We start from the raw sequence: 116,093 nt of genomic DNA on the forward strand, positions 1-116,093 counted from the left end.
TTGCCAAGAACAAATACAATTATAAAACTTTCTTGAAGCAATGTTGAATTTTCTTATCTTGCCAATTATGAAATGTGTGACCGCATTTCTATATTTATTCCAAGCGATTAAAAAAAAGTTGTCTTAAGTGTCTTCAAAGTAGAATTGTTTCTCACTAAATGCGATCAAAGTCTGATTATCGTGCTAGTTTGAATTATGCAAATTGTTTTTTGCTGTGGTTGAGTCATTTAGTAATGTGTAACATAGATTTAACATAATGCCCAGCAACTCCTATCGCTACCTCCAGGTGGAGCAACCAAGGGAAGATCGGTGAACCGGTGGGAACTTGGTCGTATACTGATAGGAAAGGGAGAGCAGCTTACCTGAGCGTTTGTTCCCCAGGTTAGGGGTAGGGTTTGCAATATTCCCGAGAATAGATTTCCCGGGAAACGGGAATAAAAAATCTGATTTCCCGGGAATTCCCGGGAACCGGGAAAGGAAAAAATCCTTAGTAAAAATGAGATTTCAAATAAAGTTTATTAATAAAAAGTTTCAAAAAAACGTTTACAATTTAATTATGAATTGAAGAACAAAATTTATTCAAGTTCACTCCAAAAATTCATGAACAATCGTCTATTAATCGCCTCAGTTCCGCTAACAATTTTTCGTTAGGCCCAAATAATGTAGTTCCCTTCTGTAAAACTTTGCTTAAGATCGCTGAATCACCGCTGGTGTCTGATATCTAAAATACTTCTAAATCACCGATTTCAGCTCTTGCTAAATTTCATTAGAAACTGAAGAGTCCAATACTATTAGTTTGTTGAAGATAGAGCTGAGCGTTTGGCAGCCAGATTTTAGAGCATTTGAATGCCTTCGTAATTAATGTGAAATCGCGGCCACGACCCAAGTTACACTGGTCGCATTGATTTACGGGTTTCAATTTTTTTTTATCAATGTACAGGTTTCAAAATTTTTGTCAATAAACAAAGAAAAAATTAAGCAACTATCCGCTTAGTAGTAAACTCACTAGCGAAAAAAGACATGAGACGAAGAAAATATTTCTTAATTTATCGTTTACTAAATAAGACAGCATTTATTTTTTTTAAATAAATTAAGCTAACAATTTGATATTACACGGCAAGCAAATATTGATCGTAGTTTCAAGCAAATATTTGCTGCGTATAATGTACACTATTAAGCCGCCCTTCACTTCTACGACGTAAGTTTCGTGTTTTGATACGATATTTAGTTTTATTGCAATATTGTATGGAAAATTTTCCGAGGAGCTCGGGAATCCCGGGATCCCGGGAATCAATATTCCTATTCCCGGGATCCGGGAATCCCGGGAAAAGGCAATCGAGAAATCGTTCCCGGGATTGCAAACCCTAGTTAGGGGCGGCTCAGAAAGCGACTGATCCGGAGCGGACGGCTGAACTATGAAATGCGGTGTTTCGCCAGCTACACCCAATACGGCAGCCCCGTCGCGAGACTAGGCATCGCAGCCCTAATATTGCAGCATGCTGAAATAAACATACTACGAACAATCGAAAGAATGATACGAATCGGAAAAATCGGTATAGACCTGGGCAAACGAAAAAGGACAACGATTGGAAACATGACACTTGGAATGTTAGGGTTCTGCTCGAACCGACACGCGCGGGAATCTTGGCCAGAGTGCTACGAGAGGCAAAAGTGGAGTTAGCAGCCATACAAGAGGTGCGTTGGCCTAAAACCGAAGAACGTGAATTCCGGGCGGTTGATCCGACCACGGGCACTTCTTTCAAGTATCACATCTACTATACTGGCGACAGAGCGGAATGGGGCGTTGGTTTCGTGCTACTTGGAAACTAAATGAAGCGTGTTATTAGGTGGAGGCCTATTAATGACCGTCTATGCGTATTGAGGATCACGGGCAGATTCTTCAATTACAGCCTTATCAACGAGTACCCGCCGACAAACGATAAAACCGATGACGTAAAGGAGAAGTTCTATGAGCTTCTTGAAAAAACGTATGGAGAATGCCCACAGCACGATATAAAGATCGTCATCGGAGATGCGAACGCACAGGTCGGAGGATAGGAGTTCTTTCGTCCCGTTATTGGTAGAGAAAGCCTTCACTCTACCACCAACGACAAAGGCTTGAGGTTAGTGAACTTCGCCGCGGCCAGGGGAATTGCCATCTGTAGTACCCATTTTTATACATTTTTTTTTATAACATAAATCGAAATTTACACATGTTTGTGATGCAGACTGTCTGGATGGCATGTTACCCGAAGAAAGTTTTCTGAAAATCCCTCGAGTTTTGGCATAAATTGAGTTAGTATAATGGGTGATCCTCTATAGAAAAAAGGCCCATTATAGGTATAACCCTTTCCGACCGGGCCTATATAATTGCGTAGGTGAAAGGCGACTCATACAAAACCTTCTCTCGCTTTTTGAGCGTCCTATTCATTGTTTTATAGTTCACAACGCTAGTGTCAACATTTCAGCTGCTACGAAAAATAAAAAACCGGAGCAAGCAAGTGTTTTTACATAGGAGTTGTTCCTCCCCTAGTTGTTTTTCATCTACACAATTGTGTGGGCTTGGTCGGAAAGGGAGAGAGACAGAGAAAGAGAGAGAGAAAAAGAGATAGAAAGAAAAAGAAAGAGAGGGAGGGAGAGAGGAGAGAAATAAAGAAAGAGAGCGAGAGAGAGAGAGAAATAGAAAGAGAAAGATAGAGAGAGAGAGAGAATGAGAGAGAGAAATAGTAAGAGAGAGAGATATAGAGAGAGAGTGAGAGAGATAGAGAAAGAGTGAGAGAGAGATAGAGAGAGAGATAGAGAGAGAATGAGAGAGAGATACAGAGAGATAATTAGAGAGAGAGTGAGAGATAGATAAAGAGAGAGAGTGAGACAGACTGTCTAGTATATAGTGTATAACCTATAGTGGATCCCTTTCCTATAGTGTACAGGCATGTAGAGGGAAGAGTAAAATTAAAAAAATCAGTCACTGACCAGACCACGGTGACAACGTAACCTTTCTTTTCGTTTCTTGTCGTTAGAGATGCAGAAATAAACTCGATCTCTGGTAACAACGATCGTGATACTTCTTTCTTTTCTTCCCAAACTGACCGTAAGTACGTTGCCGGACCTTAATCGATCTTTACAAAGCGGAAGCTGCTGAATTGTTGTTCATTGAAGTTGGTAAATTTATCCCAAATAGCCATATAAATGCGGTACATTGTTTATAAACTCAATCCCAAAGCAAAAAAACAAAGCTTTGGTGCTTCATTCCGTATCGGAACTCGACCTTCTGTTTCTTATACACAGACTTGGCAGCCAACTGTTAAATGTACAGGACAATTCCGGGGCTAGCGCCACGATACTACTGACACTAACAGCCTCTCCCGACCCGGGATTCGAATACACGACAACTGCCTTGTTAGGCCAGCATCGCCACCTCTAGACCGGCGGGGATTAAAATCCAAAGCACAGCAATGAAAAACGCATATGGTTTAGTCAAACGTTTTTGCTTTTAACTATGACTCAACTGGTTTTATTCATATGCAATAGTTTTCACGTTACTGGTACTGTCATAATTAAATTCCGTGGTAACGATGAATGGTAATTGCTGTTTCGGTTAAAAACGTTGTAGTCTGGGGTGAGTCCCAAACGGCTCACGAAAATGAACCACGGTTTGAGCGCCCCAAAACAAATCAACCGACTGAAACCGAAGTTTACCGAAACATTACGTTTGTTTTTTTTTTCATATGATCCTATTCTGATTCCGATCTATGTAAACGTATCCATAATATATGAATCATGCGTTATGCATCCCACATTATTTGTTGTGCGAAATCAGAACATGAGTTGTGTATAATTAGAAGACACTTGACCTTTAAGACTTGACCTTTTCTGTGTTCCGTTAATTTTGCCTTCAAATTAGTATAACTTACCATCCATTGATCACTTGTTGACTTATTTCGAACGTCCTTCAAGACCAAATAATGTTGAGAATTTCAAGCCAGCATCGAAAAGCTTTGTGACTTTGTACTTGCGTTGTGTTTAATCGCTTTCCTAGATCATGCTAGCGTCAAATAATCATTGCATGTTTTGGCAAAAGGCTATTTCTTTTACTATCTCTCTCTCTCTCTCTTACACACACACACACAAACACACACACACACACACACACACGTAAACATGTACACATATTAGTGCTTATTACGGGAGTCACTTCACGGTGAAACATATTTCACTCTCACGCTCACTCCACTTTTTGAGACCTATTCCCGATTCCACCTCAAGTGAGGTGACAAAAATCACCTCCACGAAGTGAAGTGAAAAGTGGTAAGTTCCCAGTTCAATGTCCTAGTCCCGGAAAGTCGATTGAGCTGAAATTTTGTATGAGGACATATTTCGACAAGAGGAAACTTTTGAGCCTTACCGCTAAACGAAATTCGAAGGTCAATTTTTCCTTTATGTTTCATTGCACAGTGGTCCAGGAATGCAATCTAGTAGAAGAAAATTAATAACTCCGGATCGTGTTGGTTTTTTGAGATAGTGATTTTGGCAATGTTTATTAGAATAATAAAAGAATATTTTTGTATGAAAATATTTGTACTAAACGTGTACTAAATTAGTACTAAATTTTTTTTTGTCTTCATTTTTTCAATTTAGAAGGATGGTTTCTTCTACAAAGCTGTTCATTAGTTGTTCATTTCATATTATTGGCTAATAAACAACTTTGTAGAAGAAACCATCCTTCTAAATTGAAAAAATGAAGACAAAAAATAATTAGTACTAATTTAGTACACGTTTGGTACAAATATTTTCATACAAAAATATTCCTTTATTATTCCTATAAACATTGCCAAAATCACTATCTCAAAAAACCAACACGATCCGGAGTTATTAATTTTGTTCCGCTAGATTGCATTCCTGGACCACTGTGCATTGGCCGCAGCTCAAAAGTTTGTAAGTCCCAGCGAGTAGATTTTTTTCAAAAAAAAAAAAATCGCCTTGTTACTGGAAAATAAATTCCATGTACATTATCAGTAGATCACAAGTCAATCGATTTTAAAACTTCCCTTTCTTCGTGAAATCATTCCACCGTACAAAATGGTCGTGAAATAATTCCACGCGAATCGTCGCTTTTTCCGTTTTTACTTCACTGATATGACACTCATAATAACCCAGATTTCACGGTAGATTTCACTTTGCGACGTTTCTCTCACTTACATGAGTCCCGTAATAGGACTTTATTCATTTCACTCTGATTTCACCGTGAATTGACTGCCGTAATAAGCACCATTATCTATATCGTTACCACATCATATCAATGTTTTTATGTTTTTATAAATGATTAGAAATGGCCAGAAAATTCAAAAATTTCTCAAACTTCTTTATTCAAGTATCCCCCGATAGAAAATTTTCAAACTAGTTTTATATGTAAGCTTAGACCCAAAACTAATTTTCGGCGAAGAGAAACCCGAATACTATGCCACGATTTTAACCAACGATAGTCAACTCATAGGCTTCACGGAAAATCGTTCCAAAACCGTGATCCAGTTCTAAATAGCGTGGAAACAAGAAGTCTTGTACAAGTGCATTGTACAGCTCCAACTGAACTGCACGAAGATATTGGTCAAAAGTTCACGGTAAACCATCTTCAGAATCTTCCGGTTTCGACTGTGTATAATTTCCTGCGAACCTTAACAACGATTCATCAGGATGGTCGCGGATGTCCGGCCAACGTGATGGACGAAAATAACTTGGTTCTTCTTGTCAAAATCATGGTTCCAACCCAGTGCGTGGTTTGGCTGTCAATCAAGAAGTATACCAGAACGAAAGTTTTAAGATAATTTGGTCTTCCTATTTGACCAGATAAAGCATCATGACATAACGGCAAAAACACAAACGTTCCCCAACAACAAACCCGAACCATTTGAGCCGTTGAGAGCAAAAGTGGTACATGTGCCATCAAGTAAATTTTTCAGGAGAAGCGATAAACGAAAACACTCAAATAGTGAATTATTTTCAACATTTTTTTCCAACATAACTGCACTAAAACATTGCTGGAAAGGTTTCAAAAGACGGTACATGAAAGCATAACGAGTTCCGGTTGAGAAACGTACACAAACTTCAATGGAAAAACATGTACCACTTTTGTGCTATGGGAAAAATAATGACAACCAGAAAACGTTGAGAGCAAAAGTGGTACATGTCCAGTGTGAGCATGAAGGGTGCATTATAGCTCTCTAATCTTAGGATATAGAAAATTCATGTCTTCAGCAGAGCTGTCCAAGTGATTGAGTACTATAGAATGATGATCTGTTTGTTAAGGAATTCTACCTTTTCGTGGCGCTAGTATATATGTATTTGGTAACTGCATATGAGTTGATACTGAAAAAGGTAAAATGCTTTCTGTTACAAAATAGTTACGGGCACACTAGCGCCACGTAGTGAGGAAATTCCAAGCAGACAGATCTTCATCTGAAAGTACTCTGATTGACCAACTTTGCTGAAAACATGATTGTTTTATGTGTTAGAATCCTCGACTTACAATTCATCTAACATGCACAGACTGGACATGTAGCACTTTTGCTCTCAACGAAATGGTTATTATGTTAATTATCGAAAATTGTTTTGGCTATAACTTTGGTTTAGGTTATCAGATCTCGATTTTTCTTGGATATTCTAGTACATTACTGCGTTCTGCATCAATTTATGCCAAAAACCCAAAAAGTGTAAAAATGGCACATGTACCACTTTTGCTCTCAACGGCTCATTTGTACCAATAAACGAAACCTAACTATTCTGCAGCAGTATCTTCCAATCGAAGGTTTTCTTGGAAATTCAGGTTCCTTGGTGTACGAAAACAACTGGAGATCGACGAACTGCAAACAGTTGATTGGTAGAATGAAGAGATGTATTTTGAAGTAGAATACTTCTTTCAGGAAGTTCGGCTACATAGGGATGTGAAATGAAAATCTAAAACCGAAGAAAGTGAAAAATATGTCCAATTTCAAATGCTAATAAATCGGTTAGTATTCGATGGATTTTCTTCGTTCTTGCAGCAATAGATTGGAAAATCTTCTAAGATTCATCCCAAAATAAGATAATTGTAATTCTATTATTAACACTATTGTACTATTGAAAATAGTCAAGCCTTGTTAAAACGAAAAATTCGATCTCTGATTGGTAGTTATATGATTGCTTCCCAAGCACGGTCGACATAATCATATACCTTGCAATTGAAAACATGCTATTTGGCCTATATAAGAGCCTCAGTTTCAGCCGAAGCCGCTCATAATAGTTCTAGACAGCGACAACAGCAGTCGTCCTTCCTTAGCAGCAGCACTAGCTCTGTGGTTGGTCACCACGTCTCAGGAGCAGCGCGGTTTTTCTCAGCGTGTGTCGCCAGACTGCCATTATTCCCCCTGTGTTGGGGCAGCATGAAGATTGCATTGAATTGAATTTACGACAACACAAACAAGCGTTCTGTGTTGGATCCTAGCAATTTAAATCTGTCGCGCCCGTCTAATTCACTGAATGTGAAATAGCTTCCACAGTGCATGTTGTCCGTGTATCTTAATTCCCCCATTGTTAGGGCAGCTCAAAGGCTGCGATCAGCAACCGATTTTGAACCGCAAAATGCCTTTTTGAAGACAAATAAACAAGTAATTGAAGGTTAATAATTTTCTGGTATCAACACAAGCAGACATTCTGTGCGGGATGCAATCAAATTCTGTTGCAGTTGTATAATTTTAACTTTATTGAGGTAACCCCCCACTGTAAGGGCAGCGCAAAGGCTGTGATCAGCATAAGCGATTTTGAATAACAAACTGCCCTATTAGAACACCCTCACTAAAGCAGTTAGTTCGACTATGCAGAGCTAATGTGAAGTCGATTCAATCAATCAGCATGAACAAAATTTCGTCGTCTCCCAGCTGCTAAGTTGCAACATGATGCAACACGCAGCAGCGAGCAAACGAAATCGCTTGATGTTACAAGCCGCAATACGGTTAGGGGTTAAATAAAGTATTCTACTTCAACCTTGCGGTCGTGGCTTTGCACACAACCCTCCTGTGATTTTTTTTCATCTAAATTTCAGTCATAGGGAGAAAGTTGGAACGATTTGAAACGCGCCTTACGGTAATTATTTCGAAATTGTATGTTTCAATAAATTATTTTGCCGAGATAAGAATTTCTGAGAAACTACTTGGTAAAGTCGATACTTTCTGTATCTTTAAATGTTTGCTATTAACGTTGTTAGTCCTTGAACGTTGATTTCGTTATAAAAATGACAATGTATGTATTTTACGCAAATACGATAAATTGACGAGTGCTGTGGATGTGACTTAGGCTTAGAAAAACCAAACCTCCTTCAGACGGGACTCGAAGCCGCAATCCTACTGCATTGTGTTTTTACTCTTTGAACTACTGGGACGATATATTTATGAAGAAGGAAAAATTTAGAGGTAGCTTATACTAACACAATATCTACCTTGGTTGATTCTCAAAAATTTTGTTTTTCCTTTCGCCGTTTCTAAAATTTTGTTTATGTTTTTGGACCATAACTTGAGAATTAGTTTTCGATTAGATTAGGTACTCAACGATTTGGTTGTTTTCAGTAATGAAATGCCCAACGCATGCAGAGAAAATTTACAAAATGATCAGTTTGGATTTATATTCTGAGGTTTTATAAAAGCAACTGTTACTTAATCTTCTTTTCTCCTCGTTATGTAATACTAGTTATTTGTTCTCCCTCATTTACTATGTAACAATTTGTATCAACCGATACTTCTGTTACCTCTCAGACAGTTACTAGTAGATGTTCCATTTGACGTCTACTAAATTTTTTTAAATGTATTATCATTTTTTTGAACCCATCATTTATTAGACACGGCATAATTTTTTTGTAAAAATTATCCAGAACTGAGATATTTGTACTGTTTTCACTTTGATATCCAACATTTCACCCTGCAATTTGCGAACTGTTTCTGTTGAATAAAACAAATGTGAGACAATTGAAAACGTAAATGTTGTTACTCGACCGGATAATACAGTAACTTCGCAATCACTGTTCTGCCCGTCCCTAACGAACCAGATAGAGAAGGATGCAGAAGCTCTTAAAAACTCCCATCATTCCCAGTAGTACGACCGACGCAAGAAAACCACAAGTATCGCCATTCATCAACTAACGACGAGTCAAGTCAAGTAAATTGCATTTTGTAATTCCAAATTGATCGGTACGCTAAGCGGCTCTAGTCGAGTCGAATCTGTTGCAAGGATCTGTTGTCAGGCAGGATATCTCCGACTCACACGGTTCGGTTCTCCTGTGGGCGCAATTGCATATTCAATATTATGGTGATACGTAGAAAGATTGTCAAGTACGAGGACGTATGCGAGAAGTAGAATTGATTGGAGTGGTTGTCAAGCAGTACGCTCGGGTGCATGCATGAAAAAGCGGAAACAGTCAAAACCGGAAGAGAGACAAAATAGGAAAAAAGTGTTTGCAAGAAATAATGCATACTGGCAGAACAAATGAAGAGATGATAAAATGTGAAGTGGGTAAAACAAGCTGCCACGTGAAACACGACTAAAATTTTGTGATGATTTACGTGGATGCTGGTTAATACGAATAGGTTGAATAATTAATTGAGTTGGAAACTGTCGAATGTTTTAATACAGCTTTTTAGAGTACATCACAGTCAGAAAAGCACAAAACAATCCAATTTACAAATAGTTCACTCCACAGTTCACAGTTCACAGTAACCAAAACATTTCATTCAATTAAACCTCGACAGGTTCAATTAATTCCATTGCCGCTCAAAGTAAACTAAAATTTGGAACAAATTGGAAAATAGCCGCTCCAAAATTGAGCATGGATTAAATATTTAAATCGAACATCACCTCGAAGCAAATCAGTCGCCGACAGGACATGGGTGATAGCATGAAAAAATCTGTCTGCCAGAATTAAGTTTAATCCTATTCTAGTGCACAGCAGCATAAAACGTCCCCGATTGCCTCCGAATGGCAGCAGCAGCATCAGCGGTGTATTCTCGTCGTTCCATTCAAAAGTGATAAAATCCATTACCGCGCTCCATATCCGGTGTAATGCACCCAGGACCCTGCTTTTCAGACCAATAAAAGTGCGATAAAGCTTGTGTCGCTCACCCTTCTGGTGGTCGCATTCGAGGAAGTATAAATGTATATAAACCCCATAGACAGTGACACTTGGTAACATGATAACCACCCTCTAACGAAAATCCGGCTCGCTATCCAGCATCCAGTCAATATTTTACCCGCCCAGTCGCTACAAAAGGTGCCAATCGAAAGGCACAACGAGACTGAAAAGAGGTCGGTACAACTGGCGCTGTTAAAATAATAATTATCCGTTTTTGTTAGCTGCCAATGATACAGGTACAGGACAGTATGCAAAAAAAAAAAAGAAAAACCGTGCGATGGAATGCAAGCAATGCTTTTTGCACTGTAATTTTCTCATTGACTATCTCTCTCTTTCCCTCCCTTTCGCGCTCTTTTTTGCAACAGGGGAGTACACCCATTATGCGTAGACAAGTATAGTGATGTAATATAATATTTCGAAATAAAACACAGCAATGTAGATAAATTTGGTATTGTTTTTGGAGACTTTAGTTTTGGAAATCAAGAAAGAACGCCATTTCAATCATTTTATAATAAAGAGCGTTTTCAGCAGAATTGAGTAGGTAAGTTAAATTTCTATAGCTATTACAGCGGATCAGGTTTGAAAACCGTTGACTCTTTTGATGACGTTGATGTGTTCAATTTAAGATGATGTCATCGTTCGTACATTCAAATGAACACGACTACGAATTACAAATTATCATTTGAAAGTTGTGTTGAAAGAATTCAAATTTTTTTTGATGGTCAAATAGCGTACATTTTTGGTCCTATCCCAGAGAAGCGATTAGAAGATTAACTATGCAATTAAATTGATATTTTTATGCCTTCATAATAAGCATTCTCACTATAGTTGATCTACTCGATTTATTATTAGCAATTTGAGTTACAGACAACAGAGGAAAAAAACTAGCAATTGAGAACACGACTTTCTTCTGACTAAAAACAAACGAGGAAAATGGTGCATGAAAACTCTCCACCACGAAATTTGTCGTCCCTTGAGCAGGCGACCTTGATTGATGAACATTGTTATTTTTTCATTGAAGCGTGAACGTCAAATGACTAACGAGTGCCACGGTCGTGGTGCTCAACTACATTCTAGGCTTTAGCTGTCGAATGATCACGTATTTCATGACGGTCATGATTGACAAATCATAAATGTGTACACAGGAAAAAAGGTCTATGATGGTGACCACTTACGGGCCTGCTTCGTACGTGACGACAGCAAGTACTCAAATTGTCTCTACTGGTACATGAGAAAACGTTTAACCAAAATATGTTTGACAATTCAAACAATTTTGGAAATTGAAGAACACAAAATTGAGATTGTAATTGCGTTCAATACTAATAATTTAAATAATTTAAATAATAACTTATTCAAAACATCAGTTTTCACAGCGTTTGCTATACTTTTCTAGAAGAAAGCCTAAACATTTCTTAGATAAGGAATATGACATAAAAATTTCAACTGCTTAGCAATGGCACGAAATCATATCCGACATTGACAAGCTTTATACTGACAAGTAACACTAAACAACCTATCCTAGCACCATCTACATCCATCACTACCCTCGAGCGAAGAGAGCAGGTCCAGCATATGAAATCTTTTCAAACACTCACCCCAATAACAGAGTAGCTGGAAAGCTGTTGAATACAATGTTCCTTTTCAGAACGAAGAATGAGGGGCGATTTGAAACAATTTACAAGATGGCACAACGGGAAAACGATGCGTATTCCAAACGTCATCGTAGGGATAGGCTACCGTGGTGTTGAGCTTCTTCAGATTGTTATGAATAAAGCAAATAAAACATATTTCGTGCTTCAATGATAAACAGGTAATCAACTTACGTAGGAAGTGAAGTAGTTAGGATTCAAAATACTTATACAATGAAAAGTTTTATAGACCGTAAGGGAACATCCATAAATGACGTAGCTTTTTTCAGTTTTTGTTTGACCCCCTCCTCCCCCATCGTAGCATTTCGTCACAAAGTCAGGACCCCTCTCTAGATAAATACGTAGCTTTATAACAACCCCCCTCCCCCACATGATATTTATTTTGGCAAACTTTACTATCCAAAACATACCTTGAGTCATAAATGAACAAGAAAAGACAAGGAAGTAATATAAATGACCCTAGACAGAAAAAACAGTGATAAAAAAGAACAATTAGAAAAATCCAATTTTTTATCTTAGTTTCATGTTTGCTACGTAGCTTGGCTTGAATCCACACCCTCCCCCTCGTCACATTTCGTCACAAAACTGCAAACCCCTCCCTCCCTCCTCAAATGCTACGTCATTTGTGAATGTTCCTTAAGAGAATCATTAAAAGCATTTATTTTCACTAGTAGAGGATATTTAATATAACTTCAAGTGTTGGCATTCACTTGGATTTTTTCAATACTAAGAACGTTCTTATTCATTTCAATTTTTTTTTTGTATGGATCTGAATGGCGTGTTGATCAGACCAGAAAAAATGAAAGATTATAGTCATTCAACCATTCCTGTGAATTTCGGTGTCCCTATCCATTACCGTTTTTTCAGAGACTTAAATGAGTTCTCTCGTGAACATAACGTTAAAGCGAAGAACCCGATGAGTAATTATCCATTAATTTGTGCACTGATTCTATTCTTCCTGTGCGTGAGAATGAAGCCTATGCTATAGTACAGAATTCACGGTCTGTTTTTACACTCTGTTTTACAGCTCGTAAAATAACCGCGTTCAATCGAGAATCCGCGTAAATAAATCGCGTTACTTCAAAAATCTGCGTATAAAATACCGCGTAATTAAGAAATTTGCGTGAAGTTAACCGTTTTTAACGTTTTTTTATTCCCAACCCGCGTTAATTCGAAAACTCGCGTAAAAAAACTGCATTAGCTCGAAAATCCGCTTAAAAACCTCGTAAAAAACCGTGGAGAAAAAAACTGCGTAGAAGAAAACAGACTGGAAAGTTTTTTGGTGTACGTGGATCGCGAAAATTACAGCAGAGGCATTTCGTGTAAAGCATTATTTTAATCTACAGGGTATCACCGCAGAAATGATACAGTTTTTTATGCTATGAAATTATAATTTAAGAAATATAGAAATATTTCTTCTTTGCTTGTTTTACTATCGAAATAAAGTAATAAAGTTACAGTTGAGTCAGTTCAATTTAAATTTTTCGCTTTTCCATTTGTTCACGGCCTGCAAACGCTTCTCAAAATTATCACAAGCCATACGCACAACTTCGATCGGAATTTCATCCCAGCTGTTCACCAAACGGTTCTTAGTAGTTTACAAAGTCATTTGTTCACCCAGTTTTCCTAGCATGTACCCCCAAATGCTGGAGTCCAATGAATTTAAATCGAAAGCGGATGTGGGCCATGTGGAGGTGCTAATGAACAGGGTAAATTTCCGTCACCTCATTTCTGAACAACTTATGCCTTTTGCACTGGCGCTGAATAATGTTGGAAGCAAAAACTTTCTTCTCCAATTAAATACTTGGCCCAAGGCAGAAAATGTGTTTTAGATATGACTCTTTAAACTATTCCCGGTTTGAAGGTCATTTTTTGAGGTAAAATCTGATTTCTCTCCGCCGGGAATGGGTTAAAAATTTTCACACCCCTGTCGCTGAATAGCAGTGGCAACTTTACTCTGTTGGTTATTGCTCAACTCACCATCACAGATAGAATATTCTGGAGTCATTCCACTCCTCTTTTATCGGTTGGAATATCACGAAGACATGCTCCATATACACGACCATTTTGCTTATTCAAAATAGCCTCCAACGTAACCAATTTTTCATCTGAAAATAAAAATGTTGTGAGTAGCGTACGCAGAGTTCGGAAAAAGTGACAGAACTGTGTGAAGGCGAATAATAAGAGCAATCACAGTATAATATTTTCACCTATTTCATTCTATTCTATTCCTTTTCTATACAGCATGCTCTGGCAAAAACTTTTAACCGCCGATAGCGGTGTCTTGTTCGTTCGAATATCAACTACTTTGCGCTTAATTGAATGAAGTCTCTGTTAAAAATTCTATCATTGGCTGAGCTTTTTTTTCATGTGACATATGCCCTTTTTAATTTTGCTAAGTCAGGATTACGTACCACTATTGGAAGTAGCCGTCATGATATGACCAATAGCATCAGTTCAGTCTGGTATTACACTTCGCATGAAGCAAATAACTGTACTGGGAGTTGTTCTCCAGATTTCGGAGGGTTCTAATAGCCCATTATCGAAGAACTTATATCTTTTACTAATATTTGCCGGACATCGGCATAACAGGTGTTCCGAGTCTTCTTCTTCCATGCCACATAAGCGACATGTATCATCTTGAAGTTTTTTCATAACCTTCAAGTGATAACTGCTCGGACAATGCCCTGTATTAGACCAGTATATGGGCTTAGATCTTCCTTTGAAACCTTTAGTATTTTGCGAGTCGTTCGGTGTGATAAACCTCTTTGACTACCTACCAATGGAAGTATTTGTCCAGTTGGACTCCACCATCAAAATTTCCCATGCTTTCAGCTTCATTCTGAGTGAAGAAGCTGATAAGCAACGGAAAGGTTCTGGTCCTATGAACTGATGAGACGATCCAAGTCTTGCAAGTTCATCGGCTTTTTCATTTCCATCGTTTCCACAGTGACCAGGAACCCAATATAAATTTACCTGATTATTGCAACCCAGTGTTTGAAGTGATTGAAAACACTCCCAAACAAGTTTTGATGTGCATGTTGCAGACTTCAGAGCTTTTAAAGCTGCCTGACTGTCGGACATGATGCAAATGTTTGATTGTCTGTATTTCCTGCGTAGGCATATAACAGAACATTCTAGTATAGCTTGAACTTCGGCTCGGAATACGGTTGGCTATCGACCCATCGGAATTGATAGATTTATCCCTGGGCCTGTTACTCCTGCTCCCACTCGATCGGTCATTTCTGAACCATCTGTGTTAAAAACAATTGATCCCAAACGGAGCTCGGAACCCCCGCGTTCCTAAACATCGCGCTTAGGCTCAACTATTCGACATCTTCTTCCAAAGTTGTATCTTTTCTCCATCCAGTCTCCATTGTTGGTTGCTAGGGGATTGATACGAATAGTTTTTAGAATATTTAGATGACCTGTTAGGTCACCTTCGAAGAGTTTCAAAAGTCTTTTGATCCTTAAAGCACTCTTCTCTGCTTCTAATTGTATAAACTGATGCAGTGGAAGCATAAAGAGTAAAGCTTCTAATGCCTTGGTTGGTGTACTTCCCATTGCACTCGTTATTGAGAGAGTAGCTAGCCGTTGAGGTTATCTTGAGCACCTCTTCTTTTGTTTTTGGCCACTAGACCAGTGAAGCGTAAGTAATTCTGGTGCTCACAATAGCCGAATAAATCCAATGGATAATTTTCTGAGCTGAGCTTTAATCATGTGTTGCAATCGAAACAAACACAGCTGATTAGCAGGGTAGGCCTCTCGATGTGAAAAAGGCACTAAAATTGTGTATCACTTTCACGATGACACCCTGTAATTGAAATTTCCGTTATAATGATCCATAAGCAGAAACGCAGGAACAGGTAGCAAAGTTGTGGATAAAATTTGGGAGAATTAAGCAGAAACGTTGATTTTTAATTAGAATTTATCTCCTTGATGTTGATTTTGTTTGTTGAATTCGTTAGATAAATAGTCGCCTTAATCTTTAAGTAATGTTTTTCAATTTTCTTGAGAAAAATTATAAATAAATTAAAGTTTTTTTCTTTATCCATCGACAAACATTTTCAGGAATACTGTAAATCTAAGTATTCGTAATTTTTGTTTTTGAAACAATTGGATTTCCAGCTCAGTTTTTTATCTATATTCTCCGTATGTGGTATTGGTAGTATTGTTTAATGGGTCACAACTTCACACGTATCGAAACAATTTACTTAGTTGCAGTTACCTTTATTTCGTTTCGATGTTCAGAGTCCGTCAACCTAAAGCCTACCCTATTTTAACGCTCTCTGATCAATAAGCATACCAGATGGTACGTGATAAAAATTACAAGAGCTGCGTCAAAGCTTCTTCATCTCTTTATTTATTTTGTCTATTGATGTTCGTTCGAGCCGTATTTGACAGCTCGCTGAAATCATGATGTAATTCTTCTGGTTGAGCGCCCCCTGATCCAGTGTTGAAAGATGCTGATGGGAATTCGAGCGTTTGTTGACAAGACACCAATTCCGGTTTTGCGCCTCGTAGAACATTCGGTTCCCACCGCTACTGTTCGTATTTATTCAAGTAGGTACGGGGAAACAGGTATATAAGAAGTGCTGCAATGATAGATGATTCCTTCAAGTGTAAGCCAACAACAAGTCAAGTGTTCCAAATGTCATTTTAAAATAATTAAAAAAATATCTCTCAGATTATGAAATAACTTTGTTTAGTTTAGAATCTTTTTTATTTTCTTCAAAATCATATTTATGGTAATCATGTTAAGATTCGTTTTATATTCAGGCTTATAAGCAGCATATGAATGAAATAAAATATTTTTCCTTACCTCCACGAGTAACCTAAGCAAAAACCGAATAACCAAACCCGCTGAAAACTTTTCAGCTCCTCGTCATTATGGATTGACAACTGCAGATGTCGTGGAATGATTCTCGGTTTACTATGTCAGGCAGCGTCCCCCCTAAATTCCAGAATTTCTGCAGCGAAATACACTAAAGTCGCTGTTTATGCGGGGGATACGTGCCGCGTAAAAAAACCGCGTAAATTCCGGAATCTGCGTAAAAAAACCTGCGTTAATTCTGCAATCCGAGTGAAGAGAAACCGAAATACGCGCAAAAAATACCGCGTAAATTCCGGAATCCGCTTAAAAAAACCGCGTAAATTCCGGAATCCACGTAAAAAAGCCGCGTAAAAAAAGGCGTAGAAAGCGACCTCAGTGTAATCCATTACAGCCGTCAGATCGACAGGTACTCCAGCACCATCGCGCATAATTTTCCTTACGCAGCAGATGATGAACTTGACCTTTTGGGAAGTCTGATGAACAGGACTTTGTCTTTCCTTTGACTTTGGAGGGGATTTTGTCTTTCCCCAGTCCGCACAAATCACATGTTGGTGACCTTCAAAAGAAAATTCACAATTGTACGACGAATATTTTCTGTAAATGGTCAGGAATGCTGAAAAAGAGTCGAAAAAGTAAGGCTTAGAGCCTTATGCAAACTTTTGGTAATTGCCACAAAGTAAATTGTTAGAAATATTCTGCTTTTCCGTATAACAACTTGGTGGTATTTGTAAAAGAAACCAGGAATGTTTCTATTTTTTAAATTGTCTTGGCGAGTCGTATTTTCATCAATGTTTATTTCATGACAAGTATTTTCATGACAAAGTTTTAAAATAAAATACTTCATTCGTTTTTTATATTTTTTATGTTACGCTGATGGAAACTAGAAATGACTGAATGTGTTCAAGCTACAATATACAACAAGTTGAAATTGTAGACACCAACACTTATCACTGTTACTAAATCTACAAGTAAAAAAATTAAAATTTTATTGTACCGTCGACCGGTTTCGAGCAGAATTCTGCTCATCATTCAGGACGAGGCCCGATGTCCAATCAATGTGTGCGCTCTGATCAATGACAATTCCGATGTCGAAAAGGAGAAGTTCTATGAGCCTTGAAAAGGCGTACAGTGAGTCTTATTTTACGCGGAATTTCTATCGGATAGCTTTCCAAAAATAAACGAAGAAAATTGTGATTCGCAACGTTCAAAGAAATTCTATGTGACGGTATGAAATACGGTATGAAAGTAAAAAAAATGTATACAGAATAGTCTACTTTACGCAAAATGCAAGAGCGTGTGCTACTAGAAATCTTATGCTACAATTATAATGTCGCACTAATCTGTACTCAAGTGTAAGATGTTTATACTGAAAGGATTGCCTGCAGGTGTGTTTTGTGATTATCCATTGACTAAAAATATATACAATAACGAAGAGCGAGCGGTGTGAAGCCTTTCATGCTGAGAAAAGCATTATTAAAGAGTTCTTTCAGAAACCTGTAAAAATCTGTTCTAAAGGCAAGTGAACTGAACTGAAATGTAAAATTAACGTAATCGATGTTTCTGAGCACACGGCCAGCATAGAACATACGTTACGTGGAAAATCAATCATGTCATATCAAATATGAATGGTGTAGGAAATCTCAGGACAGTTAGTCACCGTCTGTTGATAATTGATAATGAACTGATTTGGTTTGATACATTTTTAAACACTGTTCTTCCAGTTGACATGAAACAGAAATAGATGAATCTGTATCTAGGTCCACAAACACAATTGAATGATAAAATTAAAAACCTCAACTCTTTATTTTGCTCAGAAGTTTCGTAACAATGTTTAAATCAGTCAAAGATAGGTACTTACAAATGAGTAATAGAGTGTTAATGAATGTGGAATGATACAATTATGTGAAAACTTTCACGTAGGCTGTTGGTCAGCGGTTCTCAACCTGGGGTACGCGTACCGTTGGGGTACGCGACAGCCTTTAGGGGGTACGCGAAATTAAAATTAGTGATAGCGGACGAAGCAATTTGTTGTTATAATATTTAGTGTGTTTTTCAATCCTGCTCTTAAAACATGGCTGTAGCAATCAAACAAACCATAGTTTAATTACAAACCTGAACTTGACTCTATAACGCGATCTACCACTACTCTCACCCTCTCTGCGAAAACAAACCAAGCCAGGGGGTACAATTGATTTGGGAAGGCGTCAAAAAAGATTGAGAACCGCTGCTCTATGTAATTGGACATCATGAGGTAAAATTGAATTTATTTAACGGACCTTTATTAATTGCTGACACATATGAAAATTGAGTATAAATGAAACTGTATAAGCAACATCTTTAAGAATGCACTCTCAAAGTTTACAAGCATATAGAACCCTACTACCCTCTTAAAGCCTTTCAAAAAATTAATCATTGCACATGTACACACCATGTATGCAAATAATATGCACCGTGCTATAGATATCATGCATTCCAAAAATCCTCCAACCCCAACCTCCCAAGGCTGGTAATTTTGGCTTCAACCTCGTAGCGCATATTTCTTCATCAACCTAGGGAACCCAGGGTGGGATGTTGATGCCCGCTGCGGTGGTCCACTTTTTGCTGCGGCGGATCTCTGTGAGTGTTTATTTGCATTCATTCCGTTACACAGATATACATTGCGCGAATTGGGCGAGGTAAATGCCCGGATTGTTAATGGTACATTCATTTATCTGACAATTTGTATTTTCTCAGCACACGGGCATGTTTGTACTGTAACGAAATTTAAACAATGGACATTTCATAATTCACTCATTGATGACCGACAACAAATTTACCGAAAAGAGTGTTCCGTTCCGAGGGTGAAAGTAGTAAATAATTTACTGCGGATGTAACTGAGAATCGCAAATTAGTTGACGAACTACATTTTCAGTTATTTTGGTGTGGAGCTTGGAGCAGTGTATGAGTGAGGGTTAAAAATATTGATTATCTAATTTCGAGAATGTGCCGCAGAACTAACAGAAACCGGAAGAATACTATCTAAGCGATAGGCAAATTGAATGAGGCTCTATACTTCAAACAATTGAAGATAGATAGTTTGCTTTACGTTTTGATAAGACCTTCTTGCATACGTTTAGAAAAAAATTAGATTCGTCTGTTTTTCACTCTTCAAGAGTGAGTCAAACAAGTAGGGCTGTCTCCAAATATAAACGTTAACAATGATTCTAGCAGGTTTGTAACTTATAATTATATGCAATTCATTTACATTTTAAATTATTAATTATTTTTTTGCTTTCGCAGCATTTCATCTGCTCATATTTTCAGCAGCATCCACGGTAGCCGAAACAGATTCAATCGGATGCATTTCTGCGTCTTGTGACACATTTGCAGATGTCCAGACCAGGTGGTGTCATGAGCGGCCAGATCGATACTGCCAGTGTATGCAGTTGAAGGGCTCGTTCTGGAGCCAACAAGTACGGTTGTGCGACAAAGGAATGCTGTTCAGTTTTTCGCATCAGAGTTGCGTGTCGCCAGCGGAGCGCGCCCCTCTCGAAATTTGCTATCTAGACACTAGTGAAAGCGGAAGCGGCAGTGGTGATGATTCGGAACTTCCTGTTTCATTGTGCGATGGTTATCCCTGCGATGAGCTTTTCAATCACAATTTTCCAGCGGTAGTGGAGGATGATTTGGTAGAAGATGATTTAATGGAGTTCTTATTCCCGAGGAATCGCGCCTAAGTAAATGAAATCTTTTCTTGGAGTTGTAGCAATTTTTTTGAGCAATAAGTCATTAAAAGCAACCTTTCGAAACCAAAAAAAATAAACTTTTCATGGAATTGAAAATTTATGTAACATGTTTTTTTTTCAGCTTTTTTATTGAAACAATCTTCGAGTTCAAAATCCAGTTTTCTAAGAATGAAAGGCCTACCAAAAATTCATAAACCTGAAATTGAAATGAAGGAAATTATTTCAGCGTTGGTGTCATCTCAGTTGTACGTAAAAAATATCTAAAGTACTGTTCGATAAATCGAACACCTGATCCATAATGGGTTAATAGCCAACAGAGAATCCAGCGTGAGCGTTTTTTTCTAATGCATCCCATTTGTTTAGAAATGATTTGAACAGAGCGTCATCGGGAGAATTTGTTGGATATTCGGAACAGTTCATAAGACCTGTCTTCAGGTTCAACTAAATCACGTGGTGCCTGCACAAAAAATTGAGCAATTTTCTTCTAGCTAAGCTCTCCAATACGACCGCAGCACAGTTTTTTGAAGTAGAATACTTCTCTCAGGAAGTTCGGCTACATAGGGATGTGGAATGAAAATCTAAAACCGAAAAAAGTGAAAAATATGTCATGTCAATTTCAAATGCTAATAAATCGGTCAGTATTCGATGGATTGCCTTCGTTCTTGCAGCAATAGATTGGAAAATCTGCTAAGATTCTTCACAAGTGAAGATAATTGTAACTTTATTATTCAAACTATTGTACTATTGAGAATAGTCAAACCTTGTCAAAACGAAAAATTCGATCTCTTATTGGTCGTTATATGATTGTTTCTCAAGCACGGTCGACAGAATCACATTCCTTGCAATTGAAAATATGCTATTTTGCCTATATAAGAGCCTGTTTCAGCCGATGCCGCTCAGAATAGTTCTAGACAGCGACAACAGCAGTCATCCCTTAGCAGCAGCAGTAGCAGTGCAGTGGATACAAGCGATAGCGGATAACGGCCACTAGGGATGGGCGATACTGACGAAAGTATTGATACTTTGGTATCGCGATACTTCAATGAACTTTGATACCAGGTATCGAAGCATCGGCTGAACGAGTATCGATTATCGATGTTCCGATAGTATCGGTATCAGACAAGTAATTTTTTTAAATCATCATTTAGAAAGTATCGATACCAGTGCTCACCCCTCGCGGTGAGTATCGATGCCAAAATACTCGATACTGCGACCCCTAGTATCGATACTGTTGGTATCGATGCTAGTATCTCCCATCCCTAGCGGTCACAGCTGTGGCGTAGCAATGGATAGCGCACTAGTTGCAGCGGATCTCAGCATCGATAGCAGCTGGGCCAGCTCTGATGCAGGGACAGCGGATAACATAGCAGCGTATAGCGGCCACAACTGTGGCATGACTACGGCTAGCGTAGCTGTTGCAGCGGGAGTGTCGGCATCGATAGCAGCTGGGCCAGCTCTGATGCAGAGGCAGCGTTACCAATGGCAGCGTATAGCGGCCACAACTGTGGCATGGCTACGGATAGGGTAGCAGTTGCAGCGGATATATCTGACCATGAAGCATTTATGCAATAATTGAATGAAAATTGCAATTGCAGCAATCGGCCTTTTTTAAGGCTACAAAATGTTTTTGGAAGAGCATAATGAATGGTTTTTAATAAACTGCAACTGAGGTTTGATGCTGCTGCAAATGCACTGCAGTGGGATGTTTATTACGTTTTGTTGATACTGTGCTTATCAAGCGATATATACGAAACAAATCCGATTTCAAACAGAAAAGTTCGGCACGTTCTGCTCACGATGCTGAGTCTGTTTTAGAAAATTCACAACACTTCATTAACAATGATGTAACGTCTTGAAGAAGACGGTTAAAGTTCGACATAATAGCAGAATTTCGACCTTCATACTCATGTCTACCATCGGCCATTATCTTTCTTGTAAAAGTATTCTACTTCAACCTGCGGTCGTGGCTTTGCACACAACCCTCCTGTGATTTTTTCTCCAGAGTCACGGGTGTCATATAAGTTTTTAAAATATATTATGCTACTGTTTTTATAATATCGTATTCTGTAAATTCGCAACTGATAACTGGTCAACAGAAATCAACCTGTTACGACGATGGTGCAATGGTCAAACTGCTAATCACCGTCGGCTATATCATCGTAGTTTTTCTCTGGTTGCTTGCGTACAGAAATCTGTGTTCCGCTGCTAGACGACTAGTAACCAAAACTCTGCGCAACATGGCTTGGCGATATTGTTGCCTGTATCAGCATGTTTTCCTTCAGGACATCAGTGTTACTTAGATTCAACCAGCAACTAATAAATTGATCGAAACATGGTATTACCTACGTTTTTCTGTCTTTGCTGTCAGTACTGAACTGGATTTAGAATTGGTTACAAAAATGATAAGTTTCGGTCGATACATTGCTCTATGAATTCTCGATTTCGAAGATTAGCTCGAATAACAGTGAAACTTGAACTAAGAGTTTCATCCCCTTGTTGAGGACGTGTTTTGGGTTTGCATCTCGTCTATCACGGCATGAAGTTTCACTTGAAGTGATCATAAACTATGTTACTCGTACACCCGGCTTGAAAACGCGTGAGTCTCCTGGACAGTGCTGATGGAAGTAATTTTCCCCAGCAAAATTCTTCGAAAATTACAGCCAATCATTTTCAATTTTTACTTCCAATGCTCGCAGCACTCTTTCAGATACACTAGATTTTCGTCTTAGTAACATGCTGTTATACTTAGATGAAATAGATCGCGCGCATCGTTCACGGTTACGGAATAAAATTTGACGATAAATCTAACCAAATGATCTTCATTTCAAAGCGAAAAAGAAAAACAAACAGTCCACTCAACCAAAATGAACCTCACCGAAACACTTTTTCACTGACACTGACCGATGCCTTGACAATCTTCGTTAACTGATAAACTGATTTTGTTGTCTTGCTTACATCGCATGAAATATAATGAGGTGTTTTGACAGTTCACTTCCATGCAAAAAGCGGGAAGGGAGAAGGATTGTAAAAAAATAACGTTTATGGATGCTTTTTTTCACTTCCACTCAAGAGTGTCAACAAATATCAACCCTGCCTGGATATATTCCAGGATAGGTAAGTTCTTCTGCATGCTCATCAATTATTATCGACATAGGGATTTACTTCTATGCGAGAGCAATTAAGAGGATTAAGGTGACAACACACGGGCGGTGCAGTGGTGTTTGAGCAAAGCTTTTGCTACCGATTGTTCAACGAATCCAGACAAGTAAGATGATTTATGGATCATGTGCTTTCGGTCATCATTGCGATAGAATAACAGACTGCGAATTATGATCATGTAGAAAAAAAGTAAAAATATTATAGTTCTGTTGTTTATCTGTAACGGCCAATCTGCATGAAACGCATTATAAAATCTAGCGGGGGTAAACCAAACGGTTACTTGCTAATAAAACTGCTTTACAAAATGTTGGTAGTGGTTTTAAACTATCAGTCTATTACATACACCGAACTCATTTCTTTTAAAACGTTTCAAAAAATCCAGCAGAAAAATAAAACAGTATTGGTTGCGAAAAACCCTCAAAAAATCATTAATTTGTTTTGCTGTAAGATTTTTTGATGATTTATTTTAAAGTTGATTATTATCCACATTGTTTTTCTTATAAGCCTTCCAACAAATCCAACTCGGAGCCTTTGGCTAAATAAAGTCGTCTTCTGGACAATAAATCATCCAACGATTTATCTACGCTCTTTTTAGCCAACTTCCCTTCAAAATACGAACGATGATCGATAATAACAGTGGCATAAATGCAATCCACAATGATGCAATAGCGCCTTATCAAACAGCAGCCACACAACGTTCCAAAAATATCAGCTCTTCACCTTAATATAACACCTTCGAGCACTTTGGATCATGTACCGCAGTCTTCGCAATCTTTGGATGACACTGAATTCGCTTCATATTTGAAGAGCTTAAAGTACCGGGACAAATTATCGATAGAGTACTTCAAGTGATAACAGCAAAGAGAAGCAATGTGCTCTATAAAGAAGTTAAAACTGAAGTACTACCCAAAAATAAGCGAATCAAGCAAGAATGTCCATTGTTACTCGATATTTTTTTCGACTGTTATCCAGAAAATTGAGAAGGATGGGAAAATAATACCCTGAGATTCGCCTGTTGGAATTTGAAATCAAGAAACTACCAGTTATTTTGGCATTTACAGATGATATATTATATATAGCAAATATAGCAAACGTAATACGATACGATAATAAAACTACTAAAATTAGAAATAGGCAAGAGTAGAATTGGAAATTAGCAATAGTAAAAGCCAACTAATAATTAAAGGGCCAATAATCATTAGATATATCCCGGAGAAAATAAAATAAACAATAAAGAATTTGAGGTATATAGGTAGTGGAAAACAAATTTGGGAGCATTTCTGACCGAGACGCCAGATAGCCCACAGTAAAATTTATCAAACGAAACAAACAAACAATGGCTAACTAAAATCTACCATGATAAACATTGCAATTTGATCTATTTTTGCTCACCTTGTCTGGTCAGAATCAATTCATTAGCAGCCATACAAATTACAACAATACAACCAAAAATTAATAAATTTCTCAAGTCAAGGCTGCTGGTATTTTTCAACACACAGTGATTATGAAAAACCGTAGCTCTATAACAAACTTTATTCTTCACTACAAGTCGATCTCAAGGCTAGTTAATGCTTAATGCTACCTACATTGAATGGTAGGATCAGAGTATGCAAAAAACTATGTTTCTATCATCGATGAATGCTACCGTCAAAAACACTTGGATATTGACTGCGAAGATAATTGAGAATGATGGAATATGTTACAATGATATCAAAGCACAAAATTGTCGCCAGAATCGTATTCCCGTTGGGCACACCAGTGCACAGTGGTCCAGAGAGACAATTTGCTTTTCGATGCAATTTTGACGTTTAAGAGATATAGTTGCTTCGGAGAAGTTGTTTATTATAGTTGGGACCTTATTTTGGTATCAACGTAAAATAGGGTGGTCCTAAAGTCAGCGAATCAGAAACACTAACTTTTTTATTTAAAAACACAGTTATACGCGTCCTTCGACGAAGTTGTAGCAGAAAAAATTCTAAGCAACTTTGCTTCAAAAAGTTTTTTTTGTATCTCTAAATTTGAGCGATTTAGAGACACTTTTTTAGGGTGGTGCCAAAAAAATAGTTTATCGCTCTATTTTTTTCAGTTCGAATTTTTCAGCAATGCTGTCTTCGAGAAAGTTTTAGACCTTCAAAAGACGCAACTTTTACCGTAAAAAGGTCGTGAATATCTTTTGTTGGTAAAAAGTTACAAGCATTTCTATTTTCAAAATACGCCATTTTCAAAAATCGATGACTCCTGTGGTCGCACTCGTAAAAAATATTCTACGATACCATTTTAAAGAGCAACCATCGATTTTTACAATATGCAAAAACTGGATACATGTTATTTTTTTTTTTGGAATGAACTGAATTTTGAACTCTTCTATTTTCCAGTTAAAATGAATAACAATTTAGGTGGACATGAGCTTTTCGATGCCACTTTGAGGTTTTGGAGACATAGTTGCTTCTGAGAAGTTGTTTGTTTTAGTTGAGACCTTATTTTGGTATCAACGTAAAATAGGGTGCTCCCAAAAAAGTAACTTTTATATTTGAAGAGATAATTATACGCGTCCTTTGACAAAGTTGTAGCAGAAGAAATTCTAAGCGACTTTGCTGGATTTTTTTTTTCTATCTCTAAATTTGAGCGATTTAGAGACATTTTACCAATTTTTTTTGGGTGGTGCCCAACTTTCTTGAAGACAGCATTGCTGAAAAATTCGAACCGAAAAAAATAGAGCGAAAAAACTATTTTTTTGGCACCACCCTAAAAAAGTGTCTCTAAATCGCTCAAATTTAGAGATACAAAAAAACTTTTTGAAGCAAAGTTGCTTAGAATTTCTTCTGCTACAACTTTGTCGAAGGATGCGTATAATTGTGTTTTTAAATAAAAAAGTTAGTGTTTCTAATTCGCTGATTTTAGGACCACCCCATTTTACGTTGATACCAAAATAAGGTCCCAACTATAATAAAGAACTCCTCCGAAGCAACTATATCTCTTAAACCTCAAAATTGCATCGAAAAGCTCATGTCCGCCTAAATTATTTTTCTGGACCACTGTGTCATCAGTGGTCTCAAAAAAAAATGAAAGAAATGACACAAAGCAGACATCCTTCTATCTATTTATAGGTAAGTTTCAACGCGTTGAATTGCGTTGACAAGAAAAACGAAGTTCTTTTTTGACTATTACTTAGACCGGTCTTCCCTTGCCTTCTCACGAATTATTGGTAATATTGTTTATGAAGATTTTTGTATAGTCCAGTTAGAACTGTACACTGCGCTTCAGCAGCGCTTCTTGTTTCGACACTATTTTGAACAGAACTACATCAAGAGTAGAGAGAGATTACATATACATACACTCATTTCTCTTTGAGGGTATTCGTTGTTGAGCATAAGGAAAAGTTAAAACTTCACGAAATTCCAAATCATTAGATATGAAAAATGCTGTTTGTTGAAAAATGCCCTTGCGTGTACTGTTCGCACGAGATACCCAGGAAGAAATACAGGGTGAAAATACTTAAAACATAACCTTTTTTTAGAAGTTAAGCTGTAAATTTTAAATAAGAACTTCAAAGAAGCACAGATCAAATATGACATACTCCGGTAAAATCCGCAGAAATGAAAATTTGCCTTCCGAGAAAATCTAAAACTCACAAAATATACTCTGGAAGGTCGAAAAATAATAAATTTTCGTGATTTTTTTCGAATGTTTAGAAAATTGTGAATTGTTCGGGTTTTTTCGATATTCATTTAAATAGATTTGAAAATGTATTTTGCACATGCAAATTTGTTGATGCAAATATAGTGAGTATTATGCTGTTGTCAGCTGGGAACTTGGATGATCTCTCTAAACTCTCTCTCTCTCTCTCTAAAGTTTTTCTCAGCATGTACTGAACCGATTTGGCTGGAATTTTGTTTGAGCATGTAAAAATGGATTATCTATCTTGTTACATGGTAGTTTCTGAAAATTCGGTAGAAATTGAGAAAAACTTACTACCAGTTGAAAACAACATGGTTTCGAGAAAACCATTGCCAACAGCGTAATACTTACTATGCATCCACAACATCAAAAATGCGTCTTCAAATATACCTTAATCAATAGCCAAAATACCCGAACACTTTACTTTTCTCTAAACCAGCGTTGCAAACCGAGTGAGAAGCAAAACCTTTCTTCTCTTTTCTGCTTAAGAACAATACATATGCTACGCTTCTCAACACACACGCTTTCGAGATACTCTTTTTTCTTCATGTATTTTATTGAGTAGCAGCAAGCGCGCACCGACACGCAAAAACTCTTTTGTATTGCTACTCGACTAAAATTGCTCGACTGCAAAGAGCTCTTGAAAAAACGTGCTCGAAAACGAACATGCTTTCTTCATCTACCCGGTTTTGCTTCATGCACCGACAGCCGAACGTTGGGGAAAAATCTGTAAAGTATCGGATACTGGAACGTGTAGGGTATCGGACTGCTTTGGTAAGTTTTTTATAGCACTCTAATGAAAACCAGCCGAAGCAAACCACTATCGAAGTAGTCCGTTACCCTATTTGAAATATTTTTTTTTGTCTCTCCGCAACTATCGTAATGCATCTTGAAACAATTGTACTCGGCTGGTTGTGCTCGCGAAAAGGGGACTACACACAAATAAAAAAGAAGGCGCGCGAAGACAGCGAGAAAGAACGAGAAATAGCTTGAATGGAACATTCTCCAGTGTATGATATCGGTAGCTACGAGACCCTCACTTGAGGTGTAGCATGCTGTTTATGAGTGAGACTAACAACACTGTTCAGAACATCCAGAAAACAAATCAAGAAAATTCATTATTCTGCAACCTTCCAGAGTAGGGTCCCCCCTAATGCACAAAACAAAATGCTTATCATTAGCCGTACGATTCAAATGGCAAACCCTTCGAAGCATTTGCAAAATCGTAGAAATGTGTTACAAGTTTTTTGCTGCTGCTTGTTTTAGCAGAGTCAGCAGCACGGCTAGCCACTAATTGCCTAAGTTAGAAAATAGGCACAAAATAACCACACGCACTCCACACCCCCGGACAACTCACATGGGCAAGTATTTGACAGGCAATGAATGACTTACGGTTCGTTTCCGTCGATCTTGTCCGCCGCTGCATTACCCGGACTTCATACCGAGTTCTTGTCCACCAGGTAGGGCTTGCTGGCTGAATAGGCCCCGCCGATTTGACTCCCCTACCGGAATTCTGTCACACGTGCACGCTTACGTAACTGCTTGTCCGGATCACAGCAGTCTTTCTGTTCCGAGACGTATTCGCACCGATCGGAACTTGCAACTCCTATCGGTGGAAGCACTGGTTCACTCTTTTACGAGACGATTCGCGATTTAAATGTAACTCACTTGTCGCACTCTGGACGCTTTGAAAACTTGCGCCTGTTCCGGAACGTGAGGGCAAACGGACCGCGATTCTTACGCTAACGGACGCAACAACGATCGGCAAGTGCACTTGTTCCCCCTTGGGCGAGAAGATCCGCAATTCCCGAACTTGACTCGCGCGATGGAAGCAATTCCACGCAACTGCCTGTCAATGGCAGTCTTTTCTACACACGCGCGACTCACCAGCACTTTTTCTGTGCTTCCGCACGCCACGAAGACCAAACCACAAATCTATAAAACTGTTTCCACAATTATTCTAACAATCAATTTTACAATGTTTTGTGTTCATTGAAAACACAGTCCTCTGATTTTAAGCCATTTTTTCGATTGAAAGATCTGAGTTTCTCTTACCAGTTCTAAACTATTCTCATACGGCAGTTCTACGGAAGAAATAAGCGCCAGGTCCAAGAAAATTGAAAACTTCTTGAGCTTCTAACGTTTCGCCGCAAAAACAAAAAAAATAAACACAACTTGAGGCTAAAATTTTTTCGATTCATGGTATACTACTAGCCCATTTTCCAATTTTTCCAGGTCGGATACAAAGGGTTGTTAAACCATTTTGTATTGTAGGGTAAGGAACCAATTTTGAGCAGCGTATGCAGTCTTATGTGTATTGAGATGGAATTCCTGAAATGTGCAAAGTCATTGAAATGTTGAAAATGTTATTGAAATTGTTAGTATTGGTCAAAATTCAGATGTTTGAGGCCCGTTTTTTCCTTGATTGATGAAAATAGTAGACTCTTAATTAATTCATTCCTTACCCTATAAGTCAGACATTTTTAGAGCCCAAACAAGCTAATTTTCTAAAAAGAACTTATTAGTCCTACGATTCCCAACACCGATTTATTACAACAAATTGAATCTATTTATTTACTCGAATACTTAACTATAAATGAGGTGTTGGGTACTTCATTACAATAATGTTTGCTGTAATATATGTGAGTAATGTTCTGAAAATGTTTCCAGCACAAACAATATTTAAAAATGTTGTGGTTTGCATTTTCCACTGAAGTTCTCAGTTCAAAAGAAGTTTGCCACAGTTCTTTTTAGGTGTTTTTAGGCAATACGATTTACGCAGTACTATCTGCACTTGGAAAAGAAAGGTTGTAAAAGTCATACCAGTGCAATCAATTTTTTCAATAATTTGCAAGAACTTTATTTTGTCAACCTCGCTCATTTCGGAAACAAGAACTCCATTTTGTCGTCTTCCACAAGCATCGACATATCCATTTCTTCCTCCATTTCGACCTCTTTCCCCATAACCCATTCCTCCAGTGGGAAAATTTCATCTCCACTTCCACTCGCTTCATACGGATAACACTCGTCCGGGTTTCTCATAAAGTCGTAGACACACTTCTGATGGGGGAAGCTGAATACCGTTGAAAGTGCACACGGTCGTATCATTTCGGTCCACACAAATTCGTCTACCGGGACGCACTGACAGAAGAGTTCTGGCTGCTCGTGGCAAAACAAGGTGTTTATTTTTTCTATGTTATCACATGAGGAAGCAATACATCCTGCAGGGTTCGGTCTTCCGTCTCCAAATGCGGACGCGTATAGCGATACCACTAGAAAAAATACTACAGGATATACAGGTTAAAGTTTTGTTTTTTTTTATCTGGGTTCAGTTGAAATTCACTTACAAATTCTTGTCATTTTTGAATTTGGTACGGACTGCTGGTTGTAGTTGTTGCTGCTAGTGAGGATAAGCAGCCAATTGATACTGAGCTTAGGGTTATTTTTTTAAGCCACAATTATAATTTCGATTCCAATCTTATCAATGTCTGGAGTTGATAGCAATTTTTAATCTGGCTTCCAAGTCATATGAGAGAATGCATGTGAGGTTTAGTTGCACTGATAGAGACTACCACAGGTTTTGGTTGTCAGATAGTATCTCACAAATGGAAGTGTAGGAGGAAATACTCGAATAACATGACCAACTAAGGGCCAGTCCATAAAACAACCATCACAGCTTCAGAGGTTTGGATTTTCTTCTACAATCGGTGGAGTTTTCATGTTAAAACTAGCTTGAATTATTTTTATCTGCAATCGTTACTATTTTGAGGACATGTTACATCCACCAATAGAACAAGTTAATGTTTTGTTTTACTTTTAATAATATTACACAGAAAAAAGATTTATAACAGCGACTGTTTAGTATTGCAGAGTAAAGAAAATAAAATTATAATAAAGCTTAAGATGCTTTCAAAAAATCGTCCATCATTGTATCGAAATGCAATAAATAAACGAATCCGAAAAAGAAATCTACGGAGCACGGTAGTTATTTCAGAAAGTATACTATATCTAAACTTGATTCGGAAGTTGACAGGACACGTTTTATAGTGTAATAAACTAACCTGCTAAGCGAAATTAGATGCACTTTTCCAGATAACGTTGTTTAGATAAGAAAAATAAAACCCTTGAATCTACCTAACAGGTGAAATATCACATCATTGGAAAATTAATATTTCCCTCAGGTATCACTTGTTTAATGTCCAATCAAGTTTAGTTAAAGGGTATTCGAGAGTAATTAAAAGTACATTTTACGAGTGAAACTGTAACGGTTTTCCGGCAAGGAAAGCAAAACTGAACAACAGTTGCCATTAGGGGGCGACGCTTCGAAGCTTTTGCTCGGTGAAAACAAAGACTAAAGAAATGTTTGACTGGAATCGATTGCAGCTCTATTGCACAACATACTCTGTTTGATACAATTCGGTCATGTCTCAGGGGCTCACTGAACTAGGAGAAGTGGAAACTTTTATGGGGATTGAATGCATGGCTGGAATTGTAAACTGCGTTGAAGCGATTCCATATAATATTCACGAGTCAAATTATAATCAGTCTGTTTTTGAATTTTCATTAGGACACTATAAACACTATAGCCCAAATTCGTTTGTTAAAGGTTTCAATGTGATGAATAAACAGTGACTTTTTAAAATTCCAGCAACCTTCAAAGGCAGTTTCCATAGCAAGAATGTGTACACAGTAAAAACTCTGTATAGTACACGTCACGTACATTATTTTCTTATTCAAATTTCAATTACTGCTGAAGCAAATTACGATTTTGTTTGAAAATGTCGTGCTATATCATTTAAATATGCGTGGAATATTATGGATCTTTTTATCATAATAGGCAATAGAGGCAATTCTTTATATGCGATTCGACATAAATTTTGGCTCTTAGTTCTAACTGTCTAGCAATCATTGATGAGTGCTGAAGGAACAACCGTAGTGGAAGTAGCACTCGGAATTCGTGAAACGGAAAAACGCAATATCTATTTTTCCTCAACAACAATATCGCACGCCAGCCTGTGAGGCTGACAGCGGTCCCGATCTAATAGATTAGTTGAGAGAATTTGTTATCGATATTGTTTTTAGCCAATTTTGCATGTGTAGGATAAGTACAACGATACACCGTGCCCCAGTACTGAGTCGAGAAAACTTCCACCTCAAAAAGATCCTCGACCTGATTAGCAATCGAACCCGATATCACAACCGTATGTGGGAGAGCTAGCCGATTAACATCGCAAATTTCAAATAAATAGTGAAAACTTTCATTCGGAATTTGGTACGCTGCCGCCGCCGATGATATGGTCGGCGCACAGGTCTAGTATCAAGAAATTAATTCATGTCTCATGCGGCCGAATTCCGAGCACACATTTCTTCGAAGAGAAGAAAATTTCTTCATATACTTTCAATGAAGTAATTTTCTTTTTTTTTCAAAGTAACGTGTTATCCGAATTCGGCCGATGGTGACCGTTTAGCCAGAGACTGCTCACTCGTTGTTCTGTCTAAGCACGAATGTTCCGTTCGTTTGATGAATATCGTGATTAATCTAATGACTACGCGATGTTTATTTTTCTAAGAACTGCGTTGACACCAGTGCGTTCGTTTTCTCGAAGGTATTCGGGATTACCAAAAGAAATTGATATAGATACTTAGATGTCTCGGGTGGTAGATGTTTTTTGCGTGCAGAGGATCGCGGTGTTTGAATTGTTCGTTCGTTTTGGTAATGAGCTAGCTTCGCGTGCGCGCGTTGCTTTTGTATGGGCGTGTTGCGAATCGGAGTAGGTTTCGTTCGGTGGATAAATATCGTTATTAATCTAACGACTACGCAATGTATACTTTCCCTTGCCTTCGTAATGAGTTAACTTCGCGCGCAACATTGTTTGATTCGTCACTTACCACGGTGACCAAACCCTACCTTTCCGTGGCAGTCGTGGAGATGCAGAGGTAAACTTGGCCTCCGACAATAATGATTGCGACACCTCCTTCCTTACAATTTGAATTGTTGTTTGTATATTGAAGATTGTAAGCTTATCTCAATGAACGTTTTTTGTTTTTGAAAAGGCTTTTCCTAATTTGGCATTCGGCTCTGAATTTATTTATGAGTTATTCGTTTCGAAGGTGAGATGGAGCTTTATTCGAAATTAAACAAGATGGTGATCAATCCACTCATTTTTATAAGTTGTCACCAGGGAAATATTCCGTGCAAATGCGTATATGAGCCGTTGCGGAACAGAGTGGTCTATGTGCCATCGAGCTAATTTTTCAGGAGAAGCAATTTTCGAAAAATCTCTGAATAAAATTCTGTTCAACGGATTCTTTAAACAAAATGTTCATATAAAAAGGTTATGAAGTGGTTTAACATGGGAACAGATTCTTTGCGAATTATGTGATTTATCTCACCAATGTACATAGACCCCACTGACTTCATATATATATATATATATATATATATATATATATATATATATATATATATATATATATATATATATATATATATATATATATATATATATATATATATATATATATATATATATATATATATATATATATATATATATATATATATATATATATATACATATATATTAGGGTGCCAGCCAAAATGGTCATCTCAAATTTCAAAAAAAAAAAAAAAAACGCTATACAAAATGTTCACCTGCTCGAAAAAACACCCAGTGAAAAATTTCAGCTCAATCGGACTTAAAATGGTGTGGCGCAAAGCGATTGAAGTTTGGCCTATTTGAAAACCGAATAATCACCCAAGGGGGTGACATTTTGGTTTTCGAAATTTTTTTTTGATGCCAAATGATTTAAAAACGCATAAAACGTCGAGAATTGGTGTCATCTGAAACTTTTTTTTTGCAAAAATCGACTCTCTGAGACTTAGTTGTTTTTTTTCAATTGTGGAAGGCGGAGTTCGAAATGTTTAGAATGTATCGTTTGAAATTGATCACTAGTCTCTCGAAACAGTCTGTATAATGATATACACCATAATTACATCATGTTTCATTAGGGTGGTTCATTTATTAGGGTGGTTCATAATATCGTGAAAAATGAGTATAAAATAAAAAAAAGCACCTCGGTTCGTTCGATTGGTGTGACGTCTTCGACAAAGTTGTAGATAATAATTCTGTCTTTCCAAAAAAATTACACTTGAAAAAAATATTTATTCAAAAAATAAAGTTAGAAGAAAAAATAAAAATAACTATTCAAAGAGCTCATATTTTAAAAATCTGTTTTTTTAATAAAACCTACAAACGATTACCAAAACCATTAAAGGCATGTTTTTCTTTTGGAAGGACAAAATATTACCTACAACTTTGCCGAAGACACTATGCCAATCAAACAAACCGTTTCGACTGTAAACATATTTTTAATTTTCAATAGAGCACTCTATGAGGAATTAAAAATATTTTCACAGTCAAAACGGTTTATTTGATTGGCATAGTGTATTTGGCAAAGCTGAAAATAATAACTTTGTTCTTTAAAAAAAATGTACCCTGTGAAAAAAATACACTGGGGCCTTTTTTACGCGGTTGGTTGTACCAACCGCGTATGAAATAACCGCGTAATTTTAAAAAATCCCGTGGAAAAAACTCCATTCAATAATAAGATCCGATTAAAAATAATGGCACGCAAGTAAATATAAACTTAAAAAATGATATAAAAATGGTAACGAAACACACACAATAAGTTTTTAGTGCTTCTAAAATGAAAATTCATTAAAGAACATGACAATATTTTTTTTTATAATAATTTTGCTACATGTTTAAGCTTTCGTTTCTTAAACAGAAGTGAATCGCAACGACCCTGAGTCGTTTCGTTGTACAATTATTAATGTATTTTTGTTTCTTCTTCCCGAATCAACTGAAATTGCCTATTTTTTGATAATAACAGCAAATATATCAAAAATGTGCATAATTCAGATTAATAAAACAGAATATCTTATTGTCATGAACCATACGATTGATTTTTACTTTATTGGATTTATTTATACTAAACTTATTTAATACCGCGTAAAAATAATCTTCCAAATCACGTAAAAATAAGCCGCGTAAATATAATCCGCGTTATTGTAAAAAATCGCGTAAAAAAGTCGCGTATGAAAAAACGCATAAAAATAACCCGCGCAAAAAAAACCCTAGCGTAAATTTAAAAAAAATTATAACTTATTTTCTGATTTCTCCACGACCGGTTTCGTTGTTCAGGTAATCTTTCGTAGTTTCTTTTTTAATTGTTTTTTTTTCAAATGGGCTGTTTTGGACAATTGATTTTTAACTTTCTTTTATTATTTTTTTTTTTTTTTCAAAAAACTATCAATTTGTTTTTAGAGTGTATATATTTATTTTGAAAGAGAAAAATATTTTCTACAACTTTGCCGAGGACGTCACACCGCTCAAACGAACCGTGTTGGCTCTAAAATTATTTGTTATCTTCAATACCTATCCGAAATAGAATTTTTCAATAGCTTTTCAAAAATAAGTTGGGTTTTAAAAAATTAAACCAACAGCACAAAATGGCATCTTTGGCCTACAAAAACGTCTAGGCAAAGTTTCCACCAATGGGCACGTTCACGTTCTGATGATGTAAACTTGACAGAAAATGTATGGTCGAACTGTCAAAACGACGCAAACCTAGAAACAACGAGGTAATTTTGTTGCGTATCTGATTGCGGTCCCTATACTCTCATTATCACTAAATAACATTGATACAGTCTATTGTCCGATTATATAAGCCAGAGCACTGTGTGTTCGATCAAGTGTTGGCAAAGGACATTATTGTGGTAAATAAAACGAATAAATTGTCTGGCACAACATTCGAAAGAACAAGTACGAGTGACTAGAAGACTAGAGAGTAGATTTTTCAAACAAAATAAAAATAAAACATATTCCATCAGCTTCCACTGTTTCATGTACTTTTGGAACACTTGGAATCGAAAACATTTTTCAAATATTCAAATTCCATATACCTCTTGTGAGTGATTTTGCGAATGACATGAAAGCAGCATTAACATTTTCCGCGAGACACAATCTTAATTTTGGTTGAGATAATTTTTTTTTGCACAGAGTAGTTTTTCATTTTGTAAATTGGTTTTGTAATATCTTGCCATTTTACATGGTATTTTTTACAATTCAACATCGCCACCCTAACGACAATGATATAAGAAATATTATATTTTCAGAAATTTTTCTATTGGTATTCACTGAAAAGTGATTTTTTTCATTTTATACTCATTTTTACACAATTTTATGAACCACCTCAATGAAACAAAATGTATTCGATGCTAGTTGTAGTGTATATCATTATGCAGATTATTTCGTGAGACTAGCGATCAATTTCAGTAAATAAGTTCTAAATAATTTAAACTCCGCCTTCCACATTTGAAAATACGACTAAGTCTCAGAGAGTCGATTTAAAAAAAAAAAATTTTTTTTTAAATGACACCAATTCTCGACGTTTCATGCGTTTTTAAGTCATTTGGCATAAAAAAAATTCGAAAACCGAAATTTCACGTTTCTGTTCCGAAACAGAATGGCCATTATGTTTCGGACGGAATTTCAACACGGTATAAATCCGCTTTAAAGTACAATTTTTCCAAATTTTTCATAATCTTCCAACTTCAGCTTCTTGAGAAGATGCGGTTTATGCAAAAAACTCATTTTCGAAAAAAATGGTCTTTAGACCACTCTGTTCCGCAACGCGTCATATGCAGTTGAGAGAAGAAAAAAATAGAACTGCGTTCGTTGAAAACACAATTTGTCTATCTGTTGTTATAAATGTACTTTTTTGGAAGGTTTAACTAAGCGTAATTTCGATCACGTTTTTGATTCATTAAAAACAGACCTGCACCGGTGCATTTTGAAGAGTTTCTTCACTACTAAGCTCCAGTTCGATACATGCGAATGGCGCATCGCAGAACGATTTCTCTAATTCAAGCGGAAATTACGGCATATCGATATATCGATATAGGCAGGATAATAGACTGCAAAAGTCAGGACTAAGAAAAAGCAGTAAGATCGATTTCACTTGCTTCTGTGCGAGAATTGCTCATGTTTAATTGCTGAAACCGCAAAAAACGTCTTTAGATTTGCGGTTATGCTGCAGTGATGGCTTCGAGGTGGTGGTGACCTGCGAATCCGATTAGTACTGACTTGCATGTACCAGGTTAAGAATTTTATCGCAATGAAACAGCTTTGGTACTTTGATTGCTTGAGGCTATGGTCATTAGAAGTTTATGGGAATTAATTTTAAACTGAGTTATATTGAATTCCAATGACAACCTAATTATAAGTAGAATTATACTCAATATTAAGTACATGTGATGGATGGATTAAATTACCAGCAGTAGGAATGAGCATGGATGAAGTGATAAAATCACGTGCTCAGGCTCAGGCTCATGTGCTGAAAAATAATATGCATACAAGTATTGTACATTCATATAAACGGTAGTCGTTCTTGGCATGTGCGCTATATAGGGTTTCAAAATGTCGAGTCGAGTAGTTTTGTGCAAGAACTCTATGCAAGCAGCTGTAGTACGTTTACCATACTTCACCACAAGACACCGCTCACATCTGGTCTGGGTGTGAGCAGTTGGAGGCGGATATCCGGAGAAATCACTTCGTTCACCTTTTGACTCAAGATGTTGAGGTAGGTTCCAACTATTACAGCCATCTGTGGAAATCAGAAAGGAAGGAAGATTGGTATTACTTTGCTGTTGTCTTTGGCACAGATAGAAAATTCTTCTTTTCCTTTACCCTTCCTTGGCTGCCGTGATATTTACAATGTTCATTTTCAGGTATCTTGAAAAGTTTTCTTTCGTTCACTGCCACCATTGTTAGGTGAGGATAATCACATGTTACTCTTGGCGTGATATGAATCTTGCTGAAGGCAGACGAAAACTCATCCATTTCATCACCGTAGTAATTAATTCGCTCATAATTTATTCAATACAATGTTAAATGACCCCGAATTACCAGTAGATACTTTTTTTGCATTTATTTCCCGTTCAGCTGTAGAATATACCTACTATCCGGCAATTTTTCAGAAGGCAAAGGGAGAGAAAGAGTGACAAATGTACGTTCTGTCTATTTCCGGTTCGCTACTTTAGTATCCTTTTCGCAATTGACCAAAGTCAATGAATGTTCCACACATTCCCTCAGTTAGCCAGCAGCATAGATGCAAAAAGAAAACCTAAGTTCGACCCATCCTCACTGTCCACTACACACAGCCTGGTAGCTACATGATAGGGGTAGATGTGTAGAAAATTGAATACTTCCGTTAGGTGACGATAATCCCCAGTGTCCAGTCTGCAACCGTGAAAGGGCTAATTTTTTTCCTGCTCTCTCCATAAAAAAGGCAATCTATTTGGAATTCTAGAGGATAACGTTCGGGAAATCAATCTAGTTTTACATCATCCAGCTTCCTTTTTTCTGTTTAGTGATGGACTGTGGGCATGAATTGCTTGTTTATGGTCAATCGTGAGGAGAAAACGAATTAATATAATGTTTGACGGATCTTGGTGGGTTTTCGAAGAATCTCTATTTACAACATTACTTCAAACTGTGCTCTAATTCTACAATCAATTTTCTTTTTATCCTTCTTTGAATTGTCGTCTCGTAAAAGCAGTTTTATAAAAAAAAGATGTAAAATGACATATTTAGTATGAATAAGAGTATCACTTTTCTACCGGATCAGAGAAAGATGGTGCCAAAATCCAAGTTTATATGACACAATCAATAGACTGTTTCTACTGCCGCGAGCAGGCTTTATACAGGAAACCTGCCTTTCTTAGAAGTCCGTTTCATCGAGCAAGCCGATATTTTGTGATGTTTTTCGATCGGAAGGCGTATCGTTTCTTTGTGGGTGTTTTTCGCCGACTTGGCCTATGCTTTTGTAGTTTGCGAAATAATTGGTTTTGGTGGTACGTGTATCGCTGCTGGCTATTTTTTTACTTTAATGTCGTTTTCGTTTTCGCGGTGTACTACACTCAAATGACACTCAAATGACACTTTTGACACCGAAAATATTTTATTTGATTTTTCGTGTTACCCTTTTTCTGTCTCTCCCTACACTTTTTCTGTCACTAATGACACCCGAAAAAAGCAGAGTGTGCTGTAGGAAGTTACCAACACATTCACACGTATGTGTCAAAAATGGGGATGCATTTATCGTTTATATGAAAATTCCAAAATATACTTATGAAATTTATAAGCTTGATATGTAATGCATGAGTGTCTAATTAAATCATAATTATTCATGTTCATAAGTTGTAACTTATGAAATTCTTAAGTGTTTTTCTCTCAGTGTAATAGTGTCTTACAACCCGTTTTTGGATAGTTTTCCCATACAACCTGAGGTTTTGAGCTACTATGTTTTGAATAAAGTGTATTCTAAAATGCATATACCTACGCCCTATAATTACTTTTGAGTCTAAAAAATTTTCTATCCGCGGAAAATACTGACTTTCCAATACTTTATTCAAATTAAAAAAGTTTTGCATTTACAAGATGCGAATTTACATTCCGAATTCACACTACCTGATGCATTTACAATTTTCTCACTCATCTGCATCAGAGCACGGTTATTGGGTTAACAATATTTTCACCTTCTTTGTCGATGCCGCAATACACTCGAATTCGTTTTATTACCCATTCGGTGTAATCATTATTACTATCATCATCATTATTTACAGGAAGAAAAATAAATCACTACATCAGGATGTTGCTTTCTGTCGTACTTTTGTCGGAAGCTCTGCTCTCGTGATTGCGGTTACTAGCGAAATAGTAAACATCGTTATTGCACAGTCTGGATGCATGATTATTGTGGAAAAAAATAAAAGCCCTTACATCCATCTCCAAGTGAGAACAAAGTGAGGCACTACCTTTGCTAGCTTATTATACTAATTATTATTTATGTGACATGTATGAAGGCAATCTTTGGTAACCCGATTATTCTGCTTCCCATAATTATTCATCATTAATTAAATGATGACACGTGTCGTCGGTTAATGAGGATTGTGGGTTTCCGGGCGTAAATATATTGGATCATTTCCAGCCACGTGATAGCAATCAAACGATAGCGATATTGTAATGGTTAGTAAATCTGCTTCGTTCTTTGATGAGTTGATTGTAGAGGGCAGAATTACGAAGCGGTATTCAAAAACTGGTTACCCATAAACCAACAGCTTTTATTTGTATGATCAAACATTCATACTGAGAGGCTCTCTTTCAATTACTCTGTTCATTCAATGACAAATACGATTGTGGAGTAATATGCTGACGAAAAATTAATATGCTGTTGACATTGGTGGTTCATCGTTCAGGCCAAACGTTGCTTATCAGCACACGATTACTCCGGCTGACATTGAATGACAAGTAAAAAATCCATTATTCTTTCGGCAGGCGAGAGAGTCTGCAGTCGAGGCACAAAAGCACCCTTAGAGACGACACCCACTTGCATAAATTGACTGTCTACTCAAATACTTATCTCCCTAGTCGCTAAATGGAAGACTGTCACGAAGAATTTGCGAAGGAAAAAAATCTGACTTGTAGCGAGCGGCCAAATGTGAAGATCCGTTCGTCAATCTTCAAAAGACACGTCAATCCGTTAACTGGACGGCCTCAGACTCAACGCATTAGAGGAAGTCCGCAATTTCGAGTTTACTGGAAGATAACGGTAGTGGAAAAAGGAGAGGCATGTAGAAACTATTTAAATAAAATTAGTTTTTTCTTGTTTTACTATTACTATTAAATCACCTACGAGAAATGTTCAAGTATGTCACTAAAAAGCCGATATTGCTAAACGAAAATGTTAAAAGGAATATTTTGCAAAACTGTTTGAGGATACTTCAAGCACTAAAATATGGAAAAATTTATACAAAATATTGGGCAGGAAAAATGAACCGCAATATTGTACTTGAGAAGAGTGGAAATAAAACGCCAAATTACTTAGAAGTGTGTGAAATTTTCAATGAATACTTTTCTAGTGTTGGTGAAAAACTAGCTAAAAGTATTCCTAGAAACAACTTCAATCCTTTGAGCACTGTAACACCCATTGGTCAAACCATGTTTCTAAAACCTACAAATGAAATAGAGGTTACTTCTCTTATAAAGGAGCTTAATGCTAAAAAAGTTGTGGGCCCGATAATCTTCCAGCAACTATCATACAAAGAAAGTTTCATGTATTGTCAAAAATTTTCACAGAGATTGTCAATAAAATGCTGAGGGATGGGGAATATCCCGACTGTCTGATAGTAGCAAGAGTCGTTACAGTATTTAAATCCAGCGATGCGTCTGACCCATGTAACTACCGACCTATTTTCACATTGTCAGTACTAAACAAAATATTTGAAAGATTATTAGTTAACAGGTTAGTGGTAGGCAGCCGGCTGTTCCTGTTCGTGATGTCTTGGCGAGCCGTGACCTATCCTACATGTCCCCTATATACGTTTTCCTGAAATCCATCCACGCCCCAGTTTAGTCCTATCCCCTTCCGCCTACATCCAACCAAACGACAAGAACACGTTAAGACCCCGGATCCGGAAACAGCAATCAGACCCGCACGATACTCTCAAGGCCCGATGGAAACAACCCAATATGCCAGTCCGTAATATCTTGGCCCAGCAGCGGAACAAATTTAATATGCTGCTTACCTATGGCAATGAAAACCATCAAACAGCAAACCTGTGCTTTTAATGCAAAATATTCTAGCTTTAAGTTAGATTTAGTTTCAGCTCGTAGTCGGCAGCGAGGATAAAAAATTTGCTTTTAGTTATTAAGATACTTTAGAAAGTAAGCTACCAGATATAATTGGCGCCGTTAAACATTGAATTGTATTTGTGCCGTGTCAAATAAACTATAGATGAAGAAAAAAAAACAGGTTAGTGAACTTTTTAAATAAATTCAATGTCCTGTATAAGTTCCAATATGGATTCAGAAAAGGATGTGGGACTTCTACTGCAACAACTGAACAGTTACAGTTTATTGTATATTCGAAAAAAACTAATTTTAAAGACAAGTCTAATAAGAAATGTTATATATCCAAAAAAAAAGAGTTAGAGGAAAGTGTCTTTGACAAAGTTTTTTGTAAGAGCTTTATCTATAACTTTGCTCAAGACACCATTTCTCTAAAATCTAAGACTAAAAAGTTAGATTTTGCAGCGCCACTAGCGGTTGAGTTTCGAACTAAAGCTTTTTGTCATGATTTGAGCCTTTTCATACACTAAACATCTTCGGAAGATGGTATGTCAATAAAACCATTATTTGGAGAGCAAATGAATTAAGTTCACGTTTTTGAGCTCTCGTACCACTGTGCGGTGGTATCCTTCGCTTCGTGGCTGCGTGCCACTAAGGGTACACCCAGAGCGCGTTGTCAACGGTAGTGGAGTTCGGCCTCCCGAAGCACCACCCCGCCAACACGTGGATGCTAAGAGTCGCGAGTGGTCTGTCAGGGGAAAGACTACCACAGCCAGTGAGAATCGCCCGGACTCACGTCCCGGAAAAAATAGTAATCAGTTCTGATCAGCAGCTCACCGCCTTCCCATCGAAGCCGGTGAATACGCCGAGTAATCCACCCGTTGAGACCTCTACACCAACGGGACCTCGTGTCGCCACCACCGCAATCGCGGCGAATGAGCCGTAGCAAACCACCTTCGACCAAACATGAGGACGCCCGGAAAGGAAATAGTAGGGCATGAACAAGTTGTAAAAAAAGGAAGGAAAGAGATTTTGCACAGATAGAAAGATTCACGTAACAGGGAAAAACAATACATATAGTGATGATGATCTTGGTCGTCTGGCGCATAAGCTAGAATGTATAGGCCCTACCAGGTTCCTCCTTACAAATGATAAAAAAAAATTAGGCTCGTGAATCAATTCGACCTGAAATAAATAATTAACCCTCTAGTGCCCAAGTTAATTTCTTTACGGGCTTTGGTAAAATCACTATGAATCATTATGAACACTTTTTAAGTATTTATTGAAGCTTTTTGAAGGTTTGACTGAAGCCCGGAGGCCGGCATTGGCCACTAAAGGGTTAAATAATAAATCGAAATAACTGCAGTTTGCGTGATGGACTGTAACTCGTGGTCGCGATACTTACTCATTTTACTTTGTTGGCTAACGGACCGTTCACCGGTCTAGGGCCGAAGGAATTAGAGATGTCTAGTTTCTTCTGTCTTGGGCAGCCGTTCTCCAGTCTCCTCGTACACCAGCAGATCGTGCATCTTCTTCCACCGCACAAATCCACCGAGTGCGAGGCCTACCATAGAGTCGACGGCCTCTTCCTGGTCCTCTACTGAAGATAGTTTTGGCGGCTCTCTCGTCAGACATTCTGGCTACTTGTCGAGCCCACTGAAGCCTGCCCTGCTGTATTACCCTAACTATAACAGTATGTTTGTATACCTGGTACAATTCATGCGTCTGCGTCACACTTCATCCTCCAGTTTACCGCCTAGTATCGATCGCAGAACTTCACGCTCAAAAACTCCGAGCATTCGTCGATCAGCTTTCTTCAGCGTCCATGCTTCATGTCCGAAAGGGCCACCGGGAGTATCAGCGTCCCATACATCACTAGTTTTGAGCAAGTGTGCAAACTACGGAGCCTTAGCTGGTTATGTAGTCCGTAGAAGGCCCTGCAGCTGCAACTCGTCGTTTAACTTCACGGCTCATATCGTTGTCACATGTCACAAGCGTACCAAGATAAACCAATTCATCAACCACTTCTAATCGTTCCCCATCTATCTCCACCTCAGCACGAACACCACGAGAACTCCCACACTCCCTGCCAGCTACCATGTATTTTGTTTTGGTAGAGTTAATGACCAATCCCAATCTCGCTGCTTCCCTATAAAGGCCCCCCTCCACGGCCCTACGGTCGATACCGATGATATCAATGTCGTCCGCAAAACCAAGGATCATGTGAGATTTCGTGCTGATCGTACCGTTTCTTTACACGTTTGCTCTTCGTAATGCTCCTTCAAGGGCGATGTTGAACAGTAAATTAGAGAGCGCATCCCCCTGCTTTAGTCCATCTAACGTTACGAACGCTGCTGATGTCTCACCAGCTATCCGCACCATTATTTCGATCCCTCCAGCATCATATGAATCAGCCTAATTAGTTTCGTCGGGAAACCGTGTTCCAGCATTATCTGCCGCAGCTCGTTTCTTTTCACTGAATCGTATGCCGCCTTGAAATCAACAAACAGATGGTGAGACTGTAAGTTGTACTTCCGGAACTTATCGAGAATCTAACGCAGGGTCGTGAAACGCCCCTGTCGAAAACCAGCCTGGTATTCGCCAACAAAGATGACAACAACAACAAAGATGACCCTTCTTATAGATAGAGCATATGAGGCCTTCCAACCAGTCGTTCGGCATTTGTTCATCCGCCAAGTTCCTTAGTATTATCTGGTGGATCGGAAGGTTCAGCCACTCGCTTCACGCTTTCTGAAGTTCGGCCGGGATACCGTCCTTTCCAGCGGCCTTGCCGTTTTTCAGCTCACTAACCGCCTATTTCACCTCCTCCTGTGTTGGTGGCTCCACAGCTTGTTCGTCACTCATAATCGTCATCCTGTTCCTGTTCTGCTCATCCGGCTGCTCACCGTTCAATAGCGCCTGAAAATGCTCCTTCCACCTGGCTGCAACCGTCGGTTTATCAGTAAGCAGGTTGCCGTCCTTGTCATTACACATGACCAGCACAGGGAATTCCTGCTTCTGACTCTGTTGACTGTTTTATAGAATCTCCGCACGCCGTTTCTAACATAGCTGTTCTCTGCGCTGGCGAGCACCTGCTACTCATACTCGCGTTTTTTCCGACGGTGGACTCTATTTTCGGCAGCTCTTGCCTCCCTGTATCTCTCTCTGCTCTGACGCGTAACCGCAGTGAGCATGTGGCTCCTGGCACGGTTCTTCTCATCTGTCGCTTTCTGGCACTCGGCATCAAACCAGCCGTAACTCTGTCTTCCACGCCTCGTACCTACTATCTCTTACAGTCGTTTCGATGGCACCGTGGATACTGCTACACAGCTCATTTATGTCATCCTCTCGTTCCTCCCGCTGTTTTGTGATCCGTTGATCCAGCTCTTTGGCGTATTCTGCTACCACGCCATCAGCTTCCAACCGCTGAATGTTGAAACTTAGCGTCCTGTCTATGCGAGATTTCAGCACGTTCGACAACCGTGTGCGGATCTTACAAACAACGAGATAATAGTCAGAGTCAATGTTTGGTCCCCGAAAAGACCTAACATCAGTAACATCCGAAAAGTGCCGACCGTCAATCAGTACGTGATCGATCTGGGAATTGGCTTCTCCATTTGGACGCCTCCAGGTATTTTTACAAATATTTAAGCGTGGAAAACAGGAGCTACATATGGCCATTCCTCTGGTCGCGACAAAGTTTATCAGCCTCAAGCCGTTTTCATTGGTTGATGGGTTGAGTTTATGCCTTCCAATGACCGGACGGAAGAATTCCTCCCCCCTAACCATTAAGTTTGCATCTCCGATGACGACTTTTACGTCGCGGGCACTCGCCATAGATTCACCCAAGCTTGTCGTAGAACTCATCTTTGACTTCATCGGATTTGTAGTTTGTCGGTGCGTAGGTGTTGATTAAACTGTAGTTGAAGAATTTGCCCTTAATTCTTAATCCTACAAAACCGACGCCCCGTCCCTGCCACTGTAGTTCTCGAGCAAGCAAGCCAGCTCACGTCGGTTCATTGAGAGATCGGACGTTCCAAGTACCCGATTTTCAATCTTTTACCGCTACCTTTTTCCGTGTTCGTAGCCTAGTGCTGTGCCGATTGTTCAGTTCCGTATTTTTAATTTCGTTGTTAGTGGTTGAAAGAAAGGTTTCGGTATGCTACCTTACCAGGGTCGTGATACTTACACCCTGCTGATGGGGCTACCATCTTGGGTGTAGCTGGCGGGATACAGCATTCCATAATTCAGCCGCCCGCTCCGGGTCAGACGCTGTTGTACGCCGCCCCTACGACCCCCTTCCAAGGCAGCATACGACCATAGTTTCCACCGGGGGTTGGTTACCCGATCTCCACTCAGGTTACTCATATCCTGGTTGGCACCTCGCACAGTGGGGAATCGCTGGCCATCAACCAAAAAAAAATTTTTTTCGTAAGCTGCTTCATGATATTTTTCCTTTATTGCTATAACATTCAAGTGTTTAAATCCAAAATTTGGGCGCAATATCATAAAATCTGAATTTTTTATGACTTTTCAAAGCTTGGCGAACTGACGGTTTTTGTCTTTTTCTTAAAAAAAAGTACATTACTTTGAAACGCTCTGTAGCTTCAATGATAGCTTGGATTTTTTTGACGTCAAAGGAAAAGTTGTTGTAAATATTGTGCAAAACAAACTCTTTTCATTAGATATTGTAAAATTTGGTCATAGTAGGCCTGACACTAGAAAAAATAAAAAAAAACGTGATTTTTTTGTAGAAAAGTAGCTTAAAAGTTCAGTTGCTGCAGTTTGCCACGGTTTTGACTACATTCAAAATTTAGGTAAAAACGTAAGCTTTCAAATGCATACTGTCCGCTGCTGCGCAAAACTGCGCAAATCGTCACTTTAGTGAAAAAAGCGATAACGGATTTTTTTAGTTTTTATTTTTGAAGTTGAAATTTCATCCAGGATTAATTTTAATCATAACCATGATACCCCATTAATGAAAATTTATGATAGCGTACTCAATCCGTAAGGATAAAACATAAGTTTGGGCAAAAATCAAAAAATTTATCAATGAAAAGTTATAAAATAAGTGTTAAACAAGAAAACAGTAAACAAATCTGAAATTTTAATTATCTCAAACTTTATCACTTTCTGCAAGTTTAAAACAATACTAAAAACATTCAGCCCTTTTCAATTTATGATCATGAAATTCGTTAAACTGATTGGAGTGTCAAATACTAGCAGCAAATTCATACCATCAAACTCCGGCCAACAATAGCCCGTTTGAAGATTGCTTTTGCTTCGCATTCGTTTGCATACAAAAGTAAAACACACATTTTGCTTTATGAGAAAAAACAAAGATCGGTCGTCACCCTCCGCATGTTTTCGTATTCATTTAGAACGTTGTGTCATTCCAGTGTCTTAGTTTTCAAATTCATAAATTTATTATGAAGCCTTCAACTTCAGCGGCACCACCTAATTTAATGTCTAGTAATTCATGGTGTTATACATGTATTTAAATGTCCTCTTTCAACCATAGAAACCGGATTAGGAAGATAACATATATATGAAACAATGAAACATCGAAAATTACTAGAAGAAATGAAAATTACAGCGAAAGACATTTTTCCTGCTGATAAGTATAATGAACTTCAAATTTTCTGGAAACAATTCAACACAAGATTTAAGCGATCACAGCGGAAGATGATGATGATGATGATGACTTTTTCAATTTGTAATTAGTTTGTATTACTTATGTTGTTTTAGTTTATTTTAAAAAATATATATATTCAGGCCAAATTCGTTTAGTTCGAGAGGTCGTCCATAGATTACGTTTTTTTTTTCAATGGGAAGGACGCCCGGTGGCACTACTTGTGGTCAAAGATAATGTAATTCTATAAAAAAGGAAAAAAGGCCAAAAAAATATTAAAATTGGCTTTCGTACTTTGTGGACGGCCCCAAACAAAAAATGGATGCCAAATTCGTGTTCAGCGCCCCAAACTTATGTATATACCAAGTTTTTGTCGCATTTATCGACACTTTTTTTGCTTGGCCAGCCTTTGTATGGAGTCGCCCCACTGTACCTCGTGGAGGTTGGGAGTTGGTGAATGACCACATTAGGGTCTCAAGTTTTACGTGTCCAACCATTTGCCAACCGAGAGTTAATGACATATCATTTAATTTTAACAGTATTCTTGCTGGTTGGATAATCAGACAACCCCAAAGATGTTTGATTTGCAGTGCCATCTCTATATCAGTTCAAACACTTGTCAGCCCATGTTGAACAAAATCAGTGATTTTATAGCCACTTGGTGCAGTGATTTCGTTTTTCTAGGTAGGTAATCTAGATAGAAATACAGTTTTTTTAGCTACATTGCTCCTAAACGCATTAAGTAGACAGTAACAAAAACCGCCAACAAAAAAACAATATTTTGTAACGGCAGCTACTACAACTACTACTACAAAGTACCGAAACATTCGACCAGCGTCGGTTCGAGTAAATGCGAGCACGAATTAGTTGCAACGGGGGATAAACATAAATAGCACAACGCTTCACGCTGTCCATATAGAGCACTCCCGTAAGTCGAAATATGATGAATTGTTATATTTTGTTTCGACTGTGTGAGTAAGTATAGGAACTCACGTATGAACGGTTCGTTTCATCTGCGTCTACCGCATATACTGGTAGGCAGGCAGGCAAGAAGCGGAAATATTACTTCGTTCCGAATTTCGGGCACGTTCCGGCTATTTTGAACTGGTTTCTTTATGATAGAACGTTTTACCGCCTGCTGCCATAGTCTTCTTGGTGTGTAAGCTTTTTAATGGAGAAACATGGTGCTCGGAAACGCTCGCTTACCGCCGGTTTGTGGTTTTCCTTGGACGGACGGGCACGGCAGAACGAGTCGTGATGTGAAATGGATTAGAATTTATATTCCGTTTATCAAGGCTCAACTTGTTGAGTGCGAGGAGCTGTTTGTGGCAAACTATTCAATAATGAGGCAAAAAGATGGTGTTTGTTGAAAATCAAAAGTTACGATTGAGTGAATAGTCAATTGACAGAATTTACTGCTAATTTTATGTTGTGATAGGACTAGATTATTTTACATACATTTTGATAACAATCGAAAAACGAAACTTCGGGGGGAGGAGATTGTGTCGATGCACATCAATATCACATTCAATTTACGTGGCTTTTACTTCGTTACATTGTTACCGACACAAACCACAAATTTATAAAGACTAACTTAGACAAATTTGACAGTTCGGTAATTTTAACAATATTTGCTGAATTCCAATTTCAAATTATTTTTCCTCGCTGGGAAACAATCTTTTACACACAGTCTATGATAATTGCAACCCAAATATTCACAGCGTATAAAAATTTTAGATGCATCATTAATCACGAGAAGTTATTTTATATGGATTCCTGACGGTTTTACATCACACTAAATCGCAAGCAAAGTAAAGTGGTGAATTCTCAGAGGTAAATTAACCCATTTATAATTTTAACCAGTCTTCGCATCTCTTCAACTACTCAAATTTCGAGGCAAATACTTTGTAGTTTTTGTACTAACTTATGAAAAAAGTTCTTTAACCCCTCAAGAATTTGTTTTCATTATCATTGTTTGAACAACAATTTGTGCTCAAAAATTTAAAAAAACGGTATAATAAAACTTCTGCCGAAATAAACCGTTACCCTACTTAAGTAATAGCTTATAAAACCTAATGAGATTTTTTTAATATCTTAAGGCGAAGCTGTTTGATGATACTATTTTTTTCGTGAAATAATGAAGGAATCTTGCATGTGGAAAATGGTTTGTTCATGATACAACACCCTTTGTAGATAAGCTGATAAACTGCTTTATATTTTGATCTGTTCTAAATATAAAGTCGAACTTAGTAACAAAAAATGGAAACAATGAACCATCCATTCCCATGATTTATTGCTCTTGTGATAAGATTCGTAACTTTCCGTTGATAACAGTTAAGTAATTTAACGCTGCTTGTTGGAATTTATTCAATGGATGATTGTTCTTTTATCGCAGATGCCACTAGCACTACCGATTGTTTGTGGCAGCGATAAGTGATCAATGCCATAAATACTGACTCCACTGTTGTTGACAATTTGTTGCAACCTTCCAATAGCTATTACGCAACCAGTTTAACAGTCTGATCAATAAAGTTATTCCAGGAGATGTTCCATTTGTGCTTGGCTTCCACTTTTTCCGCTTTCGACATTGCGCTGTATTCAATGGAATTCAGAGCCAGCTTCTTCAGCAAGCGAAGATCCTGCCGGGCAGAGGCCAATGCCAGGAATGCTACATAGAAGTCATGGGATAGCGGAGAAGCACACCAGAAGGCAGGATCGTCCGAGGAAACCACCACCGGGTAATTGTCGGAGAAGTAGAACGTACCCGGATGGTTCCGCAACTCATCGACCAGTTTCAACACTTGGTTGGATAACGGATTAAGTTCGATGCAAATTTTGCGTCTTTTTATTTCCTCCAGCACGCGGGGATGTTTGATGGCTGCAAATCCATGGCCGATTCGTTTTGTTCCGAGCAAAATGGCGTCTATCTGTGGGTGAGCAAAGGAAAAATATTATATGATAGTTCTTCGGTATTGACAGTTAAACGAGTCAATGAGTGAAAGTGCTTTACGAACAGCAATAAAAGATTACGTGGAATTACTTTGCTCTTATCGATGCTACACTGCTTATCTGCGGAGTGGGAACCAGTTGATGTTTACCAGTATATCTACACACGATAAGGAGTATGCACTTTGGGTCAGTGTCGGTGGCTTGGGCTTTTTTTTTTCTTCATCTATAGTTTATTTGACACGGCACAAATACAATTCAATGTTTAACGGCGCCAATTATATCTGGTAGCTTACTTTCTAAAGTATCTTAATAACTAAAAGCAAATTTTTTATCCTCGCTGCCGACTACGAGCTGAAACTAAATCTAACTTAAAGCTAGAATATTTTGCATTAAAAGCACAGGTTTGCTGTTTGATGGTTTTCATTGCCATAGGTAAGCAGCATATTAAATTTGTTCCGCTGCTGGGCCAAGATATTACGGACTGGCATATTGGGTTGTTTCCATCGGGCCTTGAGAGTATCGTGCGGGTCTGATTGCTGTTTCCGGATCCGGGGTCTTAACGTGTTCTTGTCGTTTGGTTGGATGCAGGCGGAAGGGGATAGGACTAAACTGGGGCGTGGATGGATTTCAGGAAAACGTATATAAAGGACATGTAGGATAGGTCACGGCTCGCCAAGACATCACGAACAGGAACAGCCGGCTGCCTACCTTCGGCCTGCAGGGAAGCTGTTAATCTAGACCTGGCGTCACGGTGTACAGGGCATGACCAAACAACGTGCTCTATGTCGTGATAACCTTCACCACAGGCACAGATACCACTCTCCCCGAGCCCAACACATAAGCCGGGACATCACGCAAATGAAATCCCGACCTACATCCAACCCCTTGAACCACGGGTTCGTCGATACCTTGGGGATTATGGAACGTAACCACCTTCCCAGTTCCCCCTTGGTCCAAGAATTTTGCCAACTGATGATCGTATTCTGACGTACAAATGCAAAAAATTCATTAAAGGCAATTGGTCTTTCATAAATATCACCGTTTGTTGCGCCCACCTTAGCCAAAGAGTCCGCTTTCTCATTGCCCGGTATCGAGCAGTGAGAAGGGACCCACGCTAAGGTAATCTGAGTAGATTTTTCGGAAAAGCACTCAGATGTTCCCGTATTTTCCCCAGGAAATACGGAGAGTGCTTAACATCTTTCATCGATCGGAGAGCCTCAATGGAACTGAGACTGTCCGTAAAGATGAAATAATGGTCTGTGGGCATTTTTTCGATAATCCCTAGGGTGTACTGAATTGCAGCTAATTCTGCGACGTAAACAGAAGCAGGATTATCGAGCTCATGGGAGACGGTTAAATTGTTATTGAAGATACCGAAGCCAGTGGACCCATCAAGAAGTGATCCGTCAGTGTAGTACATATTGTCGCAGTTGATGTTTCGATATTTATTGGAAAAAATTTTAGGGATCTGCTGCACGCGTAAATGATCCGGGATTCCACGAGTTTCTTCTATCATGGATGTATCGAAAAACACAGTAGAATCAAAAGTATTTGATAAGTCGACACGATTTGGAATATTCGAAGAAGGGTTAATATTTTGGGACATGTGATTGAAATACAATGTCATAAAACGGGTTTGAGAATTAAGTTCGATTAACCTTTCAATATTTTCAATCACGGGACGGTTCAAGACCTCAAATTTGATAAGAATATGAGAAGACAGGCTCCAGAAGCGGTTTTTCAATGGTAGTACTCCAGCTAAGATCTCCAAACTCATCGTATGGGTCGATTGCATGCAACCCAAGGCGATACGCAAACAACGATATTGTATTCGCTCCAGTTTGATCAAATGTGTGTTTGCTGCGGAGCGGAAGCAGAAACACCCGTACTCAATAACAGACAGTATCGTTGTTTGGTAAAGCCTTATAAGGTCTCCTGGGTGGGCTCCCCACCATTGTCCGGTTATTGTACGAAGAAAATTCACTCTTTGTTGACATTTTTTCATCAGATACCTCACGTGACAACCCCAGGTGCATTCAGAGTCGAACCAGACACCAAGATATTTGTGTACCAAAACCTGAGAAATCGTTTTACCCATTAGTTATGTTTGAAGCTGAGCAGGTTCATGCTCCCTAGAAAAAACTACTATCTCAGTCTTCTCCGGAGAGAATTTGATACCTAGCTGTAAAGCCCAAGCATACAAATTGTCCAAGGTATCTTGCAATGGTCCTTGCAAATCGGCAGCTTTGGCTCCTGTAACAGAGATTACACTGTCGTCTGCAAGTTGTCTTATCGTGCATGAATTTGCCAGACATTCGTCGATGTCATTTACATAAAAGTTGTAAAGAAGGGGGCTTAAACATGAGCCTTGGGGAAGACCCATGTAGCAAATGCGGAAAGTTGCCAAATCGCCGTGCGTAAAATGCATTTGCTTTTCGGACAGCAAATTGTGCAAAAAATTGTTCAAAATTGGAGAAAATCCTTGTCGGTGAAGTTTACCCGAAAGAATGTCAATAGAAACGGAATCAAAAGCCCCCTTAATGTCCAAGAACGCAGACGCCATTTGTTCTTTGCGAGCATACGCCAGCTGAATATCTGTTGAAAGCAACGCAAGACAATCATTCGTCCCTTTGGCACGGCGGAAGCCAAATTGAGTATCTGATAGTAGACCATTTGATTCGACCCAATGGTCTAAACGACGGAGTATCATTTTTCCATCAATTTCCGGATACAGGATAGCATTGCAATCGGCCTATAAGAGTTGTGATCAGAAGCTGGTTTCCCTGGTTTTTGGATGGCGATCACCTTCACTTGCCTCCAATCCTGCGGTACAATGTTTTGCTCCAGGAATTTATTGAACAAGTTCAACAAGCGCCTCTTGGCATTGCCGGGTAGATTCTTCAACAAGTTGAATTTGATTCTATCTAACCCAGGCGCGTTATTGTTACAGGACAGAAGGGCAACTGAAAATTCTGCCATCGTAAAAGGTGATTCTATCGCGTCGTGGCCCGGAGACGCATCGCGAACAATGTTTTGCTCAGTAACAGAGTCCGGACATACTTTCCTGGCAAAATCAAATATCCACCGACTTGAAGACTCCTCGCTTTCGTTGACCGTTACGCGATTCCGCATTCTTCGGGCTGTGTTCCAAAGAGCGCTCATCGATGTCTCCCTCGACGTCTCGTTCGCGAACCGACGCCAATATCCGCGTTTCTTTGCTTTAGCCAAACTTTTAAGCTTGGTATCAAGCTCCGAATACCGTAAATAGTCGCCAGGTATACCTCCCTTCTGGTAGGCCAAAAACGCGTCGGATCTTTGCGTGTAGACATCGGAGCACTCTTGGTCCCACCACGGAGTGGGAGGCCGTTCTTTAATCGTTACGCCGGGATATTTCTTCGTTTGGGCTTGCAACGCTACGTCGACAATCAAGCCCGCGAGGAGGTTGTATTCTCCAAGTGGTGGATGATGTTGAATCGAATCGACCGCTTTTGAAATCATTTCCTCGTATAACTTCCAATTGACATTCCGTGTGAGGTCATACGGAATGTCAACTGGTCGCATGCGAGTTGACCCGTTTGTAATTGAAATAAGAATAGGCAAATGGTCGCTACCGTGAGGATCGAGAATTACCTTCCATGTGCAATCCAACCGTAGCGACGTCGAAAATAAGGATAGATCCAAAGCGCTTGGGCGCGCTGGAGGTTTCGGGATACGTGTCATTTCACCGTTGTTCAAAATAGTCATGTCGAAGTCATCGCAAAGGTTATAGATTAAAGAGGAGCGGTTATCATTGTAAGGGGAACCCCAAGCCACACCATGAGAGTTGCAGTCTCCCAAAATCAAACGTGGCGAGGGAAGAAGTTCTATTAAATCAAAGAGCAGCCGTTGCCCAACCTGTGCTCTGGGAGGAATATATATTGAGGCAATACAAAGCTCTTTACCTTGTATTGTCATTTGACATGCGACAACTTCGATGCCTGGAATCGAGGGGAGGTTAATACGATAGAAAGAATAGCACTTTTTAATCCCTAAAAGTACTCCTCCATATGGGGTGTCTCGATCAAGGCGAATAATATTAAAATCATGGAAGTTGAGATCAATATTTTAAGTAAGCCAAGTTTCACAAAGGAAAAATGCATCGCATTTGTTTTTATTTATCAAAACTTTAAACGAATCAATTTTTGGTAAAATACTTCTACAATTCCACTGTAAGACAGAGATAGAATCCTTCATATACGCAGTTGAATTAGGCATCGAAGGATACAATCGCTGCAAGGAGGGGCCATTGGGCAGTCAACTGCTTCAAAAATGATTTAACTGTTGGGAGGAATGCTGTAAGAAAAATTGTAATTGGATCGGGTACATTGAAATTTTCAAAAATCCAGTCCACAATGTCAGAAAATTTCACTAATCCAGAGTTTGTTTCATCAACTGGATGTGCAAAAGGAACAACTGGGGTTTTAGATGTTTCTGGCAGTGCTGGGAACTCCTTCTGGGACTTTAAATTTGCAAGCCCAGGAAGAGTTTGCTTCGGTTTTTCCGCAGCACTGTTTGGTTTGTTCGTACTTTTCATTACACTTTGGGAAATCTTAGGACCTTTACGGGGAAGTTTAGGAGAGGAAACATTTTTCCTCTTCCTAGACTCCCCAGGATTGGCATAAGATGTTCCCGCTGATGAATCGTCAGAATCGGTTTCATCAGAGGACAACAGATCAAAGGGGTTCGATGTTATGGTAGAAGTGGTCACGGTCTTCTTCAGCATCTCAGCATAAGAACGCTTTGAACGCTCCTTAAGTGACCGCTTGATTTTATCTCTGCGCTGCATGTACACCGGGCATGTGGGGAGCTCATGCTTGTTTTCCCCACAGTGAATACATTTTTCAGCATTAACACTGCAAGAATCTTTCGCATGAGTCTCCCCACACTTGCTACATCGTGCCTTATTGCAGCAGTAGGCGGCTGTGTGGCCTAACTGCTTGCAATTGGTGCAATTCATAACACGGGGTACATACAATCGCACAGGCAGGCGAACCCGGTCGATCGAGACGTGGCTAGGGAGTGCAGATCCGGCAAACGTAACGCGAAACGAGTCTGACGGAGTGTAAACTTTTTTACCGCCGACGAGAGACATGGACCGCAATTGCTTACAATCCAAAATCTTCGCCTGTGTTTCGGTATTTTTGAAGCAACCGGTTGCGCTTTTTAGGATACACTCGACAGACAGACTCGAATCGGTTATGAAACCGTCGATCTCCACGTCTCGTGCGGGTATGTAAACGCGATACTCGCGTGTGAAGAGCTCAGAGCAAGCGATAGCATTGGCCTGTGCCAGATCACTGACCACGACACGGAGCTTGTTAGGTCGGACCATGGAAATTTCGGTCACGGCCTTGTACCCCTTCGTCAGGTCTTTAGAAATTTGCAGTATGTTTAATCGCTTTGAATTCAATTTGCCTTTGGACGAAAATAAACAGTATAGCTGCCCTGTTGAGATCCGTCCGGGTAAAGCCTGTGGCGAGGGGGGACTGGAGAATGAACAGGGGAGGGGGTAACAGAAGGGTCAAGGTCAGGGGGGTTCGGGGATGGTGGCACGGGAGGCGAGGGATCTATATCCATCGCGCTAAATGTAGCGCACTAGCGCACTAGCGCCGACAAGAACACGTACCTATTTACTTCTTCCTTCCAGCAGTGGTTGTCCGATCGTTCGAAGCTGCACCCAAAGCAGCTAGCAGCACCAGTACAGCAGCACCAATACAGCCACCAGCAGTGAGCCGGGTGTGAGATCACTCAGCACAGCGACACGACTCGACTATCAAATGATGGCCTTGAATTGGAAAGATCTATTCACTGTGCACAGATCAAAACTGCAGCTGGTATTTTGCACCAATACAGCCAAAGTTGCGAGCCGGGTACAGAACGTAGCGACACAACTCACAATCTAGTTGGCCTTTAGCGCGAATAATACACTCTTTTGTTTGGCTATTCGTACACACGGACCGGATTGTAATAGAACGACCACTTTGCACGTCCGTTTCTGTCGAGTGTTCGACGCGGAATGGGCTTGGGCTTCACGCTGTATTTTATTCGTTGATATGGAGTAGTTATTAGTTACAAAACTGCGGTATAATAATGCTTGCATGGGGAGTAAAACATTTTTGGAAATCTAACAAAAACAAAAATAAGAATAAAAAGAGCGACTGTAAATTTAAAAAGAGATTAAGCTTGCCAAAAATATAGAAGTTTACTTTATACGAGGTCAGGACTGACCCAATCTATTTCTTATCGTTTGTCATATTATCTTTTGATCAAAACCGAAAAGATTGATTGACAGTATTCACTTGAAACTGTTCGGTTATTATTTCGTGCTTAGCAATGGATTGAGAGATAGGCTCAATTTGTCTGGAGATTAGATATCGAATTAACTCGATTCTGGCTGGCAGAAATCAACTTTTGCTGCGAAGACGAGGTGAAAATTATTTTTGAAGAACGTTTAAAGGTTTTGTGATTTAATTTAAATGACATGATTTTTATTATTCGTGCTTGTGTGTATGTTTTTTCATCCTTCTTTAATACGCTAACTACTCGGAGCTTCGCTGCCTCCGGCCAATATTATCGCCTAATACAATTCCCTGGAGGGGTTTCAATTGAATGTCCCCTTGCCAGTTTTCTTGTAATAGGGATTTTTTTTCAAGAAATATTTGTCGAGGTTTTGCAGAATTCAACGTAAAGGAAGGGTTAGTGGAGAGCCTGAGAACAAATCCATGCTCGAGTCCTTTGACACCGAATGGCCTGAATTCAACTGAGATTCGAACCCACGACTACCCGCTTGTCGAGGCGGACTCTGTAAACTTGTGGCTACGGACCACACCAAAACACCCAAAACCCGGCCTGTGGAAGTAATTTTATGACCTTTGAAGCAATAATTGTAAGTTTCTGTTCAAATATTCATAAAATTTCTAAGATTAGGAACATAACCCCAGAAAACTTAACTTCCGGAATAAAAAAATGTGCTCTAACGCAGCTAAAAAAATCAGTGCACAACTAGCTGAAAACATTTAACTTTATTATAGATAGTGTAATAAAGACACTGTTCGTATAGTGCGAAATTTTGCCCGTAAACTACATACATTTGCCCCACATGCTGGGTAAAAGTTTGCATTTGAGTATTTTTCTAAAAAATGTAATTCTCATGCTACACACAAAATTCGAAAAACTCTTGTAATACATTTTTAAGACAAAAGCCTTATGTACCGCTTGGAAACAAATCGAATTTTATGATAATTGTTTGCAATAAATGCGTACTTTTGCCTCTCACTACTCTAACCTTTTATTTTTTTCCCGTTTGAGCTTTGGGGTCACACCTGTGTTAACCAGTGTAATCGGTTACTGCAGCGAGAGGACGATTGACTCTTATTTTAAACTGGAGCAAAACAGTGGGCGGGCCGTTAACGAGACAAAATTATTTTATTTATTCATAAACCCAAAATATCAGTAATTAATTATAACTGAGACTTAAGTACATAAATTTAATTTCAGATAAATGCGAACTTTCGAGTCATCATTGTTGACAGTTTGTAGTTGACTTTGTATAGTTTTTTGCAACCTGTGATGTGTCATCATTTTTGAGAAAAAATATGAAATTTAATCTCAATGTTATTGTTTGTGGCAAAATATCTTTTGTTTGAAACACTGTTCACCCAATAACAAACTATTTTTCAGTACTAATGATTATTTCCGAGGGGTCTACATGCTACTGGACGTCAGTTTTGGAAGACCCCCGAGCACAATTATGGTCGTGTTGCATACACCGGCATTCAGCAAAGCCCATTGTAGGAAAAACATCGATACGGACACTGCTGATTAACGATTTTTAACATGAATTGACATGAAAACAATAGTTGCGAAAACTCAAATTACTCGGTAAGTTGCAACTAGTAGCAGTTGATTTTTGGTTTAGTACTAGTAAATACTAGAAAAATTACTGAAAAACTTGTTTTACATACTATGCCTCCCACGAACCTATTTTCAACAAAACTGTCTCAATATCACATTACTTCTTAGTAATTACTCTATTTTATGAGGATCATATGAGTTGGCTAATTAATTCCTAAGTATTTGCATGCCCTACTGGAAAATATCTGTGAAAATTTTTTTCCTCCATTTTACAAGCTTTGTAAACCCTCACTTCCACAATATTAAAGCACATTTTCTAAATCATTTTTCAAAGTACGTTATCGTGATTTCCAGTCGACAGCATGTCTACTGCAAGTAGAAAATAAAATGAGGAATGAAAACTGAAATTTGTTTTTTTGAGTTTTGTCGCGACTTTTTCTGGGTTCTGCCCCTCAGTGCGTCTCCGCCAACCACGCGCGACACCTGGGTTCGAATCCCAACGCCGACATAGGTGTCGATGGTTGTGGGGTGGCGTGATCCTCTCACAACCGACCCAACTGGTCTAGATTAAGTTCTAACCGACACCGGGAGATTTTCAGAGGCGCAAAATTTCTGGGATCACGCCTTCCATCGCATGAGGAAGTTAATCCGTTGGTGCCGGTCCGTTAATCAACGGGTCCTGGGTGGAGTCGCCTCTTTGGGCGTCGGTGTTTGGCATAACAACAGTGGCGAAACTAAACCGACGGAAAATAAGCCAGAATAAAAAAAAATATAATTTAAGGGGGGGCCCTACTCTGGAAAGTTGAAGAAAGAATAAAATGATAGTTGAAGAATAATAAAATGATGGCTATGGAACCAGTAAGATAATCCATTTTTACATGCTAAAACAAAATTTCAGCCAAATCGGTTCAGAAGATGCTAGGAAAAACTTTCCATCAGTTAGGTACTGATTTAGAGAGAGCATCCACGTTCCCAGCTACCAACAATGTAATTCTCATTCGATTTGCACCCATTACACGCAAAATACATCTAATACCCGAACATTTCACTTTACTCTAAGCATCCGAAAAAATATCACGAATAGGGGAACTGCTCCTTTATTCATCTCAGCCCGTATATTCATCTCATTCAACATGTAAACACAATTGAAAACAGGGAAAAAAAACACATATTTTCTTCCTGAACTAATCTTAAACTAATCATGGAATGGATTCTTCTTAGTTCAATTTAGATTCCTCATAAAGTATAATCCTCGAAAACTCACTTAAAAGCACTAAATTTGATATTATAGTCGGACATCTGCACTCGAAAACTCATTTAAATCAATCATCTACCTCAGAAAACAAAATCCGCGAATCGTTCTATACGGCTACAACGGGAATCGTTCAGCAGCCAACCAAAGTTTGTTTCATCACTAGCGGGCCACTTTTTATTTTAATCACTAAACAAAATCAATCACTACACTAAGAATACTTTAATCTTTGGAATGTTCACCTCAAATTTCCTAAAACAAGCTTGAATTAGCAGAAATATATGAGATGAATTTCTGCAATTCCTAAATTTCAACTGTATGTATTTTCAGCTGTTTTCACTGCGTTGAAGAAAATCAAGAGTTGCCAAATCAGTTTCTGTTAATACGAAAAAATCATACTGGAAATGTTGAATAATTCCGACTTAATTGATGTTAATCGAGAGCACTGCAGTGGTTACCTAGGTTACCATTTTTGCACGTAAACAACTACAGCGGATATCTAGGTAACCAACTACGACGGGCTGCGGCTACGTTCATTCATGATAATGTGACTCATTCATGATTAACAGTGAGATGAGTATGGGGACTTCGTGAGATGAATAATTGAACAGTGATTCAAGTTTTGAGATGGATATGGGAGCGTTGTGAAAAATAATTTGTTTTACGAAATTCAGGATAAATCCAGCTAATTTTACTAAATATACAATGCTAAACGATGTCATAAGAGTTCGTAAGCATATTTTGCTTATTTGTTCAATGATTTCGTGAAAATTTGGTGTTTAATCCGTGCATTCTTCGTGAATGTCGGCTTAATGAGATGAATAATGGAACAGTTCCCCTATTTATTATTTTTCGACCTTCCAGAATAGGGTCCTCCGTTAATGGAAGGTTATAGAAGAATTGTGTACGTTTAAGTTGTAGTTCAGTTATTGTAAAGTGGCATTTTTCGGATTTTTTATTTCTTTTGTGTTTATTTATGAGTTTATTTATGAGTCATGAGAAGCAAACTTATAACCCATAAAGTTATGGAAAATATAAATCCATTATGCAATGCTTCAAATCATAATTGAAGAAGTTAATATATTTATGAGTCACTCACCAAACCATTGACAACGATAACCATGCAAAAGCGTATAATTGAGTTCTTGCTATATTTAATAATCGTAATTATTCAAAATACATGAAGTTAATGTTGGGCTGGAGCTAACCTAGTATGAGTTTTATCCATTCAAGGTCGAACAATTTTTAATCTGAGAACTTTCGCTTGAATCGTTTTGGTTTCCTATTTCCAATAGTTTTGTTTAGTTTGCTATTTGCTGAGAAAGCATTCTCGCTCAATTATATGTTTGTCTTGGCAGTAAAGCGGCAAGCACAAGTTTTACTGCTTTAAAAATGTATGGAGTGGAGGCGCACTGTGGTTCAGAAATGAAAAGAGTGGTCAAAAGTCATTTTCTTGTAAACGTTACATTTTAGAGCCATTATACTTCAAAAGACTTCGAAAGATGCATCAAAACGTAAAAATGCAAGCTTGCTATGTTTTTTCCAACAAAGATTCGCTATTGACCAACATAACATGAATGAACTTACGTTAAAGTTGTTTTGTTCCATGAATTTATAAGTTTCTGCAAATTTCTGCAAGAAATTTTTACTGCCGTGTGTGCAGAGCACATGGACAATTCAACAGGTGGTAATTTTGCCGTGAAATGTGTTGGGAAACGGCAGAAAATCGAAAATTATTTGTCGAAAGTTAATTTTTTGGCAGGAAAAATTGACAGAAACCTTATTATTGTAAATAAAAGTCTGTTATAACATATAAAAAATAAAGGTCTGATGTTGTTTTAAAAGTTCAGTGAGAATATCAGAGGTATAGTTGTATGAAATATGAATTTTAACGGCAAAAACCTTTTTTTTAAAACATCATTGAACATAATCAGATAGCTCAGTAAGATTAAGAAAAAGCTACCTAGGGTCTTCAGCAAAGTTTTTTGTTATGTTATTTTGGAAAACTTTGCCAAAGACGGCGATAAAAAATATTGATTTTTAGAGAAAGTGTTCTTTTTATCTCACTTGTAGGGGGATTGATCACGGATCTGTTAATGTCCAATGAAGGGTCTTTCTTTACTCTAAAACTTTCTTGAAGACAGTATTGCTCTAAAGAAAATGACAAATCTTTTGATAGATTCTGGAAGACAATATTTCACGTTTATAAAAACCACATCAATCTAGGAATAAGAACGATGTTTTCAGTGTTCAAAGCTAGCAAATATGGCATATTTTACTGCAAAATTGTTACATGGCTTCGAACCGTTAGTTTATCTGAGTTAAATAACATGAGACACAAAAGTTATCCGTAATTGTGGGAGATCCATAATTGTGGGGGGAGTGTAAATTATTGTTTTTGTCTCTTCAACGTCTCATCATTTACGAAAGCTCTATTGAATAACATTTCAGGCAATACTAAAGATACCATAGCCCAATGTCATGTGGTTGGCTTCCTTCTCTTTTCATTTGAACATATTTAGAAATTAAAATTTTATTAGAGACAGTGGTAATTCGCGGCAAAAAATTTGAAAATTCGCAGGTGACAGAATAGATAATATTCAAATTTCGCGGTAGTTTCGCGGCAACGATTATTTTTTTTCTTCAGAAAATACTGAATAAAGTGTTTTTTTTTCTCTAGTAAAACCAGGAAACAACTGTTTTATTTAATTTAACGTACGGTAATTTTATTTTAATTTCATTACCGAGTTTTCGGGAATTGATGAAAATCTAATTGCCAACCGAAAAATTCAGGAAATCGTCCGATATCCGAATACCTGCCAAAACTTTGATGCCAATCTCACGGTCGATTATTTTTAAAAATGCTGACTTGTTGGCGTTCTTAATTCATCCCGCAACTTGTTTTTTTTTGGTGCTCAGGAATTTTATCTTCAGGTCACCAATTTTAAAAGTTTAAAAGAGCGATTGTAGTACTGTTTCACTTTATTGGTTGCGTAGAAAAAGGTTTTCCATTGCCATCTAGGAGCCCATTAATCTTTAGTTTTGTCCTTGTAGCTGGTTTGCATGAATTTCGTAGGTTGCAAATCGAAATGTTTCATGATTGTCATAGAATATTGCTGTTTTCCATTACTTTCGCGGCATTTCGCGGGTTTTTGTAAATTTCGCGGTCGATGCTAGTTTTCGCGGAATTCGCGGCTTCCGCGAAATCGCGATTTACCACTGACCCTAAATATTATGCTAGTCTTCATTAAATCAAAAACGTAAATTAATCCACCTAGCGGTCAGACCCAGCCTTTCTCATTCAAACTTATTATTTGTAGAAATAGATTGACATGAACGCTTCAATCCAATAAATGTGTATTCACTTTTTGGGTTCTAAAATAATGATGTTGTAAGAGAAGTAAAAAATATGAAAATTGACGTAATGTAAATGCTCAATGAATAGCGAAATAAAAGAAATGACTCCTAATTTCGAACAACTCAATCACGAGTGATACCGGGAACATTCAAATGGTACGATACCACATTTAAATTATATTGTGGCCACATATATTGATCAAAGCAAGTATAGTTTTAAATAGCCTTTGAATTTCTTTTCTTTCCATAACTTTTGAACCACATATTAAATTGTTATGAAGTTTGTTATTTGTAAGTTTGAGAGATGACTCGTTCGTATGACACTAATTATGTTCAAATAAGTCGTGTAATCTTTGAGATAATAGAATTATGTTGTTTTATCAACAATTTAATACATAACGGTTGCTTAGTTCGATTATAATTAAATGAAATGAGAACGTATAAGGCAGCCAAACTTTGAAACCACGTGTTCAATCATAATTCATCAGTTAACCCTTAACTAGCCCGTTCGTCTGATATCAATATTGTTCAAATCGGTTGTGTAGTTTCTAAGATAATGAAGTTTCGTGATTTTCACATTTCGATACATTACCGACGAAGTTACAGTCCGATTACAGTAAAATTCAATAGGGTGTTATGAGGCAGCTAGACCTTTAATTTGACACTAATTTCGTGAAAATCGGTTCAGCCATCTCTGAGAAAAGTGAGTGAGTTTATGTATTCTTCGGAATATGTTTCTTTTCATAGCTAGATTTCACATTTTTAAACATAACAGGCAAAGTAACAGTCCGATTGCAAAAAAATCAATAGGGTCTTATGGGATAACTAGACCTTTCATATAACACTGATTTTGTGGAAATTGGTCCACCATCAAAAAATTATTAATTAGGAGTAAAATATTCGTGCTGAAGAAATAGCGAAATAAAATAAATGACCTTGAATTTCGTACACTTCAGTCACGAGCAATAACCGTGAACGTACGAATAGCACAATATCAAATTTAAATTTTGTTGATGCCATATGTTTTGATCAAAGCAGTTTCAGCTTTAAATAGTCTTTGAATTTCGTTTCTTTTCATAACTTTTGAATCACATATCAAATTGCTATGAAATTTCTTACTTGTGAGTTTGAGAGATAACCCGTTCAAATGACACTAGATATGTTCAAATAAGTCGTGTGATCTTTGAGGTAATAGACTTTCGTTGTTTTTATAATTTAATACATAACGGTTGGAATGAAAATACGATTATGGTCAAATAAAATGGGAACCTATAGGCAAGCCAAACTATTCATTTGACACTAAAATTGTTGAATTTAGTCCAGCCATTTTTGGGAAAACGAGTGAATTTGAAAAGTCACCGGAACATGTTTCTTTTCACAATTTTTGAACCACGTGTTTAATCACTATAAAATTCATTAACCTTTAACTAGCCTGTTCATTTGATACCAATATTGTTTAAATCGTTTATGAACTTTCTGAGCTAATGAAGTTTCGTGATTTTCATATTTTGATACATTACAGACAAAGTAACAGACCGATTACATTGAAATTCAATAGGGTGTTATGAGGCAGCTAGACCTTTCATTTGACACTAATTTCGTGGAAATCGGTGCAGCCATCTCAGAGAAAAGTGAGTGAGTTTAAGTAGTCTTCGGAATATGTTTCTTTTCAAAGTTGGATTTCACATTTTCAAACATAACAGGCAAAGTAATAGTTCGATTGCAAAAAAAAATCAATAGAGGGGGTAATTAGACCTTCCAAGTGACACTAATTTTGTGGAAATCGGTTCAGCCATCTCTGAAAAACATGAGTGAGATTAAACACTCTTCAGAACACGTTTCTTTAAATAACTTCCGAACCACACGTTCAATCTTCATGAAACTCAAAAGTTAAGGGTTTTTTAAGTAGCTCGTTCATTCAAAACCAATTTTGATAAAATCGGTTAAGTAGTTTCTGAGATTATGATGATTCGTGATTTTCACATTTTTCAACATAACCTCTAAACCAAAAATCCGATTGCAATGAAATTTAATAGGTTCTTATGGGGCAACTAGACCTCTCATTCTCAATTAATATCATGAAGATCGGTCCAGCCATCTCTGAGAAAATCGAGTGAGATTGGGAGAGCGTTACACACACACATACACACACAAACGCACACACACACATACAGAAAATGCTCAGCTCGTCAAACTAAAGTTACATACGGACCAGCCACCAAAGCAGCAGACGTCAGCACCTTAACCGGCGTCGCATCGACCACGCCACCGGAGTAAAATGCTGACTCCAACGACACGCGCAGGGACTTCGACCACATCAATCACCATACGGACGGAAGTGCAGCGGTAGCAGTTTTAGTTATTAAGTATTGGAAACAGGCTCGTGACGAGGCAGTTGAAGTTAGTAGTTAGGAGTGTAAACATCTAGAGTGAATAAAGTGAAGAAAATAAGACCTTAGAGTTTTTTAAAACTCCCATCACGGCCATCGACTCGTAATTGGCGCAGCTTCCAGTCTAAGTGAATCGAACAACAGTGCTTGTGAGATCAGTGAGATATCACATAGTGTGATCCGGCAATCCCGTTACTACAAGATAGGACAGGAACCATCTCCACCCGAGAAGTCAAAGGGAGGACGATTTGAGGTCACCGCCGCATTTCACCACGCTGGAAGTTCGGACCTACAACCCGGGAGAAGATAGCATCCACGCTGTACGCCCAGGAAAAATCGTAAGTACTCTTTTTCTTGCTTCTTTGCTTACACTTGATCCGCACATCGCGAGCGCACTACCAGATAGACGCTGCGATCGCTTTTAAAAGAAGGCATAAGCAAATAAATTGTGCTTACGTCCCCAACGAGCACTACAAGATAGATTCGGCGGGTAGGAAATCGTAACAACTAAATTGAACGTTGCTTACGTCCTTAGAAGAGCACTACAAGATAGACTCTTTTAAGTAGTCAAAGCGCACTACAAGATAGACGCCTTGAAAACAAAATCACAGAATTTCAAAACATTTTAATTAGACTATTGCAAAAGGTGGATGCCGAAAGTCTCAAAAAATTACAATAGTTCAGCTTTGAAAAGAGCACAGAAACTATTTAATCAAACCAAAGTGTCAGACTCTGAGGAGAGTTGTGACACAGATTCATCAGAGGAATATTCGCATATTCCATTAAAATCCAACGTTCCTCTTTTGGACAAATTATTTATCAGTAACGACGAAGATAATAATCAATTAAAAATGGAACAACTCAGCACCCAACTGCAACAAATTTTGACAAATATTCAAAATATTGCAGACCGACAAAACAACCAAGATCAACAATTCCATGAGCTAAGCCAAAAAGTAGACGCTGTTACAGCGCAATCAGCGAACATAAATCCCGCTCCACCAAGAGCACCAGTAAATAATGTTGAAAACCTATTCAGAATACCTGATCCCATTAAATCGCTACCGACATACGATGGAAATAGAAGACAGCTTTCAGCGTGGCTGTCAACAGCGAGAAATACATTAGAGGCATTTTATCCTCATGTATCGGATACACAGTTCAAAATGTACACAACAGCTGTGTTGAACAAAATTGAGGGTAAAGCTAAAGACATACTATGTCTTGCGGGAAACCCGCAAGATTTTGATGAGGTGTCTGAAATCCTCACAAACGCAATAGGAGACAGGCAAGAGCTGTCGACCTACAAATGCCAACTATGGCAAAATAAGATGTCTGATAACACAAGCATCCATAAATACTTTCAGAGGACGAAGGAACTCGTGCAGAGTATCAAAATTCTGGCAAAACAAACTCCGATATACCAACAACATTGGGAAGCTATATGCTGCTTTATTGATGAAGACGCATTGGCGGCATTCATAGCAGGGCTTCGTGATCCTTACTTCGGCCATGTACAAGCAGCTAGGCCAAAAGATATCGAAGACGCCTATGCATTTTTATGTAAATTTCGATCACAGCAGATCACCGCCAGCAGAGCAGAAAGGCTGGAACATAAACATGACAATAAACCCAACAAAGCAATTTCCCATAAAACTGAAAATAAATCAATCGATAAAACTACTGCTATCAACGAAAAATTCAAAAACGCAACGAATTCACCCGTCGAGAAAATGGACGTAGACCCATCAATTCGCAGTAGATTAACATTGAACAGGAAAAATATTAACAATAATGAGATTCAATCAGACTCAGAGAGCGAAAGACCTCAGTCCGATTGCGAAGAAGATGAAGTAGCAATAAATTTTTGCTTAATAGAGATGCAAGGAAGGGAAACTTAAATTATTTACCCTACTTGAATTTCATTACTGAAAATAATTTATCGATAAAACTTTTATTGGACACAGGAGCCAATAAAAATGTTATCAGACCAGGAGTTTTACCCGACATAATTGAAGTCAAAAATGCTTCTGTTAAAAATATAACAGGTAACCATCAAGTACACCGTAAAGGACAATTAGAATTTTCAGACGCAAATATCCCTCCACAAATGTTTTACGAATTGAAATTTCACAACTATTTTGATGGAATATTGGGTTCAGAATTTTTTGCTCGAAATGGAGCAAAAATTGATTTCGCTAAAAAAAATTTGATAATTAACAAAGCAACTATTCCGTTTCAAAAATACTTCATCACAGATAAAATATTCAACCATACGTTGGAAATAGAAACAACAAAAGATGGGGATTGGTTCGTTCCAACATTTCAAAAATTAACCAATAATATGGGTATTGAACCTGGCCTTTACAAATCTTCCGGTAAAACCTCAACAATACGCATATTAAGCACATCAAAGGAACGTCCTAAACTGAGCCAGACAGTCGACATTAAAATAAATAACTTTGAGTTGCTCACCCCAATACCGATAAAAACGACAGAAAGATTAAATAAAAGTGACATAGAAAAACTCATTAGAACTGATCACTTAACACAAATTGAAAAACAAAACCTTCTTGATGTTATCCTCCGCAATCAAGCCGTTTTGCTGAAAACTGATGAAAAGTTATCAGCAACAACTGCAATCAAACATAAAATTGTTACAAAAGATGAGGAACCGACCTATACGAAAAGCCACAGGTACCCTCATCACTTCAAAAAGGACATAGAGGACCAAATACAAGAAATGCTAGAAAATGGCATCATCCAACACTCAAGCAGTCCTTATTCATCGCCAATTTGGGTTGTACCCAAGAAAAAAGACGCATCAGGAATTCGAAAAGTAAGGGTAGTGATTGATTACCGAAAGCTGAATGAAAAGACAGTGGACGATAAATATCCAATCCCTCAAATCGAGGAAATTCTTGATAACTTGGGGAAATCGGCATATTTTACAACATTGGACCTAAAATCTGGATTCCACCAGATAGAAATGGATCCGAAACACAGGAATAAAACAGCTTTTTCAACGGCTTTAGGTCATTTTGAATTTACCAGAATGCCCTTTGGCTTAAAGAATGCACCTGCCACCTTTCAGCGTGCAATGAATAATATTCTAGGAGATTATATAGGAAAAATCTGTTACGTCTACCTAGATGATATTATCATCATAGGATTTAACCTAGAAAATCACATGGAAAATCTTTCAAAAATTCTCCAAAGGCTATCAGACTTTAATTTAAAAATTCAGATTGACAAGTGTGAGTTTTTAAAGAGGGAAACTGAATTTTTAGGGCATGTTATAACGCCCGATGGCATAAAACCGAACCCTGACAAGATAAAGAAGATTTAAGAATGGAGTTTACCAAAGTCACCGAAGGAAATCAAGCAATTCCTAGGACTTACCGGTTATTACCGAAAATTTATAAGAGATTACTCAAAAATTACAAAACCAATGACAAGATATTTGAAAAAAGACGCGAAAGTCGATGCGTCTAACAATGATTATATAAAAGCATTTAATGTATTGAAGGAAATAATCGCCTCTGACCAGATATTGGCTTACCCAGACTTTAATTTATCATTTGTTTTGACCACGGATGCAAGTAATTATGCACTTGGAGCTGTGCTATCTCAAATTCAAAATGGCATAGAAAGGCCAATCGCATTTGGAAGTCGAACCTTAAATAGAACTGAAGCCAACTACTCGACAACAGAGAAGGAAGCACTCGCCATCATGTGGGCAATTGATAAATATAAACCTTACCTTTATGGGAACAAGTTTCTCCTAATAACTGACCATAAACCACTCACTTTTATTAAGTCTTCATTCAAAAATTCGAAGATTTTGAGATGGAGACTTGAACTGGAAAATTTTGACTATGAGGTCAAATATAAAGAAGGAAAAACAAACGTGGTAGCTGACGCGCTCAGCAGGGAACCACATGAAATCGATTGCAACGTCATTGATGTTAATAGTTCTCCTATTTTAGATGTCGAAGCACAAATCCAGGGGGGAAATGAAAATGATAACGAGGATAATGAGGATGACGAAAACGAAGACGCCCACGAAGACGAGGCGAATGGAAACCAACCGGAAGGAGAGGAAATACAACCAATGGATGAAGGTAACGATTTAGAAACAATTCATTCAGCTGACGATTCTGGAGATCACTTTATCCATTTCACGGACCGACCGATTAATTATTTCAAAAACCAGTTGATCTTTAGAATAGCCAGTTTCACTAGCATACTACAAGAAAATCCCTTTCCTCATTTTAAAAGAACTACCATAGTTCAACCAAATTACAATATCAACGAGATTACAAATTTACTAAAAAAATTTCATGATGGTAGGCAAACAGTAATTATGGCTCCAGAAAGCCTGATACAACAGATCCAAGACTCCTTCAAAGAAAACTTCTCGGAAAAAGGGCACTTTGTATTTACTCAAAATAGAGTAGAAGACGTAGCCAATGAAGAAAGACAGAATATGTTAATAGCAAAAGAACATGAAAGGGCCCATAGAGGCATAACAGAAGTAGAAGCACAGCTAAAACGCAGTCACTTTTTCCCCAGAATGAGCAGAATAATTAGTAACCATATTAACACATGTCAACATTGCAATTCACACAAGTATGAAAGGAAACCTTATAATATAAAAATCTCACCTCGACCAGTAACCGAAAAACCGCTTGATAGGGTACACATGGATATATTTATCATAAATAACTTTAAATTCCTTTCGTTAGTAGATTCATTCTCAAAACATCTACAAATGTTTTACATTAAATCAAAAAACTTACCACATATACAAAAGGCCTTAAGCAAATATTTCACTTCATTTGGAGCACCTAAAACCATTGTAACAGACCACGAAACAACTTTTAGATCTATACAACTCAGTACTTTTCTCTGTACTTTCGGGACAGTATTAGAATTCGCATCTTCTTCGGAAAGCAATGGACAAGTCGAGAGAACACACTCCACAATTGTGGAAATTTTCAATAGCAATAAATACAAGTTTCCGGGAATGCAAACAAAATCGATAGTGAAATTAGCAGTCTCATTATATAATGACAGCGTACACTCATCCACGAAATTCAAGCCCAACGAAATTATATTTAACCAAAATAATATTCAAAACCCAATTAATGTAATAGAACAAGCACAAAAAATATTTTTGGAAACAAAAAATAACATTTTAAAAGCTCAAAAGAGACAAACCAAGAACAATAATTCTAGAGAAGATCCGCCCATACTAAATGAAGGGCAAGAAGTTTTTGTAAAACAAATGACAAGAAGAAAAACCCAAGCAAGGGCAATTAAAACCAATGTCAACAATGTCCAAGAGAAAACATTCAAAAATAGAAAAGGAACTAAGAGGCACAAAAACAAAATAAATAGATTAAAAACACGACATTAAGTTTTAAATTTACTTTTTGCCTATACCAAATATAACTATCCTTAATTATACGTATTCTAGATAATCATACTGCTTCTGATGCTGACAAGACACGGACACACCAAGGACATGACCATAAAAAACTTACACAATGACCCAGTACTCATGACGAAACTGAAGGATTGCAGAATTCAGAATGGATTCGATAAAATTATACACCCTATAAATCTAACATTAATCGAAAATAATGTACTACTGATTTCCAAATTGACAAGACAATTAGACAGCTCACTACCAATAGCCCAATTAGCAATTCAGAAATCAAGAATATTAGTAAATAATTTAAGACAGATTAAACCAATCAACTCAAGAAGGAAACGTCGTTGGGATACCATCGGAAAAGCTTGGAAATGGTTAGCTGGATCACCGGATGCGGATGACCTTCGCATAATCAACAGGACCATAAACGGACTAATAGACCAAAACAACAAACAATTCATAGTAAACAAGATGGTAAACGAACGGATTGGAGATATTACACAAGCAGTCAACGATTTAATTAAACAACAAAACATCGAGAACAAAATTATATTAGAGGAATATGACACAATAACTGTACTTCTTTATATGGATACACTAAACGACGTACTAGAGGAAATTCAGGACACCATCCTAAGAACTAAAATCGCTCTTCCAAACAACAAGATACTTACACTCATGGAAATACAACTCATCGAATCATTACTACAAAAACAGGGAATCAAGACCGACTTTCCAGAACAAGCACTTAATTACGTTACACCGAAAGTAGCAACGAAAAGAGACATACTTCTCTATATTCTCCAAACACCACGAATGGATTCATCAAAAGCAGAGATAATTCAAGTGCTTCCACTAATCATCAATGCAACGGTTGTACTACAGGCACCCCATTATCTCGTTAAAGCTGGCGGCGTATATTTCCAAACGAGTCACCCAACAGACTTCATTCAGAAATCCATAGAAATAACGCCATTAAACGATCGTTGCTTACTCCCCATTATGATGGGTACTGAAAGCAAATGTAATGCAACTAGACGAACTGATACGCAAATCACAATGATATCGGACAACAAGTTGCTGATCAACAATGGGAAAAACCACACATTACATTCGAATTGTGGTCCCCACAACCGAACTCTTACTGGAAATTTTCTGATTACGTTCAACAACTGTACTTTGGAAATTGAAGATCAAAAATTTACCAGTACGGAAGTCATCAGCAATTATACCCAAGAGATTGATGGAGCCTTTGCAAACCTAAAGATTAATTGGAGCATCGTAGAACACCAAGACATTTTAGAAGTTCATAACAACACCATTTGGAACCGGGAGAAAATGAAATTCATAGCCCTCAAACAAACGGAACATCATGTTTGGATTCTGAGCATTTTAAGCGGATTGTCAACAACTACAATTATCACCATTGGAATAATCATTTATATTTGTGTCAGGAAAAGGAAGTTAATTATAAAAGTTCGTTTACCAAAGATCAAAAATATTCAGCAAAAACCACAAAGATTACAACAAATGGACAACATGGCCGAGGACGACCATTCTTTACCCCCCGGAGGAGTTACATACGGACCAGCCACCAAAGCAGCAGACGTCAGCACCTTAACCGGCGTCGCATCGACCACGCCACCGGAGTAAAATGCTGACTCCAACAACACGCGCAGGGACTTCGACCACATCAATCACCATACGGACGGAAGTGCAGCGGTAGCAGTTTTAGTTATTAAGTATTGGAAACAGGCTCGTGACGAGGCAGTTGAAGTTTGTAGTTAGAAGTGTAAACATCTAGAGTGAATAAAGTGAAGAAAATAAGACCTTAGAGTTTTTTAAAACTCCCATCACGGCCATCGACTCGTAATTCTAAGTCGATTGATATACGAGATTCGACCCTTTGGAGCACTTTTATACCTTTAGTTTTTCCAGTGATTGCTATACCTTTCTAGGAGAAAGGCAAAAACACATTTTCTACTTGCACTCTTTTCCGTGTTGCACTAAATTTAAGATAAGAATATTTTAATTACTTTGGTCGACGAAAGTATGGGAAAATAGCCTTGAAGCTCAAACTGAAAAACCATTCCTCTGAATTTTGGTGCCCCTAGCAGATAGAAGTGCAGCTAAATTGCTCACACAAGTCATCGTTTCTACGTTTAATTATGGGCAAACTTCATTTAAGTCGGTGAAGACTTTACGCACTTCCGAGCTGGCTAAGAATACCCCGATTCACTGGAACGGATAAAAAGCTGTAATTTTTTTCTAGTTTGAGCGTGAGCTTTTGTCGACTCCTTGTGAACATAGGTTTGACTTTCAGCTCACGCACTTCTAGCTTTTCCAGTGGCATCAGAATTCACAGAAAAGTTTCAACCTTTATATATTTTAGTTCAAGCTCTTGGGTAAGACCTGTGTTGGCTAGTGTTATTTGTGTGTCAATGCCTTTTTCTTAAAATATATTTCAGAAGTTATTTAGAATAAACTTTAATTAAAACTTTGTAACTCTGAAGCTTAAAAATGTCTGAGAACTAGTTCTAGGAAATTAGTCACCTTGTGCAATGAAAAAATAGACAATAAATTCTAAAAAATGGGTCGAATTTTTTATATCCTTCTTATTCTTTTTCGAATATTAAGTTATTACGAAACATTCGATAAATGGCTTAGAATGGAAAAAAAAATGCAAGAAATTTGTTTCTTAAACACTAAGTTATAGAGAATTCAGCCTATTTCAACATTTTTAAGAATAGGTAGTTGTTATTCTAATGATATTGAAACATTTTAGCAGACTAAAACCTTGACTAATGATCCATTTCCTTAATGAAAACCGTTTTGAGCTTGTTTTAAATTTAAGTGTAGAAATATTGATTTTGCAATGTAAAGACGTTTACTTTCCGTGGCATTCAAATCAATAGCTTTTTTGATGATTTTCTTGAAAAATGCTTCTGAAAATCGAATCTCATTTTTTTTAAAACTTAGTTTATATAAATAAGTTTTTTTTTTGATAATACAGCTTTTCTGTAAGTTGTTTGTGATTCTCCAGCAACAAAAAGATAAATAGATTACATGAGCAAATCCACGCCAAATGATCTGAAAGCACACAAAAATTTGATCGACCACTTTTAATTCAAATGGCTTTTGGCACATGTTTTTAACTTAGCAATCTGAGTATATTTAGTGAGTTAAGGTATTTTTCGAACTCAAAATTAATTTTCTTTAAGAGTGGAAGCATTTTGGAGAGATTTAAATTCTAAGCGTTGTGTCTTCAAAACCTTCGGTTGTAGTTTTTTGTTTTGAAAATGGATTGTAGGCAATTATCATGCCACGTTAAAATGATTTATTTTTGACTACGGAAAATTCCGAACAAAAAATAAGGTGTAAATTACAAAACAAAGGAGTTGATTTATTTTTAAAATAGTACAATAACATTACATTACATACATTTTTAAATATGTACAACAATTCAGTAGGTCCTGCTCTTTCTGTAATGATCGATAACGGCACCGGATACGCTCTTATGGTAGGTGAGAGAAGGGAGAAAGGAAGCATTACAATCGTTGTTGCATTTCCAAAGACTGTGACCGAAAGGAAGGTATTTTTGCTACCGTGGTAAGTGTCGAAATTTTATACTTTAACCCTTCTCCCCTCTTCTTTATCGAGCTCAGTTTGTTACCTCTGCTCGGTCGTTTCACAAACCCATCAAAATAAATTTTCGTGAAAGTGAAAATGACTATAACTTCTCAATTATTCATGCAATCTTTTTTAATGTTAAAAAATTAACGGTGTTACATTGATCATGCATTTCAATGAATATATGTTTGTTGCTGCAAATTACAACTAACTTAAGAAAATGGGGTATATTTTGAAGAAAATCAAATTTGCCGAAGAGTGTCAGAGGCAGTTACAAAAAAGTAACTTCCACAAGGTAGTTTGTTTGCTGGATCGAGGCATGCTTGGAACAGAACACAATAATAGAGGGTGATCGATATTATTCTTAGGGGAGACTACCTTCCCAGTAGTTTAATTGGTCAAAACATTATGGTGCAGTCATTGACATCGGAAATTGCGGTTCGAATCCCGTCTGGGTGAGGTTATGTTTTGCTAAGTCTATATTTTTTTTCCTGTGTAGACTCATCACTGCGACCAGAGCATACACGCAAAAGTTGGAGTGTGCGTAACCAGATCATTTATGAGCGAAATTAGCGCATTTACTGATTAAAATTGGAACCAGTGCAACGCATGTGCGTTGGGCATAACGCATTTGATGCTCTAGCGTGTTTTGAATGTATTGCGCAGCTCCAAACCACTACACTTATAAAGCATCAGCCGATGTTCAGAAGGTTGGCATCGTTAAAACAGTGCGACCAGCAATCAATACTGATAAGTTGGGTACCGACTCCATTGAAGAAATTATTGTTTGATCGATTCACTTTCATGAATCAGGTCATTTGAAAACATCATTCAATCATTAACAATAAACAAAAACATGAGATTAGTCCAAAACATTTTGCATTTAATTATGACTCTGGTTTCATTCACATGCATTCGGTTCTGCGCTACTGGCACCAGAGTCAATAACTTCCGCGGCAACAAGGCTCGCCATTGGCTGTTTCGGTTGCTGACGATTTTTAGGGATGCACAAGCCGTTGATACGCACCGGCTCGCGAAAGTAAAGAACGGTTTTTTGAGCGTCTCGAAACTGATCGTTCGCCCGAAGCCGAAGTTTACCGAGGCATTACGATTTTTGTGTATATGATACATATTCTGATTTTGATCTCTGTCAACGTATTCCTTATACAACTTTTGCGTTATGCGTATCACGCATCAGTTGTGTGAAATCAGAGCAAATTCTGTGTGAATTGAAAGAACACATTGGATGATTAAAGCTTGAACTTTTTGCGTGTAGATCTATTGTGATATTGCTAAGGTGTTTTCTGTACTCCGCATTTCATATTATTGGCAGTATCACTATTGAAGTAAGTGATACGCTCATCATTTATATCCGTGCTTGTGTGTAAGTTTTACCTTCCCGTTTCAAGCTTACTACTCTACTACACCGAGCCTCTGTCCCTCCTAACAATATCGCCTAATTACAATTCCCTTGAGAGAACTTTCATACGTTACTCACACCAGTTTTATTATAACAGGGACTTATTTTTGTTAGAAGGAGAGTCAACAGAGGTACGGTTTTCGCATCCTCGTAAAGTTACATACAATGCCTACCTTACTAAACTTAACCCTTTATAATGCAGTAAAAATTGCGCTAGAAACCGACCCAAGTTCAGTAAAACGTGAACAAAATGTAAAAATTATCACCAAATTAATATTGCAAACTTCTAGCAGTTTTGAAAACTTTGAGTGTTGCAAGATACCTTTAGAAAGCCTTGGTTATGCAAAATTTTGAGAACAATATTCTTTGGTGAAGCAAAAAAAAACCGTTTTACGTTGATGGCAATTTAGTTTCCACTGCCTTGTGAAGGGTTGAAATGTAAGTCATGAGACAAAAAATGTAATTAGTTCGTAAAGGAATTTGCCGAACATTTCGCCATTCAAACCATTTACTGCAAGTGTTAGAATGACGTCAAGTTTCACTTAAAATCATTTTAAGGAAAAAATCAACTCTTCTTATGTCAAAATAAAATAATGCGATTTTTTACATTCTTTAACATTAATTCGAAACCACTTAAAAACAGATGCATTCATGAAGTTAATTATCATAAGATTTTTTATATAGAATGACTATCTGAACCATGTAACATTTTAGGTATTCAAAAGATTTAAAGCACACCCATGAATTTTAATATCTTTGCGTTCCAATAACGAAGAACGATGAAATAGTTTTATCGTGCTATTTGGAATTTAAACTTTTTATTTTTAAATTTTAGTTTTGTAATTATAAGTTTGATTTGTTGCTTCTCTCGATGTTGAAAACCCTTTTTTTAATTTGAAATTTGAGCTCTTTTTTAACCTATTCTCAAACAGATTCGTTATGTTTTATTACTCTGATAAGTTTATTCGAATTTCTGACCGATACCGTTCACAGAACCCAATTTTATCTATACCGTTCTAAAATGGTGATTTTTTTCTTTTAAACAGTTCAAAGCAAACTTGTTTTCGGTTTGCGAGAGCTCATCCTAAAATTACTGAGCGCTGTTATTCTTTAGTTTTACCTATTCTGATATATAAAGCTACTGAAGATAAACAGCGGAGACCAAAGCTCTGCAGTAGGAAATGCTAACTCATTAAACATAAGCAAGAATTAAAACCGCTTACTCACCAAATTCTCATCCGTGTAGCCATTCCAGTTAGTTTCGCCCGCGTGAAAGAAGAACTGTATCGATGGGTTCATTTTCAGCAGCCGTTCGTTGAAATCGCTATGCGGCCGCCCCAAGTCTTCCTGCCCAACCAGATCAAACCCAGCCACGAAGGTGGGGAACTTTTGGTGCAATCGCTCCGCGATATCCATGTACTGGCTGAAGGTGGCATCATCACACAGACGATGCGGTGCGTAAATAAACTTAGCGCCGATAAAGTCCTCATGTTCGCTCTTGAATTTTTCCACTAGATCATAGTAGATTCGAACCACTTCTTCGGGCCCATAAGTGCGGTTGTCTAGATCGTAAAGCTGAGGTAGCACTCCGCGTAACTCCAAATAGCACACTTTGTCCGCATACAGTTCTTTCAATGATTGATAAAAGTATTCCTCCCAGACAGGTTTAAAAGTAACTATCGCTTCCAGAGACATAAAAATATTGGCGAAAATACCCCAAATGTGATTGATACAGTGAAAAGAATTCAGTGGGTCTTTGTTGAATAGACTAAATAAGTTCCGAATATTATGATCATAGCCTTCGTTGCCAATTTCTTTCCGAATATCGGCCACTAATCGCCACCCGGAACCATCTAACTCATCAGGTTTAGTTCTGGAAAATTTGAACCTTGGTGTATCGGCACGACCGAACTCTCCGTACTGCCACAGGTGATCCTTGTGAGTTGCTTTCACGATTGTTTCCATGCTACCGATCGCGGTGTCATGTGCGTGTAAAATTCCTCCTTTGGGCAATTTTTGTATCAGTTGAAACAGCGGGGAGGCCTTTATTTTATCCACAACTTGAAAGAAATGTCGCGATGGTAAAAATTGGCTAGGTGTATTGAAGCCTATGTCTAATTCTGCTTTTTTCAGCTTCATCAAGTACTCGTTGACTTTCCGTTCGTCTTCGTTCAAGACAATGTCCGCCCCCAGAGCTCGGTTCTCTTCCTGGGCAATGAACTCAGCGCGTTGCGCTTGAAATTCCTCAAACGACACGCGCGACATATTCACTTGCAACGAAACCGTTTCTAGCAACTGATTAAAAACCAATGCGCTCACTCTTTCGAACGGCGGTAGACTGACCTGACACCACCGGGTGAGACCTGCAACGGCAATACTTGATAGATCAAAAGCTGTGATATTTCTGTATATTTGTTGTGGATATGATAAGCGCGTATACTGTGAACACATGTGAGTAAACTGAACGTTTTTTGCTACGAGCGGAGAGTTGCTCATGGTCGTAAAACAGAGCTCGGAACTGTGCTTCTAGGCACTGTGGGTTATGCGGAAATAATTTGTAAACCTAAACGGCTAGAAGTTATGGCTCGCAGCTGCTGAGCTTTGCTGTCAGCTCATTAGTTTGGCCTGTTTATGCTGAAACTAATTATGTGACCGGTTTTATGCTCTTGAAGAAAGATTATAGCTTTTTTTCCATTCCAGAAATAATGCTCCATCGTTTCAGAATTTAAAAAATATCTTGAATGAGATAGGTACGAAAAGTTACATTGTGAAATGATTCTCTATAAACACACATATCAGCCCACAAAAGGTTGTTCGGATGGTTGTTATATATAAAATTTTAAATAAAGTAAATCATTCATTGTTCTCTTAACTCGACGATTTGTAACAGCCAATTGTATTGCAAATTACACTGGTCGACAAACAGCGACAACAATTGCCCTGCAGTTCAAACTTCCCAGCGGTTCGTCGCTTCTACTTAAATACTACAAGGTATACAGCCCTAGGGTTGTATGAAAAGGTGACGTGGGACTAAACACTGTAATGAGGGGATTTTTTGCTACAAAATATACAGAGTCTGCAGACATAATCAATTTGTTTGCTCAGCGACTGTACGTATTTTTATTTTCAGCCTCCCTGGAAATCAATTTTTGAAATATATTTAACAACACTCGCAAGAATATCGTTTATATCTGACGATATTTGACCAGGCACAAGCATATCGTGCTTGTTGAAGATGCACCAAGAATTTCTCGTAATGCATACGTACGTTATCATAATGAATGGTTTTGTCTTATTTAACTTTGATTAAATCAAATCTATAATATGGGACTTACTTCAAAATAATATGAAAGCCCTTACAAAGGTTCATTAATTGGCAAACATAAGAAGATATTTTAAACAAAATTATTAACAAGTTCCAGCAAAAAATCGTAGGGATCCACAATTACATTTTTGTTTTTTGCATGACATTTTTTTTTCATTTGTCTACAACTACACCGCTTACGAAGACAGCTAATATACGTTTATTATGGTGAAGCTTAGAATAATAATATATCATCTAACAATTTTGAAATGTAAAAAGAGATTCTGAATGAATCATGGTAAATAAACAAAAAATTCACAAGTATTCGAAGGCTCTTTCTCTTCTATAAATGTTTATTTTTAGGAATTTACTCTTTCGATACTATCAGTTCACGATTATTTAGTGAATATCGAAGATAAAATTAAATAAATATCTGTTGCAAAAATTTACAATTCTTGTTGAGTAATTTATGGTAATCATATTTATGAGATAAACTTCCAATCACCATCAACAGCAGCATTGCAGTTTTTCCTCGATTGCACATGTATAGAAATGTACGAACAAAAGTGTACCACTGCAATACGAATAGTATCGCTGCAGTACGAATAGAAGTGTACCGCTGCAATCATAGACGACGAGAGACCAGCGCTTCTTTACTCCACTGGTACTGTTGCTTTTACCGGCATGTTTTCTTTCAAGACATCAGTTTTTATTAGGTTCTGAGAACAGTTCATTAAGCAGACAGTATGTGAGTAGAGAAAGAACGAAAAATAAGCGAACTGCAAATATGATACAGATTTGCAAAAATATACCGCATCCCGACGTCCCATCGGGATCCGGTTTATTTTTCCAAATCTGTATCATATTTCCAGTTCGCTTATTTTTCGTTCTTTCTCTACTCACATACTGTCTGCTTAATAAACTTGCGTGTTAACGGAAAAAAACCGTTGTTAAAAATAGAAATTCAGTTCTGAGAACAGGTTTAGAAATTGTTCAAGAATGGGGATTGTTTCGAACTTTTCGGAAAACTTTTACCTTCGAGACATCATATTAGTCTAAGCTCATGGAGGCAAAAACAAATTGACCTGTTGGGACGGGGAGACTCTGTCAATTTTTATTTCGATATTGATACAGAGAATATCACAGGGAACGGATGGTGTTCATTCACGTCGTCTGTGCTAGGAATGCTCGCATGTAATTGGTTCATTGCTCGCATAAATTTGTCATAAACTTTTAATAATTTTACCGCTTCGCAATGTAATTAGAGTGTAAACTATCATATCACAAAATTGTTATACATTTTATCTATCCAACAAAATATTGGTTTTTGTTATCCATCATGTGGTTATGCTGTTATTAACGTTTGAAATATGACGCAACATTTGCCAGTTTCATTTCCAATTTTACAGAATGCATCCCAGTATAGTAAACAAAGACGTAGTCCCACGTTAAAAACTATAATCTTTGAGCTCTTAAATGAAGTTTTTCCGTAAACAAATGTAGAAGCGACGAATTCGACGAGCAATTACCTTGCCGCCTTTTGATGTACTTGTATTTCACAGAAATGATTAAAAAGCTACATTTGTTTAAGTTCGAGCTTTCTTTTTTCTTTTTCTTTTTGCTAGGATTATATACAATAGTTAACGGCCATTGGTAATGAGGAACTTTACAGTGCGAATTTTCTTTTTATCCATCCAAGATTTTAGGGTCGGTATGATTACACAGTGCAACAAAAATCGACTTTTTTTTCTGCTTTGGCTTCTTTATATAATTTTTTTGTGTTTTTTCATGCAAAACTGAATTTCCCCGAGTTTGAACATATTTCAACTTAAGGGGCAACAATGGCGCCATTTTGAGTTTTTGAGAAACCGGTAATTTTTGTGGTTTTTCCGACGTCATTTTGTTTTGAGGCCAAATATCAAAATTCTTAGAGTTTGTCCACATATTAGCATCTTTTTACCCATCTTTTGAAAAAAAAACAGCTCTTAAATCGGACAAAAACTGAGCTCAAAACGGTGATTCTACGAAACCGGGTTTGGCATAGTTTCAGTATATTTTTCACAAAGCAAAATAATATGGATTATTTTTGAGCAATAATGGTAATTCGCTAATATCTTAAAGTGGTAGTCAAATAATATCTTATTTTGAGTTAAAAAGTCTCAGAAATCAAATGGTAGGTTTCTGATCTACGTAAAATGTCAGCAGATAAACCTTTTTTAGTATTGTAAGGGAATTGGGGCAAAATCGATATTTTGCTGACATTTTACGTTGATCGATGATCGTTGATTCTTTATAGTAGAGCTTCTGTAGCCGCAAGGTCACAGAGTTCGCTTTGACAAGCAGGTTATAGGTTCGAATCTTAGTAAAACCAAACCATTCGTTAGCGGACTTTGAAGTATGAGTTAATTCTCAGGCTCTTCCACACAAAACTTCCCTCCAGACTTAAAAACCACTGGTCTAAAGCTTCGATAATATCATATACTATACTGCCGTAATCTCGCAGACTGACGTAAGCGCCAAAGTGGCCGGTTTGTGTTTTTTACGATTAAACGATAGAACACACCAAATTGGACTTGAAGGCACCGAAATTTGATCAAAAGTGTAAAAAATAGCGCCATTAATTTACGAAAACGGAACGACGTAACCACCATTTCTACTCAACGTGACGTAAATCCAACACAACTATGTTTGCGGTACGTTTATTATATTCAACGACTCGTGAACTAATCAGGCAAATGAAACCAAACTTGACATGTAAAAGGTTTTAGGAGCAGGAAACATTTCTATGGTGGTACGGCCCCTTTCCCTTCTCTGCACGGGAAGGGTTCCATACAAATGAAACACATATTTGAAACAATTTTTCCGAAAAACAGCTTAAAATGATTGAAATGATGCCAGGAGCCAAGAACCGACCTCAAAGACTATTTTGAATTCTAAGATGGCAACTTCTCCTAAAATTATTGAATCCCACTCAATAAGGGATCGGGATCGGGATGATGCACAGAAGCCTGCAATCGACCTCAGAGGAGACCGTGTTAATCTCAGACCTCTGGTTCAGCTTAGCGAGGTAGTTAACAAGTGCGTGCATCTAGGCTAACTGGCGATTACCGAGAACGACATTAGCAGAAAAATTCGTCGAGGACCTATGGCGGGAAAGTCGCCGCGGTACGAAGTTGACTATCTACAAAACCTTGATCATACTGTAGCCCTCTAAGGCCACGAAGCTTGGTCCATGCTAGTGGACAACTAAAGCGCACTTGTGATTTTTTACGGAAGAAGTGCAGATGGAAGATGGCAGAGGCCACGCATGCTATTATATTCCAAACTGAATTCATTTCTGAAAACATACTCTCGGATCGCGACTACTGATTATGAAAAAATAGTAGGAGGGAATAGTAGGTTGACTACCGTATTCTTATATTCCATTTGAACAAATAGTAGAGGGAATCGCAACGCTTCTATTACAAAACTTCGAGGCACCAAAAGGTACCAGTTGCCGATTATTCTTGTTTAATGGTTAGTCCGTCCAGAATTTCAGACATTTCAGTATTTTGCGGTAGCCATGTACTACTAACAGCCACCAGCATTACGGGTGAAATCGGCCCGAGATGACCGGTAATATTTGTCTTTCCTCCTTTTAGTTGCTAACACCCAGCGTCCGTATGTAACCGGTACGGTTTAGTAATGAAACTGGTGGGTTTTGATTGATTGATTTTTTTGGAAGGACTTTAACCCCAAACGGTCAATCGTCCTTCTGCTTTGCTTGAGAAGAAACAGTCTCTTATATAGCCCAAAGACATACGCTGGATGATGGTGGCATCTCAAACCACCTAGCGGTGCGAGTCTCTTTCAGTTTCAGGTTGTATTCACCCAACGATATCTGAATCGGATTACCGCTGGTGGGGTCCAACTAAAATCGAAGGGGAGCCGAACTGAAAGAGGTAAGAACTGCAGCCAACCACTACCACCGCCGCTGTTGTCCGCTGCTGATCCACTTCGCCTACTGCCATCGGTGTTGATGTCCGCTGCTGCTGCCTGCTGCTAGTAAAATTAACTGATGGGGTGAAATGTTCGAACGGTACCTTTATACCAAGGCTTCGTCAGTTAGTTAGAAAGAAGGAGGGGCTAAGTAGCTAATGAAATGACATGGAACGTAGATAAACATCGGAAACAGAAAGCGACAACAACAATAACAACAAAGTCAGATCGATTGTATTCGTTAGTGTCGACTGTGCTTGGGAAGAGAGGTAGTGATTGGCTGCGCGGTATGATTTAGACAATCGATATTAATTACCAATTTTTTCAATAGTGTATCTCAAACAATAGTTTGTTTTTGTTACATAAATTGAACCGTAAAAGAATTTCTGATCGATTGATGCCAAAACCTCGAAAACCTGATTATAAATGACTGAAAAATAAGCGCTCAAAACCTGACCACTTTTCCCTAGTTTTTCCTGGTTGAATTACTAGATTTTCAAATTCAGGTGCCTAACTTCGATATAGACGTTAGTCAACGTCAAAATTGTTAAGCGACTTGTCGCATACTACGATGGATGTACGTCAATCGGTTGTAGAAACAGTGAAATAAAAATCGCTGTTTCTACAACAAAATGACGTTGGTAACATAACTTCAGTTATTAAACCTTTTTCCACAAATCATACGTTCGGCAATGTTTTGTGATTATATTGATACATTATGTACAGATCAGATTGTTGAAATTCGTCCTAACACTTATTATTTTATTATAATTCTAAACGAAAGCAATTTTAAAACAAAACATATGCCTATATAAGTAAACAGGTGATTTTGTGACCCTTTTAGGCGTTAATTTCGTCCGTTTTGCGAGAATATGACGTGTTAACTTATACAGGCACCTTGTGCATTTCCTTATGATCACATACCCCGAGATTGCAAGAGTGTACACTGAAATTGCGAATATCTCAAAAACGGTTGAATTAAATGCAAAACGGACGAAATTTACGCCCAAAGGGTCACAAAATCACCTGTTTACCGATATAAGCATATATTTTTTTTTTAAATTGCATTCGTTTAAAATTTGACCTTTAGACCCTCAGCGCCACCTCTAGACCTTAATGAAATTCAACCAATTTATTATATGTTGCTTATTGAACCCCAAGGAGGTTTTTTTGCCTGGGAAAACAGGTCCCGCGACCATTTTTTAAAATAAGCCCCACCCTACTGTGTGGTCCATACAAAAACTCGAATTAATCCACTTAGCAGCCTTTCTAATACGAACTTATTGTTTGTTTGAAAAGATTTACACGAACACTCTAATTTTTAGCAAAAAAAATCACAGGAAGGTTGTACGCAAAGCCACGACCGCAAGGTTGAAGTAGAATACTTTTACAAGAAAGATAACCCGGCTGCTTGCGTGTCAGTCATTTTTTCTAGTGAATAAACGTTGACCGTTCATTGGCAGTATTGTAATTTCTTTTTGTTTAATATTTGAAGTTCATTGAATATTTTTAAATTTTGTGCAAATGAGAAGTTGAAGTGCTGCCGAACTGTAATATGCACATTTAATACGACATCATTAAACGGAAACGGAACAAAGGCTACGGTTATGCAGAACGCGAATGACGGCGCGATGCGATTCACCTTACCGTGGTACCGCACAGCTCTTTTTAAGGCGAAGTAGAGCTATACATTTCAACACAGTTCGTCTTGCCGAATCGCATCGCGCCGTTATTTGCGTTCTGCATAACCGTAGCCAAACACTAAGCGACGCAAACACATAATAATAGTCAGAGTATGCATGTAGATGAAGATAATTAACTTTGGATTATAGCGCAAAACGAGAAAATATTAACCCTCCAAATATTCATTTGTGTTCTTTAAATTTCAGTTGTTTAGTTTAATATCCGATGAAATGTCTGTTTATTATCTGATGAAGCTCTTATATAGTCCAAATGATGCATTCCCAATTTACTAATTCCATAACTCTGCCGACCGTGCTTGAGAAAGCAATCGTATAACGACCAATCAGAGGTCGAATTTTGTGTTTTGACAAGGCTTAAGAATTTTCAATAGTACAATAGTTCGAATAATAAAATTGCAATTTCATGCATTTGGTACGAATCTTAGAAGATTTTCTAATCGATTACTGCAAAAACGAAGGAAATCCATCGAAAACTAACCGATTTATTAGCATTTGAAATTGGACATATTTCTCACTTTGTTCAGTTTTAGATTTTCATTTCACATCCCTATGTAGCCGAACTTCCTGAGAGAAGTATTCTACTTCAAAATAAACTTCGAAAATTTCTACTGGACTTATTTTTCATTCTTAATCACAAGTTTTTGGTAACCAACAGCATAACTATACCGAAAATTTGCAAATTAACATTCACACACAAACGAACATTCATAAACACATACATATGCAAATAACATGGAATTAATATGTTTCAAATATATGACGCGATTTTTTTTGAACGTGGTATAATCGAAACGTCTCTGTACTCATATATAGATCAGACTCGATTATGTATTGTTTTAAATTCCTCTATTTATAGTAGACTAGCTGATACCCGCCCTTCGTTGCTGCGCCTCTTACCCTATGACGACAATTATGTATCTCTCAAATGTGCCATAATTTAAAACATAAAATAACATTACCATGCAGTTGAAAAATGCATTTAAATTGACATATCTTTACATGCACATAAAGCGAACATTGACAACCAAACCATTATGTGGTAGAAACCATTATGTGTTTTAAATTGTAATAAAGTTTTTCGGAAGTTCTGGCATATTGGTTTGGCCAGCGATAGATTCAGCATTGTCTTAATCTTTAATCAAGCAGCACGTGAAAAAGGATTAAGGTGACAAATGTAAACAAATAGAAATCAATTTTTCGATTCAGGATAATTGAAGAAGTGTTTTTGTTCCACAATTAAAAAAGGTATCCAGTAATTTTAATAACTACCCTCACTTGTTTATGTTGGGTAGTAAAAAACTATCTAACTAACATTCTAAAATGCAGTCGAAAAAAAAAATTTGTTCAGTGTATATATAGTTGTTTACTTTTAATCCTAGACGTAATTTTTTTTTAATTTTTCAAATTTTGTTTATGTAGTTTTATTTATCTTTGATTTGTTTTTATTTATTTTTACTCAATTTTGAAATTTTTTTTCAAATATTTACTCCTAGAAGAGTATATATATAACTCGACTCAGCTCGACGAGCTGAGCATTTCCAGTATGTATGTGTGTGTGTGTGTGTGTGTGTCTGTGTGTGTCTGTATGTGTCTGTGTGTGTGTGTGTGTCTGTGTGTGTCTGTGTGTGTGTCTGTGTGTGTGCCTGTGTGTGTGTGTGTGTGAGTGTGTGTGTGTGTATGTGTATGTGCAGATTTTTATTCTCACTCGCTTTTCTCAGAGATGGCTGAACCGATTTTCATGAAATCGATTGCAAATGAAAGGTCTAGTTGTCCCATAAGACCCTATTCAGTTTTATTAAAATCAGATTTTCAGTTTTGAGGTAATGTATCAAAATGTAAAAATTATGAAACATCATTATCTCGAAAAATACGCAACCGATTTGAATAAAATTGGTTTCAAATGAACGGGCTACCTGAAATACCCTTAACTTTTGAATTTTCTAAAGATTGAACTTGTGGTTCAAAAGTTATGAAAAGATACGTGTTCTGAAGACTGTTAAATCTCACTCATGTTTCTCAGAGATGGCTGGACCGATTTTCATAAAATCAGTGTCAAATGGAAGATCTAGTTGCCCCATAAGACCCTATTGATTTGTTTTGCAATCGGACTATTACTTTGCCTGTTATGTTTAAAAATATGAAATCCAGCTATGAAAAGGAACATATTCCGAAGACTACTTGGACTCACTCAATTTTCTCAGAGATGGCTGACCCGATTTCCGCAAAATTAGTGTCAATTATTAAGTCTAGCTGTCTCGTAACACCCTATTGAATTTTACTGTAATCGGACTGTAACTTCGTCTGTAAAGTACCAAAATGTGAAAATCACGAAACTTCATTATCTCAGAAACTACACAACCGATTTGATCAATATTATTAATTAACTAGTTGGCCCGTAGTGGCTAGCCACTTTCAAATGCGTTTTGGAATATTAAAAATTGGTATTTAATCTAAAATGAAAATGAAAATGAAAATTCAAAAAAATATTCACACATGCAAAAGTTTGTCTCTGCAATTTATTATTCACAATAGCAAAGCTTGGAACAAAAAAGTACTGTCCTCTTTTAATCATTGATGGGTAGTTCAAATCCCTCTCTAATACTCCGATATAACTTCACACATGATGAATAACGCGCATGAAACATCTGTCATCTGCGTTCCATCAAAGAAACCTTTTATAGTGTTGCGTAACAACCCATCCTCATCCCATCACCACCACCTTTGTCTACTTCTTTGTTTTCGTCTTCTTCTACATAAGAAAACAAATATTATTATTTTTTTTTTGTTCTCGCTTATTTTCCGTCGGTCTAGTTCCGCCACTGTTGTGGCCAATCACCGACGCCCAGGGAGGCGACTCCACACCCAGGACCCTAACTCACGACCCGTTTATTAACGGACCGGCGCCAACGGCTTTACTTCCTCATGCGATGGAAGGCGTGATCCCAGAGATTTTTCGCCTCAGAAAATCTCCCGGTGTCGGCTAGGATTGAATCTAGACCAGTTGGGTTGGTTGTGAGTGGATCACGCCACCTCACAACCATCGACACCTATGTCGGCGGTGGGATTCGAACCCAGGCGTCGAGCGTGGTTGGCGGAGACGTTACCAAACACACTAGGCCCCCGCTCTATTTATTTGATAAAAAATAAAAAAAGTTGGCTTACTGTAGCGCATTTGCAGGATAGTAGATAAACCTATGTTTAATTTTTTAAACTTTGAAATTTTTATGTCGATATATCAAAATATCTTAAATCAAAACTGTTGATCAGATTTAACATAATGTTCAAAAATGATGGCCAATAGCTTAACCCGATCCCGGCGCAGAGAAATTAGTTTTTACCTCAAAAAATGAACTTCAAACTCTTATTACTCATCGACTATAAACATAATTAACACAAACTGTATTGCAAATTATAGCTCAATCTGTACCTTACTGAATAATTTCATCGTGAAAATTTTCAAGTATGAGTGTTGAACTTGAATCAAAGTTTGAATGTCACTCGTCGGGAGAGGTTTATCTTATACTCTAAGTTTTTTTGAAACAGCTAAAATTTTCACGTATCAGCAAAATAATTATCCCTTTCTCTGTACATCTTGAACGTCGTAGTATACTTAAAGAATTTATTTGGGGTACAATATGTGCAGCATGTCTTGTGTAGGTTAAATGTCTTTTCTATTTTTAACAATATCGAAAAAAAATTATATTGCTTAATCTTTGAGTACAACTTCTTGAGAACCTTTTGGTAAATTTTGTTAGAGCTTTGAGTAATAGGGAGAAATTTGGATAGATTTCAAGTGCGGCTTGTCACGCGCTATAAGCTAAACTTGAAACTCGGTATGATGTTTTGCATAAAATGGCTTTGGCGAGTTACATCTGGTTTTCTTCAAATTTTTGTAAATGTTCGTTATTAACGTCTTCGGTCGTAACTGATATTTTCAATAAACAAACAACTTTTTGCCATCGAATATCTGTACTATTGAAAAATTACATATTTCAATGCATATAAAAATTGCTACTCACTTCAAAAAACCAAACTGCTTATTTTCTCGAGCAAAAAGGTTTATAATCCCCATTATTTTCTTCACTTTTTCATAGTCTATCCTCAATGAACTACAACAGGTACTGCCTTATTCCACTTGACAACCTAATTTTGATAATAATGCCATGACATTTCAGAACTTATTGGACATGTAACTATAAAATAACGTTCATAATCAACCGACAGGGGTTTGCCTAACTTAAGATTTCATTTACATGCTTGATATCTTTGATACTATGTCTTTCTTACATCTTAAAATAGCCTTCCGCCCATTATTACGTTTTTGGCGGTTTTTGTCGATGCACCTGTATCAGAACCTATAGCCATGTGCTAATTTAACACGTGTGCCGAATATTAGTTAGGACGCAGTTAGCTTTGATTTCCTTACGACTGGCTTCAAACCAGGCGAGAAGAGGTGAGTGGAGGACTAAAAGCAAAGGTAACTTGTAGTCAGAACAGGAGTGTTTGCGATGCTACCCACAAAAAAATAACAAACTTTAGTGTACCTCTGCTAAAGAGTTTGCTTGGGAAAAAGGCAATTTGAGTAACTTTTGTTTGTCGTGCGCGTGACTGAAAGACAAGCAAACTATATATATTCCGATTAATTAAGAGTTAACTGATGAATTATGATTGAACACGTGGTTTCAAAGTTTTGCTGCCCTATACGTTCCCATTTCATTTGATTTTAATCAAACTGAAGCAACCGTTATGTATTAAATTGTTAATAAAACAACGAAAGTCTATTACCTCAAAGATTACATGACTTATTTGAACATAACTAGCGTCATACGAACGAGTCATCCCTCAAACTTACAAATAACAAACTTCATAACAATTTGATATGTGGCTCAAAAGTTATGGAAAGGAAAGAAATTCAAAGAATATTTAAAACTATACCTGCTTTGATCGATATATGTGGCTTGAAAATATTTTAAATATGGTATCGTACAATTGCAACGTTCCAAATTCATTGATTCCTTGCGATGTGTTTAAAGTCTGCAAATGCACGATGAATTGAACATAGTATATGATCAAAGTCAAATAACAAATCGTTTGAAATGATTGGTTTTTTCGAAATGACAACATCCTCGATATTGGGCTTCTGTAGATCGCCTTAATTCTGAATATATTCATATTGGGTGGTATTCGGTCATTTCCAGCAGATTTTCTGGCATCAATCTGACACTGTAAATATCCATATTGGGAGGTATTTAGTTATTTTGGTTGTTTTCCAGAAACTAAAAGTGGTCGTCTTAAAACTCAAAATGGTGTCCAGGGTCAATGTTTGGTTTATATGCATCATCTTGATTACGGAAATATCCACATTGAGTATAATTCGGTCTTTTTAGACTGTTTACTAGAAATTGCCTTTTAGCAAATTAAAATGGTGCCTGCCATTGCATCATTCTGGTTCCAGAGATACTCATATTGGATGATATTATTAGTTATTTTAGGCTGTTTTTCACAAACCGGAAGTCGCCATCATGGATTTCAAAATGGTATTTAAGATAATTTCTGGCCTCTGAGCGTCATTCTGGTTGAAGAAACAGCCATATTGGGTGTTATTCGATCATTTTCGGCTATTTGCTAGGAACCGGAAGTCGCCAACCTTGAATCTTTAATGGGGTCTGTGGTCGATTTCAGCTGCTGTGTATCATTCTAGATCCGGAGATACTCATGTTAGACGGAAATCGGCCATTTGTGACTGTTTTCCACAAACTATAAGTTGCCATCCTACAATTCATAATGGTGTGTGAGGTCAATTTTTAGTTTCTTGCAACATTCTGGCTCCAGAGATACTCATATTGGGTGATATTTGGCCACTTTCTGTCATCTGGGAGTTATTCTGGTTCTGAAAACATTTATATTGAATGGTATTTGGTCATTTCCGGCTGTTTGCCAGACACCGGAAGTCATCATCTTAAAATTCAAGATTGTGTCTGTGATCAATTTTCAGCTTCTGTGCATCTATCTGGTTCCGGAGATACTCATATTTAATGGGAAACGTCTATTTCAGGCTGTTTTCTAGAAACCGGAAGTTGCCATCTTACAATTCAAAACGTTGTCTGAAGTCGATTTATGGCTCCAGTGCTTCATTACGATTCCAGAAATACACATATTGGGTGGTATTTGGTCGTTTGCCGCTGTATTTCCGAATCCGGAAGTCGCCATTTTGGATTCCATAATGGCATTTGGAAACAATTTCTGGATTTTGAACGTCATACTTGTTTGAAGAAACACTCATATTGGGTGGTGTTTGGTCATTTTCAGCTGTTTTCAGAAACCGGAACTCGCCATCTTAGAATTCAAAATGGTATCTGTGGTCGAGTTTAGCTCCTGTGTATCATAATTGATCCGGATATTATCAAACTGGGTGCAAATCGGCCATTTTCGGCTGTTTTCCAAAAACCAGAAGTTGCTATCTTACAATCCAAAATGTTGCCCGAGGTCGATTATGAAACATATTTTTTTTGTGTGATTTGGACCACTGCGACCATTATTTGGATCTTTTGTGGAACATATTGGTTACCAATAAAAACATTCCCTGCCAAACATGGTTCCATTCTGTTGATTAGTTCGCGAGATGTGCAGAAATTTGTACAGAAACATGTGCTTCCAGAAGAGGGAGGGGCGTCGAACTGTTATGGACATATTTAATACTTCTAAATACATTCACATACCAAATTTGGTTGTATTTTTTAGTGGTTCTTGAGCTGTGCAAAATTTGTGTTTCATTTATAGTCCGATTACAATGAAATTCAACAGGGTGTTATGAGGCAATCGGATTTGTGACAATCGGTTTAGCCTTCTTTGAGAAAAGTGAGTGAGTTTATGTGGTCTTCGAAACCTATTTCTTTTCTTTGCTGGATTTGAAATTTTTAAACATTTTTAAACGTAATAGTCCGATTGCAGAAAAAATCATTCGGGTCTTATGGGGCAACTAAACCTTCCATTTGACACTGATTTTGTGAAAATCGGTCCACCCATCTCTGAGAAACATGAGTGATATTAAAGAGTCTCTAGAACACCGTTCTGTACATAACTTTTAAACCATATATTTAATTTTTATGAAACTCAAAAGTTAAGGGTTTTTGGTAGCCCGTTCTTTGAAAATCAGTTTTGTTCAGTTCGGTTTGGTAGTTTCTGAGATAATGATGTTTCGTGATTTTCACCTTTTGATACATAACTTCTAAACTAACAATCCGATTACAATTAAATTCAATATGGGGCAACTACACCTTTTGTTTGCAAATAGTTCAATGAAAATCGATCCAACCATCTCTGAGAAAATCGAGTGAGATTGGAAAAGCTTTACATACACACATACACACACTCACACATTCACACACACACACATACAGAAAATGCTCAGCTCGTCGAACTCAGTCGAGTGATATACGACACACGGCCCTTTTGAGCACTTTTAAACATTAAGTTTTTGCATTGATTGCTATACTTTGCTAGGAGAAAGCCAAAAGTTTCTCTAGAACGAGCTATTCTATCAGTTCTAAATTTGTTGTTAAAAGTTCGGTTCTAAGGTAGTCTATTAGAAGTATTTCTTTCATAACCAGTTTTATTGTTTCGCTATAACTTGGTTGCCTTTTTTATTTCAGGCTGGTTCACCACCGTAACTTGGAAGACATGTAGTTCTTACAATTAGTTCTCTTGCATAAGGAATATTAGTTTCTTTTGAACAACATACTAGTTGTTTTCTTAAGACTGCGGATTTCGTCGTTAGTTATGGATTGAATATGCTTTTTTCAGAAGCAGTGTTGAAAATTGAACTTGCAAATTTTCCGGTTAAAATTTGCACCGATACGATTCGTCCGGGCCCTGGGTTGTACTTTTTCGGCCCAAATTGTAATTTTTGAATGTCACGCCGATTCCCAAATATCTGGTAGAGCAGTAGAAAGCTGTAACTGAATCTTAAATCGCAAAGAAATTTACTTCAAAACGTTGATTCTACGCAAGCAGTTTTGCGTGGTTTTAATATATTTGACAGAGCAAAATATTATCTAATATCAATAGATCCCCCAATAAATGCATGTGGTAGTCAAATTATGTCTCACATTGAGAAAAACAGTCTCAAAAACCACATAAAATGTTAGCAACATGCCAATTTTGCCCCAATTCTCCTATAATACTGAATAAGGTTAATCTCGACGGGAAATTAACTTATTTGAAATCTGTTTAATGTAATATCAAAAGTGTAAGCAATACTCCAAGATACAATAACAACAAAATTAACAAGATCCTCCTACTTTTGCCGGAAGGGGGTCGCATTCTTGGCCGGTCAAAATATGAAGATCTCACCTAAGTTACGAGAGTAGATAGTTTTAAAATGTATCTTGCTTTTAAAGTGAGCAGGGTTCGTTCACCAGTTCGTCTTTTTGTATCGCGGGGCATAAACTGCCTGAATTGTATTCAGTTGAGTCATACGGCCACTTACTGGTGCAATAAGGTACGTTGGTATGTGCCGGGAAAATAATGCAGATGATGTCTGCGAGAAAGTGTCAAATATTCGATAAATGATCCGGTTTAAATTTGGATTTCTGAATTCTTCGGCTGATTTCCTTAAAATTGTATCATTCAGAATGTCAATAATCTTAACAAAGATATTAGCAAGATAAGAATTGGGAATTTGAAACAAATTAGAGTAAATTCGATTTTGTGTTTTGAAAATGCTGCTACCCGATTCTTGCTCAATATACCCCTGAGGGGTAAGTGTTTTGCTCATAATACCTCAGGGTGTTAAAACGATGAAGTTATCAAATTTGAAATCGTAATATTCTAAATTGCCGAAAAATGGAATTTCGCTTTTGAATGCAAAAAGCATTCATCTCACAATACTACTGCTTAAAATTGATTGTATTTTTTAATTCCTATATTAGAAAATATATAGTTTTTTACAAGAAGTGGCACTATATGAACCATTTTTCAAATTTTGAGCCACATCTGAGAAGATTGTTGACATGAGGTTGACATGAGGTGTGCACACTTGAGATGGAGTGAAAAAATGTTAAAAAGCCATGTATTATTATACTTTAACTCTGCAACGAATAAACCAATCATAGAGAAGCTCAAGTCCAAACACTTGTGGAACAATTTTAAACCCTCTTGTCAAAGACAAAAAACATTTCCCAGATGGTCTCGAGGTACGATGCTGGCCCAACAAGCCAGTCGGTGTAGGTTCGAGTCTCGGCTCAGGAGAGACCAGGGCCGGATTTACGATTGTGGGGGCCCGGGGCCCAGTTATAGTGGGGGCCCCAAAATTAAACAAAACTGTTTTTTATCGTACGAGTTAAAAGCATTTATTTGCTATTGAAAAATTACCAAAAATTTGTTAGAATTTTTTCTTAAGTCCTATTTAGAGTTCCAAGCGAAGTGAAAATCTCATACAAAATGATCATTTTTTTACGCTCGTGAAAAATGCAACTTGCAAAAATTTCACTTCGCTAGGAACTGTAGACAAATTCGATCAAGCGAAATCGTTGTGCGATCGCGAAAGGTTGTGGATCTCATCTTTTTCTTGTGTTCACTTTTTTCACGCATGCAAACGCTAGTGAAAAAAGCAGCAGCAAGCAAAAACTTGCGTGCGTTTATATTCTGTCAGTTGCAGCCAATTTTCACTTCGCTCGGAGTGTAAACTCGTGAATTTCGCTTCACTTAAACTGTAAATTGCAGACTGGTGAAATACCTGCGTGTTCCACAAACGGGTTTTCACGACAGATTTCCCAAGCGAAAATTTAAGCTTTTTACTTGTCAAATTTTTCACTTCGCTTGGAAACTATGCTTTACGAGTTTTTTTGCAGAAAACTTATTAATTAAATAATCAACATAACTTCTTCAGTATACCCGTACTCGAAACTTAATAATGCTAAGTTTGACTGCCTTTCATTCTTCACAGTCGCACGCAACCTATTTTTAATATGTTTCATCTTCAAACTTTTTTCTTGATACCTGAAAAAAAAACTACCGCAATTTGAAAAAAATGCGATCCACAGGCAAAAATTTACACACAATTTGAGAAAGACTGCACAAATATAAGACGACTCTGACAATAATGGAAACTAGGAAAAAACTACACATATCTGCAGGTCAATTAAATTTGCACACGAGCTCAGAAAATCTGCATTTTGCAAAGCACATCTGGTATCCCTGATTCGGACCAGTGAGCAAAAGCAATGCATTAAAAAACTTGTGAGTTATTTTCTTTATCTGCTTTACCACCCATGCACGCTAAAGCCCTAGAGTTAAAGTTTGGCCGACTGTCATTGAAAAGTTCCAATCAAACAGTCAACAGTTTTTTCATCATAGTTTTAACATTGCTGATGTTCGATTGGAACGAGTTTTGACACTTCGATTGGCGCTTTTAATGACAGTCGGCCAAACTTTAACTCTAGGCGTTTAATGCGGGCTGGTTCGATTCAAATGGTGTGTTAATGTGTGTCATTCCAAGAGAATCCAAGGTGAACTCTTATGGATGTAGTTGCGATATTGGCGCTAGCGAAAAAATAACACTTAAGGAAAGTGTCAGATTGTAATGGTCTGTTCGAATTTTCTTACTGTAAATCGAACTTTTGATTAAATCTCTTTTTTAAAGATAAAAAATCTTTTTGTCGATTTGTGGGGGCCCTAAAAATGTGGGGGCCCGGGGCCCGGGCCCCCTGGGCCCCCCCATAAATCTGGCTCTGGGAGAGACTGTTAGTGTCAGTAGGATCGTAGCGCTAGCCCCACAATTGTCCTGCACACTTAACAGTCGGCTGCGAAGTCTGTGTATAAATAAACAGAAGGTCAAGTTCCGAATCGGAATATAGCACCAAGGCTTTGCTTTTTTTTAGTGGAAGACAAATTGAAAATGTATCATACAAACTTTCTCCTCAAGTTCAGACACAAATTAGTGGTTGGCTGTTTCTTCAACATGCTACTATTTTAGCAATGATTTATTATAGTCAACCATTATTCGATGTTCATTTCTATCTAAAAATGAATCAGAGAAGCGTATGTTTTATTTATTTTAAATATTTGAGCGGGCAATAATATATTTTTAATATTTTTTGCTATCATGATAAATAATTAGTATCATTGATTCTTATTTGGTATTAAGTTTTCAGTCAAGTAAATGATGTCAGACTGCAAATTAAAATGGAAAAACTCTAGGATAGAACCTGAAAATTTGTTGTGATGGATTTTTTAGGTTTCATTTTAATGTTCTTTAACTGCATACATTTAGTATGGAGAATGGAATAAATGAGGAAGAATATGCAAAAAAGCTCGAGCTTAATTGAATTAACTAGACAATTTTAACGGCTAAGACGATTTGACTACATCCCTTATTATCTCCTTCATCGCACTGTGCCATGATTCTTCCCAGCGGGATTTTGCCTCATTTCTCTCGCTTTCATCCATGGCACTGTAATCCAACGAGTTGATGGCTAATTGCTTCAGCAGTCGTAGATCATGATGGGCAGAGGAGATGCCCACAAAGGCCATGTAAAAATCGTGACTCAGCGGGGCGGCACGCCAAAAGGAGGGATCATCTGACGAAACCACAACTGGATAATTGTCGGAAAAGAACACGGCCGCCGGATGGTTGCGGTAATCATCGACGAGCTTGAGAACCTGGTTGGACACTGGATTAATTTCCAGGCATATATTCTGTTCCTTGACTTCATTCAGCAGTTTCGGATGTTTGAGAATTGCAAATCCGTGACCGATTCGTTTTGTTCCCAATAGGATGGCATCAATCTATGAAAAGATGTATAATCAAAATAAATCATTATTGATATAAGACATACTCACGAGATTCTCATCTGTACTCAGCCCATTCCAGTTGGTCTCCCCGGCGTGGAAAAAGAATTTCATCGAATCCGGGAGCTTCAGCAGCTCAGGTACAAAACTAATTAACGGCCGGCCGGTGTCTTCCTGTCCGACTAGATCAAAACCAGCGACGAAATCGGGAAAGTTTTCATGTAATCTCTTTGCTGTTTCCGTGAAGGTTTGAAATTCAGTATCGTCTGCGAACCGGCTGGGAGCATATATAAACTTGGCTCCCAGAAATAGAGGATGTGACTTTTTAAACTTCTCTGTTTCATCAATATAAATTTGAACGATTTCGTCTGGTGAGTAAATTTTCCCGGATAAATCGTACACGTCCGGTAAGACACCGCGAAGCTCCAAATAGTGCACATTATCATCATATAATTGCTGAAGAGAGGCATAATAATACTGACGCCAGACTGGTTCGTATGTAATGATCGGAGTAAGTACACCGAATATATGCTGGAATTTGTTCCAAACATCGTCAAGTGTCTTGTAGGTATTGATAGGATTTTCTGTGTATAAACCAAAAAGTTTCCGGATTTTTTCATCGTATACAGACGGAGTCAAATTTTGACGAATATTCTCAACTGGTTCCCAGTCATCTTCACCCGGTTTCTCATTCGAAAACAAAAATTGGGGATCTTCTTTCGTATCAAACTCACCCTTTTGCCAAAGATTTGGTTGATAGGTAGCCTTAATAACTAGATCGGTACTGCCGATGGCAGTATCGTGAGCATGAAGTACTCCCCCCTTGGGAAGCCGTTGGATCAGATGAAACAGTCGCGACTCTTTGAAACGATCCAGCATTTCGAAGAAGTGTCGTGCCGGAATGAAGGTATAACTGTTATTGAAACCTTGTTCAAGTTCCGCCTTCTTCAGCGTCATCAGATATTCATTGACGGCTGTCTCATCTTCGTTCAGCACTAGGTCGGCACCTAGGAATTTATTCGTTTCCTCCTCAATCAAACTTTTGCGTAGCTGTTGGTATTCATCGAACGTTGGCCTACCGTTGAGTGAATCAATTGCTGAAATCAGCACTTTGGTGTTACTTACTTTCAGTAGAACTAGCAGAAGAGAGGTTACTATCATAATGAGCTTCATGCTGCAGTTGATTTTTCACCAGACGAACTGGACTCCAGTTGAAGAATGGACTCGGATAACGCTGTTACATAAAATAAAAATCAATTAAGATCAAGCTTTCCATTGTCTGTTGCTATTTGGAGGTAATTGGTGGTGAAGTAAATAACATTGATTGATGTTGTTATCTATTTCAGGTGGCTCAGCAGTTGTAAAAAACTTGGAGGGTGGTATCCTAGACACGACCGCATGTACGATAACTTTTTTATTCTGCGTATTGGTAACGATACAAAGTATGGGTAAAAGATCTTGCAGAACTTTCAATTCAGTTATAGTAAGTGAAACTGCAGTTTTGACTAATAAATATTTGTGATAAAAAATGCGAAAATGGTAGATTTAATGGCTCATATCCATTTTTATTTGTTACTCACCAAGCAAAAACCATCAATGGTTGCGAAATTTGCTAACTTTGTTGTTTGTAACTTGTACTTTCTGAGATGTGTAGCTGTACGATGCTTTCTATCAAACTTTCAGATTTATATTGAGGTATAACACCTTCAGATTAGGGTATTTTCATTTGCACATATAACAATCATCCAAACAAATTTATTCTCATTGTGGCCACATTCAAAAAATTACATCTCATCAACAAAACGTCACAGAGATTTCCATATAAAATATTATAAATTTCCATATAAAATATTATAAATTATTTCCATCTAAAATATTTTGTCATAAGAATAAGTTCGGAAAAGCTAACATTGTTAGCTTAACGATAAGGTAGGCGCATTATGGACAATGATGATTATTTGGTCCAGAGAAACAGATTTATCGAGCACTTAAACAGATTTTATATTGAAAGTTTAATTTAAAGTAATGTTTTTGGTTTTCACTTTGCAGCCTCCCGATCTTCTAATGGTTATTGCAATTGAATAAAACTTTAACCATTTCAACTACTACCGCATTGATTTGTAATTTATCTACAATGTAATCACTCTGGAAACTACGTGAAGTATACGTGTGTAAAAACAACCAAATCTGATGGAACCATTAAGTCTACGTAAGTAGTACCTTCCACCTTTTTCCAGCGCAAATCGGGATCCTATTGATGAAAGTTAATTGATCCAGGGAGCTTTGAACTTCAGCATAAACAAATGGTATATGATGAACCACAAACCGCACTCCGAATGTACCTTTGAAAACGGTTCACTTACAAACTACTCACGCGTATGATACAACAACCGACCGCCGATGCTCGTAACATAGAACTGGCGAGCCGGTTCGACTATCAGCTGTCAACTAGCGCACTAATGCATTGCGCCGCTCATGATTTCTCGCGGTTTGCGCAATCCCGCGGGATTCTCGTTCTCTTTCAGTACTGTAGAAGAGAGTGACCACAATTTAAATGTAAAATTTGTGTATTTCATTCATATTAATGGCAAACAAAAGTACAGACAAAGTCAGTTCAATTGACGGTAGCGGTGTAAACAAAGTGAAAATGAGAGTGAGAAATGGTTCTATCAATCGTTTTTTTTTCGAATCGAATAAGTTTGAGCAGTATGACTAACCGACGGCCAAACAATATTTGGAAGCGGCTGACTAATTAAAGTAAACAACAAAAAAAAAACATCGCGAGTAATTCAACGTACATCGGGACATAAACAAAACTGATGGTGCGGTGTTTCAAGCTGAAAGATTTGAATAAAAATATACGTCTATTTACGATTTGCGTTCTATTTACCGACAGGAGCTTGTATACTGTGCAGGAACAATCATTGAATGAGTTGTGACCTTGATCTAACTAGTGCATTGAACTAAGAGAATTATTCCAGATAGAAGTGACGGCGCTTGGAATTAGATGTTTCGTCATATTGTTAGTAAAGATTTGTGCACTATATGCCACCAGCATAGACATGGGTCAAAGTTTGTCACAAGATTCGAAAATTTCTAATCTATGGAAACTCTGCAATGCATTTTTGAAGAATATCCTGCCCGTTTGGTGGCTCAGAGCAGGGTAAATAATATTCGAAGTCACAGCATATTCTTCTCAGCCAGTTCGGAAATGACCGCTAAAATGGTTGAATAGAATACGGCGTTGACAATAATCTGATGGAAATATGTTCATGTTTGAAGCAAACCAAATTAGAAAATGTATACCTATAACATTGTTTCAAAATTATAGTGTTCCAATAATTTTAAATTCAATTAACATTTTCAATAGGAACGTTAGCTCATTGAAAGCGAATGAAAATGAGTATTTAAATTTTGTAGCAATCTTTTCATTAAAATTTATGGAAACTTGTCTCAAACCAAATATCAAATTGAAATATATATATAAATATGTATGCAGTTAACCGTTATGTACCTACAAATTGAAATGCTTCTTGCTATTTTATTTCTTAGTCGATTTTCGATCTTGGCCTGTCAAAAGATTGGAAAATCTGTCTACTTTTAGAATCCGGGACCGACAAGCCAGTGCACAGTGGTTCGCCCATATGCCAAAAATAGAAAAGAAGTTTTTTTGTTTTCTGACTATTATTGATTAAATGGATTGGTTATAGACCTGAGAATGCAGAAAAGCTTTTTTTGTTGGCCTATTCTGTGAAGAGTTTATTTTTGAGTACGAAATAAGGGATGTTGTTTGACATTTGCAAAATTAACTAAAACAGACGTGTTCTTTTGCCTTGTGTACATATCCGCTGTAGAACAAATTAAAATGGTTCATCTGTTTATTTTCATCATGAGCCTTCCGAAAACAGGTTTGTTTTGCTATTACGGTGTTGTTTGGATACGAATGTGCTAAACTGTAATCATAATTAGACGTTAGAGGGAACGTTGTAATAAAGTCAGAGAGCACCACTCATACTTAAATTCATGTAAACTTTTAAATGTGTTCCGCGCGAGATACTATCACCAAATTACCACCAAACGGAAGATTTAGGACATAAATGAGATTTGTTAAAGGTTCCAGCTGCATATATTTGCACCTTAGTCGATGACAAGCGGCAAAAGATGGTTACTTTTTCGTTTGAATTTCATACTTTTTACATTGTTTTTTAGAAGGATTGTGGTACATTCAGCTCGAGTTTACAAATTTGTTCTTAAACATTTGTCGATATTCGAATTTTGCTATTTGGTGTTAAAATACGAGAGCTTCTTGAGAAAATATTAAGTTTTTTTTTGAAGTTATTCCAGAAGAATAACGTAAGAGAAGAAAAAGATCGCTTCGAGGGTTCACTTAACGAAACCAGATTGTGCCTAAATTTCGCAAAGGGACTTTTTCCGAGAAGGCAAAACTTTTGAATGCTGCCGTATTTTGAAATTCAATGGTCAAACTTTTGACGGCAGTCCCAGAAAACTTCGTTATAGTCGAAAAACACCTAATTCTGTCGATTTCAGTAATTTTCAAGAGCAATTCTGTAAAAAAAATATTTATGACCGCCTCTGCCATACAATTCGAATCACTGTGCGACATGAACCTGTGACTACATCTGGTTCCTGTAAATCCGGATCTTCGGGAGCATGTTCCGGGGGAACAAATTAGTACAATTGGCAATAAAATCAAACAAAATTGGTATCAAAATTCATAAAATCACTCCCGGAGTTGATTTTCATTCGTTTTGAGTCCATCTGATAAGTTGCCCGAAATTGCCATTTCGGAGCAAATTCCCGATCTTGAACATGATCCAGAAGATCCGGAGTTGCAGGAACCATATGGGAACCAAGAGCACAACAGGTCCCGTCTAGTCTAGTCTAGTCTAGTCTACACAAACACAGCCAGTTCTTGACAGGATCCTGGAAAAAGATATCCACCATTTAAAAAAATGATTTCCATACTTTTTTTTTTGTCAACGACCAGGTCTACTGTGTAGCGCAATATAATACAATATAATCTAAGATCGGGGACAATCCGTACCAACCGATCCGTGTGTAAGAAGTAATATACCTAATTCGTTGGGAGTGATAGAGCTAAGAAAGTACACTCCTTTGTTGACCAATTTCCTGGGATGGAACATACGTATTTCCTCCTTATGTTCGGGTTTCAAAACCAAGGATATAGCGCCTTTACTCGCTTCCACTGTTACGGTTGGAACTTGAGTATTAACTCTAGTCCTAGCGCTATTACTCGCTCTCTGAAAGAAATATGGTAATGTTTTTTGTTATTGGAAAAGGAAAACTAAGCTCGGATTTTCGAAAGGATACAGTTTTACAAAACTATGCTTACCAAATCTCTTGATAAACCAAAACCTATTTTGTATTAGGTATTTCTAGTTTCCAGTTACTTATACACTATATTACGAGCGATGTAGATAATGGAAACTAACAAGTATTAATAGCATTGTCTCGTTAATATTACGCGCGCCGTTCACACGATTAACGATAAAACAATTTCCGTAAATCTTCTGAAACGTTACATCTTTTTCACGTAGGTTGTTAGATTTTATATCCATAATTTTTTGCGTAAATTATCTATATGCTACACGCAAAAGTTGAAGTTGAAGTTGAAATCAGAATATGTATCATATACCGACACTTTGTTTCTCACGTCGATTGTATTAGTGACTGATACTCATGGAGCAGTGCAAGCAGCAAACAACAACTTGTGAACTCACTAGATTTAAATAGCTATAATACTCGATCGATTTATCTCGATGGATTTGGTCATTAAAAAGTACCATTGAATGATTTGCAAAAAAAAACGAAACAAAATTCTGTCTACAACATTTTGTAATCAACGCTAGCTTCACCGCAAAACTAGCAAAACCCTCCATTCCACAAAGCCACAAAAGCGTTGCTGAATTTTTATGGCAACACTTGTAAATTGTGAATAATTATTATTTGTCATTCTGTGCACGCGCTTTTTTCTCATGCGACGAGAGAAATTTCTCTCTCGCTCGTAGAATTTCCATGTATGTGCGACAAGACTAGACACGTCACATACAATTTTCAGGTTGCTCTTTCGCTTCTCTTTCGGTTCGGATTGCGACGCGCAAGGCGATATCTCGTTGCTTCACGAAATGAGCGAGACACCCGTGCTGTTTGATACCAGTGTTGTTAGTCTCACTCATACTGTCGGTGCGTGCTTGCTGCTATTCAGAGGAATGCATGAAGAAGAAAAAGTATCTCGAAAGCGTGTGTGCAAAAGACTTGGAAGGCGTAGCATATGTCTCGTCCTCAAGCAGAAAGGAGGAGAATGGTTCTGCTCCTCGCTCGCTTTGCAATGCTGCTTGATACCAATTGGAACTGTTTAGGTGTAGTAGTTTGAAGCTGCCAAATACATTGGAGAAACGCTAGATCATTAATTGCATTATGCCCAACACACAATCATTGTACTGGTTCCGAATTACATCAACAATTGCGCTAAAAACGCACAATTTTGTACTAGTTTCGCACCATCCAACTTTTGCGTGTAGCTTCTCGGGTTACTCTCACCAATCAGTCGTTTTCTTTGACACAAGAGGTAATATTCCTATTAAATTTAAAATCTGCATTTTGCATTCATGCATCCGAAGCCCGAAAATTTGATAAAAACCTTATAAGTATAAGTAACAATACAACATTTTTAGTCTATTTAAAAAATGCCGAAATGAACATGATTGTTTAATCAGGGTAACTCCTGTACCGAAGTAAAAAGCTCAATCACTTTCAGCAAACACCAGGTTCTTACTCTTAATTCATACATTCATACATACTGGCAACTCAGTTCTTTGATTGTTTTATTCTAACCTCTCCTTTACCATTACCTAACAACCATTTGTTGTCTCGTCATTCTGCTACTCTCCGTTGAACACTTTTCGCACATTGCTCTCACCACCGCAACCAAAGTATTTTGAAGTTAGAAGGTATGATCGACCGTACAGTATTTCACTAACACCAATGAAATAGTTTCGCCAAGCCATTCAATTTTCTATGGTTTTTTGCTCCCTTTACAATACATACATAATGACCCTATAATCATACCTTCTAACTTCAAAATACTTTGCACCGCAACAAGCATACATCGCTACTTAGCAACCCACCCAGCTATGACATGAATATATTGTCGTTATATTAAAACGTGTTGACCACCACCTCGCTCACTCTACCATGCCTGCCTGTTTTTCGCTCCTTTCGAAAATTGGTTTGTTACTCACTATCATTCATTTAATTAACACAAACACCACGATTGAATCATATACCATTGACATTACTAGTTCAAGTAACCATCAGAAAAACTTTTACACAGGCCAGAAAATTTTCTATTTGAATGCTGCCTTCAAACGCTCAATAATTGCCACTCGACCAGTAGCATTCCAGGTATCTCGTATTTTCACTCATACACCATTCTAATGCATATTTATGTTGTTATACTTATCTTTTTCGCTGTCCACAATTTCCAAGCTATCCTTCGGATCTCTGAAATTCATTTTACCTCCTTTCAACCGTTTTCCTTTCACTATGCAAGAGGTATAGCCATCAAAATTCTTATCAGAAATTCACTATCTCCGTAGTAACCAATTCTCTCAACCAGAAGCTTTTCTTAAACCTTCCATTCGGCCAAGAGCAATATTCGAAATTCACAAATTACACATATTATTCACAATTCTTCAATTCTCCACCCTACCAGGTTGGTCCATACACTACTCAAAACTTTGAATACTTCACCAGTAATTTTATTTCTGCAATCACTCCATAAAGAAAAGAAAACTACACGAGCTCTAAAAGAGCCCCTTTTTCACTACACCTTGCATCTATCTTATCAACCAAGAGCACTTCAGGTCCCGTATACTAAAAATAGACAAGTTTTCCAATCTTTTGACGGGTAAAGATCGAAAATTGGTCAAGAATTGAAGAAGCAAGAAGCATTTCATTTTAGTGGGTACCCGGGTACCTTGCCGAGTACTAACGTGTGTTAAAATTGCCGAGTACATAACGGTTAAGTGTTATAGGTACTGCATAAGGTCGCCATTTTTTTGTATGTCTGAAGGGTATTGGACAGAAGCGTCACTGCGACAGGAATGTTTACCTTTGTGGCTGGTCCCGACTGCTTTACACAGATTACAGGAACTCATTGACTGAGTCGAGCTTGTTGGTTGTAAACCTCTGCCCCGATTCGGAACAACATGGTTGATGAAACCAGTGACCGTTTTGGGATTTAAGGTCCATATGGTCCATCCGACAAATATCCAAAATCCGGATCAACCGGATATCTGTATATTATCTGACAGTCGGATGATGATGGGGGATTGTGAAAAAACCTGTTTTTTGCGTTACGTTATATATATCCAGTTAAAAGAGTCCCAACATTACTCCATACCTGGTATGGAGTTGAGAGGTAACTTTCGAAGAAGTTGAATCTCGATTAAGCAAGAGCTCCGCAAAATCAGAGCAAATGAACTGAGCTCTCAGGTTCAGCACTGCAATTGTCGGTTGAGGTTGACAGTTGTAGGAGACAAGGTATGTTTCCCTAGCATATAGTACAATCTCTCAAATGCCTACACCGCAGAAAATAAAACATACCTAGATAAGCTTAACCGATGTGTCAACAAATTAAAAATGTAATTTTGATCATAGAGATAAAACAGGGCTTCCATAGAATACAGGAGCTAAAAAAGTTAATGCAACAAGTGGGTCTAACATTATCGACCATAACAAACGAAAATATCAGCCAAAAGTTCCTAGAGACGCAAGCTATATCCTTCCGTACTAACACGACGAAACGAACCAAAACCACCCAAAAAAAGCTGAACGACATACTAACCCGCTCACTAACGCAACCAGAGACACTTAAAACGAACAAAAGTGCCATTTTTAATGCTACAACGGTTCAGGTCCCTGCTAGGACTCAGACCCTTCTAAGTCTCGGTCCAAAATTCGCTTTAACACCGACTAACGTGAACCAAATTCCGATGTTTCATGTACTAGCCGATATAGAAGAAATAATAATAACGCATACTGACAAACGAACTCAGGATGAAAACCGGTGTAGAGCCATCAACATAATTCAAAACTATGTGAATGGATTCCACTCGCAGGTAAACCTGAAAGACCCCACTGTAGTGTTTTGCAAGACCTCCATTAGAGAGACAAAGGAATTCCTACGGTCAAATCCAGAAATCTGCATTCTTTTGTCTGATAAAGGCAACCGGACGGTCATTATGGAAACTAAAAGCTATGAGGAGAAACTGCTAGCGCTAGTGAGTGACGTAGGGACGTACACCAAGCTAAACAGGGACCCAACGAGCGGAATCCAAAAAAAAGAACAATGACCTGGCAAACCGATTAAAAACCTTAAAGCTAATTGACAACACAACGGCCAAACACCTGACAATAAATAACTCTGTATGTCCACGCATCTATGGCCAACCGAAAGCACATAAAGCGAACCTCCCACTTCGCCCAGTGATCCCCAACACAACTGCCCCCACTTACAGACTGGCAAAATTCCTCGCGAACATTCTATCAGAAACGTTAAAAAGCACATACAGCACCCACAGTTCGTTTGAATTCTGCGAAGAAATCAACAAAGTGATCCTGCCAGAAGACCACATCATAATGCCCCTGGATGTGGTCTCTCTGTTCACTAACATTCCAAGAGAGTTAGTCACCAGAATGATAATAGAACGGTAGAGAGAAGTGGACACAAAAATCAATCTGGACTTGTTCCTGAAAGCGATAAGTTTTTGCATGGAATCAAGTTACTTCCGGTACAAAAACCAACATTTCCGGCAGATCTAAGGCACCGCAATGGGGAGCCCTCTCTCGCCAATTTTGGCTCACATAACATTGGATTCCGTCATAGAGAGGGCCCTTAATGAACTGCCTTTCACTGTTCCTGTAGTGCGGAAATATGTTGACGATCTCTTCCTGGCTGTTCCGAAGGATGCAGGAACTACCGTTTTAGACGTGTTCAACAAACAGGAATCGAGGATACAATTCACGGTTGAGGTTGAGCGGGACGGAAAGCTCTCTTTACCTAGATATGATTGTTATCTGGAATATAAATCAATTGCTTCGGGAAGGCTGCTGAACTACCACTCATGCCACAAAATGCGACAAAAAGTCAATGTAGCGAAAAACTTCATTCATCGGGTCATGTTTTTATCACGCAATAGCAGCATACAACATCAAAAAACCACAATACACCAGCATCTGCGAAACAACAATTCCCAAAAACACTGATAAACAGGCTCATCCAAGAACAAATCTCGACGACGAATAGAAGATTGGGATCTAACATTAATTCAACGCCAGCACATATTCCATCCAGGTCACCACCACTTCCAGCACCACCTCCGTCACCGACAAAACCACAAAGCTGCACCCTAAAATTAGCACCATCTTCAGTTCCGCGAAATTCACCAAACAGCAACCAACAAGAACCACTAATATCTCCACCAACAACAAATCCACCTACCCAATCCGACCAAGGCCATGAAAAAGACACCGGAAACACCATCCAGCCAGGAGCATCCGAACAACATACCCAAGAACAACTTCGAGATTGTCCCAGCGTCACGCAGCAGGTAAAATTATATCGGTCTGTTCCTTACGTTCCAATGCGTCGTTCTGTCAACTAGCAAAAATGCCTACACATGACTATCCACAATACCACATAGCATGCAGACAAACAAACACAGTTAACCAATTTCTCTCGAGAGTAAAAGAACCACTCGATGAATCAGACTGACACGGCGTTGTTTACAAAATATCATGTAGCAACTGTAATAGCTGCTACATTGGTATGACATCAATCAAACTCAACACAAGACTATTGCATCACAAATCCAACATGAAACGTGTAGATGAGATCATGGATGGTACCCACACAACAACAACAATAGAAGAGATGAGAGAGAAAACTGCACTCATACAACACTGCGTTGACTTCAGACACAAATTCAACCTAGACAACGCCACAATCGTAGATCGTAGTAGAACTGTTAACACACTCCCGTTCTGAGAGATGTGCCACACATACACCACATAACTCGTAGTAAATAAGAGAACGGACGTCGCTGGTCTAAAAACAGCATATGCCTCCCTTCTAACTCAAATGACAAACAATAGTCCATCTCCCTCTAAAAATAGCTCAAACAGCAATAGTCAAGATATTAATTCCCAATAGCCAAAAGTGAACGTAGCCAATTAGAACAACCACAGATTTTTAAATAGCAAAACAGAATAGCAGTTAGAAATATTTAATTTAAAACCACAAACAACAGACTAAACCACATAATTTCTCATAGTTAGCCAAATTATCAATGTCATCACCACACAACTGCAGTTATAAGCTTTAAAAAGCCATAGGACGAGGAACCTTATCATTTGTAAGTAAACAATGTTTGTAAAAAAAAGAAAAAAAGGAAATTGTTAAAATCAAACTCACTCAAATACAATATAGTTTCCCTGATGAAGACACCAACCGGTGTTGAAACGTTGGGCATAATCAAATAATTGTTCCAAATTAAAAGACCGATTATCCGAAATCCCCCGATATTTCCCCATGTACTTAGATTGCCTTTAATGGCGGATATGAAGGTACCCAGAAACGGTTCCGGTTCGATGAATTGCTGAGCAGGTCCTTGTCTTCCTAGGCTGCTGGCATTTTCATTTCACTCGATTCCACAATGTCCGGGTACCCAAAGTTGGCCCTTTTTCCCAGAGAGATGGTGGACTTTATACCTGGTCCGTATATTCCTGGTCCAGTCTGGGAAGAGATTTTCCGGTCAACCGTGTAAAATCGGATGATACCCGATGGAAGACTCGGCCCTTCATTGTTCCACCAACCACGAGCAACGAAAACAGAACGGAACGGATCAATCGACAAAGACCTAGGCTTCGAACACGAAAACAGAAAACGGTAAACGATTGGAAATTGGGTACTTGCCTGGAAATAAAAAAAAAAAACAAGAGTCTGGTGGAGGCCCGTAGATGACCGTATATGCATGTTGAGGATTAAGGGCAAATTCTTCAACTACAGTTCAATCAACACTTACGCTCCGACAAACGACAAATCCGATGACGTCAAAGATAAATTCTATAAAAAGTTAGAACGAACCTATGACGAGTGCCCAAAACACGACGTAAAAGTCATCATCGGAGATGCAAACGCACAGGTTGGGAGGGAGCTCTCCCGTAGCCTGTTTTCCAGGTTGAGACCGTTAACCGAATCCTTTATCGGCGAATAACAGGCTAGTTTTCGGCAGGGACGTTCCACGACGGATCAAATTTTCACCCTGCGACAGATTCTCGATAAGTTCCGGGAGTATTACTTGTTGACTCACCATCTGTTTGTGGATTTCAAGGCGACATACGACTCAGTGAAAAGAAACGAGCTGTGGCAGATCATGCTGGAACACGGTTTCACGACTGAACTAAAAAGGCTGTGTCGTATGACGCTGGAGGATCGAAATAATGCATGCGGATAGCTGGCGGGACCTCAGTAGCGTTCGTAACGTTAGAGGAACTGAAACAGGGGGATGCGCTCTATAACCTACTGTTCAACATCGCCCTTGAAGGTACAGTACGAAGAGCAAACGTGCAAAGAAACAGTACGATCATCACAAAATCTCACATGCTTCTTGGTTTCGTGGAGGGGTCGGGTCGTGGAGGAGGCCTTCAGGCCTTTTAAGAAGGAAGCAGCAAGTTTGGGACTCAGCATCAACTCTGCCAAAACAAAGTACATGATTGCTGGCAGGGAGCGTTGGAGTTCCCGTGGTGTTGGTGCTCAGGTGGATAACGATTTGAAGTGGTTGATGAATTCGTTTATCTTGGTACGCTTGTGACATGTGACAACGATATGAGCCGTAAAATGAAACGAAGAGTTGCTGCTGCAAACAAAGCCAGTAACCATGGCCCCGTAGTTTGCAAACTCGCACAGAACTTGCGCTGTGTAGGACGCTGATACTCCCGGTGGCCCTCTACGGACATGAAGCATGGACGCTGAAAGAAGCTGATCGACGAGTACTGGTTTTTTACTGAGCGTAAAGTCCTGCGATCGATACTTGGTGGTAAATTGAAGGTGGAGCGTGGTGCAGGCGCATGAATCACGAGTTGTACCAAGTATGCAAACATGCTGATATAGTGAAGGTAATACAACGTGGCAGGCTTCAGTGGGCTGTAGGGGACATGTAGCAAGAATGCCAGGCGATAGAGTCGCCAAAACTATCTTCAATATGGAACTAGGAAAAGGCCGTCGACTTCGTGGTGGGCCTCGCACTCGGTGGAAGAATATGCACGATTTGCTGGTGTATGAGGTGACTGGAGAACGGCTGCTTTGCTGTTTATTTATCAATTTGCTTACTTATTATTTCTCAATTTTTACAATTGAAATTTTAAAAAATATTTATCTGTTGAATTGTGCAGGTGTTCTACCAGAAAAAAAATCTGAAATATTTCCTTTTAAGTAAAAGATTTAATCAAATTTGGAATGTTTGTGTATGAGAGGATTCAAACATTTCGTATTACGTGTGAGGAAAAAAATCCGAACAACTTTTGAGTTGGTCTACGATTTTGAAGTGCTGCACAAATCGAAAAATCCTTTTCCACAAATGAAGATCCACTTTTATATAACTGGTAACACGACTAGTCGATTTTGTCAAGTGACGAGAAGTTGGGAAAAATGCGTGGTCGGAAGAAGATCGTCATAAATTGATTTGCAATTTTTGTGAGCGAAATGAAGAAAAATCTAAAAGTGAAGTGTTCCACTATTCTAAAGATCATAGATATGGATAAAAACAGTTATATACATTATTGACAAACTCTTCGAGAATGAAAATACCTTCAAATAAAAATCTGGTTCCGTACGAAAATGCACTTTGCAAGAGTGCAAAGTTCGAGCGAACTTAAGAGTGGAAACGACTGGTCGGTCGGCGTAATCATATCGTGAGCTGGGCAATAAATATTCGATTGATTCTAAAACGGTGAACAATTATCTGCATGAAATAGGTTTAAAACTTTAAATATAAGAACCATAAAAAATACAAAGAAGTGTTTTGGCCAGACCTTGCATTGTCAAACTATGCTTATGCATAATATCGGGTTTATTCCGAAAGGAAACAATCCTCAAAATGTGCCACAGCTGCAGTCTATTGAAATTTTCCGAGCGAATTTGAAGCGAATGGTCTACCATAAAGGTTACAGTGCAAAAAACGTCGATTGTTTGATAGAAAAATCAAGATGGAGCTCAAAACAATCGAAACATCCGGAATTCAGGAAGCTATAAAGCAAGTACCCCAGAGGATCAGGAAATCAACGCGATGTGGAGCTGAGTTTTTCCTATGAGGTTTGTAAATGAGTTACATTACTTGAATAAACAAACAAGTATAGAAAAATAAGTTGCGCAAAATTTTAATTTGGAATTGAAAGTTTGTTCGGATTTTTTTCCTCATACGTTATCTGATGCACTGTGCACGTAAGCTTCAATGTGCTCTTTAAAAATAAGTTTTTTATCGTAAATTAGTCACTAGTACTTCACCTTGTCAGACCAATTTGAAATAACCTCATTCATATCGGTAATGAGATTATTTTTTGTTTTTAGGAAAGAAGCCCTAGTCTTATGCGGCAAAATGATCAATTGAGTTTCAGAAGCATTGGGAGAAACTTTTCACTTTTGAAGGTTGAAAGAGAAAAACATCTAAGCTTTTCTGAGTACGACATGATTTAGAATACGTCTTACGGCAACATATACAGGGGTCCATTTTCAATACAGGGATCCAACTTCAAAAACCGAAAACATCGAGAGCGTCACGAAAATTGTCCACTTTCAAACATTTCAAACTCAGTCAATTTCCAACCGATTTCCGTCATTTCTGCAGCAATCGATTGGAAAATCATCTAAGCACCCGTCCAAACGCCGAAAATTGTAATCTGATTGTTAGAAATATTGTACTATTGAAAATTGCCAAGCCTTGTCGAAACGTAAATGTCGACCTCTGATTGGTCGCTTACTGCAGGTTATGCACTCGTTGCACTATAACGGGTTAGGTAAAAATCCGAACAACTTTTAAATTGGTCTACGACTTCGAAGTGCTGCACAAATCGAAAAATCCTTTTCCACAAAATGAAGATCCACTTTATATAACTGCAGAACGATCAGTCGATTCTGTCAAATGACGCTTATAGTTGAGAAAATGTCGTTGTCGGAAGAAGATTGTCGTTAATTGATTTGAAATTTTTGTGAGCAAAATAAAGAAAATTATAAAAGGTAAGTGCTTCACTATTTTAAAGATATTGGATATAAAAAAACATGTATATACATTACTGTCAAACTCTTCGAGAATGGAAATACCTTCAAAAGAAAATCTGGTTCCGGACGAGAATGCACTGCGCAAGAGAGCAAAGGTCGAGCGGAATTGAGGGCGGGAATGGCTGGTCGGTCGGCGAAATCATATCGTGAGCTGGGCAATAAATATTAGGTTGATCCAAAAACAGTGAAAAAGCATCTGCATGAAAGGGGTGTACAACTTAGAATATAAGTACCATAAAAATGACAAAGTAGTGTTTTGGTCAGACCTTGCAGTGTCACACTATGCTAATATTGCTAATGAAACTTTCGCGGATTTGCGGCAAGGCAATATCGAATTTATTCCAAAAGAATGCAATCCGCAAAATGTGCCACATCTGCAGTCTATTGAAACTTTCTGGGCAAATTTGAAGCGAGTGGTCTGCTTATGGTAGGTTACAGAGCAAAAACGTCGATTGTTTGGTCGAAAAATCAATAAGAAGCTCGGAACAATTGAAACATCCGAAATTCAGGAAGCTATGAGGCAAGTACCCCAGAGGATCAGGAAATCAGCGCGATGTGAAGGTGAGTTTTTCTGATGAGATTTATTAATGAGTTACACTACTTGAATAAACGAACAAGTTTAGAAAAAAAAGTTGCGCAAGATTTTTTTTTAAATTGAAAGTTTGTTCGGACTTCTTTCCTCATACGTTATGAGAGACTGCTTCAAGCAAATCAGTTTACTAGCAGCAGGCAGCAGCAGCGGACAGCAGCTGCGATGACAGTGGTCGAAGGCGGCGTGGAGCAGCAGCGGGCAACAGCGGCGGCGGTAGTGGTTAGATGCAGTTCCTACCTCTTTTAGTTCGGCTCCCCTTCGATCTAAGTTGGACCTCACCAGCGGTGAGGGGCCATCCACATACCACGTGGACAGATTTTTAACGATTATTTACCCGTGGACAAATGCCCATATAAATTCTTTTTTTTTTTGTAAGGACCGTGGACATTCCACAACCCCCCCCCCCCCCCCAAGCTGTCCACGTGGTATGTGGATGGCCCCTAATCCAATTCAGTTGTCGTTGGGTTAATACAGTTAGAAACTTAACGAGACTCGCAGCGCCAGGTGGTCTGAGAAGTCTCCATCATCCAGCGTGTATATTTATATAGGGTGCGTGCACATATAAAACGTGTGCAATTCTATAGCGTGTGTGGCTAGCTAAAGTATGTCCATAGCGTGCGTGGCTAGCTTTAGCATGTATTTAGTGTGTGTTGCTTGTTATAGCGTGTGTACATGTCTATACCGTGTGTGTGAATGTCTATAGCGTGTGTGGCTAGCTATAAAGTGTGTGTGTCCAGAACGTGTGTGTGTCCAGAATGTGTGTGTGCATATCTAGAGCGTGCATGGCTAGCATTGAAGGGATTGAAAATTTCATATGTAATTGCAAATAAATCACCTCATATTGAATTTAAATATCACAGTAAATCATTCAGAATTTAATCAAAAATTTAAAAAATAAATGACAATGATAAACATAATCAACATTTTTTGACTTCAGCTAGGCCTCAAAGTTTACTGAGTGTATTTTAACATTTATCTGAAATTTTTTTGAGCCAGTGAACCTGAATCACGTATTTTTTCGCGCAAGCCCTAATATTTGCAGCAATCAGTTGTAAAATTATCTACGCATCCGCAAAATGCAAAAAAAAAATGTTATTTTAAATGTTGTAATTGTTGAACCTTGTTAATCTAGTCGACCAGGAATGCTTTATTTGATCGTCTATCAGCTCTTAGTAGCCACTGCCTAAATTAAGATATCTTAGTGCAACTTGATACAAAAGTCAGCCTCAAAGCAGTTCAACTTTATTCTTGTTTGGGATACCGCAGCAAGTAAAACCGCATAGCTGCACAAAGCTTCTGCTGTTGTTCATCGTCGTTCCCAAGCAACAATTGAAGCATAACAAAGAAATAAATTGTGATAATTTGTTGCACTAATGGAATTCCGAAGTTTTAAGAAACATTTTTTGTTACTACGATGAAATTGTAAAGATACAAGCAACAACTAAAGTTGCATCGCAGCTTCAAAAATCTTCACACCAACAACGTAATTCGCGAGGTTGGATTTGTTGTTGAAACGTGTAAACAGCATTTGCAAACCTAACCTTCACTGTGTAGATCTAGTGGGTGAAGCATATAAGTAGCCAACGTGATGCATGCGAGATACACAAAACAAACACACATCAATTCTTCTAAAAGTTGCTGTCATGTTCTCAAGCTATGTAACAGCAACTTTTGCTCGATCGTTTGCCTTATATTTGTTTTTGAGATGAGATTATTTACTGCGTTGTAACTTTCGGATACTTCGATTGGAAGTCGTCCAAACAGTGTGGGTCTCTAAAACAAAATGAAATAAATTGCTTTGAAATTAAATTAACACGCTGTGGTGCTGATGAATTAAAGACGCAAACTCAAACACTGAGAATGAGTATGAGCATAATAAGCATGATAAAGGAAGCAAAATTAAAAACTAAGCCATAAATTAGCAAGTGTTTCTACAGCAAATGACGTAAATAGTAAAAACTACAAAATTGGATAGAAATTGATAACTGCAGTTGAATTCTCATCAAATTTCTGGAAATAATCAAAGATAAATCGCTATACAGGCAATCTTTTTCCATTCTGACCATTTTTCATTTTACAATCTTATAACGACGCCATGTAGTTGCTATTTTACCAAAGTTGCTGCTACGATACATCCTAGTTGCTGAAATTTGACCATGCAGCATTTACCATGTTGTTATCAAATTCCACGCATGAGTTCATACACATTGCTGTTTCATTCTTGAAACTTGTGATGAAACAACGAAAATGTTGCAATTGACTCCACCTCCTGCGCTTTTTTTGTCATTGTATAAGAAACTGAGTTGAAGCTGCAACTTAGTTTCGCATAAGAATTTGTTGCTGTGATGCACAAAGTTCACAATCGAAACAAATTTTGCTGCTTGGGTTACCGGTGCCGGTTATAGAGGTGAACGTAATCTGGAGCAGAGAGACCATTAAATTGATTTACCCGAATTGAGTGTATTCCCAAACCTATTGCAAGAAACACATTGACATAAGACAGGCTATCGTATTCTACGTTAACTCTGCGGTCGTGTCGTATAAACAACCTCTTCAACTATTTTGTTTCGCGGAAATGTTTTTGTGAGTATATAACAATGACTTTGTGTATCCTGGACAAAATGTGTTGTGTAGAATTAGACCAAGAAACTTGACGAACTTCATCCAATATTTTGTCAAATAAACCACTTTTTTAAATGCCAATATTCGTCTTTCCACTTAAATCACTATTCCAATTTTCGTGCTATCAAGGGTTTGGTATTCGTCCTACTATCTGTTATTCTACACAGAAAATAAATGCCAAAGATTCGTTGAACACTAGTGAAACTATATTTGACGAAGCGTTAGAGCTACAATCCAAAAGGTCAACGTAACTTTGCATTCTCAAGGCATTATTTGCACAGTGTTCGTTTCTTGGTTTTTTATACTTTTAGGTCGTACATTTAAGAGATATTAGATTTTTAAAAGGTTGATGGCAAGAAACATGTGAATTTCAGTAGCGTTGGAGCTGAGATGGTGGAAAATTGCAATATTTTTCATTCAATTCATATATAGGTACTTTTTATTTATTGTGATTTCAATTTAGATACAATAAAATCACCCAGCGCAAATAAGAAAAACAAAAAAAAAAATAAAACATGCAATCAGTCATCTGACGGAAAAGTGCGTACAAATGTGTTCGGGATAATAATTGTTCATGATAATTCATTTACGAAATTTCCTTTGCGTGAGCCAATTGGATGTTGACTCTCTATCTCCTATTCTTTTTACGTATCGGCGAGTTGCGCCAAATTGGAAATTCAATCGAAATATTATTAGCGTGCGTAACGAGCAACGGACAGTTCAGAAGAGAAAACGATAACATTTGAGATTGATGCTTCGATGAGAATTCCACCACTGTATGAAAAAGTCTCGCATTTTACGAAATCAAACGAAACTAGTGCTGCATGGAATATCAAGTGCTGCGAACTTTTAGGTGTAACAGCGCAGGTTTCAT

At 37.9% G+C, this 116,093-nt stretch overlaps 5 protein-coding genes across 7 annotated transcripts in view; 2 read left to right on the top strand and 3 right to left on the bottom strand.

Annotated features, from left to right (window-relative positions):
- Positions 1-10,612, top strand: part of LOC129724573 (uncharacterized) — a 163,707-nt gene extending 153,095 nt beyond the window's left edge. For both annotated transcript variants that reach the window (XM_055679567.1, XM_055679566.1), the window contains exon 9: positions 1-10,612. This exon is cut by the window's left edge and continues 2,671 nt beyond it. The gene's annotated coding sequence lies outside the window, so the exon portion shown is untranslated.
- A 7,010-nt stretch (positions 10,613-17,622) lies between these two features.
- On the top strand, positions 17,623-20,431 carry LOC129724575 (uncharacterized). The gene is made up of 2 exons (XM_055679568.1): positions 17,623-19,843; positions 19,913-20,431. Exons 1-2 carry the CDS (start codon positions 19,831-19,833, stop codon positions 20,347-20,349), a joined length of 450 nt encoding a protein of 149 aa, XP_055535543.1. The 5' UTR covers positions 17,623-19,830; the 3' UTR covers positions 20,350-20,431.
- Positions 20,432-30,026: 9,595 nt separating this feature from the next.
- Positions 30,027-30,609, bottom strand: LOC129724577 (uncharacterized). The gene is made up of 2 exons (XM_055679570.1): positions 30,543-30,609; positions 30,027-30,479 (listed from the first exon to the last, which is right to left on the bottom strand). The coding sequence occupies exons 1-2, from the start codon at positions 30,553-30,555 to the stop codon at positions 30,073-30,075; spliced, it is 420 nt and encodes a 139-aa protein (XP_055535545.1). The 5' UTR covers positions 30,556-30,609; the 3' UTR covers positions 30,027-30,072.
- Positions 30,610-49,721: 19,112 nt separating this feature from the next.
- Positions 49,722-78,183, bottom strand: LOC129724572 (adenosine deaminase 2-like). The gene is made up of 2 exons (XM_055679565.1): positions 77,079-78,183; positions 49,722-50,447 (listed from the first exon to the last, which is right to left on the bottom strand). The coding sequence occupies exons 1-2, from the start codon at positions 78,114-78,116 to the stop codon at positions 50,019-50,021; spliced, it is 1,467 nt and encodes a 488-aa protein (XP_055535540.1). The 5' UTR covers positions 78,117-78,183; the 3' UTR covers positions 49,722-50,018.
- Positions 78,184-95,721: 17,538 nt separating this feature from the next.
- Positions 95,722-99,073, bottom strand: LOC129724571 (adenosine deaminase 2-like). Of its 2 annotated transcripts, XM_055679564.1 has the most exons (4): positions 98,847-99,073; positions 97,752-97,860; positions 96,678-97,676; positions 95,722-96,623 (listed from the first exon to the last, which is right to left on the bottom strand). In XM_055679564.1, exons 2-4 carry the CDS (start codon positions 97,797-97,799, stop codon positions 96,186-96,188), a joined length of 1,485 nt encoding a protein of 494 aa, XP_055535539.1. In that variant the 5' UTR covers positions 97,800-97,860; positions 98,847-99,073; the 3' UTR covers positions 95,722-96,185. The 2 variants fall into 2 exon arrangements, with proteins under 2 accessions (XP_055535539.1, XP_055535538.1); XM_055679563.1 differs by having other exon boundaries at positions 95,724-96,623; positions 96,678-97,860; positions 98,847-99,072.
- Between the last annotated feature and the right edge of the window lie 17,020 nt (positions 99,074-116,093).

The sequence above is a fragment of the Wyeomyia smithii genome, chromosome 2 (genome assembly GCF_029784165.1).
Source record: "Wyeomyia smithii strain HCP4-BCI-WySm-NY-G18 chromosome 2, ASM2978416v1, whole genome shotgun sequence".
Lineage (NCBI taxonomy): Eukaryota > Metazoa > Arthropoda > Insecta > Diptera > Culicidae > Wyeomyia > Wyeomyia smithii.

What these genes read in the sequence shown, in the direction of transcription:
- LOC129724572 (XM_055679565.1), bottom strand. Translation starts at nt 78,116, where the DNA reads ATGTCGCGCGTGTCGTTTGAGGAATTTCAAGCGCAACGCGCTGAGTTC. An exon ending in GCTACACGGATGAGAATTTG is followed by an intron (nt 50,448 to 77,078) that starts GTGAGTAAGCGG and finishes GCTCACCCACAG; the next exon opens with ATAGACGCCATTTTGCTCGG.
- LOC129724571 (XM_055679563.1), bottom strand. Translation starts at nt 97,799, where the DNA reads ATGAAGCTCATTATGATAGTAACCTCTCTTCTGCTAGTTCTACTGAAA. An exon ending in TGAGTACAGATGAGAATCTC is followed by an intron (nt 96,624 to 96,677) that starts GTGAGTATGTCT and finishes ATCTTTTCATAG; the next exon opens with ATTGATGCCATCCTATTGGG.